General features: G+C 46.8%; 1 protein-coding gene across 1 annotated transcript; it reads right to left on the bottom strand.

Annotated features, from left to right (window-relative positions):
* Window positions 1-48,222: 48,222 nt before the first annotated feature.
* LOC309543516 (fatty-acid amide hydrolase 1-like) lies at window positions 48,223-120,463 on the bottom strand. The gene is made up of 14 exons (XM_082275991.1): window positions 120,354-120,463; window positions 118,676-118,819; window positions 99,995-100,128; window positions 99,691-99,897; window positions 99,570-99,610; window positions 82,546-82,670; window positions 82,262-82,387; window positions 81,989-82,083; window positions 78,389-78,488; window positions 74,781-74,824; window positions 70,294-70,333; window positions 70,089-70,197; window positions 56,688-56,833; window positions 48,223-48,466 (listed from the first exon to the last, which is right to left on the bottom strand). Exons 2-14 carry the CDS (start codon window positions 118,775-118,777, stop codon window positions 48,341-48,343), a joined length of 1,395 nt encoding a protein of 464 aa, XP_082132117.1. The 5' UTR covers window positions 118,778-118,819; window positions 120,354-120,463; the 3' UTR covers window positions 48,223-48,340.
* Window positions 120,464-137,590: the final 17,127 nt, after the last annotated feature.

Consider the following 137,590-nt stretch of genomic DNA (forward strand, 5'->3'; position numbering starts at 1 on the left):
ATGGCTAACAGAAGATAGACTTAGAACTAAACTAGAGAAACTTAACATAAATAAATCACCGGGACCGGATGGCTTGCACCCGAGGGTTCTTAAAGAGCTCAGCCAGGTGATTGCCAGACCATTATTCTTGATCTTTAAGGATAGTTTACAGACGGGTATGGTGCCAGCTGATTGGGAAAAAGCCAACGTGGTACCAATATTTAAAAAGGGGCTGAGATATATCCCGGGTAACTATAAGCCGGTCAGCCTAACATCAGTAGTCTGCAAGATTTTGGAGGGGATGATAAGGGACCACATACAAGACTTTAGTAATGAAAACTGTATTATTAGTAGTAATCAGCATGGATTCATGAAAAATCATTCTTGCCAAACCAATCTATTAACCTTCTACGATGAAGTGAGCTGCCACTTAGATAAAGGAAGGTCTGTGGATGTGGTGTATCTGGATAAAGGAAGGTCTGTGGATGTGGTGTATCTGGATAAAGGAAGGTCGGTGAATGTGGTGTATCTGGATAATGGAAGGTCTGTGGATGGGGTTTATCTGGATAAAGGAAGGTCTGTGGATGTGGTGTATCTGGATAAAGGAAGGCCTGTGGATGTGGTGTATCTGGACTTTGCAAAGGCCTTTGACACCGTTCCCCACAAACGCTTACTGTACAAACTAAGGAAGGTAGGTATGGACCATAAGGTGAGTACCTGGATAGAGAACTGGCTCCAGGGGAGAGTACAGAGGGTGGTGATTAATGGGGAGTACTTGGATTGGGCGGGTGTGGAAAGTGGGGTCCCCCAGGGTTCTGTCCTGGGACCAATCCTGTTTAATTTATTCATAAATGATCTAGAGGAGGGGATATCTAGTACAATCTCAGTATTTGCGGATGATACTAAACTAAGCATGCCAATATCTTCTATGCAGGATGCAGAAACCTTACAAGCAGACCTGAACAAAATAACGGGGTGGGGGAGGGGGGCAACTACATGGCAGATGAGATTTAATGTTGAAAAATGTAAAGTAATGCACTTGGGGGCCAGAAACCAGAAAGCAAGCTACTCACTAGGGAGGGGGGAACCTCTGGGTGAGTCTAGGATGGAAAGGGACCTGGGGGTACTGGTAGACAACAGGCTTGGCAGTGGCATGCAATGCCAAGCCACTGCAAGCAAAGCCAACAGAATACTGGGATGTATAAAAAAGGGGATTCACTCCAGAAATAAAGAGATTATTCTCCCTCTCTACAAGACTCTGGTCCGGCCACATCTGGAGTATGCTGTCCAGTTCTGGGCACCGGTCCTCAGGAAGGATGTGCTGGAACTGGAGAGAGTCCAGAGAAGGGCAACAAAAATAATTAGGGGAATGGAGGACATCGGCTATGAGGAAAGACTACAAGCACTGAACCTATTCTCTCTGGAGAAGAGACGATTGAGGGGGGATATGATATCAATGTACAAATACTGTACTGGCGACCCTAGCATAAGGAACAAACTATTCAGAGAAAGGGAATACAATAAGACACGTGGCCACTCACTAAAACTAGAGGAATATGTAAAGGGTTCTTCACTGTCAGAGCAGTAAGGATGTTGAATTCTCTTCCACAAGCAGTCGTATCAGCAGGGAGCATCGATAGTTTCAAAAAAACTATTAGATGGGCACCTTAAAGACCACAACATACAGGGGTATACAATGTACAACATACAGGGATATACAATGTACAACATACAGGGGTATACAATGTACAACATACAGGGGGTATACAATGTACAACATACAGGGGTATACAATGTACAACATACAGGGGGTATACAATGTACAACATACAGGGGTATACAATGTACAACATACAGGGGTATACAATGTACAACATACAGGGGTATACAATGTACAACATACAGGGGGTATACAATGTACAACATACAGGGGTATACAATGTACAACATAAAGGGGTATACAATGTACAACATACAGGGGGTATACAATGTACAACATACAGGGGTATACAATGTATAACATACAGGGGTATACAATGTACAACATACAGGGGTATACAATGTACAACATACAGGGGTATACAATGTACAACATACAGGGGTATACAATGTACAACATACAGGGGGTATACAATGTACAACATACAGGGGGTATACAATGTACGGTTAAAAGCAAACACTCACACACATCATAGGTTGAACTGGATGGACTGGTGTCTTTTTTCGACCTCGCAAACTATGTAACTATGTAACTATGACCATACGCTGCACTCACCTGGAATACACAGAGGGACCTTACGCTGCACTCACCTGGAATACACAGAGGAACCTTACACTCCACTCACCTTAGGTGACACCGTTGATGGAATTCTGCAGAAAGATAGAATATATGCTGATGGGAGATTAGCTGCTCGGTGATATTTATCTTAGTGGCATTGCTTTGATTGGTTAGTGCTGCCAATAAAATCAATGTTTTCAAGTGATTAAATGTTATTACAACCTATCCCAATGTGTCCTCAGGGGCACTACCTGTCAGAACTCATCTGGGTGGAGCTTGGCTGAGCTTCTCTATTCTAGAGCTGAAGGCAGGATTGTCAGCCTTGGGTGGGGTGATAATGTGACAAGAACTTATTACCGTATTTATGACCCCCATAGGGCCACATCTCACAAATGGCCTTTCTGTGGTTTGCCATGTAATTATTATTTTTACAGCAGATTTCTGGCAACGCCATGAATCTGACTTCCAACATTTTCAGGTTCATATATTTATTTCTGAAGCCGCGGCAGAACCGTAACCACCGTGCCAAGAATTGAAGAATCACTGAGTGATGTGATAGCGATATTCTGGTCCATATTTCCCATCTATTCTACTTACAATTCTCCTTACCTTGGTCATGGGTTTGGGGTATCTAAGGAGCCAATATAATTAACCTTTGTCACTCCACTCTCTTCAACTGACATCAGAACTTCCAGTTTGACAGTTCAGGCAGCTGCTATGGGGCCCTGGAGAGAGGGGCCCAGTCAGGAACAGGTCACCACCTGGCCAGTGAAATCTCTTCTTCATTTCTTAGGGCCCCTGTACAGGGAGCCTCCAGCTTTTCTTCCTGTACGATCCTCAACTGATGCAGAGCTTGGCTCCCTCTGAGGCAGAGCCAAGAGGAGGAGGAACATTCAGGAGGTCACACCCTTAAACCAACTCCTTAGTGGTTGGCTAGAGAGAATAAATATTTATTTCTCAGTCATTGGTTCCTCCCACTCTGACTACTGGATTCCTTTTGCTTGCCACTGTTGAAGAAATCATTGGTCGGGGTGTAGGGACCCCAGCAGAGCACAGGAAAGGTAAGCCAGGTGGGTTATGGCCACAGACACCGTAAACTACGGGTAAAGGGAGCTTCGTGGTTGGCTGAATTTGACGCCAAGAGAACAAGTCCTCACCCCCCTCTCCTGTCCTGCTAGATCACTGTCCCTCCTGCTGAGGCTGAAACCTCCATCATCTTGTGCCCCACTCCATGCCAGAAGCCTCCACATGGCATTCCTGGCCTTTGACCTTTACATCCCCAAAGGAAGGAATGCCCACACAAGAAGTCGTTTTCTGCAATTTACTGATGGAACCCAGGAAATGTCAGAACAGTCACATCACTGGGACATATATCCCGGAGTCACGGGACATTACACAGTCAATCAAATTCAGTGGATGTTCCCCCAGCAGTCACATGTGAAAGCCTATGCAGCGCCCCAGGAGGAATCTCCCTTACAGTCTTTCCTCTGTCTGGGTCATTAGTACTCACAGGACTCTGCTCTATGTAGTCACCTACCCCATAGGTGCACCTCTCCCAGGACCTGCCAGGGGAGCAGCCTCACTCAGGAGTCTTACGGCCTGGCCTAAAAGGCCTGTTGCCCTACCCCCACGTCTCTCCATAAGGATCAGAAAGAGTACAGCCATCTCCTCCTGAGTACAGACCTACTCCTCCCGGACTGCTGCCCTGTCCAGGGTCTGCCTGTGCTGGCTACATCCACATAGGTGTGGGGTGTTTGGCTCCCGTGTCCCAAGTGCTGCTAGCTCTCCTCCCAACCTGGCTAATAACAGGGCACTGATTCACCCATGACATGACTGCAGGAGAGCTCTACCGACTGCAGGGGGCCTAACACCTGATGACCCTACTATGTTTGTATTGCCAGATTCCTTTCTCGTTCCGAAGTTACATTTTCTATCATTAGAAGCACTTTGATGGTATATTGTGGAACGTCACTTTAATGCTCATTTATTATAAAACTGGGGGGGGGTTTAATCTTCTGTGTTGTTTTCTCGCCCTAATGTTGGACAATATTTGAATTTTAGCATATGTGGATCCCATCTGTTCTCTGTCACCCCGTGATATAAGGTTTGGTGGTCACTATGGCTGCCTGAGCACACAATCACACGCCGGGCCAGGTACATAAACCTTAGCAGGGAAGGGGGAGGGGTGGACCTCCTTCTTTCCATGCACCCCATGCTGTCTGTATCTGTAGGGACCCATTGCTGAGGCCGGGACTCCAGAATTTCCCCCTCTGTCCACCTTGAAGCCTCTTCCCTGTGCAGCTCTCCTCATCCTTCGTACTTCTGCTGCCTGGACTCCCACCCCTCTCAGGATCAAGTCTTCCTCCTCTGGAAGAGAACTGCGCCAATACCAATATCAGTATCGGTGCCGATACAAAACATTACAAGTATGTGTAAATGTTCCGGAACCTGAAGCCGATACTTTCAGGCTCGGCTCTTTCAGCTGTCAGTGAAATTCCCCACTGACAGCTAAAATGTAAAAAAACCCAGAAAACCAGCAATTATCGGTTGTTAAGGAGCAGGGCCGCAGTGTCCTTAACAACCGATTACTCATTCAGCAATCAGTGGGGTTCTCCTGCTGATAGCTGAAGTGTAAATAAAGTCCTGGCAATGGGAGCTGTAAAAAAAAAAGAACAAAAAAGCAGCCAGGCAATGTTTATCAACAACATCGCTCAGCCCCTGACACAGAAAGAAAAAAAGAAACATTGTTTCTTTTTTTTTTCACAATAAGTTTTAGTCCCCGTTCACACTGGGGCGACCTGTGAGGCGACCTGGTCGCCTCACAGGTCGCCGTAGGTCACCTTCCATAGGGAAGCTGCGGACCCGTTCTAATAGGAGTGACACAAGTCGCTCCGACTTATAAAAAGGGTCGGGAGCTTCTTTGGGGCGACCTGGAGGCGACCGTCATAGACTTCAATGTTATGAAGTCCGTGCCGGCCGCTCCGAGGTCGCGGGGCGAGCAGCGCGCCGCAACCTCGGAGGTCGCCCCGGGAAGTAGCGTCGCTGCTATGTGAACGGGGCCTTATTGAGAAGGATTATTGTTGCAAATAACATTGTTTCTTTTTGTATCTTTCGGTTTAATTTTCTACAAATCAAAGGGATGAACTTTGATTTGCAGAATAAGTCAGATTAAAAAAAATAATATATTTTTACTTATTTATTACTAAATGTTTCTCTGTTTAACCCTTTATTATCCCTTAATTTACACTAATCAACCTTAATTAACTCCATATTCTCCTTCTCCATTTACAGTGCCTTGCAAAAGTATTCGGCCCCCTTGAACTTTGCGACCTTTTGCCACATTTCAGGCTTCAAACATAAAGATATAAAACTGTAATTTTTTGTGAAGAATCAACAACAAGTGGGACACAATCATGAAATGAAACGAAATTTATTGGATATTTCAAACTTTGTTAACAAATAAAAAACTGAAAAATTGGGCGTGCAAAATTATTCAGCCCCTTTACTTTCAGTGCAGCAAACTCTCTCCAGAAGTTCAGTGAGGATCTCTGAATGATCCAATGTTGACCTAAATGACTAATGATGATAAATAGAATCCACCTGTGTGTAATCAAGTCTCCGTATAAATGCACCTGCACTATGATAGTCTCAGAGGTCCGTTTAAAGCGCAGAGAGCATCATGAAGAACAAGGAACACACCAGGCAGGTCCGAGATACTGTTGTGGAGAAGTTTAAAGCCGGATTTGGATACAAAAAGATTTCCCAAGCTTTAAACATCCCAAGGAGCACTGTGCAAGCGATAATATTGAAATGGAAGGAGTATCAGACCACTGCAAATCTACGAAGACCTGGCCGTCCCTCTAAACTTTCAGCTCATACAAGGAGAAGACTGATCAGAGATGCAGCCAAGAGGCCCATGATCACTCTGGATGAACTGCAGAGATCTACAGCTGAGGTGGGAGACTCTGTCCATAGGACAACAATCAGTCGTATACTGCACAAATCTGGCCATTATGGAAGAGTGGCAAGAAGAAAGCCATTTCTTAAAGATATCCATAAAAAGTGTCATTTAAAGTTTGCCACAAGCCACCTGGGAGACACCAAACATGTGGAAGAAGGGGCTCTGGTCAGATGAAACCAAAATCGAACTTTTTGGCAACAATGGAAAACTTTATGTTTGGTGTAAAAGCAACTCAGCTCATCACCCTGAACACACCATCCCCACTGTGAAACATGGTGGTGGCAGCATCATGGTTTGGGCCTGCTTTTCTTCAGCAAAGAATTGATGGGAAGATGGATGGAGCCAAATACAGGACCATTCTGGAAGAAAACCTGATGGAGTCTGCAAAAGACCTGAGACTGGGACGGAGATTTGTCTTCCAACAAGACAATGATCCAAAACATAAAGCAAAATCTACAATGGAATGGTTCACAAATAAACATATCCAGGTGTTATAATGGCCAAGTCAAAGTCCAGACCTGAATCCAATCGAGAATCTGTGGAAAGAACTGAAAACTGCTGTTCACAAACGCTCTCCATCCAACCTCACTGAGCTCGAGCTGTTTTGCAAGGAGGAATGGGCAAAAATTTCAGTCTCTCGATGTGCAAAACTGATAGAGACATACCCCAAGCGACTTACAGCTGTAATCAAAGCAAAAGGTGGCGCTACAAAGTATTAACTTAAGGGGGCTGAATAATTTTGCACGCCCAATTTTTCAGTTTTTTATTTGTTAAAAAAGTTTGAAATATCCAATAAATTTCGTTCCACTTCATGATTGTGTCCCACTTGTTGTTGATTCTTCACAAAAAATTACAGTTTTAATACTTTCGCAAGGCACTGTAATTATTTTTTTCCTGCTGTTTTTTTTTTTTTTTTTTGTTAACTTCTATTTTATAAACTATTATTAACTAAAACTTTTTTTTTTTTGTTTTGCTTGCTTTGTTCATTAATATTTTTACACCTATATTTACACGTTTCACATTAAAAAAAGTGCAAAAAATATTTTTTTTTCATTTGTAAATAACTTTTCAGTTCTTTGTACCATTGCTGACAGCTGAAATGTTAACAGTTGTGGTAGCGATCGGAAATTGGTATTGGTGAGTATTAAAAAAAAAAAGTATTGGTACTCTTTAAAAAAAATGGTATTGGTGCATTCCTAATAGACACCCCCCATGTCGGGTCTCATGCTCTCTCTGGGCTCCTAGTCAGTGCTATATTTTGGCCTAGGCCGACAAGGCCCAGGCCTAGGGTGGCACTTTGCAGGGGGGCAGCAAAAAAGCCTCTCTCTCTCTCTCATCCCCCTCTCTCTCAATCTCTCTCTCACCCCCTCTCTCTCTCTCTCTCACCCCCCCCCCTTCTCTCTCTCACACCCTCTCTCTCTCTCTCTCTCTCTCTCTCATCCCCCTCTCTCTTATCCCCCCCTCTCTCTCTCTCTCTCTCTCTCTGTCTTGCATCCCCCCTTCTCTCCCCCCTCTCTCTCACCCCCCCTTTCACCTCCCCTCTCTCTCATCCCCCCCTCTCTTTATCTCTCATCCCCCTCTCTCATCTCCCTCTCTTTCTCTCTCATCCCCCCTCTCTCTCATCTCCCTCTCTCTCTCTTATCCCCCCTCTTTCTCATCCCCCTCTCTCTCTCTCTCATCCCCCCTCTCTATCTCTCATCCCCCCTCTCTCATCTCCCTCTCTCTCTCACTATCTCTCATCCCCCCCTCTCTCTCTCTCTCTCTCATCCCCCCTCTCTCCCTCCCCCCTCTCTCTCTCTCACCCACCCCTCTCTCTCTCTCTCTACCTCACCCTCCCCACTCTCTCTCTCTCATCCCCCCTCTCTCTCTCATCCCCCTCTCTCTCTCTCTGTCTCGCATCCCCCTTCTCTCCCCCCTCTCTCTCTCACACCCCCTTTCACCTCCCCTCTCTCTCATCCTCCTCTCTGTCTCTCTCACCCCCCCCTCTCTCTCTCTCTCACATCGCCCCTCTCTCTATCTCTCATCCCCCTCTCTCATCTCCCTCTCTCTCTCTTACCCCCCTCTCTCTCATCCCCCCTCTCTCTCTCTCTCATCCCCCCTCTCTCATCTCCCTCTCTCTCTCACTATCTCTCATCCCCCCCTCTCTCTCTCTCTCTCATCCCCCCTCTCTCACCCCCTCTCTCACCCCCCCTCTCTCTCTCACCCACCCCTCTCTCTCTCTCTCTCTCATCCCTCTCTCTCTCTCTCTGTCTCGCATCCCCCCTTCTCTCCCCCTCTCTCTCTCTCACACCCCCTTTCACCTCCCCTCTCTCTCATCCTCCTCTCTCTCTCTCATCCCCCCTCTCTCTCTCTCTCTCTCTCTCTCTCTCTCACATCGCCCCTCTCTCTATCTCTTATCCCCCTCTCTCATCTCCCTCTCTCTCTCTTAGCCCCCCCTTTCTCTCATCCCCCTCTATCTCTCATCCCCCCTCTCTCTATCTCTCATCCCCCCTCTCTCATCTCCCTCTCTCTTTTACTATCTCTCATCCCTCTCTCTCTCTCTCTCATCCCCCTCTCTCTCTCATTCCCCTTCTCTCACCCCCCCCTTTCTCAACCCCCCCTCTCTCTCTCCCTCACCCACCCCGCTCTCTCTCTCATCCCCCCTATCTTTCTCCCTCCCTCCCTCACCCCCCCATGATATCTCAGGGGTTATGCTGGGACTTGTAGTCCTTAAATTTTTGAGGGAGTTACATCCGTTAAAAAGGAAGGAGTGGGGGAAATGTACATAGGACAGGGAGGAGGGCGCTCAATTTTAGCCTTGCCTAGGGCAGCACAAAATCAACATACACCACTGCTCCTAAATCCTCGGGGGGGGGGGGCAGAAGACAAATGGCCTAGAGGGGCAGGAAGAGTGGATTGGGCCCTTCAAACGTCTACATGGCGCTCTCCGATGAGGGTCAGATACCCACACATCAGATGTAGTGAGGAGGGATCGGCTCCAGGAATCGTGTCATAATAGAAGCAGAACATCGCAACCAGGATCAGCTCAGGAAAAGAAATGAACGCAACTTCTGCCGGGAAGAAGAAGGCCAAGTCCATCCATTTCAGGCTGAACGTACCAACCAGCAGATGTGAACCATATTACTGAGAGCCAGACATAAAGACGGCCGAGAGGACAGGCGGATCTTTACTTTACATCACGGGTGGAATGTAGAAGACTGGATTTCATTAAATATGAAGATAGACGGGAAGAAGAGCCTCCGGATTTATTTTGTTTTTTTGGACACTTTCCAACATTTGTTGGCAATGTTCTCTGTATACTACTCAGTTGTGTAATATATATCACATTGGTTTATTATTATTTTACATACGATAGGAAAATATATTGTTTTTTGAGAGAACTGGACATATACAGTATCTCACAAAAGTAAGTACACCCCTCCCATGTGACAACACTGAAGAAATGACACTTTGCTACAATGTAAAGTAGTGAGTGTACAGCTTGTATAACAGTGTAAATTTACTGTCCCCTCAAAATAACTCAACACACAGCCATTAATGTCTAAACCGCTGGCAACAAAAGTGAGTACACCCCTAAGTGACAACACACAGCCATTAATGTCTAAATCACTGGCAACAAAAGTGTGTACACCCCTAAGTGACAACACACAGCCATTAATGTCTAAACCGCTGGCAACAAAAGTGTGTACACCCCTAAGTGACAACACACAGCCATTAATGTCTAAACCGCTGGCAACAAAAGTCAGTACACCCCTAAGTGACAATGTCCAAATTGGGCCCGAAGTGTTAATATTTTGTGTGGCCGCCATTATTTTCCAGCACTGCCTTAACCCTCTTGGGCATGGAGTTCACCAGAGCTTCACAGGTTGTCACTGGAGTCCTCTTCCCCTCCTCCATGATGACATCACAGAGCTGGTGGATGTTAGAGACCTTCCCCTCCTCCACCTTCTGTTTGAGGATCCCCCACAGATACTCAATAGGGTTTAGGTCTGGAGACATGCTTGGCCAGTCCATCACCTTTACCCTCAGCTTCTTTATCAAGGCAGTGGTCGTCTTGGAGGTGTTTGGGGTCGTTATGTTGGAATATTGCCCTGCCCCCCAGTCTCTGAAGGGAGGGGATCATGCTCTGCTTCAGTATGTCACAGTACATGTTGGCATTCATGGTTCCCTCAATGATCTGTAGCTCCCCAGTGCCGGCAGCCCCAGACCATGACACTCCCACCACCATGCCTGACTGTAGGAAGACACACTTGTCTTTGTACTCCTCACCTGGTTGCCGCCACACATGCTTGACATCAAATTAGTTTATCTTTTCATACATCACTGGACACAGAGCCAAAAATCATAACATATGGGTTATATAGCCACTTACAGGTGAAGGACACTAGCAAACAATCAGAAAGGATGTCCCCCTATATAACTCCTCCCACACAGGAAGTACCTCAGTTTTTTCGCCAGTGTCTAAAGGTGATGATCACGGCGGGGAGTCTCTCCACAGATTTTTTATGTTTTAAAGAAAAAGAAAGAAGATTATGCTATATACCCCAATCAAAGATCACTGAATCTAAGGGGTCAGCTATCAGATCCATCCAAAAAGTCAGAAGGATAAAAGGATTGTACCTCAGCCTCGGGAAGCAGTTACGAGGTTTTGCCTGTAATGTTGTCCTTTTTAGGCACTGGACCCTGGGATCCGGACTCTTGGAATATCAAACCCCAAAGGCACTTGGTGCGGGGTACTCTAGAGGTCCAATACCGTGGCCCCTCTAAAACAATGGGACCCAGTCCTTGAAGGTCGGCAAGACAAAACTCACTGTGATGGGTGAAGATTGGATTTCTGTTTCAAACAAATTCCTGCTGCAGGACTGGTAAGTCCACTTTAAAATATTTACTCCGTAACAGCAATGTAAAAATTTTATGCACTGTTTCCCTTTAAGAGATATCAGAGACTGAGTGCCCTGTGGGTCTCTGCATATAGTTACATGGTTACATGGTTAGTCAGGATGAAAAAAGAAAAAAAGTCCATCTGGCTCAACCAATAAAAAACAAAAAAAAAAGCAGTAACGAAAACCCAACCATACCACGTCCACAGCCACCCCTCTGTCCAGGTATACCACGTCCACAGCCACCCCTGTCCAAGTATACCACGTCCACAGCCACCCCTCTATCCAAGTATACCACATCCACAGCCACCCCTCTGTCCAAGTATAGCACGTCCACAGCCACCCCTCTGTCCAAGTATACCACATCCACAGCCACCCCTCTGTCCAAGTATACCACAGCCACCCCTCTGTCCAAGTATACCACGTCCTCAGCCACCCCTCTGTCCAAGTATACCACGTCCACAGCCACCCCTGTCCAAGTATACCACGTCCACAGCCACCCCTCTGTCCAAGTATACCACGTCCACAGCCACCCCTCTGTCCAGGTATACCACGTCCACAGCCACCCCTGTCCAAGTATACCACGTCCACAGCCACCCCTCTATCCAAGTATACCACATCCACAACCACCCCTCTGTCCAAGTATAGCACGTCCACAGCCACCCCTCTGTCCAAGTATACCACGTCCTCAGCCACCCCTCTGTCCAAGTATACCACAGCCACCCCTCTGTCCAAGTATACCACGTCCACAGCCACCCCTCTGTCCAAGTATACCACGTCCACAGCCACCCCTGTCCAAGTATACCACGTCCACAGCCACCCGTCTGTCCAAGTATACCACGTCCACAGCCACCCCTCTGTCCAAGTATACCACAGCCACCCGTCTGTCCAAGTATACCATGTCCACAGCCACCCCTGGTTATTTTGTAAAGGGCCTATATGCTCAGACCTGACCTTTTTACTGTTAATATATTTGAAGAATTTTTTTTCATGTGTTAAACTATGCAAAATACATCTTGTTTGTTAAACAGCGTTTCTTTGCTTTTTTGTTTGGCACGCTGTTTCACCTCGGGCTGATCGCCTGAATGGTATCAGCTGTGACAAACCAATTCCTCCTAAGCTGCTCTCACCCCATGTTGTTGTTTTCACCTTGTCGCTCAAAAGCGCCCGCATGTTCATCTCCTCCCTTGGCAGCGTGTCTGTGGTGAAGGCCCATTTAGCTTTTAAAAATGGGCGTACGCTGCGGGGGATGTTTGAACATGACATAGCGCATGCGCAATACAGCATAAAATGGTGCAATTTATAAGGAACTGTTTCCAACGTGCAAGCCTCTGCCAGAGTCTGAAGGGAACACAGAGCATCAGCAGCCAGGTTGCCTGTGTAGCACCCTCCTAGGTAGGTGCTAGTGAGGACATGGCTCGGTTTGGCAGGGGGTGAGTGTAGAACCCTCCTAGGTAGGTGCTAGTGAGGACATGGCTCGGTTTGGCGGGGGGTGAGTGTAGAACCCTCCTAGGTAGGTGCTAGTGAGGACATGGCTCGGTTTGGCAGGGGGTGAGTGTAGAACCCTCCTAGGTTGGTGCAAGTGAGGACATGGCTCGCTTTGGCAGGGGGTGAGTGTAGAACCCTCCTAGGTTGGTGCAAGTGAGGACATGGCTCGGTTTGGCAGGGGGTGAGTGTAGCACCCTCCTAGGTAGGTGCTATTGAGAGAGTATAGTTTTGGCTCTGTCTGCTTACCAGAAGAGCTGCAGGTAAATTTATATTGTTCTCTGCCCAACAGAGAGCAGGATCTGTTAGTGAGGTCTGCTCATTGTGCTCAGTATGCGATTCATTAAGTCTGGAGAGTATTTCACGCTGGTCCAATAGAGAGGCATGTTGGACAGTGGGAGGAAACCTGACAAATGGGTGCATGGGCTTTTGATACAGTCCTGATGATTGGCAGAGGGCAGGTCGCCTCGGTGCATGTTGGGATACTGTATAAAGGACAGGAGCACATGTGCTTGAAGTCTTTCGTAGGGGAGCGGCGTCCCGGAGGCAGGGGGATGGCTGCTTCCTCCTCTGTAGAGGTGCCATGCGGTCTCAGGAGGTCATTCTAAGGGCCGATAGGAGCTAAACCCAGAGGTCCAAAGAAGCAGATTGAGAGGGGAGACACTGGAGGTCCTGTTTCTGCAGTATCATGAGTACAGGAACTCGTGTCAAGGGACCTGACCTGAGGGGGGCCACCCCTGCTCATAGGATAGTCAGTGGACGGGTGTCAGCAGGAAGAGGATGCTAGTGAGAGTATCCTGAAGATAAGTTATCATCCATCAAGTCTCCTTGTTAGAGAGAGTAAAGAAAACAAGAGACTGAACCCCATTCATCTCAGTGGCAGGGTGATTAACAGGCTGGCTGTTCCATATCTACCAGCAAAGACTTGAAGATAGAAGTCCTCAAATGTTGTGAATAGTTCAATTGGAGTACCCCACTATTCCCTTCTCCTATCCCAACTACAAACTAAACAAACAAAACCAATACCCCTAGACTGTTTATTACTGTGAAGACCCCACAGGGGCAAGGAGTTCGATTTAATCATGACTGTGTGCTGGTAACCAGGGGGGCCGTCAAGGCAATTTCCAGCAGTCCCTACAGGGGGCAGTGCTACCCATGAGTCACTGTGGGTGTATGATTACTGGCACAAACAAGTTCTGTATCTTTGCCAGAAAGAGGGCTGGGCTTGGGGGGCACAGATGGAAGGGGCACTGTCAGGGCCGTATTTAAGGCAGGGCAAAAGGGGCAGCTGCCCTGGGCCCCATCATTTATTGTTTTTTACATTTTAAAATTAAAACAAAAATGTTTAAATGTTTTACAATTATTTTATTTTATTTTACATTTTTTTTTATTTTTTTATTTTTTTACAATTTGTTATTTTTTTACGGGACGCCAAAAGCTTCTGCTGTTCTGGCCCCCCTGTGTGCCTGGGCCCCCTACAGGAGGACTGGTGGTCCCCCCTACCACCGGCCTTGCCCATGCTGTGTATCAGTGTGAAGTTCTGTTACTAAAGCTGCCCAGCTTTGCCCTATTGCCGTGTACAGATCACTAACCTGCAGACTTGGTGCTTACATGTAAATATCCTGCAATGATATGTAAACCGCGTGGCATTAATATATTAATAGCTGTGGACCAGCTGCATTGATATGTAAATAGAGGCAGCATTCATATGTATATCATGACCCCCCCCGAGGTCATATCTACCTTCACTTCTGCTGCCCACTGGGGAGTTAAAGGGGCATGCTTACAACTGTGGTCATTAAGCCAACCATCACCCTGTTCTGCAAAGGTAAGAAAATTGGAGGTGAAACCCTTTTTCAAAATGCCATGGTGGCTCAGCACTGTTGTAGCACCCTCCTAGGTAGGTGCTAGTCAGGACATGGCTCGGTTTGGTGGGGGGGTGAGTGTAGCACCCTCCTAGGTAGGTGCTAGTGAGGACATGGCTCGGTTTGGCGGGGGGTGAGTGTAGCACCCTCCTAGGTAGGTGCTAGTGAGGACATGGCTCGGTTTGGCGGGGGGTGATTGTAGCGCCCTCCTAGGTAGGTGCTAGTGAGGACATGGCTCGGTTTGGCGGGGGGTGATTGTAGCGCCCTCCTAGGTAGGTGCTAGTGAGGACATGGCTCGGTTTGGCGGGGGGGTGAGTGTAGCGCCCTCCTAGGTAGGTGCTAGTGAGGACATGGCTCGGTTTGGCGGGGGGGTGAGTGTAGCGCCCTCCTAGGTAGGTGCTAGTGAGGACATGGCTCGGTTTGGCGGGGGGTGATTGTAGCGCCCTCCTAGGTAGGTGCTAGTGAGGACATGGCTCGGTTTGGCGGGGGGTGATTGTAGCGCCCTCCTAGGTAGGTGCTAGTGAGGACATGGCTCGGTTTGGTGGGGGGTGAGTGGAGCGCCCTCCTAGGTAGGTGCTAGTGGGGACATGGCTCGGTTTGGCAGGGGGTGAGTATAGCGCCCTCCTAGGTAGGTGCTAGTGAGGACATGGCTCGGTTTGGTGGGGGGTGAGTGTAGCGCCCTCCTAGGTAGGTGCTAGTGAGGACATGGCTCGGTTTGGCGGGGGGTGAGTATAGCACCCTCCTAGGTAGGTGCTAGTGGGGACATGGCTCGGTTTGGCGGGGGGTGAGTGTAGCACCCTCCTAGGTAGGTGCTAGTGAGGACATGGCTCGGTTTGGTGGGGGGTGAGTGTAGCGCCCTCCTAGGTAGGTGCTAGTGAGAGAGAGTAGTTTTTGGCTCTGTCTGCCTATCAGAGGAGCAGCAGGGAAATCTATATTGCTTTCTGTCTACCAGAGAGCAGGATCTGTGAGTTAGGTCTGCTCATTGTGCTCAGTGTGTGATTCATCTGGTCTAGAGAGTGTTTTACACTGGTCCAATAGGGTAGCATTTTGGACAGTTGAGGATATCTGACCAATGGGTACACAGGCTTTGATACAGTCCCAGTGATTGGCCGAGATTGGCTGTCTCAGTGCATTCTTGGATAAGGTGTAAAAGCCAGGAGCACATGTGCTGCAGGGTCTTTGGCTGGAGAGCAGAGTCCCGGAGGGAGGGTGGCGGCTGCCTCCTCCTCTTTAGCAGTGGCACTTGGTCACAGACAGTCGGCCTGGGGACCAGAGCAATGGAGCTAAACCCAGAGGTCCAGGAAAGCTGACTGTGGGGGGAGACATTGGAGACCCTAGAAAAACAGTATCGTGAGTACAGGGGATCATGTCAAGGGGCCTGACCTGAGGGGGGCCACCCAAAAGTAGGATAGTCAGTGGACGGGTATCAGCAGTCCAGAAAGGGGATACTGAGGAGACTGTCCCAAAGATAAATGTAGTTCACCAAGTCTTCTGGCAAAATGCTTAAATCCAAATCTACCTAAGTGGCAAGGTGGATCAGCAGCCTGGCTGCAACTTCAGATAGGAGTCCTCATCCTTTGTGAATAGTTCGATTTGGAGTATCCCACTCTTCCCTTCCCCCATCCCTATTTAAAATAAAACACCGAAAACAACGACACACCCCTAGACTGATCATTGACTGAGCCAAGAAGTAAAGTGTTAATCTGTGAATGCCAGTGTTGCCCAGGGGGACCCGAGAGTGCATTATCCAGCAGTCCTCACGGGGGCAGTGCTACACTGTGAATTATTTGGATGTGAATACGGACATCTCAGCAGATGTGTGAGGGAGTCATTAACAATTAATGCCACTGCTGTGTATCTGCTAAAGGGCAGCGCGTTTCTGTGGTGTCAGGAAAGCCATTTTGCATGCGTTCCTGACACAAGAAATGTGAATGCAGGCTAAATGTCTCAATTATATTGGTGGTCAGTGAAAATCTTCTCATTACATTGAGGCTTGGTGGACAATCCTTTCATTCACACTAATGGCCAGTCTGAAGTTCCCCCTTACATTGGTTGTCAGTGTAAATTCTTCATTACATTTGTGATCGGTGTACATTTCCCTTTACATCGGTGGTAAGTGCAGAATTGCCCTTACATTGGTGGTCAGTGTAAATCCCCCCTAGCATTGGTGGTCGGTGTAGAAGTGTCACCTCACCTTACATTGGTGGTCAGTACAAATCTCCTCAACAATGGTTGTCAGTGTAAATTCCCCCTTACATTGAGGTCATTGTATATTCCCTCTTACACTGGTGGTTGGTGTAATTTCTCCTATTACATTGGTGTCAGTGTAGAAATCCCTCTTTATATTGGAGGGGGTGGCATAAAATCCCCCGTTACATTGTGGTCAGTGCAAATTGCCCCTGACATTGGTGGTCAGTGTAGAATCTCCCCCTCACATTGTTGGTCAGTATAGAGTTCGCCACTATATACTTGCCAACGATTTCAAGCTTTGCTCTACATGATTTAGAATTTGCCACAGTTTACTGCCTCCTAACTAATTCCATCCCCCCACTACTGCCACTGATCCCATCTACCCCTCAGCATTGCCACTGATCACCCCCCCCCTTCCCCAGCATTGTCACTGATCCCAGGAGTCCTGGTATCCCTAGGAGTTTTCTATCTATTGATGGGTCCCCTCACCTCCCCAGTCCATGGTGTGCAGTCAAGCCACCAATCAGTGGGCAGTAATGATGTGCACTAACCTCTTGCAACCAATCATTGAGCGGTAAGGATATGCAGTAACCTCTAGCAATCAATCAATCAATCAGTGAGCAGTAATGTGCAGTAACCTCTAGCAACCAATTAGTGAGTGGTAAGGATGTCCAGTAACCTCTAGCAACCAATCAGTGAGCAGTATTATTGCACAGTAATCTCTATGTAGCTGGGTCCGGACTACCATGTTTGAGTATACAGGTTTATCTTTTGTTTGTAGAAATCGTTCCTGTGCCCCTTTAATGCTGGGCTGAGATGGGATCGTCATCTTGCTGGACCTGGAAGATCGGCATTGTGTGAACTGTAGTCTTCTGCAGAGTGCTGATCATGTGCCTGGATTTCTCAAGAAACTATCTTCCCAGGAAGCAAAGGGGGAGTGGAGCATCATGGGATGAGTTATAAAACTATCTGTTACACAGACTTGAACTCTCTTGCTCCTGGGACCCATCGTGTGCACATCAGCCTGCTGAGTGGTGTGTGAGTCAGCGGATCGCGGCCTACTGCACGAGGCCTGAACCGCTTCCAGAACTCAGCCTCAGCGGAGCGGATGCCTGTCGCTGCACTGTGGATGTCTTTGCAGTATCGCTGAGAGAGAAAGCGGAGGTCGGCTGAATATCCTGTGGCAGCAGAGCGCAGCCGGGTTTCCAGACGCCGGAGCGTGGAAGACCACATCGCTTGTTCCATAGGGCCCTCACAGACGGACATCAGAAGTTGGTGAGAGGGTGACTTTTCGTGGTCCAGACTGCAAGTATACATTTCATCTTTACACTGAACACAAACATTGAAGCAGATATCAGATCCCTTTGAATTACAATTTATCATCTTGACCCCTTTTGTTATATTCAGCCACAGTGGAAATTGCCTTATATGAGCTCCAACTGCCGGTGAAGAATATAGCAAGGCCTTTCTAAGGGGAGGGACATTGTTGCACAGTTGCTTTTAAAGGGGATTAGTTCTAGTTTCAATTGACATATCTTTAATTAGGATACTGACGGTATAGATTAGCCTAGAGTTCCCCTTTAACTTGAGTAATGCTTTACCATAGTAGACACCCTCCATCTTCTGAGAATCCTGAATGACACTACCATACCGGAAGACTCATACCTGATCACTGTTGACGTCGAATCTTTATACAACAATATCCCACATACCAAAGGCCTAAAAACAGTTCAAAATATCTTACGCAGCCACAGCGAACATGACCTAAATTTCAACAATTTCATTGTTGAAATGTTAGAATTCATCTTGAACCACAATGTCTTCACATTTGGAGGGAACTACTACCTCCAAATCTGTGGAGTAGCAATGGGGACCAGTTGCGCCCCCTCTTATGCAAATATCTTTTTAGGATCATGGGAACAGGACTTTTTATCAAAAGAAGAGAATAACATCTACTCGGAGAAAATCATCATCTGGCAAAGGTATATCGACGACATATTGATTGTATGGAACGGACCAGAAAATATGATACCCGATTTACTCTCCAAAATGAACGCCAATGAACATAACATGTTCTTTACGATGACGTACAATAAATACCAGATCTCCTTCCTGGATACCCTTATATACAAAGAACCAACTGGTAAAATATCCACTACTTTATTCAGAAAGGATACAGCAGGAAACTCCATCTTACACGCTTCCAGCTTCCACCCACAACCACTCATCAAATCGATACCTTACAGCCAGTATCTACGATTAAAAAGAAACTGCTCAGACCAAACTAAATTTCAACTAGAAGCCAATGCCTTAACAACCAGACTGCTCCAGAGAGGCTATACCAAGACCTCACTCAGAAAGGCCTTCAACCGTGCCAACCTGACTAACAGAGAAACACTCCTTTTCAAAAATAAAGAACCTACGAGTCAAGAACCCACCACTCGAATCATCATCCGATTCACCAATGAACACAAACAAATAAAAAACATTCTCACAAAACATTGGTCCATTCTCACCGAGGAACCAAATATCTCCAAACTGATACCAAAACGCCCTCCTATTACTTTTAGGAAGGCAGGATCGCTACAACAAAAACTGGTTCACAGTGAACACAAAGAGGGGTCCAGAAAAGACCTGTGTAAAACAAAGGGGAACTTCCCATGTGGGAGTTGCGCCCAATGTTATGTAATCCGCCAAACGATAGACACTACCCTACCGAATGGAGATCCCTTTAGACCAAATCATTTTTGTAACTGTAAGACCAGAGGTGTGGTCTACATGATGACCTGCGAGTGCGGGGCTTTCTACATCGGGAAAACCCGACAAGAATTCGGGAAACGTGTGAACCAACATTTACAAACCATGCATGTTGGCAATTTTTACGTTCCACTTGGCAGACATGTCACACATCATCACAACTACAAAATGCCCAAGGTCAATTTTATGGCCCTCGATAGGATCCATATTCCGTTACGAGGAGGTGATTGGAATAAGATCCTCCTGCAGTTAGAAATGCGCTGGATCACTAGACTTAAAGCGACAGTCCCACCAGGACTCAACGAAGCCCAAAGCTTCCGCCCTTTCCTGGAGGGCTTTTCATCAGGGAAAACTGATTAATCCCCTTTTTTCATTCCAACATCACCCTACCTCCGATTCTCCATTTTCTCCACACACATAAGACTCTCATTGGATCAAGGGGATTGGGCTACCAATCAAACTGTTTTTTACTAATTTATTTTTTTGATCCTTTATTTGGAATGCCTGGAATGCTTGACACAATGATCCTCTCCCCTTCATATCTCCCTCTCAGGCCCTACCCCGGCACACCCTGTGCCTCTTGCTTCTATATCAATTTTCTGCTGCTAATTATTGTATGTAATATTGAGACTTAGGTGATCACTAATGTGTATCACCACCATTTCTTGTTTTTATATACTTTTCTTTTGTTATGCACAAATACTCCTTACATCATTATGTTAAATCCCCTTTCTTGGTGCCTTTCCCGAAACTTCAGGAGCTCCCGGCACGGAAAGCCCCGAATCCTTGAGATCGGGGCAAACAGAACCGAGGGTCGATGCTTCGGTATCCTCCCAGATCCCCACAGGATCATTCGGCTTCTTCCTCCATGTCGGCGGCCTATGTGGCACGACCGGAGGGTGTCAAGGGATGCGCCGCGTAGTGTACGCAGGCGCGCCACTGACCTTGTACGGATCTAGTCACAGGGCTTCACACAGCGCTTTATGCGCATGCGTGACAGCCTATTTAAGGCCAGGGAACGCTCCAGAAATCCCAGTCTCTCTCCTACCGAGGGAGAGGAAGCACACTGGAGTTCCTATGCTGCGGATGGACGTTTTAACCCCTACAACACTACTAACTGTAAGTTTTCTTTGGAGGAGAAGTTTTTCCTTGAACCTATCTCCTCCTCAGAACCCACGGCTTTTGCAGCCGTTTTTTCCCTTTTGGAAGTCACCTATCTTTATGTAAAAATCACCACTGATGCGGACTGGTATACAAAACCAACACCAAACAAGAATTAATATCTTTTCAGATGGGTCTTACTGCTATATAGCTGATACCTTGGACCCCATTGGACTTTGAATTGAATTCTCAGATCCCAAGTAATAACAACTACCTACTATAATTATTCTAATCTGGTTTTTCCCAGCCCCAATACTCAAATTATCCATCTATCCCACACAGCATATAGTTCCTGCAGCACCTGAAGAAAATCTCGGGAAGACACACTCACAAGAAATTGGATACAAAAGTGTATGTAAAATTTTAATTAAAAGAATAAATTCCTCTGTATATATATATAGTGTTACTGAGTTACTCACACATTATATCTTAACAATTATAGAATCAGTGATACAACCTTGATAAAGGCCTAACCTTGGCCGAAACGCGTCGGATTACCGATCGGACACCCGCTCTGAACCAATCCCTATCCTCATACAGGGATCAACAGTGCAGGATTGTCCCGTTTCTAAATAATGAAGTCACAAAATTTTCACGTGTAAACACATTCTATCTTCTCTTCACTGGCACTTAATGGGCCTCTACCCATTCACACCCAAGTGTTTGTATATAAATTGTTTTTCCTTTTCTTTAATAAATATCATTATATTATCATTATATTACTATTTTCTATATCCTTACTCCTGCCCATAAAATCCCCCCACCTGACCTGAGGCACCACAAACGACACAGCTTTACCATAGTAGAGAACATCTATATACTTTCAGAATATAAGAAGATTGTGTTTAATACTGTTCCTTGATATTATAACACTCTGTTTATCTGTTGTTTCAAGTGTCAGTCTTGCTGAACCCTGATAGTTTATGCGGGGTTTAGCTGACTGGCATAATATTTCATATCTATTCATTGAGTAAAAGTTTAAACTCAGTAATACTGTGTCAGTGTGTTACTTAAAGGTGTATACACAATGTCTGGACCTAGAATGTCAGGTGGGCTGGATGGTTTACAGGGTCACAGTAGTGCTGAAGAACACCCATTATTTAGCAACCCTCAAGGGGGCAGTGCTACATTTGGGGGCTCGTGAGGGATGTTCTCCACTGTTGCAGGCCCTAGTCAGCCCAGCCAAGAGCCAATGACCGGAGGGGCGATCGATTTGACTGCTGCAAATGTGTAGGGAAGGGCCCAAGGAGCTCGGTTGGAGCAAAGCACTGTTCTGGAGGTCTCTGGAAGTGAATGTACAGAAAACGAGATCCGGCAGTGGGTGAGGGCCTTAGTGCCAGACCAGAGGGCCTACATTCTGGATGCGAGAGTAGATTATGATCTGGACTTCGTGCAGGTATTGCTGGAGTGGCAAGAAAAGGTACCCATGTGCTTCCAGGAAGAGAAGGTGACCCTGACAGAGGGGGTCAGTGCCCGAGTGTTCTCGTTGCAAGGGAAAGAAGTAGCACCGGAAGAGGGGCCACTGTCTCTACAAGCTAATGCTGGACCGGTGAGTACTGACTCCAACTGGGCTGGTGCACCTCCTGCCTCATTTTGCACCGACATAAGCCGGTTAGTTAAGAGTCTGGTGAAGAATGGTTCCAGCAGTGCAGGACAAGGCTATAGGAGGCTTTGGTTCTTTTCAGGCCAGTTACCAACCCCGACTGGAGAAGAGGATTTCGAAAGTTGGATGAGTCAGGCAGTGGAAGAGTGGAGTGTGCCAGAAGCTGTGAAGAGGCAATGGCTTAGTGAGAGCCTAAGGGGCCCAGCAGCTGAAGTAATATGAGGATGGGAAAAAAAGATTGTGGAGAGTGGAGAAGACTCCAGACCTGCTATACAAGTTTAACCATACCCATCAGCAAAGAGGGGTGAGATTGTCTGACTAAATCCCTCTAGTGGACAAGATGTTACATCAGATCGTCCTAAAAAGAGGCATAGACCCCAAGGACGCTGATCAAGCAGGACTAGATTAAGTGTTACAAGGGGCCACCCCATTGTACTGAAGTTGCTGTTGAAAGGAGCCAGAGCCACCCCCACTTATCCAGAATTGATGAGGTGAGAGAAGAAGAAGCTTTGTTAGAGGAGAAGAGCCAAGGAACGAGAGAACTGCAAGTTGGGGAAGGGAGGAAAGATAAAGCTTCTGCCCAGCCTCATCCATGTGGAACCTAGTCTTTTCAGATGAAGAGAGTGAAGCAGACAAAGACCCAGGCTGGTGTGAGAATTCAGACAGCAAGAAGTCAGAGGATAACCTGAACTCAGCAGATCTGATGATTGAAGTAGCTCAGGTCCAAGCTCAAATATGCCAGGCGTTGATGCAAGTAATGGAGGTTCAAGGGAAGATACAAGAGCCAAGAAATAGTCCTAGAGGATCAGGACCCTTCCCCTTCAGAGATAGGGGATGTTTTGAATCTGGAGAAGTTTGACATTTCCGGGCTAAATGTCCAAAGAGAGGGATTAGCCCCGAACTATTGGAAGAGGTGTTAAAAGCATTACAGAAGATCTTCTTCCCAAAGAAGGCGGAAAACTTCCGGGGACCTCAGTGAAGGAGCCAATTGAGCATCCTGAGACTAAACAGGATTACCGGACTCTGAATCGGCGAACCATCCCTGACCAATATACGACTCCTCAGATAGAAGATGCATTGCAATGCTTGTTTGGGTATACTCAAATCAATCGTCACTTAGAACCATGAAATTAGCATAAGTAGCGCTGATAGTAAAAAGGTAATGAATCAAATAAAATAAAGATAAAGTCCTTAAAACGTCCATATAATAAATTGCTATCCTATATAGACATCCATCCCTGGATATAAAGGAGTTAAAGGATTCCAGCAACAGTCCAGTTCACCAAGTAGGGATCACCACTAAGTGTCGGGGTCACCAAAACACTAAACCTCCACCGTTGTGATGTAAAGAGGGGGGTGGCAACTCACCAGAACGAATGGCCCACCTATTCTCAGGACAGGCATACAGACTTGTGTATAATAAATCCCACTTAGAGACGGCTGCCCCTGCTGTTAATGGACATCAATCCCTGATGGTCTCGTGCATCCCTTTTCCTCACGGTAAATTGCGATTTTTGCATGTGATGGCTGCATTAGTCTCCTTTTTTAGGCTTTCCTTCCTTTATTTTCCCCTGGTGACCCAGACTGTGGGGTTCAGTTGAGTTTACTAAGCGCAAAATCTGATGCCGCTCTCCATAGAAAACAACCAGCAATGCTTGTCTGGAGCCTAGTGGTTAAGCGTGCTGGACTTGAAGAGTGGATATTATCAAAAACCCATGCATACAGATGACTGAGAAAAAACAGCTTTCATCAGCCCATTGGGGTTCTTTGAATTCAATTGTATGCCCCAGGGACTGACGGGTACTCTTGCTACATTTCAGAGGTTGATGGAGAATACCGTGGATGATATGAACTTGATTGAGGTCCTTGAAAATCTAGATGATATCATTGTGTTTGGCAAGACACTGGAAGAACACGAGGCTCGACTTGAGAACATTTTCCAGAGGCTCCATGCAGAAGGATTTAAGTTTTCTTTGGAGAAATGTCAGTTCTACCAGACGTCGGTCTTCTACTTGGGGCATGTGGTCTCAGCAGACGGGGTGGCTACTGATCCCCAGAAGTTGGAGGCCCAGGACAGTGACCGAGTTGCGGTCATTCCTCGGGTTTTGTTCTTATTATTGGAGATTTGTGAAGAATTTTGCACAGATAGCAGGACCTTTGAATTAATTATTGCAGAAAGAAGGAGGTAAAGAATCACAGAAGTCAAGTTTTTTTTTTTTGAAAATTTGTTTTTATTGAAATTTTGCACACATAAACAGATAATACACTGCCACGCAGGGCAACATTTACAACCAAGGACAACAGGTCAACCCCCCCCATCCCACCCCCCCCTCCAGGCTCCACCCAGCGCGTCCATCACAAAAACAAAGCTTCTAGTAGCAATAAAGATACCCCCCAAGTCTGCTCCATCTACCAAGGAGCAAGGTCATCAAACACAGACATTAGCACAGTACAGTACCCGCATTCAGTAACCCCATGCCGTATTCAAAAACCTGAGAGACTTCAACACATGCAGCTAGCACCCAGCGAGTTGGACAACATCATCAACTGGCACGACCACCCCCCCCCCCCCCAGATAACCCCGAACAGGATCCCATAAAACCTCAAAGCTGAGCCACGGAGGTCGAGGCTGGAGAGTCTATCCATATTTTCCACACTTTACCAAACTTGCGAGGACATCCCCTACTGAGATACGTAGCCTTGTAGAGCGGAGTCACTTTATTAACTAAGCCCTTCCAAAAGAGGATCGTGGGAGCCAAGGGACTTTTCCAGTGTAAGAGCAGAGCCTTGCGAGCATAGAAAAGAAGTAGACTGACCAGAGTACGAACTGCCCTCGCGGGGGCCACGTCATCCACCAACCCCAAAAGACAGACCTCCACGGAGCAGGGGACCGGAATCTTAACCACCTCCACGATGCAATCCAAGACGGATGCCCAATAGTCCTTGACCACCGGGCACCCCCAGAAGATGTGGCTGAAGTCCGCCGGAGAATGCGAACAACGCCAGCACTCCGCCGAGGCCGTCTGATAAATACGTGCCAACCTCGCCGGTGTGTAATAGATCCGATGTAGGAATTTAAAGTGAATAAGGCGGTCCCTTGCAGAGACCAGGTAAGCGAAGGGCGAACTCCACATATCATCCCAGTCATCACCATCCAGGTCAGGCACCTCCCCCACCCAGCGTTCCCGACACCTACGCACCGCTGGCGGAGTGGTGGCGAACAATTCCCTGTACAACTCCGAGAGGGGCTTCCGCATATCCGTCGCCTGTAACGCCACTTCAAGAGCTGAAGTTTTAAGCACAACCCGGGGGGACCCAAACTGTGCCACAAATGCATGGTGGAGTTGAAGATAACGAAAAAAATATTTATTGGGTAGATCGTAACGCACCTTCAAGGCATCGAAGGTGCACAACTCCCCACCAGAGACAATGTCCCCCAACAACTTAACCCCCTTGACGGCCCAGATGGCGGGATCAGGGATCGAAGCAAAATGAGGAAACTTGGGGTTCCACCACAATGGGGAGGCCGGGGATACACTAGTAACTCCCGGCTCCACCAGCATCAGCATATGGTCCCAGGCCTTGATGGTAGAGCGCATAGTCCCTGTCAGCTGAAATTTAGCCCTGGACCCCCGATGCAGCAAAAGCCGAAGACTCTCGTAGGAGCCCAAAACAGCCGCCTCCAGCACCGTGGCGGAATCCCCATCGTCCCCCATAAGCCAGCGCCGCGCCACCACTCCCTGCCCGGCCAGGAAATATTTATAAAGATCAGGCAAAGCCAATCCCCCCTGACCCCAGGGCTCCTGTAACACTTGCATGCCAATTCTAGGAGGGGAGTTACCCCAAATAAAGGAACCTATCAGGCCATGAACGCGACGGAAGAACGACCGTGGAACCCACACCGGCGAGTTCCTAAGGAAATACAGAAAGACAGGGAGGAGTTTCATCTTTACCAAATTAATGCGCCCCAGAACCGACAAAGGTAAGTCGCGCCACACCTCCGCCCTGCGTTTAAAGACCTCCAGCAATGGGAGAAGATTCAGACTGAGATAGTCAGCCACTCTCGCCGACACCCTGACTCCCAGGTATGTGAACTCAGTCACCCATTTCAAAGGCAACGCCCCATCCGCTGCAGCAATAGCACCAGGATCAATGGGGAGCATGGTGGATTTATCCCAATTAACCCGTAGGCCAGAAAACTTAGCAAAAGTGTCAAGGATATGGAAGACCGCCCGCAGGGAAACATTAGGATCTTTCAAAAACAAAAGCATATCATCCGCATAGAGCGCCAGGCACTCCTTAATGGAGCCCACTTCCAGTGCCCCCACCTCTGGAGATGCACGCAGCGCAATAGCCAGGGGTTCGATCATCAGGGAGAACAGAAAGGGCGAAAGAGGGCAGCCCTGTCTAGTCCCCCTACCCACCCCAAAAAAGGGAGATAGGGTGGAACCGATCTTCAACGCCATACGCGGGGAAGAATACAGGAGGGAAATCCACTTACAAAATTTAGGACCAAATCCCATACTCCGCAGCACCACCCCCATGTAGACCCAATCCACCGTGTCGAAGGCCTTGGCAATGTCCAGCGACACCACCACTCTAGTGCCAACAGAGGCATGCGACACCTGCAAATGTGTAAACAGGCGTCTAAGGTTGGTGTCCGTGGACTTGCCCGGCATGAATCCGGTCTGATCAATGTCCACCAGGGAGGGCAGGACCACAGCCAGCCTAGTAGCCAAGACCTTCGTGAGTATCTTGAGATCCACATTGAGCAGGGCAATGGGGCGATAGGAGGAACACAGGGTGTGGTCCTTACCCGGCTTGGGCAGAAGAACAACATATGCCTCGAGCATAGAGTCCGGCAGGGCCCCCTGATCGAAACACGCAGCATACAGAGCCTGGAGCCTGGGAGCCAAGGAGTCCGAATACTGCCGATACCACTCCGCCGGGAATCCATCAGGGCCCGGCGACTTATTGGGGGGGGAAGGACGAGATGGCTTTTTCAATTTCCTTCAACGTTATGTCATTATCCAACCATGCACTGTCCTCGCCCTCCAAGACCGGAATCGGCAACCCAGATAAAAGGCGCTCCAACTCCCCCAGGTCGTATGCAGGCAGAGGCAAATAGGTGTCAGAGTAGTAATCCATAAAGACCCGGGAGATCTCCCCCGGGTCCCTAACCAGTTCCCCCGAACCAGACCTGATACATGGAACACTTACCGAAGCCCTCTGGTCTGCCACCAAAAAAGCCAACAGCTTACCATTTTGGTCCCCCTTCTCAAAAAGTGACTCCGCTCTATGTTTAAGGTTGGCATGCGCAAAATCAGTATCCAATAAAGCCAAACGCCTTCTGGCCTCCTCCAGGGCCGCATAGGCCGCCGGTCCCGGAGAAGCCGAGTATTCCTCCTCCAACCTACGGACCTCCAGCAGAACAGCCTCTCTATCAGCGTTAGCCTCCCTACGGGACGTCTTAATCGCAGAGATGTAATGACCCCGCATGACCGCCTTGAAAGCATCCCACAGGACCACCCCAGCCGTGGACGAGGCATGATCCTCCCAATATGCAGGCATTTGGGGCTCCACCTGCTGCATCACCTTTTCAGTCTGCAGCCACCCCGGCGATAGGCGCCAAGCACCCCTGGTCCCACCTGCCCCCACCCGCAGAGTCAGTAGCAGTGGGTTGTGATCTGAGAGACCCCCCGCCAAATAGGTGGCATCCTGGACCAAGGGAAGACAAGACTCATTAGCAAAAGCCAGATCTATTCTGGACGCCGTTCTGTGCACCCCAGACCAGCAGGAGTAGCCACGCACCCCAGGATTTTTCCAGCGCCACAGCTCCGTAAGCTGAGCTGCGGAAGACCATGACACAAGTTCAGGGGACGACAGTCTACCCGGGTTAGAGGAGTCCAGTCCGCCGTCCAGAACAGCATTGAAATCCCCGGCCATGATAAGAGGAAGGTGCATATAAGGGGCCAGGGTCACCAGGAGATCCACCAGAACTTGGGAGTGGAACGGGGGAGGTAAGTATGCACTCACCAGAACCACCTGCCGGTGAAATAACTCGAGGAGAACAATAACATATCGTCCGCCAGGATCCGTAATCACCTTTTGAATCGAGCAGGGTGCATTTCTACCAAGCAAAATGGATACCCCACGGGCATACGTGGAGTACGTGGTTTTGAAGATCCTCTGAATCCAAGGCCTCTTCAAGGCAAGCACCCTGCTGCCATCCAAATGTGTCTCCTGGAGGAGGATAACATGGGGTTGTACAATTTTAATATACCGAAATATTTCACCTTGTCATTGAGACCCCGCACATTCCATGACATAATCTTAAGTAGCTCAGCCATAGAACAGCAGAGGGGCATATAGCAGGAGGAAGCCAGAGGACCAAGCACAGCCCGAGGACCAACCCGATCCTCCAGCTCCATCCAGACATGCAGCAATACATATACATAAGAAAAATAGACAATGACCACCGGATGGAGCCTGGAGCCTAAAACAACAACATCCCTGCTGTGATACCCAAACCTGAAACAAAAAAAAGTGCAACAGGGTATCCAGCCTATTCCCAAAACCCAGCAAAAAATTTAAAGGCATGGCTGCAACATAGAACCGCAGCCGGCGTTACTCGAGTCCGCCAGAGGTAGCCCCAAAAAAGGGAGCTGTCAGATCGTCAGTCCCAAAAAAGGGGAAAGAAAAAAGCAAAAACAAAAATTGTAAAAAGCAAGAAAATAAGCTGAAAAAAGAAAAGTCAAGTTCAACGACGTGTAGTACACAGAGCTCCAATAAACTGTAGCCCACTCCACAACCCCAGGGACAGAAACAAGGATCCAACCCAGGGCAATCCAGGAAGCTTCATGGCAGGATCATCAATGCAGGTACTGTAGATGCCCCCCCATTAGCCATGGAGGAGCCAGAGTGTGTGAAGACAGGATCCTCAAAAAGGGGGGCACAGAGAAGCAGGGCCCCAAAAGTCTCATGCCATCCTGGAGAGCGGGTGCACAATAGGAGATTAAATGGATTCCAACCAGTCTGCAGCCTCTCCAGCCGAATTGAAGAACAGGACAGTTCCCTTGTAATCCACACGCAGGCGGCTCGGGTACATCATGCCATACTTCAGGCCCTTGTTCCTCAGGATTTTGCGCACTTCAGTAAATGATCTGCGCTTTTTCTGCGTTTCCACAGAGAAATCAGGAAATAGCATTATCTTACTGTTCTCAAACAGCAACTCCTCCTGTCTCCTGGCTTCAGAGAGAATGCGGTCCCTGTCACGGAAGTTCAAAAAACGGACCAAAAAGGGGCGCGGGGGGGCCCCCGGGCGGCCTGGGTCCTGTGGGAACCCTATGGGCCCTTTCCACCACGTAGGTCGGGGGAGGGGGAGGCAACTTGAGTAGATCACAAAAGAATTTCTCAGCAAACAGTGTAGAATTAGATCCCTCAGCCTTCTCCGGCAAGCCAACCACCCTGATATTGTTGTGACGCTGCCGATTCTCAGCATCCTCCATTTTGTCTGCCATAGCATTCACCTGGGCCTGCAAAGCAATGAGTTGTGCCGAATGGGAAGCGGTAACATCCTCCACCTCAGATACACGGCCTTCAGCCTCTGTCAGGCGCCCCCTGAATTTATCCAAATCATGGCGGATCAGGGTGCATTCAGAGGCCAGGTGATCAATCCGGAGCATTAGAGCAGTTTTAGAAGCGTCTATAGCCGCCAGGATGGGAGCGGTGATATCCCCCCCTCCAGGTGACCCCCCAGCCTGTCCAGCGGTCCCCCGCGATGACCCCTCAGTACCTGCGTCCAGTGGATGTTCCAGAAGAGGGTTCCCAGCCCCCGCAGACATCGTCCCCGACTGTGAGGAGGCTCGGGTGCCTGTGGCTGCAGATGGAGAAGAAGAGGCCTGCACTTTCAAGATGGCGGCGGCCGCTTTCACGCCTCGCGGCGGGACCGATCGCTGAGGCCGCGGGGTCGGTGTAGAAACCCCGGATTTTCTCCCCGGCATTCGTGCCCCACCTGTGCCCGATGCGGAGTAGGGCAAAACCGCCGTGATCCGAGGCACAGGGGCCGTGGATGGAGCCGGATAAGGTCAGGATGGTGAGGAGCTCTGAGAAGACACATCCGGCGCTGTCTACATCCCGGCCACGCCCCACAGAAGTCAAGTTTAACGGAGCAAAGTTCTATGGGACCTAGAAGACCGCGTGAGCCTATTCAGGATCAGTTGACTTTGAAGTGCGAACAAGCTTTTAAACATTTGAAGGAGAGTCTCACCCAAGCACCAATTTTGGCCTATGCCGATCCCTCCAAGCCATATGAGTTACGCGTAGGTGCCAGCCGAGATGGTCTTGGTGGAGTGTTGTATCAAGAGGCTGCAGGAAAGCTCCGTCCAGTGGCTTATGTGAGACGCAGTCTTACGCCTTCTGAGAAAAATTACCCGATACACAAACTGGAGTTTCTGGCCCTTAAGTGGGCAGTAGTGAACAAGCTGCGAGATTACTTATACGGAGCTTCCTTTGTGGTGAAGACGGATAACAATCCTTTGACCTATTTGTTGTCCACTGCTAAGTTGGATGCTACTGGACATTGGTGGTTGGCTGCTCTATCTGAGTTTTAATTTAGTTTGAAATATTGACCAGGAAAAGGAAATTTAGATTCCGATGCTTTATCCAGAAGACTCTATGTTTCCTATGGGGGTGCTCGTGATTGGATACACTTAACCCCTGAAGGGGTTCAAGCAGTGTACCAAGGAGTATTTTCATAGAGGAGCCACGGGAGCTGAGGCTGTGGGGTCACTCTGGTTGGGGTGCCACGTTATTATTCTGACTTAACTCAAGTGTGAAGTCAGGAACTCCCCCATCTAACTAAAAAAGATTTGAGGAGGGACCCAGACACAGATCTGTTGGCATCCAGGTTCAACAACAAGTTGAAGAGATTTATGTCCAGGACCAAGGATCTACTCGCAGTCGGAGTGGATGCTTTGGTGGCTCCTTGGGAGGGGTATTTCCTGATTTATGCCTTTCCTCCGGTGCAGCTGATACCGAATCTGTTATGCAGAATACAGCTAGAGGGGAAACCAGCAATCGTGATAGCTCCGGCATGGCCGAGGAGGGTTTGCTATGCACAAATCCAAAGGTTGGCAGTGACAAGGCCTTAGGTCCTTCCACTGCGTCCGGAGCTACCCTCTCAAGGTTCGATATTCCAGCCTGCTTTACAGTCTCTCAATTTGATGGCTTGACTATTAAAAGCCTTAATCTTGAAGGAACGGGTGTATCTGGCCCTGCTAGGAAGCCAGTTTCCAGAGGCATTTATAACAGGGTCTGGAAATCCTATATTACATGGTGTGAAGCCAGGAAATGGCATAACCGCAAATATATCATCAGGAGAATTCTAGCCTTCTTGCAAGTAGGGGTAGATATGAAATTAGCCTTGAGCGCTATTAGGGGGCAAATTTCAGCCTAATCTGCATTTTTCCAAAACTCGATCACTTCCCATTCATTGGTTCAGACCTTTGTCCGGGGACTGTTACGTTTGCTTCCACCTGTGAAGTCACCATTATGTTCTTGAGATTTAAATTTGGTGCTGGCAGTTTTACAAAGACAGCCTTTTGAGCCTCTGGGGCAGGGGTTCCCCTGGTTCTTCTGAACAGGAAAATGGTATTTTTAAATTGCGATAACTTCGGCTAGAAGTGTATCGGAACTAGCAGCTCTTTCTTGTAAAGAGGCATTCTTGATTTTTCATAAAGATAGGGTGATTCTACATTCACACCCAGGTTTTTTTGCCCAAGGGGGTGTCTGCCTTTCATTTGATTTAGGACATTATACTACCTTCCTTTTTTCCAGATCCTCACACAGAGGAGGAAGCTTGTTTGTGCTGCCAGAAGGGCCCAGGAAGGGGTTGGCAGCATCTAAATCTACGATTTCTTGTTGGATTCGCCAGGTTATTATCCAGACGTATGGTTTAGTAGGAAAGGTTCCACCTTTTCCTGTAAAGGCACGTTCTACCAGAGGAGTTGGTGCCTCTTGGGCACATCACCATCAAGCCTCTATGGCTCGGATTTGCAAGGCCGCGACCTGGTCGTCGGTGAATACGTTCACTCGTTTCTATAGAGTGGATGTTGGGACCCAGGAGGAGTCTGCTTTTGGCCGCAGTGTTCTGCAGGCAGTGGTGTAGCTCTTTTTGTGGTCAGATGGCGTTTTTTTTGGTGTCCCCCTTCCCCCAGATGCATTGCTTTGGGACATCCCATATGATTATTGGCTCTGTGTTTTCGTGATGTACGAAAAGAAAAATGGATTTTTAATACAGACTTACCTGTAAAATCCATTTCTTGAAGTACATCATGGGACACGGTGGTCCCTCCCCTCTTGTATGGGGTCTTTATTGCTTGCTACCAAACTGAGGTACTTCCTGTGTGGGAGGGGTTATATAGGGGGACATCCTTTCTGATTGGTTACCAGTGTCTTTCACCTGTAGGCGGCTATATAACCCATATGTTATCATTATTGTCCCGTGATGTACTTCAAGAAATGTATTTTACAGGTAAGTATGTATTAAAAATCAACTTATCTTGGTCTCATCAGAGCACAGGAGATGGTTCCAGTAATCCATGTCCTTAGTCTGCTTGTCTTCAGCAAACTGTTTGTGGGCTTTCTTGTCCATCATCTTTAGAAGAGGCTTCCTTCTGGGATGACAGCCATGCAGACCAATTTGATGCAGTGTGCGGCGTATGGTCTTAGCACTGACAGGCTGACCCCTCCCCCACCCCTTCAACCTCTGCAGCAATGCTGGCAGCACTCATACGTCTATTTCCCAAAGACAACCTCTGGATATGACGCTGAGCACGTGCGCTGGACTTCTTTGGTGGACCATGGTGAGGCCTGTTCTGAGTGGAACCTGTCCTGTTAAACCGCTGTATGGTCTTGGCCACTGTGCTGCAGCTCAGTTTCAGGGTCTTGGCAATCTTCTTATAGCCTAGACCATCTTTATGTAGAGCAACAATTCTTTTTTTAGATCCTCAGAGAGTTCTTTGCCATGAGGTGTCATGTTGAACTTCCAGTGACCAGTATGAGAGAGTGAGAGCGATAACACCAAATTTACCACACCTGCTCCCCATTCATACCTGAGACCTTGTAACACTAACGAGTCACATGACACCGGGGAGGGAAAATGGCTAATTGGGCCCAATTTGGACATTGTCACTTAGGGGTGTACTGACTTTTGTTGCCAGCGGTTTAGACATTAATGGCTGTGTGTTGAGTTATTTTGAGGGGACAGCAAATTTACACTGTTATACAAGCTGTACACTCACTACTTTACATTGTAGCAAAGTCTCATTTCTTCAGTGTTGTCACATGAAAAGATAGAATAAAATATTTACAAAAATGTGAGGGGTGTACTTACTTTTGTAAAATACTGTACATTTCAATTTCTTTAGTTAAGTAGCTAATTTGTGGATGAATTGTTACTGAAGTGCGATTATATAAATAATCTTTTCACACAACAGCGCACTTTCTATTTTATATTTTTGCCTATTTTCCCAGTATTCAAGGAATTTTAAGGGCAGCAGTTGTTTTATAAGCACTTGTCTTGGTGTGAGGTTGATTCATTTTATATATTTGAACGTTTACTTTACACCCAATGCAAAGATTGAATTGTACAGGTTTCAGTGTGTGTTAACCCTTTGATTGTGTGCGTGTGCGTTTGATTAGCCACCGCCACGTGTTTTACCAGAAACACACACCACCTACTATTGCAATTCTGACCTTTAGGAAATGTCGGTATCACTTGCTGCCACATCCAGACAGGAATGTAACAGAGTGTCAGGGCCAGGATCTGAACCCATGACCTCCGCTGTCTCTGGCAGTAGCTTTTGTTGCTGATTCACCTGAGATGCTGGACAGCTCCCCGCCTGATTCCCTTAAACCAGTGGTCCTCAACACTGGCCTACAGGGCCCACTAACAGGCCAGATTTGCAAGATAACTGACATACATCCCAGGTGATATAATTTGCTGCTCAGTGATTGCAGTACTCTAGTCTGCATCTCCCCAAGGTAATACCTAAAATCTGGCCTGTTAATGGGCCCTGTAGGCCAGAGTTGAGGACCACTGCCTTAAACAACATTACTTTCTATCTTAAAAGATAAAAAGTTCCTGCGAGCTACCTTTCTATCTTATTTCTGCTGAACCTTTAACTCTTTGCTCCTCTCATGAACTTCCTGATTTAAGCCACACCTCTGCACTTCCTGCTTGACAGATTATTGTGCTCCTATCCAGCCAGTATTTTGCTCCTTGTGCTCCTGCTGCTGTCAGTATCTTCTCTACCACTTAATTAGTGACCTTTGCATACCTCCCAACATTTTGAGATAGGAACGAGGGACACCTATTGGCAAAAGTATGAAGGCATAGGACACACCCCCGCCACGTCCCCTAAAAGGAGAATCACACTAAAAAATGATTAGGTAAACCCACAAGTTTTTTGGGTTTTTTTTTAACACTACTGTTCCTTTATACTGGCTTTTAAAAATTTACAAATGCAGTAATTTAGAAATTGGAGGACAAATAAGGACAGTTGGAAGCAATGACCTTTGGCTTGTTCCTCAACTACATTCCAACTTGATCCCAACTGCAACCATTCATTACTGACCTTTGGCTTGTTTACTGGCTATGGCTACATCTTTGCTTGATTTCTACCTGCTATATCTGCTACTTGTCCAGGCTTGCTCACCTCTTGGTGGGGTGATCCTGATTACTGCGACCTGGTACTAACACACAGCAAAACCCATCCCCACCATCAGGAGCTCTGGTGAACATCGGTTAGTGCTTAGACCCTGCCCCACAGGTGGTCATTTGCCAGGGAAGCCTGCTTGGTTCCACTGCTATAGCTACTGGCCTCTGAGCCTGACCCCTGACCATGGCACAGAGTGGACACTATGGTAGCTCCTTACAGAGCCAACGATCTTCAGTTTCTAATTCGATGTTAAAAAAAAATGAAGGGACAGAGCTGGACCCATGAGGCTATCCTATTGGCATTGCTATCCAAGGGTATTGTAATGATGTTGGTGTAGGTGATATGATTACTGGGCAGGCAACTTCTAAACCTCAGGGGATCTCCGCCGTTTCCTTGGTTTGTAATGTACTACAGTATAATAAGAATGTCACCACTTCTCAATAGTCCAGTTACAGTTTTTTTTTTTCCAGTAAAGGTCAGAAGAACAATTAAAAGGATAACTAATGTGTTTTTGGTGATGTAACAATGCTTCCGCAGCTGTGGTTTCAGAAACCAGAGCACCTGCTGGTGACATTGTGGTCCTCAGACCTGAAAGATGTAATTCCCGCATCCACTAGCAGGTGTATCCCAGCAGCAGGTCCCAGGAATTAGTCAGTACCTGATGCTGGCTGTTGGGGGAATATTTAGCTCCTTCTCTATCTTCCAACAGAACCTCAGCGTTACGTTAGGATACTAAGTGCCGGTATCCTGAAAAAGCCAGGCTGATCAAATCCACGTAGCTGTTCAAAGGAGACCGGACCTGAACTAACTACAATTATATTATAATGTGTTTATAGCACAGCAAAAAAACATCCAACACCACAAAAAGTATACACACAAAGTGAAACATATGTTGTAAGTGAGACCTAGTGAAAAACGACTTACCTAACTTACAATTAACTATGATACACCCTATACAATGCAAGGGGAGAGTCCGTGTAAGGCAGCATCAGGAAGAGGGTGCAAGGAATGGTGGGTTAAATAGATTAAGAAGGGATTTAGAGTGAGGATCAGGTATAAGAGTAACAGGTGAGGACACGGGGATCAGGATAACAGGTACAATGCAGCAATGTTCAGAGAAACAGGTACAAAATCAGGATCAGGGCATCAAGATCCGGGTGCATGGCCCACAGAGCAAAACACTGAGGAGCTTTGGAAAGCTAAAGGAGGGGCTAAATACCCTCCCAACAGCCAGTAACAGGTGCAGACCAATACCTGGGACCTACTGGTTGCTGGGAGACACCCGTTGGTGGACATTGGAACTACACCTTTCAGGTCTGAGGACCACAATACCACCAGGAAGTTCTCTGGTTTATTACATCTACTACTAAATATCTGCTGCTGAGACTTGTGCAGATTCTCAGACACGAGAAAATACCACCTAAGCTTCAATTAATATTTAGTCATATACATTATAAAATTGTTGAATATTCGCGCTCTCAAAGATTAGCAGCCAGCATTAACCACAATGTGATAAAAAAACTATAGACAAAAAATGCAGCGCTCATAGAATAACATATGGTGTAAATGAATATATGAAAGTCCACTTCAAACTATCGAAATGAGTTGTATAGTCCACCGACAACACCCTTAACGTGTGACAATCCGTCTATGAAATGACAGGGACAGTGAAGACCTCCACCACACACAAAGTAGCCTGCTGGCCTCTTACCAGATGGGTATGACCACCGCTCTCACAATGGTCACACAACGCTTGTTGTTATAAAGCTTGATAATTGACCCTGAAAGCCTTCCAATAGGTGCTCCCAATTGAAATGTCGCATCCCAAAGTAGAAGTAGCAAGGCACAGTCACTCCCAAAAGTTAAAAAACAGGGGGAAGACCATGGTGAAGTACGTTTTCACAGGTGTATGTTTATTGAAAGTAAAATGCACTCACCAGATACATCATCATAAAACAGCCTTGGATCAATAAAACCACTGTAGCAGTAAAGCACTTCCAGCTTGTGACGTCGAACCGTGCTGGACTTTCATATATTCATTTACACAGGGCTTTTTTTCTCAGATAATAGGTGCAGGAACTCCCACTTTCGGAGTTACCCCTTGTATCCGTCCCCTACCTACCTCCGAGCACCGTTCCTAGGTTCAACCCCCTACCCAGAATCAAGTATAATTTGTGGTACTAAGTAATTTGTATGGGATTTGTTAATGATAACAAGAAAAGCAGTAAAATAACAACAAAGGACCCACCCAGAAACAGTAGATCCCAACAGCAACAATGGACCAGCCACAACAAAATACCCACCGGACAGCAATAGACCCTCAGCAGCAACAGCAGATCTCCCTACAGACAGCATCAATAGACCCTCCAGCAGCCCTTTACAATAGACGGTTCCCTTAACAGTAGATTCCGCTCAGTAACAACTGACCCCCCAAGAAACATAAAACCAACCCCAGCAACAATAGACCCCCTCTGTAAAAATAGATCCCTTCTGGAGACAATAGGTCCCCAGGAGCAACAGTAGACCTCCCCAGCAACAATAACCCCCCCCCGCAAAAATATATCACCTCCAGAAACAATAGATCCCCCACCAGCCAGCATCAGAAGACACCCAGCACCCCTTGCCTTTACATACATTCAGTGCTGGAGGTGCTGGAGGTGCTGGAACTGCGTTCCCCCGCGTTCCCGCTAAAAAAAAGCCCTGCATTTACACCATATGTTATTCTATGAGCGCTGCATTTTTTGTCTATAGTCATATACTGTACATTGTCTTCTATTCCAAGCCCTTATGAGGGGCTGTTTTTGGACCCCTGAAACGTGTTGGCTACCTTTTGTTTGTCTGACATTTTTTGGAATCAAACTGTCTCTGGACTTCAATTCTTATTTATACTGTGATTTCTATAGTAGAGCATTCAGAGATTCAGCTTATCGATTAAGAATGTTTTAATGAAAAGGACAATGTCACACCTTGTGTCCTGAGCCGGACTGTGTAATGTCACACCTTGTGTCCTGAGCCGGACTGTGCAATGTCACACCTTGTGTCCTGAGCCAGACTGTGTAATGTCACACCTTGTGTCCTGAGCCGGACCGTGCAATGTCACACCTTCTGTCCTGAGCCGGACCGTGCAATGTCACACCTTGTGTCCTGAGCCGGACCGTGCAATGTCACACCTTGTGTCCTGAGCCGGACCGTGCAATGTCACACCTTGTGTCCTGAGCTGGACTGTGCAATGTCACACCTTGTGTCCTGAGCCGGACTGTGCAATGTCACACCTTGTGTCCTGAGCCAGACTGTGCAATGTCACACCTTGTGTCCTGAGCCGGACCGTGCAATGTCACACCTTGTGTCCTGAGCTGGACTGTGCAATGTCACACCTTGTGTCCTGAGCCGGACTGTGCAATGTCACACCTTGTGTCCTGAGCCAGACTGTGCAATGTCACACCTTGTGTCCTGAGCCGGACTGTGCAATGTCACACCTTGTGTCCTGAGCCGGACTGTGCAATGTCACACCTTGTGTCCTGAGCCGGACCGTGCAATGTCACACCTTGTGTCCTGAGCCGGACTGTGCAATGTCACACCTTGTGTCCTGAGCCAGACTGTGCAATGTCACACCTTGTGTCCTGAGCCGGACTGTGCAATGTCACACCTTGTGTCCTGAGCCGGACTGTGCAATGTCACACCTTGTGTCCTGAGCCAGACTGTGCAATGTCACACCTTGTGTCCTGAGCCGGACTGTGCAATGTCACACCTTGTGTCCTGAGCCGGACCCTGCAATGTCACACCTTGTGTCCTGAGCCGGACTGTGCAATGTCACACCTTGTGTCCTGAGCCGGGCTGTGCAATGTCACACCTTGTGTCCTGAGCCGGACCGTGCAATGTCACACCTTGTGTCCTGAGCCGGACTGTGCTGTAACACTGAACTCTGCACTCTGTATGTAGCATAACCCTGAACTCTGCACTCTGTATGTAGCATAACCCTGAACTCTGCACTCTGTATGTAGCGTAACGCTGAACTCTGCACTCTGTATGTAGCGTAACCCTGAACTCTGCACTCTGTATGCAGCACACCACTGAACTCTGCACTCTGTATGTAGCATAACCCTGAACTCTGCACTCTGTATGCAGTGCACCACTGAACTCTGCACTCTGTATGTAGCATAACCCTGAACTCTGCACTCTGTATGTAGCGTAACCCTGAACTCTGCACTCTGTATGTAGCATAACCCTGAACTCTGCACTCTGTATGTAGCATAACCCTGAACTCTGCACTCTGTACGTAGCGTAACGCTGAACTCTGCACTCTGTATGTAGCGTAACCCTGAACTCTGCACTCTGTATGTAGCGTAACCCTGAACTCTGCACTCTGTATGTAGCGTAACCCTGAACTCTGCACTCTGTATGCAGCGTAACCCTGAACTCTGCACTCTGTATGTAGCATAACCCTGAACTCTGCACTATGTATGTAGCATAACCCTGAACTCTGCACTATGTATGTAGCGTAACCCTGAACTCTGCACTCTGTATGTAGCGTAACCCTGAACTCTGCACTCTGTATGTAGCTTAACGCTGAACTCTGCACTCTGTATGTAGCACACCACTGAACTCTGCACTCTGTATGCAGCACACCACTGAACTCTGCACTATGTATGTAGCACACCACTGAACTCTGCACTCTGTATGTAGCATAACCCTGAACTCTGCACTCTGTATGTAGCATAACCCTGAACTCTGCACTCTGTATGTAGCGTAACCCTGAACTCTGTATGTAGCATAACCCTGAACTCTGCACTCTGTATGTAGCATAACCCTGAACTCTGCACTCTGTATGTAGCATAACCCTGAACTCTGCACTCTGTATGTAGCGTAACCCTGAACTCTGTATGTAGCATAACCCTGAACTCTGCACTCTGTATGTAGCATAACCCTGAACTCTGCACTCTGTATGTAGCGTAACCCTAAACTCTGCACTCTGTATGTAGCGTAACCCTAAACTCTGCACTCTGTATGTAGCGTAACGCTGAACTCTGCACTCTGTATGTAGCATAACCCTGAACTCTGCACTCTGTATGCAGTGCACCACTGAACTTTGCACTCTGTACCTAGTGCAGCCCCAAACTCTGCGCTCTGTGTGTAACCCCCCCCCCCCTTCTTGAACTCTGCACTCCTGGTATTTTATGCCCCTTAAAGACCCTCCCACTGTGAAATTTAATCACACCCACTATTTTATGCTGTTCGGAGTTGATAAAGTTTGAGGGGTCGTGGTTGAGTTTCTGTACCTATTTGCTAAGAAAAAAAGCCCCGTAGTAGCACTAATGTGTAGGAAAATGCCAATCAGATAGACACCGAACTTGCCCATACTAAAAGGTCCAGAACGCAGATGGGGGACATAAGATCTACTAAGTGAGGCATTTATAATATTTATATCAGGCATTACTAAACAGTGGATCATGGTAAGCGTCCGGACCAAGCCATTGTCCCGCCCATGCTGCGGCAGTCCTGCTATTTAGGAGCCGATTCTCCACCCTCAGCAGGCGCCACTACTGACATCCTCACAAGCTGCCATCGGGAGGCAAGGCAGATCCGGACTGCGGGAGTTGCCAAGTTAACTTTTCAAGTTAAGCAGCAGGTGATTGGTTGCTAGGACACAGGGCGGTCCTAGCAACCAATCATTAAATGATTAACAGGAAAAGTTGTGCAGCTCCAGTGCTCCATTCAGAACTGTCCTGCCTCCTGATGTCAGCTATAGGTGTAAGGTAGGACATGTGATGGAGTACACAGGAGATACGAGGAGGACACAGAGGTCACATGTGATGGAGTACACAGGAGATACGAGGAGGACACAGACGTCACATGTGATGGAGTACACAGGAGATACGAGGAGGACACAGACATCACATGTGATGGAGTACACAGGAGATACAAGGAGGACACAGACATCACATGTGATGGAGTACACAGGAGATGCAAGGAGGACACAGACATCACATGTGATGGAGTACACAGGAGATACGAGGATGACACAGACGTCACATGTGATGGAGTACATAGGAGATACGAGGAGGACACAGACGTCACATGTGATGGAGCACACAGGAGATACGAGGAGGACACAGAGGTCACATGTGATGGAGTACACAGGAGATACGAGGAGGACACAGAGGTCACATGTGATGGAGTACACAGGACATACGAGGAGGACACAGACGTCACATGTGATGGAGTACACAGGAGATACGAGGAGGACACAGACGTCACATGTGATGGAGTACACAGGAGATACGAGGAGGACACAGACGTCACATGTGATGGAGTACACAGGAGATACGAGGAGGACACAGACGTCACATGTGATGGAGTACACAGGAGATACGAGGAGGACACAGACGTCACATGTGATGGAGTACATAGGAGATACGAGGAGGACACAGACGTCACATGTGATGGAGTATTCAGGAGATACGAGGAGGACACAGACGTCACATGTGATGGAGTACACAGGAGATACGAGGAGGACACAGAAGTCACATGTGATGGAGTACACAGGAGATACGAGGAGGACACAGACATCACATGTGATGGAGTACACAGGAGATACGAGGGGGACACAGACGTCACATGTGATGGAGTACACAGGAGATACGAGGAGGACACAGATGTCACATGTGATGGAGTACACAGGAGATACGAGGAGGACACAGACGTCACATGTGATGGAGTACACAGGAGATACGAGGAGGACACAGATGTCACATGTGATGGAGTACAGAGGAGATACGAGGAGGACACAGACGTCACATGTGATGGAGTACACAGGAGATACGAGGGGGACACAGATGTCACATGTGATGGAGTACACAGGAGATACGAGGAGGACACAGATGTCACATGCAATGGAGTACACAGGAGATACGAGGGGGACACAGATGTCACATGCAATGGAGTACACAGGAGATACGAGGAGGACACAGACGTCACATGTGATGGAGTACACAGGAGATATGAGGAGGACACAGACGTCACATGTGATGGAGTACACAGGAGATACGAGGAGGACACAGATGTCACATGCAATGGAGTACACAGGAGATACGAGGGGGACACAAATGTCACATGCAATGGAGTACACAGGAGATACGAGGAGGACACAGATGTCACATGCAATGGAGTACACAGGAGATACGAGGGGGACACAGATGTCACATGCAATGGAGTACACAGGAGATACGAGGAGGACACAGACCTTACATGTGATGGAGTATTCCTGACATACGAGGAGGACACAGATGTCACATGTGATGGAGTACACAGGAGATACGAGGAGGACACAGATGTCACATGTGATGGAGTACACAGGAGATATGAGGAGGACACAGACGTCACATGTGATGGAGTACACAGGAGATACGAGGGGGACACAGATGTCACATGTGATGGAGTACACAGGAGATACGAGGAGGACACAGATGTCACATGTGATGGAGTACACAGGAGATATGAGGAGGACACAGACGTCACATGTGATGGAGTACACAGGAGATACGAGGGGGACACAGATGTCACATGTGATGGAGTACACAGGAGATACGAGGGGGACACAGATGTCACATGTGATGGAGTACACAGGAGATACGAGGAGGACACAGATGTCACATGTGATGGAGTACACAGGAGATACGAGGAGGACACAGATGTCACATGTGATGGAGTACACAGGAGATACGAGGGGGACACAGACGTCACATGTGATGGAGTACACAGGAGATATGAGGAGGACACAGACGTCACATGTGATGGAGTACACAGGAGATATGAGGAGGACACAGACGTCACATGTGATGGAGTACACAGGAAATACGAGGGGGACACAGACGTCACATGTGATGGAGTACACAGGAGATATGAGGAGGACACAGACGTCACATGTGATGGAGTACACAGGAGATATGAGGAGGACACAGACGTCACATGTGATGGAGTACACAGGAGATATGAGGAGGACACAGACGTCACATGTGATGGAGTACACAGGAAATACGAGGGGGACACAGACGTCACATGTGATGGAGTACACAGGAGATATGAGGAGGACACAGACGTCACATGTGATGGAGTACACAGGAGATACGAGGGGGACACAGATGTCACATGTGATGGAGTACACAGGAGATACGAGGAGGACACAGATGTCACATGCAATGGAGTACACAGGAGATACGAGGGGGACACAGATGTCACATGCAATGGAGTACACAGGAGATACGAGGAGGACACAGACGTCACATGTGATGGAGTACACAGGAGATACGAGGAGGACACAGATGTCACATGTGATGGAGTACACAGGAGATACGAGGGGGACACAGATGTCACATGTGATGGAGTACACAGGAGATACGAGGGGGACACAGATGTCACATGCAATGGAGTACACAGGAGATACGAGGGGGACACAGATGTCACATGCAATGGAGTACACAGGAGATACGAGGAGGACACAGACGTCACATGTAATGGAGTACACAGGAGATACGAGGAGGACACAGACGTCACATGTGATGGAGTACACAGGAGATACGAGGGGGACACAGATGTCACATGCAATGGAGAACACAGGAGATACGAGGAGGACACAGACGTCACATGTAATGGAGTACACAGGAGATACGAGGAGGACACAGATGTCACATGTGATGGAGTACACAGGAGATACGAGGAGGACACAGACGTCACATGTGATGGAGTACACAGGAGATATGAGGAGGACACAGACGTCACATGTGATGGAGTACACAGGAGATACGAGGGGGACACAGATGTCACATGTGATGGAGTACACAGGAGATACGAGGGGGACACAGATGTCACATGCAATTGAGTACACAGGAGATATGAGGGGGACACAGATGTCACATGCAATGGAGTACACAGGAGATACGAGGAGGACACAGACGTCACATGTGATGGAGTACACAGGAGATATGAGGAGGACACAGACGTCACATGTGATGGAGTACATAGGAGATACGAGGAGGACACAGACGTCACATGTGATGGAGTACACAGGAGATATGAGGAGGACACAGACGTCACATGTGATGGAGTACACAGGAGATATGAGGAGGACACAGACGTCACATGTGATGGAGTACACAGGAAATACGAGGGGGACACAGACGTCACATGTGATGGAGTACACAGGAGATATGAGGAGGACACAGACGTCACATGTGATGGAGTACACAGGAGATATGAGGAGGACACAGACGTCACATGTGATGGAGTACACAGGAGATACGAGGGGGACACAGATGTCACATGTGATGGAGTACACAGGAGATACGAGGAGGACACAGATGTCACATGCAATGGAGTACACAGGAGATACGAGGGGGACACAGATGTCACATGCAATGGAGTACACAGGAGATACGAGGAGGACACAGACGTCACATGTGATGGAGTACACAGGAGATACGAGGAGGACACAGATGTCACATGTGATGGAGTACACAGGAGATACGAGGGGGACACAGATGTCACATGTGATGGAGTACACAGGAGATACGAGGGGGACACAGATGTCACATGCAATGGAGTACACAGGAGATACGAGGGGGACACAGATGTCACATGCAATGGAGTACACAGGAGATACGAGGAGGACACAGACGTCACATGTAATGGAGTACACAGGAGATACGAGGAGGACACAGACGTCACATGTGATGGAGTACACAGGAGATACGAGGGGGACACAGATGTCACATGCAATGGAGAACACAGGAGATACGAGGAGGACACAGACGTCACATGTAATGGAGTACACAGGAGATACGAGGAGGACACAGATGTCACATGTGATGGAGTACACAGGAGATACGAGGAGGACACAGACGTCACATGTGATGGAGTACACAGGAGATACGAGGAGGACACAGATGTCACATGTGATGGAGTACACAGGAGATATGAGGAGGACACAGACGTCACATGTGATGGAGTACACAGGAGATATGAGGAGGACACAGACGTCACATGTAATGGAGTACACGGGGGATACGAGGAGGACACAGATGTCACATGTAATGGAGTACACGGGGGATACGAGGAGGACTGTGCTGTTCTCCTCATAGTTATTTTGTACATTACATTAACAATCTTTCTTTCACCATGTTGTTTCTATGCATTGTTGTACTGCTGCCATCTGCTGGCCAGAATTTGCATGCCGCACACCTTTGTTCTTGTTAGTAAAGTTTTTGACATTATAGGCGTGGTTTTTCCGGCTGTGTGTCTTATCACATCCAGCAGCCATCTTCAGTTCTTTATGGCTGTGTGACTGAAAACTTCACATTTTTGGACTTGTGAAGGCATCAGTTTTTGACCAGCAGTTAGCCTCAGGATAGACACCAACAGGACAGTATTGATACCACTACTACAGAACAGTATTGTATCACCGTCTATTGCTGTATCTGGATTGAATAAACTAACGTTTGTTTTCATCTTCATGCCTAAGTCTGGATTCATCTAACCTGAGCATCTGCCGGTCCGGTCTGCCCCACTGCTTGGATACGAAGGTTGGAAGTCACACAGCTATTATCAGTTATGAAATATGAAGAATCCGCTCTTAGGATAATTTTAAGCCTCTAATATAATATTTGATACTGGCTGCAGCCCACCTATGCACTATATTCCTAGAAATATAGTAAGAATAAAGGGTAAAAAGAAAAGGTGTATGGCGCTGCCAAAATATACTAATTGTTCCGTGTGTCTTTCAGCGATGCTAAATGTATATTAAATATGTGTCTCCACTGTGAATTTTAAATGAATAAAGTGTCAGGTGCATCATATATGTGACTGGTGAAAATATATAATGAGTGCAACAATAATAGGCGATCCAACCCTGTGAGGGGTTTACAATAGTGCTAAAACAGTTGAGAATAAAATGGGTGAAAAATGCAATGTGAGTAAAATATGAAAAATGTGAGTGATGTCAACCCAATAAAATAGGGAAATTTAGTAAAAATCGGTTGGATCCACTTAAAAACAATCAATAACACATGAGTGAACTGTGAAATTCTTAGACAATGTAACTATACAATAAATAGCATCATATATGACATAAAACTGGGTAAAGGATGTAAAATCTTATAAACCACTCTAAAATATGACAATAGTCCAGGTGTTAGTAAGTCCGTAATGACTGAAAAAGCCTAAAAAGGAGGGTGGTCCCACAATGGAAAAACCCTTCCTAAAATAGGGGAGCAAAAAAGTGACTTGAGTGCAGGTGCTCTAACGGAGAATATTTTTGGAGGTGCTCAGATATCAGTGACAATTCAGTGTTCCCCGCACCCCTTGGGCCGCACTCACCAGAGTTGTTCACCCCTATAGGGGTATCAGGCCTTGGATATATAATCCTGGGGTCCCCTTCTCTGGTTATTAGAGTAACTGTGTGGTCCAATATTCTGCCCGAGTCCTGCGTGCCAAGGTCCTTGGGATTAGGGTCCACAGGTGCACAGGTATATATGGGGGAAGAAGGCTCACATAGAGTAGTACCGCTTTTAAAATTACTTTATTAGAATCAAAAAATGGGTACTCACAAACATAAAGAGGGTAATCGGCATGTAAACAGCAACAGTTGCGCACTTCCGGGACGCCGTGTGTTCCACGGGCCGGATGTGCATTCCACTTGGGCGGATGTGACGCGATGACGCTCTACGTACGTTTCGTCGGAGTGACGTCTTCTGGTGAGTGCGGTCATTACGGACTTACTAACACCTGGACTATTGTCATATTTTAGAGTGGTTTATACGATTTTACATCCTTTACCCAGTTTTATGTCATATATGATGCTATTTATTGTATAGTTACATTGTCTAAGAATTTCACAGTTCACTCATGTGTTATTGATTGTTTTTAAGTGGATCCAACCGATTTTTACTAAATTTCCCTATTTTATTGGGTTGACATCACTCACATTTTTCATATTTTACTCACATTGCATTTTCCACCCATTTTATTCTCAACTGTTTTAGCACTATTGTAAACCCCTCACAGGGTTGGATCGCCTATTATTGTTGCACTCATTATATATTTTCACCAGTCACATATATGATGCACCTGACACTTTATTCATTTAAAATTCACAGTGGAAACACATATTTAATATACATTTAGCATCGCTAAAAGACACATGGAACAATTAGTATATTTTGGCAGCGCCATACACCTTTTCTTTTTACCCTTTATTATCAGTTATACCTTCATTCGCCTTCATGTGGGGACAGAACAAGGACACAGACATCACATGTGATGGAGTACAGAGGAGATACGAGGAGGACACAGAAGTCACATGTGATGGAGTACACAGGAGATACGAGGATGACCCAGACGTCACATGTGATGGAGTACACAGGAGATACAAGGAGGACACAGACATCACATGTGATGGAGTACACAGGGGATACGAGGAGGACACAGACGTCACATGTGATGGAGTACACAGGAGATACGAGGAGGACACAGACGTCACATGTGATGGAGTACACAGGAGATACGAGGAGGACACAGACGTCACATGTGATGGAGTACACAGGAGATACGAGGAGGACACAGACGTCACATGTGATGGAGTACACAGGAGATACGAGGAGGACACAGACGTCACATGTGATGGAGTACACAGGAGATACGAGGAGGACACAGACGTCACATGTGATGGAGTACACAGGAGATGCAAGGAGGACACAGACGTCACATGTGATGGAGTACACAGGAGATACGAGGAGGACACAGACGTCACATGTGATGGAGTACACAGGAGATACGAGGAGGACACAGACATCACACATGTGATGGAGTACACAGGAGATACAAGGAGGACACAGACGTCACATGTGATGGAGTACACAGGAGATACGAGGAGGACACAGACGTCACATGTGATGGAGTACACAGGAGATACAAGGAGGACACAGACGTCACATGTAATGGAGTACACAGGAGATACGAGGGGGACACAGACCTTACATGTGATGGAGTACACAGGAGATGCGAGGAGGACCCAGACGTCACATGTGATGGAGTACAGAGGAGATACGAGGAGGACACAGACGTCACATGTGATGGAGTACTCAGGAGATACGAGGAGGACACAGACGTCACATGTGATGGAGTACTCAGGAGATACGAGGAGGACACAGACGTCACATGTGATGGAGTACTCAGGAGATACGAGGAGGACACAGACGTCACATGTGATGGGAGGAGGATATGGTGAATTCTCTGGAGAATCAGAGGATTTGCACATTAGCTCATTTAATAAGTACTTAATTGCACACAGAGAACAATTTCCGAACGTTTATTGAAAAATAATTAGAAATATTTTCTTTGCTCTGGAGCCAAACGTCCAACAATTAGAAAAGCAACGCTCTCCCTTCCACCGACCTATCGGGTCCTCCTTTCATCTCTTCATCTGCCGCCTGTGGAGGGTCTGGACTTCCTTCATGAGGCGCAGGCAGAGCTCATCCTGATAGGGCAGCGCCACACACTGTACAGACAGCGGCAACCCCACCCCGTCCGCCACCGCCTGCAGAGACACACAATGACAGGAGGAGAGTGAACATGGTCAGCAGAGGGAGGAAGAGAGTCACCAATGGAGGAGGAGAATGGAGGAAGAGAGCCACCAATGGAGGAGGAGAATGGAGGAAGAGAGCCACCAATGGAGGAGGAGAATGGAGGAAGAGAGCCACCAATGGAGGAGGAGAATGGAGGAAGAGAGCCACCAATGGAGGAGGAGAATGGAGGAAGAGAGTCACCAATGGAGGAGGAGAATGGAGGAAGAGAGCCACCAATGGAGGAGGAGAATGGAGGAAGAGAGCCACCAATGGAGGAGGAGAATGGAGGAAGAGAGCCACCAATGGAGGAGGAGAATGGAGGAAGAGAGTCACCAATGGAGGAGGAGAATGGAGGAAGAGAGCCACCAATGGAGGAGGAGAATGGAGGAAGAGGACATAAAGCAAAAATACAAATAAAACATATGTATAGAAAAAGAAATGAACTACCCAACAAGTGGCATCATCCAAATAATAACATTGAGAAAAAAATTTCTTTGTAATAAAATGATAATTTTTATCAATTGTGAGTCGCTTTGGTTTATTCTACGAGGTGCCCCTGAAAGTCTACGTTTTCTGTGAAATTTATGGATTAGGTCTCCTAACCATACGTTTCGCATTTTTCTCTTAATAAAACATATGCAGCACATCTCTGCAATACAGGCACTATTCCCCGGGATTTATCCCTTCAATCATCGCAGGTACAGAAAGATATTCGCTGATTCTGCAGCAAATCCAGTGAGCTCCAAACTTCCTCTTCACCTCTGCTGCCCTAAAATCTCACACTGTGGTGTCAGCCCTGCCCAGTTCTTCCCTGCTGGACTGCAGAGCACCTTTCCCTCCTCATCTCCATAATCATTATAACTCCTCCTATCCTATCTTCTCATCAACAAACCCCTCCCCCTCTCTTCATCTTCATAACTCCTCCTCTTTTCTCATTTTCCTAATCCCTCAATTCCCATCTCCTCCCTCTACAAATCTCCATAATCCCTCCCCTTCTATCTCCTCCCCTCTCCTAATTGTCTTCATCCCACCCCTCTATGTTCTCCCTTCTAATCTCTATAATCCCTCCCCCTCTATGCCCCCCCTCTCCTAATTTCCATAGTCCCAGCCCCTCTATGTTGTCCTTTCTCCTAATCGCCATAATCCCTCCCCCTCTATCTTCTCCCCCCCCCCAATCTCCCTTATCCCTCACTCTCTTTTCATTTCCCTAACCCCTCCCCTCATCTCCATAATCCCTCCTCCTCTATCCCCCCCTATCTCCATTATCCCTCCCCCTCTATCTTGCCCCCCCATCTCCATTATCTCTCACGCTTTTCTTTTCCCTAACCCCTCCCCTCTCCTAATCTCCATAATCCCTCAACCTCTATGCCCTCTCCTCTCCTAATTTCCATAGTCCCACCCCTCTATGTTGTCCTTTTCTACTAATCTCAAAAATCCCTCCCCCTCTATCTCCCCCCCCCCCCCAATTTCCATTATCCCTCACTCGCTTTAATTTTCCTAACCCCTCCCCTCTCCTCATCTCCATAATCCCTCCCCCTCTATCCCCCCCCAATCTCCATTATGCCTCCCCCTCTATCCCCCCCCCCCAATCTCCATTATCTCTCACTCTCTTTTCATTTCCCTAGCCCTTCCCCCTCCTCATCTCTATAATCTCTCCCCCTCTATCTCCCCACTCTAATCTCCATTATCCCTCCCCCTCTATCTCCCCCCCCCCCATCTCCATTATCTCTCACTCTCTTTCCACCTCTCTGGCCCCTCCCCTCTCCTCCTCTCCATAATCTGATGTTTTGCTTGTTTCTTTTGGCTACTTTGCTGTAAATCTGGGAATAGTGGAACCCTGTAGTGTAGTGATAATATGTATGCAGTCAGGGTGCACTACTGATTACTCATCATTCTGTTATAGCTGGTCCACAATTTCCTCTGTCAACAGGACTTCAGGCATTCAGTGTTGGAAGGAAAGGGGTTGAGCTGGCTCTCTTGTAGTGTAGATTTAGTGTCATCCCAGGGGAAGTCCCCCTTCCAATTTGTCCACTTTCTACTTTCATCATCTTCTTATACAGCTGGGAAAATAATGATTTGATCCCTGCAGATTGTGGTACAAAGCAATGGCGGGTGTATAATTTTTATCATAGGTGTATTTTATATAATAGAGACAGAATATCAACTAAAAATCCAGAAAAATCACATGATACAAATGTTAGAAATGGAGTTGCAGTTCAGGGAGTAAAATAAGTATTTGATACCCAACCAACTGACAATAATTCTGCCCCCCCACAGACTGGCTACAGTAGGTGCTCATTTGGTACATAGATTAGTCCTGTCACTTTAAGAAGGTGCTCCCAATGACAACTCGTTATGTGTATGTGACAAACTGACTCAGGACAGGGGCTTTTGGAGGGGACTGCAGGCTAGCCTCTTGCCTACGTACTATGGGCCGTGGCTTGCGAGGGAACATTTGTGGGGTGTATGCTGGGGGGACCCTTGGAGTAATGTTACTTTGGATTCAAGTCCACGTCTTCCCAAGACACACAGGCTCTCGGACTGGGACTCCAGGCCTAGGATCCATGTTAAAGGCCTAGCTGCCTATTGCCAATAAAATACTGCTCCACACAGTCAGACTCATGGGAGATGCTAATATCAGCCCAACCACCTGTCTTCCACACATTGTTGATTGTGCTGATTAACTCACCTATTGTCTAGTGTGGGGACGTGTTTACACTTATAATAATGTGTATTGTACTTCATGAGCTCGACAACGGCAAGTCTGCTAGTTAATTAGCTCAAGGTAATAAAAAGCATCTGTTAGTTGCTAGTGGGAAAGTAGAATATGTCAAATCGCAGCCTATTGCCGGTAACCGCATTATCCAAATCGGTGCGACGCTGACTTTGTAGCGCTGCATCAATTTCCAAAAGTAGTTCCGGCACTATTTTTTGAGACTTTGGGGTCCACTTAAATAAACATCTGTGCATGAACCTGCATGAACCGTCTTTCAAGTTGCAGCCCAAATCACAATGAAATGCGGGTTTGAACTCCAATGTGAACGAGGACTCAAACCTCACCATCATGGGAAGACCAAAGAGCTGTCAGAGGATTCAGGGAGAAGATTGTAGACCTGCACAAGTCTGGAATGGCTACAAGACCATCAGCAGGAAGCTTGGTGAGAAGGAGACAACTGTTGGAGGGAATATTCGCAAATGGAATACAAAATAACCATCAATCACCCTCAGTCTGGAGCTCCATGCAAGATTTCTTCTCATGGGGTGAGGATGGCCATGAGAAAAGTGAGGGATCAGTCCAGAACTACACGGGAGGTCATTGTGAATGATCTCCAGGCAGTTGGGACCACAGTCACCAAACACACCATTGGTAACACAATACGCCGCCATGGATTGGCCTGGTGGGTCCGATTCGGCCCGTGGGCCTTGTTTGACACATGTGATCTAAATGATTCAGAGGAGGATTGGGAGAAAGTGCTGTGGTCAGATAAGACCAAAACTGAGCTACTTGTCATTAACTCGACTTGCTGTGTTTGGAGGAAGAAAAATGCTGACTATGACCCAGAGAACACCATCCCTACAGTCACCATCCCTACAGTCACCGTCCCTACAGTCACCTTCACTACAGTCACCGTCCCTACAGTCACCTTCCCTACAGTCACCGTCCCTACAGTCACCTTCACTACAGTCACCTTCACTACAGTCACGGTCCCTACAGTTTTCCATTCCTTGTGCGGTTTATTTCCCAAAACCAGCACCCACAATCCATACTGCGACCAGAACCTTTCCTGGATGGAGGGGAGGATTTTTCCCTGGTGTCGCTGCTCACAGGCTAGCAATTCTTTCCAGAGTTCCAAGCAGATTGAATCATACCATCCTAGCAGGACCTTCTCTGACACCGGTCCCCTGTCTTGTATCCGCATCTCTCACACCCTCCTTCTGAATTCCTCTTCCATGGTGGCTGACATCTGTACCTCTCCTCTTCTGTTATCCGGACCTTGGATCCCAGTGGATGTTTGGATGTCCCAGACTGCAGGAAGCATCCCACCGCTGCCACCAATGTGACGGAACCTCAGACCCACACTGTACTTGTGTGCTTCCATCAGTACACGGCTTCCTCCTGTCTTGAACATAGATAGAGGTTTCTGCCACCCCCATACAAAACTAGCCTGAACTTAGCTTTTATGTGTCTGAAAACAACCAACTCCTTTATTGAACAAGAAACAGACTTTTATAGACTTGAGAAGTATGTCAGTCACTACATGAACCATGACCCGAATATTTACCCAAAACATCACACAATGGTTAGATAACGAGGTACAGCTGACTCATGGCTAATCCCATCTAGACAAGGTTATCATTCACATGCTAATTAACTCAGCGCACTTACACCAGACTGGAAGACTAGACTGCCGGCAACAAGGCTAAAACACAGTACAAAATTAAACATTATCCTAAGTATAAACACAGAACACCTTTTTATACAGACAATAGGAAGAGACCCCAGTATCAGTCTGTCCAACTCCTACACTGACGTACATGGAATACACATCTAAGCATTGCTGTCACTCGCTGGAAGTCATAATCATCAAAATTAAAAGAAAGAAATGCTGGAAATCTCTCACTCTGTGTGTAACATCTATAGAAAATATATTTATTAATTGAATTACTGAAATAAATTCAATTTTTGATGATATTCTCATTTTATGTATATCAAATTGAGTCCAACTTTCAGTGCAAGTTCATAAAGATATATATATGTATAAAATTGTAATATAAAACACTTTGATATATACAGTATCTGACAAAAGTGAGTACACCCCTAAGTGACAATGTCCAAATTGGGCCCAATTAGCCATTTTCCCTCCCCGGTGTCATGTGACTCGTTAGTGTTACAAGGTCTCAGGTGTGAATGGGGGGCAGGTGTATTAAATTTGGTGTTATCGCTCTCACTCTCTCATACTGGTCACTGGAAGTTCAACATGGAACCTCATGGCAAAGAACTCTCTGAGGATCTGAAAAAAAGAATTGTTGCTCTACATAAAGATGGCCTAGGCTATAAGAAGATTGCCAAGACCCTGAAACTGAGCTGCAGCACGGTGGCCAAGACCATACAGAGGTATAACAGGACAGGTTCAACTCAGAACAGGCCTCGCCATGGTCCACCAAAGAAGTTGAGTGCCGTGCTCAGCGTCATATCCAGAGGTTGTCTTTGGGAAATAGACGTATGAGTGCTGCCAGCATTGCTGCAGAGGTTGAAGGGGTGGGGGGTCAGCCTGTCAGTGCTCAGACCATACGCAGCACACTGCATCAAATTGGTCTGCATGGCTGTCATCCCAGAAGGAAGCCTCTTCTAAAGATGATGCACAAGAAAGCCCACAAACAGTTTGCTGAAGACAAGCAGACTAAGGACATGGATTACTGGAACCATCTCCTGTGGTCTGATGAGACCAAGATAAACTTATTTGGTGTCAGATGGTGTCAGGCGTGTGTGGTGGCAACCAGGTGAGGAGTACAAAGACAAGTGTGTCTTCCTACAGTCAGGCATGGTGGTGGGAGTGTCATGGTCTGGGGCTGCATGAGTGCTGCCGGCACTGGGGAGCTACAGTTCATTGAGGGAACCATGAATGCCAACATGTACTGTGACATACTAAAGCAGAGCATGATCCCCTTCCTTCAGAGACTGGGCCGCAGGGCAGTATTCCAACATAACGACCCCAAACACACCTCCAAGACCACCACTGCCTTGCTAAAGAAGCTGAGGGTAAAGGTGATGGACTGGCCAAGCATGTCTCCAGACCTAAACCCTATTGAGCATCTGTGGGGCTCCTCAAACAGAAGGTGGAGGAGGGGAAGGTCTCTAACATCCACCAGCTCTGTGATGTCATCATGGGGGAGGGGAAGAGGACTCCAGTGCCAACCTGTGAAGCTCTGGTGAACTCCATGTCCAAGAGGGTTAAGGCAGTGCTGGAAAATAATGGTGGCCACACAAAATATTCACACTTTGGGCCCAATTTGGACATTGTCACTTAGGGGTGTACTGACTTTTGTTGCCAGCGGTTTAGACATTAATGGCAGTGTGTTGAGTTATTTTGAGGGGACAGAAAATTTACACTGTTATACAAGCTGTACACTCACTACTTTACATTGTAGCAAAGTCTATTTTCTTCAGTGTTGTCACATGGGAGGGGTGTACTTACTTTTGTCAGATACTGTATATATTTGTAAACTTGTGTATATAATTATTATTGTATTTGATTTTTTAACACTATTTTGATCACTGATAAACTTTATATATCAAATAATCTTTACAGTTAACGTATTGAAGGAGAGCGCTGCACCTTTGAAGGTAGTACAGGTTGACTTTGCCGCATTGAGGGGCCAATGGGCGGGGCCATGTATTGTAAAATCTTGGATGAGAACCTTCTTCCCTCAGCCAGAACACTGAAGATGGGTCATGGATGGGTCTTCCAGCATGAGAATGACCCAAAACATATCGCCAAGGCAACAAATGAGTGGCTCAAGAAGAAGCACATTAAGGTCATGGAGTGGCCTAGTCAGTCTTCAGACCTTCATCCTATAGAAAATTTATGGAGGAGCTGAGACTTCGAGTTGCCAAGCGACAGCTAAGAAACCTTAAGGATTTAGAGAAGATCTGTAAAGAAGAGTGGACCAAAATCCCTCCTGAGATGTGTGCAAACCTGGGGGCCAACTACAAGAAACGTCTGACCTCTGTGCTTCCAACTACAAGAAACGTCTGACCTCTGTGCTTCCAACTACAAGAAACGTCTGACCTCTGTGCTTCCCAACTACAAGAAACGTCTGACCTCTGTGCTTCCAACAAGGGTTTCTCCACCAACTATTAAGGGGATCAAATACTTATTTTACTCACTGAACTGCAACTCCATTTATAACATTTCTATCATGTGATTTTTCTGGATTTTTGGTTGATATTCTGTCTCTATCATATAAAATACACAGATGATAAAAATTATACACCCGCCATTTCTCTGTAATCTGCAGGGATCAAATCTTTTTTTCAGTTTCTTTAATGGAAACATTTCCAAAGTCCAAACCCCGGATGGCGCTCTATTACCATGCATGCCATGGGTCATAAATGTCTAAAACTGAAGGTCTTTGCTGACATAGCTTGGGCCCACTATTTGATAGAAACTTCTCGGAAACAGCGGCAATAGCTAAAAATGTCCACGTTGTCCGGCCCGGTACACCACAATAGTATTTCATTCCTCATTGGATTAGAGGTGCAGACATTGTTCCATATTGTAGGAGGAATGTTCTCACAAGGAGACTGATGATGATTACCCTGGAAACGTATTTTCTGGAGGTCTGAAAAAATCCCCATCTGGTTGTATATTTATATACTGACATAACTCCTCCCCTCTTCTCATCTCAATAACCCCACCCCCTCCTCCATCTCAATAACCCCACCCCCTCCTCCTTCCCATAGCTCCTCCCCTCTTCTCATCTCAATAACCCCACCCCCTCCTCCATCTCAATAACCCCACCCCCCTCCTCCTTCCCATAACTCCTCCCCTCTTCTCATCTCAATAACCCCACCCCCCTCCTCCATCTCAATAACCCCACCCCCTCCTCCTTCCCATAACTCCTCCCCTCTTCTCATCTCAATAATCCCACCCCCTTCTCCATCTCAATAACCCCACCCCCTCCTCCTTCCTATAACTCCTCCCCTCTTCTCATCTCAATAACCCCACCCCCCTCCTCCATCTCAATAACCCCATCCCCCTCCTCCTTCCCATAACTCCTCCCCTCTTCTCATCTCCATAACCCCACCCCCCTCCTCCTTCCCATAACTCCTCCCCTCATCTAACAAAAGAAGAGGAAGTTGGGATCTCTCTGGATTTCTGGCAGATCTCCGGCTCTTTTTCTGTATTGGCGGGCAAAGTGCGATGATTTGTGTATTATGGAGAAGTACGGAATGGCTTCTATTTCTATTTTGTCCTGACTAAATCCCAGGGAGATGACAACAATTCCCATCATCCCCAGGATACACTGAGGAGGAGGAGAGACCACAGCCTGGAGATATGGGGGGGGGGGGCAGTCATACTGGGGTACAATGTTCCTATGCCCTCCCCTCCCCCCTCTATAATACACAATATATATGGACTATAGGAATGTCTAGGGGTCCCCCCGCCTCGTATTATCAGATCACTTCACCTTTCTGAAGAGTTTGTCCCAGAGATCGTTATCATATCCGGTGTAATGTCTCAGGGCCTCCTCGTCTTCTGCCGTGACCGAACCCACCGGAACCACCCCGGCCGGGAACTGGAGGAGGTTGTACAGCAAAGTGTATGAGCAACTCACTGCGAACATAAGAGGAGATTATTATCATACAAGACCAATGGGAGGGGCTGTATGGTGGGGGAGGGGAGTAATAATAGTCATCATCATTCAGGAGAATAATCCCACCAACCTCCAGAATAAAAGCAATCATAATTCATCATCACAACACAATACAATACAACTAGAGTTGAGCGGACACCTGGATGTCCATGTTCGGCGGGTTCGGCCGAACTTTAAAAAAAAGTCCGGGTCCGTGTCCCGGACTTTTGCCAAACTTTTCCCGGACACCGAACCCCATTGAAGTCAATGGGGACCCGAACTTTCAGGCACTAAAATGGCTCTAAAACACCAATGGAAAGGGCTAGAGTGCTGCAAATGGCAGTAAAACGTAGTTAAGAGCATGGCAAGTGCTCTGCAAACAAATGTGGATAGGGAAATAACTTCAAACAACAAAAAAAAAAAACAGAAAAATAAAACAATGTTCTTTATCTCTGAAGGACGAGGCCCATATGGAGTAGGAGGGAGGTTGAGGTGGATGTGGCAGTGTCATAGGCGTGTGCACAGGGTGTGCCGGGTGTACCTGGGCACACCCTAATCACCTGGGGCACATTAGCATTATCGCTCTGTTTGCCAGTGAGGAGATGGGAAAGATCTCCCTCGGACCTGCACTGCTCTATTTCTCTTTGCCAGCAGGGAGAGTAATGTATCGGGGCCATGTACATGTAGGCAAACACATGCATGTGTATTTAATATAATGCAATAGGCTGCGCACACCTATGGGCGGTGTAGGTGGAAGCGGCGGTGGAGGAGGAGGAGGATGAGGTAGCCAACACTGCTTCTTTTCACAAATTTTAAATGAGGGTACACCCCAAAAGAGTGAGAAAGAGCAAAAATGGAACAATGGCTGGGTAAGGTCGGTATCCATTGCTATTCTGCACAAGGTACGGAAAAGTCCCGTGGGATCCATGCCTGGTTCATTTTAATGAACGTGAGCTTGTCCACATTGTCTCTGGACAGGCGGCTGCGCTTGTCTGTTATAACGCCCCCAGCCGTGCTAAATACCCGTTCAGATAATACACTGGCTGCAGGGCACGCCAGCACCTCCAAGGCGTAAAGGGCAAGCTCAGGCCATGTGCCCAATTTGGAGACCCAGAAGTTGAAGGGGGCAGACCCGTCATTCACTACATGTAGGCGTGTGCACACATACTGCTCCACCATGTTGGTGAAATGCTGCCTCCTGCTAAGACGTTCCATATGAGCTGCTGGTGCTGCTGTTTGTTGTGGCGTGCTGACAAAGCTTTTCCACATTTCGGCCACACTAACCCTGCCTTCTGAGGTGCTGGCGGTGCCCTGGTTGCGTTGGCGACCTCCTCCTCCTCCTCTGCCTTGTGCTTCCACTGTGGCCCCGCTGTCAGGTGGGAATGCCAACAGCATCACGTCTACCAACGTGCGCTTGTACTCGCGCATCTTGCGATCGCGCTCCAGTGAGTGAATTAAGGACGGTACGTTGTCCTTGTAATGGGGATCCAGCAGCGTGGCCACCCAGTAATCAGCACAAGTTAGAATGTGGGCAACTCGGCGGTCGTTGTGGAGACACTGCAGCATGTAATCGCTCATGTGTGCCAGGCTGCCCAGAGGCAACGAAAGGCTGTCCTCTGTGGGAGGTGTATTGTCCGTGTCCTCTGTATCCCCCCAGCCACGCACCAGTGATGGCCATGAGCTGGCCTGGGTGCCACCCTGCTGTGAACATGGTTCCATCTCCTCCTCCAGCTCCTCCTCCTCATCCTCCAGAACTGTGCTCCTGCTGGACAATTGTGTCCTTGGCGTTTGTGTGTGCAGGAACCCACCCTCGGAGCCCCTTGTGAATGACTGCCCTGAAAGCCTTGGAAATTTTACCTCTTCATCCTCCTCCTCATCCTGTGCCACATCCTCTTTCATCATCGCCGAATAGTTTTTTCAAGGAGGAATAGAAGTGGGATAGTTAAGCTGAGAACGGCGTCATCGGCACTGGCCATGTTGGTGGAGTACTCAAAACAGCGCAACAAGGCACACAGGTCTCGCATGGAGGCTCAGTTATTGGTGGTGAAGTGGTGCTGTTCCGCAGAGCGACTCACGCGTGGGTGCTGCAGCTGAAACTCCACTATGGCCCCTATGGTCTTTGCAGCATGTGCAAGGTGGAGTTCCACCTTGTGGGCACGTCACATATGAGGCGGTGAGCGGGAAGGCCGAAGTTACGCTGCAGCGCTGACAGGCGAGCAGCAGCAGGGTGAGAACGCCGAAAGTGCGCACAGACGGCCCGCACTTTCTGCAGCAGCTCTGACATATCGGGGTAGTTTTTAAGGAACCTCTGCACCACCAAATTCAGCACATGCGCCAGGCAAGGGATGTGCGTCAAACCGGCTAGGCCCAGAGCTGCTATGAGATTTCGCCCGTTATCGCACACCACCAGGCCGGGCTTGAGGCTCGCTGGCAGCAACCACTCATTTGTCTGCTGTTCCATGCTCCTCCACAACTCCTGCACGGTGTGTGGTTTGTCCCCCAAACAGGCAAGTTTTAAAACTGCCTGCTGTCGTTTACCCCTGGCCGTGCTGAAGTTGGTGGTGAAGGTGTTACGCTGTCCGGATGAGGAGGCGGTAGAGGATGAGGAAGCGGAGTAGGAGGAGTTAGGAACAGGAGGCAAACTGAAGCGCCCTGTAATCCTCGTGGTGGAAGGACATGCGCCAAATTGCTATCCGCCTCAGGCCCATCCGCCACTGCATTTACCCAGTGTGCCGTTAGGGAGATATAACGCCCCTGACCGTGATTACTGGTCCACGTATCGGTAGTTAGGTGGACCTTGCCACAGATGGCGTTGCGCAGTGCACACCTGATTTTTTCCCCCACTTGGTTGTGCAGGGAAGGGATGGCTTGCCTGGAAAAGTAGTGGCGGCTGGGCACGACGTACTGTGGGACAGCCACCGACATAAGGTTTTTAAAACTGTGCGTCTCCACCAGACGGAATGACAGCATTTCAAAGGCCAAGAATTTTGAAATGCTGGCATTCAGGGCCAGGGATCGCGGGTGGGTAGGGGGGTACTTCCTCTTCCTCTCAAGTGTTTGGGAGATGGAAAGCTGAACGCTTCCATGGGACATTGTGGAGACGGTTGGTGACCCAGGTGGTGGTGTTGCTGACAGATCCTCTGTTTGCGGGGTGGCAGGTGCCGGTATCACTACAGATGTGGCTGGAGCGGCCGAGACTGCAGCAGAAGAGGAAGCAGGATGAGCCAGAGACGTTTCTTGGTTTTGAAGGTGTCTACTCCACTGCAGCTCATGCTTTGCACTTAGATGCCTGATCATGCAGGTTGTGCTCAGGTTGAGAAGGTTTATGCCTCGCTTCAGGCTCTGATTGCACAGGGTGCAAACCACTCGTGTCCTGTCATCAGCACATTTTCTAAAGAACTTCCACGCTAGAGAACTCCTTTGAGCTGACTTTGGTGCGCTCGTTCCCTTGCTGCGTTGGGCAGTAGCAGGCGTAGTGTCTAGGGCACGGCCGCTCCGCTTCTGCACCCTGCTCCCTCTTCTGCTGTGCTGGTGGCTCTGTGCGACCACCGCCTCTTCCTCCAAACTACTCAGGTCACCTGCATGACCTTCATTCCATGTGGGGTCGAGGACCCAGTCTTCCACCCAGTCTTCACCCCTGCCCTCCTTGTCGGTCTCCACAATTCTGAACGCCGCAGCAGTTGGCATCTGCGTTTCGTCATCATCGGAGACGTGCTGCGATGGTCCTTGCATGTACTCATCTTGAGAAATAAGTGGTTGGGCATCGCTGCACTCAATCTCTTCCACTTCTGGGGCAGGGCTAGGTGGATGGCCCTGGGAAACCCTGCTGACAGAGTCCTCAAAAAGAATAAGAGACTGCTGTATGGATTGGGGCTCAGACTGCTTGCCTGATTTCCAAGGGGGTGAGGTGAAAGACGGTTGGACATTGGCTGCAGGTGCCAACTCTGACCTTTCTGCAGTAGACTGGGTGGGAGACAATGTGAAGGAACTGGAGGCACTGTCAGCAACCCAATCTACTATCGCCTGTACTTCTTCAGGCCTCATCACGTCTAGAGGCGCATTATGCCCTACCAAATACTGCTGCAGGTTCTGTCGCCTACTCACACTTGTGGAAGGTGTTTCACTTGTGCGTGTAGCTGGCACAGATTGACCACGTCCTCTCCTTGCAACAGGAGCTCTACCAGCAGCACCACGACCCAGGCCACGGCCCCTATTTGGCGGTCTCCTCATATTTCTGTAATTTATGATCTTGCCCTAGAAAGGTGTTTATTGAATAGCGGAACAAAACAACAACAGTATCGCACGGGTGTATCTGACAGTCAAATATGCAAACTATGCCGCAATTTAATGTTTTTTACCCCAAAAGGGTGTATATTGAATAGCGGAATAGGAAAAAGGATAAAAAACGGTGTATCTCACACGTACAAACACAGACTAGGCCCCGACTAAAATTTCTTGTACCCTAAAGGGAGGATGAGGAAGAGGAGTAGGAGGAGTTGGGAACAGGAGGCAAACTGAAGCGCCCTGCAATCCTTGGCGGTGGAAGGAGATGCGCCAAACAAATTTAAAAGGTGTATCTCACACGTACCGATACAGACTATGCCGTAATTTAATTTTCTTACACTCCAAAAGGGTGTATATTGAATAGCGGAATAGGAGAAATTTTACAAAACGGTGTATCTCACACGTACAAACACAATCTAGGCCCCGATTACAATTTTTTGTACCCTAAAGGCAGGATGAGGAAGAGGAGTAGGAGGAGTTGGGAACAGGAGCAAAAACTGAAGCGCCCTGCAATCCTCGGCGGTAGAAGGAGATGCGCCAAACAAATTTAAAAGGGTGTATCTCACATGTACCGGTACAGACTATCCCGCAATTTAGGCCCCCATTACAATTTTTTGTACCCTAAAGGCAGGATGAGGAGTAGGAGGAGTTCGGAACAGGCAGGAGGCAGACTGAAGCACCCTCAAATCCTCGGCAGTATGAGATGCGCCCCAAAAATTGGAAAGGTGTATCTCACACGTACCAACACAGACTATCCCGCAATTTAATTGATCCCCAAAGGTTTTTATTGAATAGCGGAATAGGAAATATGATCAAAAAAAGTGTATGTATCTCACACGTACAGAAGCACACTAGGCCCCAATTACTATTGTTTTAACCCTAAAGGCAGGATGAGGAGTAGGAGGAGTTTGGAACAGGCAGCACCCTCAAATCTTCAGAAGTATGAGATGAACCCCAAAAACTTGGAAAGGTGGATCTCACACGTACCAACACAGACTATCCCGCAATTTAATTGATCCCCAAAGGTTTTTATTGAATAGCGGAATAGGAAATATGATCCAAAAAAGTGTATGTATCTCACACGTACAGAAGCACACTAGGCCCCAATTACTATTGTTTGTACCCCTAAAGGCTGGATGAAGAGTAGGAGGAGTTTGGAACAGGCAGCACCCTTAAATCTTCAGAAGTATGAGATGAACCCCAAAAACTTGGAAAGGTGGATCTCACACGTACCAACGCAGACTATCCCGCAATTTAAATAAAAAGAATAGTAGCGCAAAAAGTCACTGGATGTGACTTTTTAAAAATGTAAAACAATAAAATCATACATAAAAAGGGTGTTACTAAAAACACTCTCATAAGGGTATAAAAGTCCTTTAAAGTCCATAGACCGTCCAGGAATGAGTGATGTTACTACTGGATCACCTTTTTTGTCCACCACCAAGTGTCACACCAAGGGGTCAGCAGAAATGGCAACTCACCAGATAAAGTGGCTCAGGTGTTCTCACACAAGAGCAAAATGAGCAGATATCCAAGATACAGATGATGGGTGTAGACAAACGACCTGGATATGTCACCGCTGCACACACTTAATCAGACCTCCTTTCCACAAATGTCCCTCAGCATAGTGATCACATGCAAGGCAAAATAACCCCAATAGTGAAGTATTGTAAAACTCAGCTTTATTGAAAGATAGATTGCACTTACATTTGTAGGAAAAAATCAGGCTTCTAAGTAGTAACAAAGCGGCCAGGAAAGGATCCACACTCGTGCAATCGCCCGGGTTGACTCCACGCCAACCCCGATACTTCCGGGTGGGTTCTCTTCCGTGCCACGTGATGTCGGATGCGTCGTCTGGTCACGCCCCGACGCGTTTCGTCATTTCCGACTTCAACTGGGGGCGTGACCAGACGTCGCCATCCACCATCTAAATACCTCCGCTGGAACGCACCGCGACCAATCGGCACAGCGGTGGAACGGCCGGAAGATAACCAGCGCTCACAGCGGCGGAAGTAAACAAACACATCGCACTTCCGGGTATCCTCTGCATAGGGACAACCATCAAGGCACCGCTGGAAAATAAAACAGCGCCAGAAATGTTCAACCTATCATACAGAGGACACAGAGATGCTCATATATAAATCAAGCTAGATAGTGACAATAAGCACAATTGAAGCATTAATCTAAGGGTCTCCCCTGTGCCGATCTTAGGTCTGCAGTGCATTGCCAGCCGCATAACACACATAGCACAATATCAGCAATTGAGCACATAACAAATAGCATAAAAACATGCGTAAAACAAATCAGTATATGTTTATATGGAATAATCCATATCACATAAACCCCACATATACAAAAATATACAAAAATAACACCCAAATATAAAGCATATGTATAAAATATATTACTACAAAGTCACACCCATATAAAATTGTAGTAGAGCTAAATGAAAAATCACTAACACCAAACGTTGGTAATAATGAAGATAATCCACAACCCAATAGTAAACTGGGGCCCACACACATAGAGGGTGATCCCAAAAAATAGTAAAAAGAATGAAAGAAAAGGATCTAGACAAAAAGTCTCACGAATCACTAATATAGCAATTCAGATCCAATTCTATATTTAACCCCATCGGGGCGAGGGCCTGGGTGAGAAAAATCCATTTGGTCTCCCGCTTGGACAATTCCCTCACCCAATTCGCACCCCGCCACGACGGGGTAACACGCTCAATCCCCCAAAAGTGAAGACTCCTTGGGTCCCTCTGATGAAACTTTCGGAAATGTGCGGACACATTGTGTTCTCGCAAACCTTTCAAGATATTGGTGATGTGCTCACCTATTCTCACCTTTAAGGCCCGCTTGGTGCGGCCTATGTACACCAGCTTACAGGGGCACATCAATCCATAGACCACATGTGTGGTGTCACATGTGATCAAGCTTTTTATCTTGAACTTTTTGTCAATTGCGGGAACTGTGAAGGGTTCTCTTCTCCTGAAGTTGGTAGGTGTAAAAGAGCAGGCCCTACATCTGCCACAGGTGAAGAAACCCTTCATGTCTGGGAAAAAAGAGACATTCGGGGGGTCTAATACCTTCTTGACGATCTGATCACCAAAATTCGGGGATCGTCGATAAATAAATGAAGGTTTAGCAGGAAGAACTGGACCTAAAGTTCTATCCATTTGTAAGATGGGCCAATGCTGTCTAAAGATCTCCTCTAGCTTTTTATAGTCATTGGAGAAATCTGACAGAAAGCTCCATTGTTTGGGATCATCATTAGCATTTACAGGTTTCACTGAAGGCTTTAGAGGTCTGGGAGCATTCTTGATTTTAATAATCTCCCTATCCAGACAAGATTCATCATAACCCTTGGCAATGAACCTGTCCTTCAAGACCTCTGCTTGCTCCATATAGTCAGTGACAGAGGTACAGTTACGCCTGACACGGACAAATTGGCCTCTCGGAATATTCCTGAGCCAGTTCGGATGGTGTCCGCTCTGGATCGCCAAATAACTGTTCCTGTCCGTGGTCTTGAAAAAAACTTTAGTAGTGAGTCTCTCACCCTCTCTCTTGATTATAACATCTAAAAAGTTAATTTCGTTCAGACTATAATGGAAATCTAACTTGATATTATTCTGATTGGAATTAAGGTGTTCCGTGAAGCCAATCAGGCCTTCCTCTGATCCCTGCCAGATGAAGACAATATCATCTATGAAGCGCCTATACAGTAATAGCTCCTGCCGATGTTGATTGAAGACAAACTTGTCCTCCCACTCCGACATGAACAAGTTTGCCAGGCTCGGAGCGAACTTGGCGCCCATAGCAACACCTGTTTTTTGGCTGAAGAAGTTGCTCTGATGCCAAAAATAATTATGGCTCAGACAAAAATCTAGAGCCCTGCCAATGAATCAGAATAATATCAAGTTAGATTTCCATTATAGTCTGAACGAAATTAACTTTTTAGATGTTATAATCAAGAGAGAGGGTGAGAGACTCACTACTAAAGTTTTTTTCAAGACCACGGACAGGAACAGTTATTTGGCGATCCAGAGCGGACACCATCCGAACTGGCTCAGGAATATTCCGAGAGGCCAATTTGTCCGTGTCAGGCGTAACTGTACCTCTGTCACTGACTATATGGAGCAAGCAGAGGTCTTGAAGGACAGGTTCATTGCCAAGGGTTATGATGAATCTTGTCTGGATAGAGGAGATCTTTAGACAGCATTGGCCCATCTTACAAATGGATAGAACTTTAGGTCCAGTTCTTCCTGCTAAACCTTCATTTATTTATCGACGATCCCCGAATTTTGGTGATCAGATCGTCAAGAAGGTATTAGACCCCCCAAATGTCTCTTTTTTCCCAGACATGAAGGGTTTCTTCACCTGTGGCAGATGTAGGGCCTGCTCTTTTACACCTACCAACTTCAGGAGAAGAGAATCCTTCACAGTTCCCGCAATTGACAAAACGTTCAAGATAAAAAGCTTGATCACATGTGATACCACACATGTGGTCTATGGATTGATGTGCCCCTGTAAGCTGGTGTACATAGGCCGCACCAAGCGGGCCTTAAAGGTGAGAATAGGTGAGCACATCACCAATATCTTGAAAGGTTTGCGAGAACACAATGTGTCCGCACATTTCCGAAAGTTTCATCAGAGGGACCCAAGGAGTCTTCACTTTTGGGGGATTGAGCGTGTTACCCCGTCGTGGCGGGGTGCGAATTGGGTGAGGGAATTGTCCAAGCGGGAGACCAAATGGATTTTTCTCACCCAGGCCCTCGCCCTGATGGGGTTAAATATAGAATTGGATCTGAATTGCTATATTAGTGATTCGTGAGACTTTTTGTCTAGATCCTTTTCTTTCATTCTTTTTACTATTTTTTGGGATCACCCTCTATGTGTGTGGGCCCCAGTTTACTATTGGGTTGTGGATTATCTTCATTATTACCAACGTTTGGTGTTAGTGATTTTTCATTTAGCTCTACTACAATTTTATATGGGTGTGACTTTGTAGTAATATATTTTATACATATGCTTTATATTTGGGTGTTATTTTTGTATATGTGGGGTTTATGTGATATGGATTATTCCATATAAACATATACTGATTTGTTTTACGCATGTTTTTATGCTATTTGTTATGTGCTCAATTGCTGATATTGTGCTATGTGTGTTATGCGGCTGGCAATGCACTGCAGACTTAAGATCGGCACAGGGGAGACCCTTAGATTAATGCTTCAATTGTGCTTATTGTCACTATCTAGCTTGATTTATATATGAGCATCTCTGTGTCCTCTGTATGATAGGTTGAACATTTCTGGCGCTGTTTTATTTTCCAGCGGTGCCTTGATGGTTGTCCCTATGCAGAGGATACCCGGAAGTGCGATGTGTTTGTTTACTTCCGCCGCTGTGAGCGCTGGTTATCTTCCGGCCGTTCCACCGCTGTGCCGATTGGTCGCGGTGCGTTCCAGCGGAGGTATTTAGATGGTGGATGGCGACGTCTGGTCACGCCCCCAGTTGAAGTCGGAAATGACGAAACGCGTCGGGGCGTGACCAGACGATGCATCCGACATCACGTGGCACGGAAGAGAACCCACCCGGAAGTATCGGGGTTGGCGTGGAGTCAACCCGGGCGATTGCACGAGTGTGGATCCTTTCCTGGCCGCTTTGTTACTACTTAGAAGCCTGATTTTTTCCTACAAATGTAAGTGCAATCTATCTTTCAATAAAGCTGAGTTTTACAATACTTCACTATTGGGGTTATTTTGCCTTGCATGTGATCACTATGCTGAGGGACATTTGTGGAAAGGAGGTCTGATTAAGTGTGTGCAGCGGTGACATATCCAGGTCGTTTGTCTACACCCATCATCTGTATCTTGGATATCTGCTCATTTTGCTCTTGTGTGAGAACACCTGAGCCACTTTATCTGGTGAGTTGCCATTTCTGCTGACCCCTTGGTGTGACACTTGGTGGTGGACAAAAAAGGTGATCCAGTAGTAACATCACTCATTCCTGGACGGTCTATGGACTTTAAAGGACTTTTATACCCTTATGAGAGTGTTTTTAGTAACACCCTTTTTATGTATGATTTTATTGTTTTACATTTTTAAAAAGTCACATCCAGTGACTTTTTGCGCTACTATTCTTTTTATTTATGTTTTCCAATATATATCGTTATTTGGTGAAGTAGCAGCAGTTTTTTAGTTTTAGCAGTTAATGAACTGACTCCTCCAACAAGCGCAGAGATATCCTGTTTGACAAATTTGTGTCCAGATATATACTTTATCCCGCAATTTAACTGATCCCCAAAGGTTTTTATTGAATAGCGGAATAGAAAATATGATCAAAAAAAGTGTATGTATCTCACACGTACAGAAGCACACTAGGCCCCAATTACTATTGTTTGTACCCCTAAAAGGCTGGATGAGGAGTAGGAGGAGATTGGAACAGGCAGCACCCTCAAATCTTCAGAAGTATGAGATGAACCCCAAAAACCCCAAATATCATTCAGCTCTGCTGCAGGCCACAATTTTTTTTTTTTTAACCCAAGGCTGTATATTGAATAGTGGAATAGAAAAAAAGTGTATGATTTTTGAAACCACTCAATATTAGCACATGTGAACTGAACACAGCAGTGTATGATCAGTCAGCACAGCACAGCTGAAGGAAAAACGCTGCACACAGTGACTGATAGAAAAATACTTTTCTCCCTCCTCCTCAGTGGGCAAAAAAGATTGTGTTCACTGCACCCCAAAAAGATTGTGTTCACTGCACCCCAAAAAGATTGTGTTCACTGCACCCCAAAAAGATTGTGTTCACTGCACCCCACACACAGCAAAATGGATGTGGATCACTGACACCTGCCTATCTCCTATCCCACCCCACACAGCAATATCGATTGTAGTTTGTAGAACACACTGACCCTAAAAATCAGCAGACTCTCTCCCTAAAAGGATTGATAAGATCGTAGATCGGTCACTGCAAACCCCTCCCACACTGCAAAATCGATCGTAGAAAACTGACCCTAAAAATCAGCAGACTCTCTCCCTAAAATGCCTACAACTCGCCCTGCCTAACACACTCCGACCTGTCCCTCAATTCTAAGCGGACACAAATGAGTTTTGCCTGCCTGTCTGTCCCTAATCAGCAGCCAGCACGTTGATGTGTGCTCTCTCCCTGAACTAGTACATAGCAGAATGACGCCGCAGCGGCGCTGCCTCGAACTTATAAAGACTTGGTCACATGCTTCAGACGGCCAATCACAGCTACTGATACATTTGTAGGCATGGCTGGGATGGCTTAGGCACACCAGTTAAACGCTTGTTGATTGGCTGTTGAAAGCCCGCCATGAAAAGTGCGCCAATGCATGCAAAACCCGGAAATAAAACGACCGAACACGGATTTTTACCCGAATATACAGTAAAGTTTTCGGGTCCGTGTTCGGGTAACAAAAATCCAATTATTCGGTACGAACACGAACAATACAGTCCGTGTTCGCTCAACCCTAAATACAACAAAACACAACACAACACAATACAACACAATACAACACAACACAACACAACACAACACTGTGACAGAACCCACTGTCACTGTGTGTTTTGGAGGGGACTGTGAGCAAGCCTCCTACCGACAGACTATGGGCCAGAAGATACTGGAGTTTGGCGCTGCAGCCTTTTGACTTTACCATCCCACCACTGCCCTGGGAAGCAAAATGGCAACGCTGATGGGTTGTCCCAGCAAATGGAACTCAGCCCCTAACCTAAATCCGGACATCCCCAAGTTGACCTGAAAAGGGTCAAGCCGGGTCTGCGGGAGTGTTCCACAAGGGGGGAGCACTGTGACGGATCACCCTGTCCCTGGATTGTAAACCCCTTTGTTTCATTTTCCTACGAGTTTGGGACATTGGCCTTTTATTGCATTTTATTTTCTCTTCATTCCTCCTCAGAACAAAGGAAGATGGCAGGACTCATGGCATTGTGTTAATGTAATGTAATGTTACAGCCCATCCCCCCCCCCCTGTTCCTGTGTCTAAGGGTGTGTATTCATGACACAGACACTTGTCTGAGTTGGAGACATCTCTCCGCAGGGGGTGTGTACTAAGACTGCCTGGTTCAAATGTACAAATGTTCAGTTCTCATTAGTTGGTCCTTGTCTCATTCCCCCCCCCCTTACAGGGCTAAGGGGAGTGCCCCTTAGCTGTGTGTAACTGTTGTCTTGGAATGTAATAAACAGTTTAAGCTCTGCATGGTTAACCCTCAACACCTGTGTGGATTGTCTCGTGATTGAGGGGTTACGGGCTGGATATGGCTTCTCTGCAGGCTGTGGGTGCGTTTGGAGGACAGGAGACACAGATCCGGCGGATGTGCCCACCTGGGGTACAAAGATCTGTTACAAACACAATACAACACAACACAATACAACACAACACAACGCAATACAACACAACACAACACAATACAACACAATACAATACAACACAATACAACACAACACAACGCAATACAACACAACACAACACAATACAACACAATACAATACAACACAATACAACACAACACAACGCAATACAACACAACACAACACAATACAACACAATACAATACAACACAATACAACACAACACAACGCAATACAACACAACACAACACAATACAACACAATACAACACAACACAACGCAATACAACACAACACAACACAATACAACACAACACAATACAACACAATGCAACACAACATAACAACACAACAAAACACAATACGATACAGCACAACACAATACAACACAACAAAACATAACATAACATAACACGACACAACACAAAATACAACACAACACTGTAGAACACAACACAATACAACACAATATCACACAACATGGCTCTGGTACACTGGACCACGTCGCCATGTTACGTCACTGCGCTGTGACATCATACAATATAAATTCTACCTATCAGCTTCCCCGGATAACCAACATTGAAGGCGGGGCCTAACATCGGGGCGAGGAGAACATCCAGATCCAGCTTCCTCCATTCACGGATAAACTCGGCCTGATATTCCTGGAGAGGAGAAGACAACATCCCATCAATGACAGAAGAGCCAACACTCGGCACAAGAGCTGACACTCCGTATGAGAACAAAGGACTTTGTGTTACCTCCACTGCTGTCTGGTGCTCCCAATGTTCCTGTACAGACCTGAGAAAAGAGGAGAAATCCATACATCAACACAGGAGACCCGAATAGTGTGTGACTGTGGGGGAGGGGACATTAGACTGTAAGCTCCTCTGGTACAGAGACTGATGTGACTGTGGGGGAGGGGACATTAGAGTGTAAGCTCCTCTGGTACAGAGACTGATGTGACTGTGGGGGAGGGGACATTAGAGTGTAAGCTCCTCTTGTACAGAGACTGATGTGACTGTGGGGGGAGGAGACATTAGAGTGTAAGCTCCTCTGGTACAGAGACTGATGTGACTGTGGGGGAGGGGACATTAGAGTGTAAGCTCCTCTGGTACAGAGACTGATGTGACTGTGGGGGAGGGGACATTAGAGTGTAAGCTCCTCTGGTACAGAGACTGATGTGACTGTGGGGGAGGGGACATTAGAGTGTAAGCTCCTCTGGTACAGAGACTGATGTGACTGTGGGGGAGGGGACATTAGAGTGTAAGCTCCGCCGCCACAGAGGCTGATGTGACTGTGGGGGAGGGGACATTAGAGTGTAAGCTCCTCCGCCACAGAGACTGATGTGACTGTGGGGGGGGGACATTAGAGTGTAAGCTCCTCTGGTACAGAGACTGATGTGACTGTGGGGGAGGGGACATTAGAGTGTAAGCTCCTCTGGTACAGAGACTGATGTGACTGTGGGGGAGGGGACATTAGAGTGTAAGCTCCTCTGGTACAGAGACTGATGTGACTGTGGGGGAGGGGACATTAGAGTGTAAGCTCCTCTGGTACAAAGATTGATGTGACTGTGGGGGAGGGGACATTAGAGTGTAAGCTCCTCTGGTACAGAGACTGATGTGACTGTGGGGGAGAGGACATTAGAGTGTAAGCTCCTCTGGTACAGAGACTGATGTGACTGTGGGGGAGGGGACATTAGAGTGTAAGCTCCTCTGGTACAGAGACTGATGTAACTGTGGGGGAGGGGACATTAGAGTGTAAGCTCCTCTGGTACAAAGGTTGATGTGACTGTGGAGGAGGGGACATTAGAGTGTAAGCTCCTCTGGTACAGAGACTGATGTGACTGTGGGGGAGAGGACATTAGAGTGTAAGCTCCTCTGGTACAGAGACTGATGTGAGTGTGGGGGAGGGGACATTAGAGTGTAAGCTCCTCTGGTACAGAGACTGATGTGACTGTGGGGGAGGGGACATTAGAGTGTAAGCTCCTCTGGTACAGAGACTGATGTAACTGTGGGGGAGGGGACATTAGAGTGTAAGCTCCTCTGGTACAAAGGTTGATGTGACTGTGGGGGAGGGGACATTAGAGTGTAAGCTCCTCTGGTACAGAGACTGATGTGACTGTGGGGGAGGGGACATTAGAGTGTAAGCTCCTCTGGTACAGAGACTGATGTGACTGTGGGGGAGGGGACATTAGAGTGTAAGCTCCTCTTGTACAGAGACTGATGTGACTGTGGGGGGAGGAGACATTAGAGTGTAAGCTCCTCTGGTACAGAGACTGATGTGACTGTGGGGGAGGGGACATTAGAGTGTAAGCTCCTCTGGTACAGAGACTGATGTGACTGTGGGGGAGGGGACATTAGAGTGTAAGCTCCTCTGGTACAGAGACTGATGTGACTGTGGGGGAGGGGACATTAGAGTGTAAGCTCCTCTGGTACAGAGACTGATGTGACTGTGGGGGAGGGGACATTAGAGTGTAAGCTCCGCCGCCACAGAGGCTGATGTGACTGTGGGGGAGGGGACATTAGAGTGTAAGCTCCTCCGCCACAGAGACTGATGTGACTGTGGGGGGGGGACATTAGAGTGTAAGCTCCTCTGGTACAGAGACTGATGTGACTGTGGGGGAGGGGACATTAGAGTGTAAGCTCCTCTGGTACAGAGACTGATGTGACTGTGGGGGAGGGGACATTAGAGTGTAAGCTCCTCTGGTACAGAGACTGATGTGACTGTGGGGGAGGGGACATTAGAGTGTAAGCTCCTCTGGTACAAAGATTGATGTGACTGTGGGGGAGGGGACATTAGAGTGTAAGCTCCTCTGGTACAGAGACTGATGTGACTGTGGGGGAGAGGACATTAGAGTGTAAGCTCCTCTGGTACAGAGACTGATGTGAGTGTGGGGGAGGGGACATTAGAGTGTAAGCTCCTCTGGTACAGAGACTGATGTGACTGTGGGGGAGGGGACATTAGAGTGTAAGCTCCTCTGGTACAGAGACTGATGTAACTGTGGGGGAGGGGACATTAGAGTGTAAGCTCCTCTGGTACAAAGGTTGATGTGACTGTGGAGGAGGGGACATTAGAGTGTAAGCTCCTCTGGTACAGAGACTGATGTGACTGTGGGGGAGAGGACATTAGAGTGTAAGCTCCTCTGGTACAGAGACTGATGTGAGTGTGGGGGAGGGGACATTAGAGTGTAAGCTCCTCTGGTACAGAGACTGATGTGACTGTGGGGGAGGGGACATTAGAGTGTAAGCTCCTCTGGTACAGAGACTGATGTAACTGTGGGGGAGGGGACATTAGAGTGTAAGCTCCTCTGGTACAAAGGTTGATGTGACTGTGGGGGAGGGGACATTAGAGTGTAAGCTCCTCTGGTACAGAGACTGATGTGACTGTGGGGGAGGGGACATTAGAGTGTAAGCTCCTCTGGTACAGAGACTGATGTGACTGTGGGGGAGGGGACATTAGAGTGTAAGCTCCTCTGGTACAAAGATTGATGTGACTGTGGGGGAGGGGACATTAGAGTGTAAGCTCCTCTGGTACAGAGACTGATGTGACTGTGGGGGGGAGGGGACATTAGAGTGTAAGCTCCTCTGGTACAGAGACTGATGTGACTGTGGGGGAGGGGACATTAGAGTGTAAGCTCCTCTGATACAGAGACTGATGTGACTGTGAGGGAGGGGACATTAGAGTGTAAGCTCCTCTGGTACAGAGACTGATGTGACTGTGGGGGAGGGGACATAAGAGTGTAAGCTCCTCTGGTACAGAGACTGATGTGACTGTGGGGGAGGGGCCATTAGAGTGTAAGCTCCTCTGGTACAGAGACTGATGTGACTGTGGGGGAGGGGACATTAGAGTGTAAGCTCCTCTGGTACAGAGACTGATGTGACTGTGGGGGGAGGGGGACATTAGAGTGTAAGCTCCTCCACCACAGAGGCTGATGTGACTGTGGGGGAGGGGACATTAGAGTGTAAGCTCCTCTGGTACAGAGAATGATGTGACTGTGGGGGGGGGGGGGTGACATTAGAGTGTAAGCTCCTCTGGTACAGAGACTGATGTGACTGTGGGGGAGGGGACATTGGAGTGTAAGCTCCTCTGGTACAGAGACTGATGTGACTGTGGGGGAGGGGACATTAGAGTGTAAGCTCCTCTGGTACAGAGACTGATGTGACTGTGGGGGAGGGGACATTAGAGTGTAAGCTCCTCTGGTACAGAGACTGATGTGACTGTGGGGGGAGGGGACATTAGAGTGTAAGCTCCTCTGGTACAGAGACTGATGTGACTGTGGGGGAGGGGACATTAGAGTGTAAGCTCCTCTGGTACAGAGACTGATGTGACTGTGGGGGGGGGGGGAACATTAGAGTGTAAGCTCCTCTGGTACAGAGACTGATGTGACTGTGGGGGAGGGGACATTAGAGTGTAAGCTCCTCTGGTACAGAGACGGATGTGACTGTGGGGGAGGGGACATTAGAGTGTAAGCTCCTCTGGTACAGAGACTGATGTGACTGTGGGGGAGGGGACATTAGAGTGTAAGCTCCTCTGGTACAGAGACTGATGTGACTGTGGGGGAGGGGACATTAGAGTGTAAGCTCCTCTGGTACAGAGACTGATGTGACTGTGGGGGAGGGGAGATTAGAGTGGAAGCTCCTCTGGTACAGAGACTGATGTGACTGTGGGGGGGGGGGACATTAGAGTGTAAGCTCCTCTGGTACAGAGACTGATGTGACTGTGGGGGAGGGGACATTAGAGTGTAAGCTCCTCTGGTACAGAGACTGATGTGACTGTGGGGGAGGGGATATTAGAGTGTAAGCTCCTCTGGTACAGAGAATGATGTGACTGTGGGGGGGGTAACATTAGAGTGTAAGCTCCTCTGGTACAGAGACGGATGTGGGGGGGGGACATTAGAGTGTAAGCTCCTCTGGTACAGAGACGGATGTGGGGGGGGGACATTAGAGTGTAAGCTCCTTTGGTACAGAGACTGATGTGACTGTGGGGGAGGGGACATTAGAGTGTAAGCTCCTCTGGTACAGAGACTGATGTGACTGTGGGGGAGGGGACATTAGAGTGTAAGCTCCTCTGGTACAGAGACGGATGTGGGGGGAGGGGACATTAGAGTGTAAGCTCCTCTGGTACAGAGACGGATGTGGGGGAGGGGACATTAGAGTGTAAGCTCCTCTGGTACAGAGAATGCTGTGATTGGCTCAGTGATCTCTGTACAGCGCTGTGGTATATGTCAGAGACATTCTACACTCACCTGGCACCAACTGAAGCAAGCAACACCCTGGAGATCCGGGGAAACTAGAAAAGGAATGAGAGATGAATGAGTGGAATCTGTAATGTGGGTGAAGGAGGAATGAAATGTTCGGATATTTTTTCTTGGAGGTGATTGGCCGGATCAGTGACCATGTGACAGAAACAATGGAGGATTTCTGTCTGTGATAATGTTTTGCACTCACACAATTTTTCAGGAGAAGATTTTGGGGTATTTTTAGCTGAGCGCTGTCCTGACTATGCCGACCCTTCTCCTATAATCTCTACTTCTTCTGAGGGGAAAAAGTAAGTGACCCCCGACTGATTTTGTACATTTGCCCACTGACAAAGAAATTATCAGTCTATAATTTTATTGGTCGGTTTATTTTACCAGTGAGAGACGGAATAACAACAAAAATATCCAGAAAAACACTTTTCATAAAGTTATAAATTGATTTGCATTTTAATGAGTGAAATAAGTATTTGATCCCCGACCAATCAGCAGATTTCTGGCTCCCAGGTGTCTTCTATACAGGTAATGAGCTGAGATTAGGAGGATTCTCTTATAGGGAGTGCTCCTAATCTCAGCTTGTTACCTGTATAGAAGACACCTGTCCACAGAATCAACCAATCAGATTCCAATCTCTCCACCATGGCCAAGACCAAAGAGCTGTCCAAGGATGTCAGGGAGAAGATTGGAGACCTACACAAGGCTGGAATGGCTACAAAACCATCGCCAAGCAGCTTGGTGAGAGGTGACAACAGTTGGTTGGAAGAAACAGAAAATATATTCGTGTAAGTGGTTCCTGCGCTATCCTGGACTATTTCAATCCCTCCTTAATGCTGCACCACGGTACTGACACTACAAACCAGTTTAAAGTTCAATAAAAAAAAGAGGGGGGTGATGGTGCGCTTCAAGGATGAATAAAAATATTCAAATAAATACAAATAAATCGTATGTGGATGTGATATATGTGCTTCAATCAAAAGAGTGAAGAAACATTTAAATAATAAATCACTCTAATAAAGTGCTTGGTGCTGTGAAATTATTCAAATCCCAAAACCTATAAATTATTACAAATTCAAGTGGTGAAACGAAAAGTTCATTAAAGGTAATCAATTAATTGTCCAAAAAAATCAAGATGTGTCTTCATTCACAATATAAATGCTTCAAAAGAGTGCTTTTAGGTGCAAGTAAGGTGTTGTGACTACTTTCCTCCACCAGGTGTCACTTCTAGGAGCTCTAAACTCTCACCTCCAATATACAGACTTGTATAAAGTACTCAAAATTTCTACTTGAGTAAAAGTACAAGTGCTCGATCAAAAAATTACTTGAGTAGAAGTGGAAGTGCTCGCAGAAAAAGTTACTTAAGTAGAAGTACTAAAGTATTCAACATTTTTTTTACTTAAGTATCGCAAGTAGTTTTTTCAAAAAAATTGCTACTTAAGTACTAAAAGTAAAAAGTACCAGTAGTTTTGAAAAAAAAATTCTACTCAAGTACTAAAAGTAGAAGTACAAGTACTGTGTTATGTAGTTATTAAAGAAAGAAGTGAAAAGTTTGAACATCATATTGTTTTTATTATTTCAAATGATTTATTCAAATGATTAACTTGTGTTTGTTTGTAGTTTCTTGATGCACTTTAAGCGCTGTAGCACCATTTATTTGTTTGTTTCATATTTTCTTTTTATTGGAAAGATTTGGTATAGCAGCTTTTATTATACACAGCCTTTATTTTCGTATGCGCTGATTTACAAATGACATTATACACATTTTTTTGAGCTTTATGCAACTTCCATCTACTGTTCTGGCAGTGGTAATTTTTTTAAAAGTAACGAGTAACTATGCAGCACAAAAAAAAAATATTGGAGTAGAAGTATTGAAATCATCAAAAAAATGTAGTGAAGTAAAAGTAGAAGTAGGAGAAAAAAATTCTACTCTAGGAAAGTACAGATACCGCATTTCGGTACTTAAGTACAGTACTTAAGTAGTTCTACTTCGTTACTATACATCTCTGCCAATATATAAATATAACGCCTGTGTTTGTGTGCCTTTTTCCTTTGACAGGGTTCCTTCTGGCTCCCGGGACCTTTCTAGGGGGTCCTATGAGTATTGCCGATCTTAAATATCCCTCCGGAGTTCCTTGTATGGGGCTCCTTATATCGCGGATATTTTTCCTGCCACGACCTCGGGGGCTCATTAAATCAAAAGAGCCATCATGTTGAAGTATTATAGACACTTTATTTCGCATAAAAAGTATTGCACTTACATTAAGCTTGCTTGTTTACAGCATGGAAACCATCTAACAGCGCTACGGGGACATCAACCCGTCCGTCACGTCACTTCCGGTTGTTTGGGCACCTCCTACGCGTTACGTCACGTCACGTGACTTCCTCAGGGAGTGGAGGAAAGTAGTCACAACACCTTACTGGCACCTAAAAGCACTCTTTTGAAGCATTTATATTGTGAATGAAGACACATCTTGATTTTTTTGGACATTAATTGATTACCTTTAATGAACTTTTCGTTTCACCACTTGAATTTGTAATAATTTATAGGTTTTGGGATTTGAATAATTTCACAGCACCAAGCACTTTATTAGAGTGATTTATTATTTAAATGTTTTTTCACTCTTTTGATTGAAGCACATATATCACATCCACATACGATTTATTTGTATTTATTTGAATATTTTTATTCATCCTTGAAGCGCACCATCACCCCCCCCCCCCCCCTTTTTTTTAAGAAACACAAAATAACTGTCAGTCTCCCTCAGTCTGGGGCTCCATGGAAGATCTCACCTGGGAACAACCAACACAGACAGTATACTACTTTCCCACTAGCAACTCATAGATGGCAGTGATTTAATTAACTTGAGCTAATTAACTAGCAGACTTGTCGTCATCCAGCTCATGAAGTACAATACACATTATTATAAGTGTAAACACATAGTCGCATGACAAGTCACAGCCCATTGAATTCAATGGCACACGTTCCCTTCTATGCAACTTTGAAAAGGCACCTGCACTACTTTGATGCAATTTTTGATGCAACTTTGATCCACAGAGTGTAAAGTTGGATCAAAGTCGCACTCTAAATTGCACGACTTTGGGGGTCCGAATAGTGGAAATGTAGACTAAAGCTCCGTTTCCACTAGTGCGACTTGTCATGTGACTTTGGACACAAAGTCACATGACAAGTCACAGCCCATTGACTTCAGGGGCACCCGTTCCCAACTATGTGACTTTGATAATCAGCGATCTTGAAAAGGTACCTGCACTACTTTGATGCGACTTTGATCCAGAGTGTGTAAAGTTTGATCAAAGCGATTTTGTTTGCGCGATGTTGCCGCGATTCGGCGGGCGTAAATCGCGGCAACATCGCTCGGCGTTTGGGGGGCTATTGCAAATCAACGGGCAACGCTAGGCGTCCCGCGATTTGCAATAAATCTCCGAATCGCGGGCGGAACCGCGGCGGTTCTGCCCGCGATTATAAGCTGACATGTGAATGCAGCCTAAAAGTGCTGAAGGACCGACCAACAGCAACCATCCCAGGCCCAAAGAAAATCAAACCCAGCAGCAGATCTGATATCTGTCAGTGTATGGATGCTCACTATTGGATGAAGAATGAAGGATAGGAACTTCTTCACTGCTCCTGGAATCTTGCACAGAAGAAACATGTCCAGTAGATGTGAGTCCAACATATCGTCTTTACTGGTGGGAGGAAAAAATAGACAAAAGTGTGACCTGCCATAGAAACTCATTCATTAACATGACTTTACCTGACTCAATGAGAGACAGCCTGCCAACCCCCATCCCCAGAACAACACAACATCCAACCTACCCAACACAACATCCAACCTACCCACCACAATACCCAACACAACATCCAACCAACCCACCACAATACCCAACCTACCCACCACAACATCCAACCTACCCACCTCAATCTCCAACACAACATCCAACCTACCCACCACAATACCCAACCTACCCACCACAATACCCAACCTACCCACCACAACATCCAACCTACCCATCACAACATCCAACCTACCCACCACAACACCCAACCTACCCACCACAACATCCAACCTACCCAACACAACATCCAACCTACCCACCACAATACCCAACCTACCCACCACAACATCTAACCTACCCACCACAATACCCAACCTACCCACCACAACATCCAACCTACCCACCTCAATCTCCAACACAACATCCAACCTACCCACCACAATACCCAACCTACCCACCACAATACCCAACCTACCCACCACAACATCCAACCTACCCACCTCAATCTCCAACACAACATCCAACCTACCCACCACAATACCCAACCTACCCACCACAATACCCAACCTACCCACCACAACATCCAACCTACCCATCACAACATCCAACCTACCCACCACAACACCCAACCTACCCACCACAACATCCAACCTACCCAACACAACATCCAACCTACCCACCACAATACCCAACCTACCCACCACAACATCTAACCTACCCACCACAATACCCAACCTACCCACCACAACATCTAACCTACCCACCACAATACCCAACAAAACATCCAACCTACCCACCACAACATCCAACCTACCCACCACAACATCCAACCTACCCACCACAACATCCAACCTACCCAACACAACATCCAACCTACCCACCACAACATCCAACCTACCCACCACAATACCCAACCTACCCACCACAACATCCAACCTACCCACCACAACATCCAACCTACCCAACACAACATCCAACCTACCCACCACAATACCCAACCTACCCACCACAACATCTAACCTACCCACCACAATACCCAACCTACCCACCACAACATCTAACCTACCCACCACAATACCCAACAAAACATCCAACCTACCCACCACAACATCCAACCTACCCACCACAACATCCAACCTACCCACCACAACATCCAACCTACCCAACACAACATCCAACCTACCCACCACAACATCCAACCTACCCACCACAATACCCAACCTACCCACCACAACATCCAACCTACCCAACACAACATCCAACCTACCCACCACAACATCCAACCTACCCACCACAACATCCAACCTACCCAACACAACATCCAACCTACCCAACACAACATCCAACCTACCCACCACAATACCCAACCTACCCACCACAACACCCAACCTACCCACCACAACATCCAACCTACCCACCACAACATCCAACCTACCCAACACAACATCCAACCTACCCACCACAATACCCAACCTACCCACCACAATACCCAACCTACCCACCACAACATCCAACCTACCCACCTCAATCTCCAACACAACATCCAACCTACCCACCACAATACCCAACCTACCCACCACAACATCCAACCTACCCAACACAACATCCAACCTACCCACCACAACATCCAACCTACCCACCACAATACCCAACCTACCCACCACAAGACCCAACCTACCCACCACAACATCCAACCTACCCACCTCAATCTCCAACACAACATCCAACCTACCCACCACAATACCCAACCTACCCACCACAATACCCAACCTACCCAACACAACATCCAACCTACCCAACACAACATCCAACCTACCCACCACAATACCCAACCTACCCACCACAATACCCAACCTACCCACCACAACATCCAACCTACCCACCTCAATCTCCAACACAACATCCAACCTACCCACCACAATACCCAACCTACCCACCACAATACCCAACCTACCCAACACAACATCCAACCTACCCAACACAACATCCAACCTACCCACCACAATACCCAACCTACCCACCACAATACCCAACCTACCCACCACAACATCCAACCTACCCACCTCAATCTCCAACACAACATCCAACCTACCCACCACAATACCCAACCTACCCACCACAATACCCAACCTACCCACCACAACATCCAACCTACCCAACACAACATCCAACCTACCCACCACAACATCCAACCTACCCAACACAACATCCAACCTACCCAACACAACACTCAACCTACCCACCACAACATCTAACCTACCCACCACAATACCCAACACAACATCCAACCTACCCACCACAACATCCAACCTACCCACCACAAAACCCAACACAACATCCAACCTACCCACCACAAAACCCAACACAACATCCAACCTACCCACCACAATACCCAACACAACATCCAACCAACCCACCACAATACCCAACACAACATGCAACCTACCCACCACAATACCCAACACAACATCCAACCTACCCACCACAAAACCCAACACAACATGCAACCTACCCACCACAAACCCCAACACAACATCCAACCTACCCAACACAACATCCAAGACAACATTCAACCTACCCAACACAAAACCCAACACAACATCCAACCTACCCAACACAACATCCAACACAACATGCAACCTACCCACCACAAAACCCAACACAACATCCAACCTACCCAACACAACATCCAACACAACATCCAACCTACCCAACACAACATCCAACACAACATTCAACCTACCCAACACAAAACCCAACACAACATCCAACCTACCCACCACAAAACCCAACACAACATCCAACCTACCCACCACAAAACCCAACACAACATGCAACCTACCCACCACAATACCCAACACAACATCCAACCTACCCACCACAATACCCAACACAACATGCAACCTACCCACCACAATACCCAACACAACATCCAACCTACCCACCACAATACCCAACACAACATGCAACCTACCCACCACAAAACCCAACACAACATCCAACCTACCCACCACAATACCAGGCACAACACACTGGAGTCACAAGAAGCAATCTGGCCCGCACAGCACATCACACAAACAGCATATGATAACCCCCTGCTCCCCCATCCGATTCTCAGACAAATTGTCCAGTAAATGAAAGGAGACACCTGAATGGCTGCCAACCCTTTGCTCCAGTTTTGATAAATCTGCACCATCAGCTGTACTGCAATCCTAGCAATGAGTTCATACAGAGCAGACTTATAAAGACCCATAGAAATGCTGCACAACCAATGACAACACAAATTCTATCAAATGTCCCTTTACAACACGACTCCACACCCTCCCATTCCTTCCAGCACAGTCAGATTAGAAGCTGATGACTTCTGATTGGTTGCTATGGGTTATGGCACCATATAACTTAGAACCTACAATTTATCTCCCAGTGTTCTGCCTCCATCTCCGAGCAAAGCCTTCACGAACAAGTCCATGGCATCGTGCACCCGTATTACACTGAAGGGGATCAGCTGAGGAGACAATACAAGTATTATGTGTGTGTGGCTGTGTCTTAGCACTGTGTGGACTCGGTATAAGGTCAGCTCAGCTGCCCCCCCCCCCCCAGAATATAACATATGAGCCACTTCCCTGGATATGGTGGCGGCTTATACCATACATGAAGCACAAACCCAAAGTTTGACCACTCACCTTGTGTCCGGCCTCCTCTAGAAGCTTCTTGGTCTCCAGCAGAATGCGCCTCATACTGGGGTTTGGCTGAAAGAATCCGTCTTCCTCATAATATCCGATGCGGAGAGGCTGATTACTGGAGAACTTCTACAAAAGGCAAAGTGTGGTCACTGTGCTGGTCAATGAATACAGAAAAAAGCCTCAACCTCCCAATCCATGGACAGATAAAAAACCATTCTCACCTTCAGCTGATTAATTATAACAGAGAGGTACAGTAAATCCCACCTGTAGAGGGGGCTCCTTACCTCCTCATTGAAGTAGAAGGGGGGAACATTGGGGTCGAGTCGGAACATCTCATCACACAGCAGAGCTCTCATAGCCAGAACCAGGCCGTCCACATCTTGTGCCATCGGACCAATGCAAGTAGACACTGAAATGTGGGAAACCCAGTCAGGGCTGTCTTTAATATTGATTGGACCCTGGGCAAATATTTTCTTGGGCCCTCCCCAATCCACTTATCAAATATTCGAAGACAATGGGGGCTCAAGGGGCAGCTGCTTTGGGCCCTACAACAATGGCTGGGCCCAGGGCAGCTGCCCCTTTTGCCCTGTTTTAAAGACGGCCCTGAACCCAGTAAATGTGATTCCCCACAACACCCCAAATGTGCCCTAAACATACACCCCATGTACATCCCAAATGTGCCCTAAACACACCCCATATACACCCCAAATGTGCCCTAAACACACCCCATATACATCCCAAATGTGCCCTAAACACACCCCATATACATCCCAAATGTGCCCTAAACACACACCCATATACATCCCAAATGTGCCCTAAACACACCCCATATACATCCCAAATGTGCCCTAAACACACCCCATATACACCCCAAATGTGCCCTAATCACACACCCCATATACATCCCAAATGTGCCCTAAACACACACCCCATATACATCCCAAATGTGCCCTAAACATACACCCCATATACATCCCAAATGTGCCCTAAACACACACCCCATATACATCCCAAATGTGCCCTAAACATACACCCCATATACATCCCAAATGTGCCCTAAACACACACCCCATATACATCCCAAATGTGCCCTAAACACACCCCATATACATCCCAAATGTGCCCTAAACACACCCCATATACACCCCAAATGTGCCCTAATCACACACCCCATATACATCCCAAATGTGCCCTAAACATACACCCCATATACACCCCAAATGTGCCCTAATCACACACCCCATATACATCCCAAATGTGCCCTAAACATACACCCCATATACATCCCAAATGTGCCCTAATCAAAAAGCTGACCAAACAAACATTTCAGGCCTGAATTTACAGGTGACAACCAATCATTCTACCAGCACCCATCACTGAAACACCTTCATCCACTGCTGAGAAGTTCCAATTACTACTTCTGCTATCCAGGGTGGACCGGATGTTTCAGTGAATCCACTTTAACTGAATAATCCTTCATATCCCCATGGAATAGTCCATCACTCTAAAGGAGACATGGCTGGCTTCATGTTAATAAAAATGTTGTAAGGGATTATCAGGGTCACACTGAACCACAGGAGGATGAGGGTCCTCTGATGGACCTCTTTTGTGGACCTCTATCTATCACTTCCAGGACTCCCTGTTCTATTTTAAACTCATTCACATGCCTGTTAGGGTGCCAGGAAACCCGACCACACGGGAATGCAGGTGAAAGAAATCAGTTTATTGGAGCAAACAACAATAAAAGCATAGCAAGAGTGAGGAAGTGAGAGCAGGAACAAGCCGGGGTCGAGTACAGAAGCTGGTAATCATCCAATCCGGGGTCGAGTCCAGAAGCTGGTAATCATCCAATCCGGGGTCGAGTCCAGAAGCGGGTAATCATCCAATCCGGGGTCGAGTCCAGAAGCGGGTAATCATCCAATCCGGGGTCGAGTCCAGAAGCTGGTAATCATCCAATCCAGGGTCGAGTCCAGAAGCGGGTAATCATCCAAGCCGGGGTCGAGTCCAGAAGCGGGTAATCATCCAAACCGGGGTCGAGTCCAGAAGCGGGTAATCATCCAATCCGGGGTCGAGTCCAGAAGCTGGTAATCATCCAAGCCGGGGTCGAGTCCAGAAGCGGGTAATCATCCAAGCCGGGGTCGAGTCCAGAAGCGGGTAATCATCCAATCCAGGGTCGAGTCCAGAAGCGGGTAGTCTACCGATGCAGGGTCATCTACCTGATGTAGCCCAAGAAGGCAACGTGAAACAGGTGGAATTCACATTTCTCAAGCTTACAGAAAAGCCCATTCTTACGTAACCATTGCAGCACCAATCTGACATCCCGGTAGTGGGATTCAGTGGAGTCCAAGTAAATCAAGAAGTCTTCCAAATTGCTACAACATATCACGAAAGGCATCATTGATGAACTCCTGGAAGACAGCGCATGCATTGCACAAGCCAAAAGGCATTACCAGAGATTCGTAATCAACTGTTCTGGTATTAAACGCGGTCTTCCACTCGTCGCCATCCTTGATCCTTATGAGGTTATACGTGGCCCTTAGGTCAAGCTTGGTAAAGACCATTGTTCCCTTGAAGCAGTCGAACAATTCAGTAATAAACAGAATCGGGTATGCATTCTTAACCCGTGATGCGCTTGAGGACCCTATAATCAATGCAAGGTCTCAACTCATCCTCCTTTTTCTTTACGAAGAAAAAAATGGCACCCGTTGGAGAAGTGGACTTGCAAATGTGCCCCCAGGCAAGCACATCCACAGGGTACTCCTCCATGGCCTTATTCTCTGAAACTGAGAGGGGATAAACCCTGCCACGAGGGGGAATGGCACCATGTTGCAAGTCTATGACACAATCGTATGGACGATGAGAAGGAAGAGTACCAGCGTGCATCTTGTCAAATACATCTTAAAACTCATGATATTCAGAAGGCAACACTGAATCCGAGGAGGTACAAAGTACCTTAACAGGCCCATGGATACAAACAATGCCACACTGTGGAGACCAAGAGAGGATATTGACCGACTGCCAATCAAAGGTCGGATTTTGTTTCTGAAGCCAAGGGCACCCCAAAACAACATAGTGTGGGGACGAAATAACCTGGAAACAGGTTGACTCCCTTTGAACAGCCCCTATCGCCATGTCAACCGAAACAGTCTCGTGGGTAACCTGTGCTGGCTGCAGGGGTTTGCCATCAATCGCTTCAATAACTAGTGGAGAAACACGAGGCTGCAAGGGAATGGAATTCGCAGTAGCAAACATACTGCCAATAAAATAACCGCCAGCACCGGAGTCTACCAATGCCTGAGTAACCACCAAACCCGCTGCCCAGGAGAGTACAGCTGTGATTAGCAGTTTATTTTTACAGGAAACCGGGGACGAGGAAATTCCACTTAAGATCTGCCCCCAACAGGACCTTAGGTGCAAGCGTTTCCCGGATGGGTCTGACAAGATTTCAGGAAATGCCTACCAAGACCACAATACAGGCACCGGCTCTCCCTCCTCCTAAAGGTCCACTCAGCCTCGGAAAGGAGAGTGAACCCCAGCTGCATGGGTTCACAGTTAGACACACCATCCCCAGGAGGCATAGGAGGTGAGGGAGGAATGGGTGGGAAAGAAAACCTAGGAGCCAATCTGGTAGGAGGCCTCCACAGGCGCTCCTTAAATGATGGTCTCTCCCTAAGCCTGGTATCGATCAAAATCAGGAAGGAAATGAGAGCCTCGCGCTCGTCAGGGAGATCCCTGGCCGCAATCCATCAGAGAGACCATGAGAGAAGACCGCCCCCAGAGCCTCATAATTCCAGCCCACCTCCGCTGCCAGGGTGCGAAATTCGATGGCATACTCGGCAACAGTTCGTATACCCTGTTCAATGGACAGGAGCAGTTTTGCAGAAGAGGCAGAGTGAGCAGGCACATCGAATACCCTATGAGGCAACAAAACTCAGGAAATCAAGTATCACAGGATTATCATTCTCCCATAAGGGATTCGCCCAGGCCAAGGCCTTGTCTGAGAGCAACGAGATTAGGAAGTCCACCTTGGACCTGTCAGACGGAAACGCCAGAGGAACTATCTCATAATAAATGCCCACTTGGTTTAGGAAGCCATGAGACTGACTCAGTTCACCCCCATAGCGCTACGGAAGGGGGGGTTGAACCAGTAATCTCTCTGGTAACAGCGACTCCAGCTGCAACTGCAGGAGCCGCAACAGGAGCAGCAGCAGGTGCAACAACAGGAGGAACCACCAGCCTAGCAGCACCAGGAGCAAGGTGCGCTGTGCATGCAAGCAACGTCTGCAATGCCTGAGTGAACTGACCCAAAAGGTGATCTTCCTGATCAAGCCTGGTAACCAGCATGGGGAGCGTAGGAGCATCAGGATTCATGGCCCTTGCATACTGTCATGGTGCCAGAAAACCATACCACACAGGGATGCAGGTGAAATAAAGCAGTTTATTGGAGCAAACAACAATAAACGTACAGCAAGAGTGAGGAAGTTAGAGCAGGAACTAGCCATGGTCAAGTCCAGAAGCTGGTAGTCATCCAAGCCGGGGTCGAGTCCAGAAGAGGGTAGTCTACCGATGCCGGGTCATCTGCCAATGTGAGGTCGTCTGCCGATACGGGGTCAAGAGCCAGGAGAGTTGTCAGCACAGTCAGGTCATACACAGAGGAACATGGAGAATAGAAGTCTGCTAGCAGAGATGCACCTTGGAGCACAAACACAAGGGCAAGGACTGCAACCCATCAGGTAATAGATATAGTCAGGTGTGCAGCATCATCACTGTGCGACACCCAGGCAGCAGGCAATTGATGATGCAATCAGAGTTTATAGGAGGCAGCAATCTGCACATGTCCTAGATGGCCGCCAACAGCAGGGCAAGGTAAGACCTTGACAATGCCTCTCTGATGGTATAACATGATGGAGAATTATCTGCCTGAATTTCTCAGCATGGAGGACACCATTGATCAGACAAGATTAAGCAGTGAAGATGCAGTGGCCGGTTAACAATGAGGTGTGTAGACACAATGATTGGATACTGTTGAGGAGCATAGACACAGTGGTCAGGTAACATTGAGGAGCGTAGACACAGTGATCGGGTAACATTGAGGAGCGTAGACACAGTGATCGGGTAACATTGAGGAGCGTAGACACAGTGGTCAGGTAACATTGAGGAGCGTAGACACAGTGGTCAGGTAACATTGAGGAGCGTAGACACAGTGGTCAGGTAACATTGAGGAGTGGGAAATGTGATTGCAGCGCTGCTTAAAATTAATTGTAATGATCTTTAAATTCAAGTGATTAATAATGCATAAACATTCATAAAATTCATAAAAATCATAAACTTCATCAAATGCAAATGTAATCATAAATAGTGCTTCAAATTAAATGTCCATTAATCCATCCTTCCGGAATGGTGAATCCTTCCACAATAATCATAAAGTCCTTGATCTGTGCTGTATGCGGGGTTTCCCCCTTTGGTTATCTACTTACCACCAAGTAGTTAATAGCAGGCATGAAATAGACTGTTGCACACAGCTTCTCCGATTAGTATAAAAAGATCGTTGCTGGAAGGTAAAGATCCATCCCCGGTATCCTCATAAAAGAAAACTGATCATGGTGAAGATCGTTTTAACAAAGCATTTATTGGGGTATACTGCAGGGTTTATACTCACAAACATAGTTAAAAAGCATGCAAGAATACAAAGGACGGCTCGGCGGTGAGCTGCTCCCGCAGCATACAATCCTCCGGCCGGGAATCACGTGGTACTCGCTAGACCAATCGCTAGACGCGTTTCGCTGTAAGACACAGCGTCATCTGTAGCTGACATGTAGAGCGTACCACTCTGTTAAATATGCTACATTGCCACTCCTACTTTGTATCCAGTCTGTGGACTGATACATTTGCTCCTAGATGTTAACTGTTAATAATTCCTGTAATTAATATGCCGGAGTGAATGCTTTATTTGTAAACAGCATGTTAAAGTGGAGTTCCACCCTATTTTTATACTTACCTCCATCTTCTCGCTCCGGGTCACCTGAAAAAGAAATGGATAATCGCATATTTTTTTTTTTTTTACTTACCTCGTAGCGAAGAAAATATACTTACCTTACTTCCTTCTTCCTCCTTCCTCGGCCGCGGCCCGTCGTCACTTCCTGGCTCTGCAATGATTCCTGGGAGCTGGACGTCATAGCTCCCAGGAATCATTGCGCCTGCACCGGCCCCGACGTCAGTTCCGGGTCGCGCGCGTCATCCCCTTCTAAACAGCTTCTGGGCATGCCCAGAAGCTGTGGAGGGATGACGCGCGCGACCCGGAAGTGACGTCGGGGCCGGCGCAGAGCATCGTGGGACCAAAGAAGGCGGAAGAAGACGCCGAAGAGGACGCGCTGGCTTCAAGCTGCCCACATCTGAGATGGCAGCGCTGGACAAGACGTTTGCAAGGTAAGTATTTGTCCTAACAGGTAAGTGCAACCCGGGACAGATCAGAGGCTAGCCATTGTGGAATGCACTAGCCCTGACTGTCCCGGGGGTATTAAAAAAAAAAAAAACAAATCCAGGGTGGAACGCCGCTTTAATGGAACTTTAATTTAAAAACAATGACTCAATCTCGGTATTTTTGTTATATGCTGAGGGCGCTCCATATTGCCCTCTACTGGTGAATGCTACGAATTTCTACAATATTGATTTATTTCGGCTCATACATCTTTCGATTGCTCATGAGCGATTCCACAAATATAGTCATAAATATTAATAAATATGGATACTATTTTACAAGGTTAGAATAAAAATATATCATAAGCTAGACAAATCAATAATTACAGGCTAAAAAGATGTTAATAAAATAGATTAAAAACTTACTAATAAATAATTATATAAAACTACTAAAAATCATTAATAAAACAATTTATATCAATTTCGACGTTTAACCCTTTAGGTGTCATACTATCTAATTTGTGAATCCACCATGTTTCATTTTGTGAAATGGCTCTTCTCATATTGGTACCTCTCCAATGTTTTTCTATTGTATCTATTGCACAAAATTTCAGTTTGCTTGGATCTTTATTATGGCAAATTCTAAAATGATTAGATAAACTGTGCTTTTTACAACCTTTTTTGATGTTTGCAATGTGTTCTCTGAGTCTTATTCTTAATTCCCTGGTGGTACGTCCTATATATTGGAGTCCACATTCACACTCCAATAAATAAGTGACATGGGTGGTTCTGCAGGTTATGAATTTTTCTATTTTATATTGGCGCTTTGTGACATTTGATTTAAAATGTGTTTCTTTTTTCGATTTATTATTCTTTTTACATGTGCGACATATGACACAATAGCCGCAACGATAGCATCCTTTTTGGTCTAAAAACGTCACCGTTTTTTTCGGAGGGTCAGGTATGTTTTTGGCAATTTTGTCTTTAAGGATGGGTGGTCTTCTATAGATGAATTGTGTTTTTTTCAGGAAAAATATTCTTAAAAATCGGATCTCTCATTAAAATGGGCCAGTGAGTTTTAAAAATGCTCTCTAGTTGCTTGTACTGCTGATTAAAATCTGTGCAAAAAGCGGTTTGATGGATTTTCTTTACTTTTTTGCTAGGTTTTAATAATTCTTTTCTATCCATGTTGATGACTTTCTGTTGGATCTGATTAAGAGTTGTGGGTTTATATCCTTTGTCTTTGAATCTTTGTATTAACATATTAGATTGCTGTAAATAATCATTTTCAGACTGACAGTTTCTCCTAAGTCTTAAGAGTTGTCCTTTGGGAACTGCTGCCAACCACTTGGGATGGTGATTGCTGTTAATTGGTATATAGCTGTTTCTGTCTGTACTTTTGAAGTACGTTTTGGTGGACATATGCTCATTAGATTTAGAAATTGTAAGATCTAAATAATTAATTTCTTGTTCATTTATAGTCGCTGTAAAAGTGATATGATACCTATTTGTATTCAAAGACTCGATATATTTTGACAAAGATTCTTGCGATCCCTCCCATATAATTAAAATATCATCTATAAATCTTTTAAAACCTTTTAATTGGGGGTGGGACTTATTAAAAATGTAATCAGCTTCCCATTTGTTCATGAATATATTCGCTACTGTAGGTGCGTACTTTGCCCCCATGGCTACGCCTTTTGTTTGCTTATAAAAGTGCTTGCAGTGCCAAAAATAATTATTGCACATGGCCCATTCTAAAATATCTAATAAAAACTCTATTTGGGACGGAGGTCATTTCTTATCTGCCCTCAAAGCCCATTGACTGCTGCCATGGCATCTTTTTGGTTTATATTTGTATATAGTGAATTCACATCAACACTAGCTTGTCCGTTACTTGTAAATGTTCAATGTAATTTAAAACATCTTTACTATCTTTGAGGTAGGATGTTGTTTTTTGTGCTAATGGCTGGAGGTAAAAATCTAAATATTCACCCACCCTTGAAAAAATTGATTCTATTCCATTTATAATCGGACGTCCGGGCGGCTTCTCCAGATTCTTGTGAATCTTTGGTACCTGGTATATAATTGGCATCTTCGGAGCTTCAGGTACCAAATATTTCATTTCTTTTTTATTTAGGATGTCATCTTTGTACGCCTTTTTTATTTTCCTAGTTAATGTGGCTTTGAGTTTGTTTATTGGGTTGCCACTTAATTTTTCATAAGTCTCACTGTCATTTACTATCCTATCCAATTCATCCATATATTGTTTTTTGTCTAAAATTACTATTCCCCCTCCTTTGTCCGCAGGCCTTATTACTATACTTTTCTTTTTCTCTAGAGATTCTATGTTCTGTTGCAATTTCTTGCTACCTGGGACTGGGTGAATAAATATATTTTCAATGTCTTGCTGCACCATGAGTTTAAAAACATCTAAACATTGGTTATTGTTGACTTTTGGGTTAAACGTTGATCTGTTTTTGAGATCACTATGTAAAATATCATTTTGTTGTGGGTCTTCTATTTTATCATTTGTTTTATTTGCAAAAAATGTTTTGATATTCAATGTTCTCACGAATTTTTATAAATCGATGAACGCCTGAAATTTATTTATATTTTTAGGGGGGGGTGGGGCAAATTTGAGTCCCAAATCAAGAATACGTAATTCCTCATCTGTGAAAGTTACGCTACTCAAATGCCCACTCCTAATTGACTCGCTTTCTTTTTCCTCCCCCCCCCCCCCCCTCTGCATCCTCTTTTCTTTCGGTGTGTTGTGGCTGTATGGGTGGTCCTTGATATGGGGGAGGTCCCTGGTGGTAACCTCTGGGTCTCCAATAATAAGGGTTGCCCCTTGGTGGACCCCAATATGAGCCTCTCCCTCTGTTCCCTCTCCAAGGTGGTCTTCCCTGTCCCCTGTTCCAAAAATCCCCTCGGTAGGAAGGTTGATGTTGGTAACCTTGATGGTAATAGGGTGGAGGGCCTCTTGGTCTTTGGGATGGGGAGTGTTGGTAAATGGGTTCAAACCTATTGTGTGTGGGTACATTATATTGAGGTGAGTCAACATAATGTTGGGGGGTTTTGTTGGCTCAGGAAGTGCTTGGAGTTGGAGTATTTGAGGGAAAGGGTGATGAAACACTTTCCCTTTCTGGTGATGAATCCCTCGTGGGGATAATCTCCTCCTCCATTAGCTCCAGCCATTAGCACAAAAAACAACAGCAATCACCATCCCAAGTGGTTAGCAGCAGTTCCCAAAGGACAACTCTTAAGACTTAGGAGAAACTGTCAGTCTGAAAATGATTATTTACAGCAATCTAATATGTTAATACAAAGATTCAAAGACAAAGGATATAAACCCACAACTCTTAATCAGATCCAACAGAAAGTCATCAACATGGATAGAAAAGAATTATTAAAACCTAGCAAAAAAGTAAAGAAAATCCATCAAACCGCTTTTTGCACAGATTTTAATCAACAGTACAAGCAACTAGAGAGCATTTTTAAAACTCACTGGCCCATTTTAATGAGAGATCCGATTTTTAAGAATATTATACCGAAAAAACCACAATTCATCTATAGAAGACCACCCATCCTTAAAGACAAAATTGCCAAAAACATACCTGACCCTCCGAAAAAAACGGTGACGTTTTTAGACCAAAAAGGATGCTATCGTTGCGGCAATTGTGTCATATGTCGCACATGTAAAAAGAATAATAAATCGAAAAAAGAAACACATTTTAAATCAAATGTCACAAAGCGCCAATATAAAATAGAAAAATTCATAACCTGCAGAACCACCCATGTCACTTATTTATTGGAGTGTGAATGTGGACTCCAATATATAGGACGTACCACCAGGGAATTAAGAATAAGACTCAGAGAACACATTGCAAACATCAAAAAATGTTTTAAAAAGCACAGTTTATCTAATCATTTTAGAATTTGCCATAATAAAGATCCAAGCAAACTGAAATTTTGTGCAATAGATACAATAGAAAAACATTGGAGAGGTACCAATATGAGAAGAGCCATTTCACAAAATGAAACATGGTGGATTCACAAATTAGATATTATGACACCTAAAGGGTTAAACGTCGAAATTGATATAAATTGTTTTATTAATGATTTTTAGTAGTTTTATATAATTATTTATCAGTAAGTTTTTAATCTATTTTATTAACATCTTTTTAGCCTGTAATTATTGATTTGTCTAGCTTATGATATATTTTTATTCTAACCTTGTAAAATATTATCCATATTTATTAATATTTATGACTATATTTATGGAATCGCTCATGAGCAATCGAAAGATGTATGAGCCGAAATAAATCAATATTGTAGAAATTCGTAGCATTCACCAGGAGAGGGCAATATGGAGCGCCCTCAGCATATAACAAAAATACCGAGATTGAGTCATTGTTTTTAAATTAAAGTTCCATTAACATGCTGTTTACAAATAAAGCATTCACTCCGGCATATTATTTACAGGAATTATTAACAGTTAACATCTAGGAGCAAATGTATCAGTCCATGGACTGGATACAAAGTAGGAGTGGCAATGTAGCATATTTAACAGAGTGGTACGCTCTACATGTCAGCTACAGATGACGCTGTGTCTTACAGCGAAACGCGTCTAACGATTGGTCGAGCGAGTACCACGTGATTCCCGGCCGGAGGATCGTATGCTGCGGGAGCAGCTCACCGCCGAGCCGTCCTTTGTATTCTTGCATGCTTTTTAACTATGTTTGTGAGTATAAACCCTGCAGTATACCCCAATAAATGCTTTGTTAAAACGATCTTCACCATGATCAGTTTTCTTTTATGAGGATACCGGGGATGGATCTTTACCTTCCAGCAACGATCTTTTTATACTAATCGGAGAAGCTGTGTGCAACAGTCTATTTCATGCCTGCTATTAACTACTTGGTGGTAAGTAGATAACCAAAGGGGGAAACCCCGCATACAGCACAGATCAAGCACTTTATGATTATTGTGGAAGGATTCACCATTCCGGAAGGATGGATTAATGGACATTTAATTTGAAGCACTATTTATGATTACATTTGCATTTGATGAAGTTTATGATTTTTATGAATTTTATGAATGTTTATGCATTATTAATCACTTGAATTTAAAGATCATTACAATTAATTTTAAGCAGCGCTGCAATCACATTTCCCATTTCCAAAAGAGCACCAGCACTTTTTACTGCAGCTAGCAGCTTTTATTCAAACACTAATTATATTTATTAGCACTTATTTAGCACTTTAGCACTTAGTCCATAAGCGCGGGGTCCCATAGTCCTATTAACATTGAGGAGTGTAGACACAGTGATTGGGTAATGTTGAGGAGCGTAGACCCAGTGGTTGGCCATCTGTCCATCTGTGACGGAACTGACCCACAGTCCGCTTGTGTGCTTCTGTCAGTACACAGCTTCCTCCAGTCTTGAACATAGATATCAGATATTATAGCTGCACAACATACAAGACTAGCTAACAACTTAGCTTGTATGAGATCTGGGACTGTTTATTGAACAAACTCACACAGAATATTTACCACACAGGAGGACATCCCCCTCATGATCATACTACCCTAACCATACAAACTGCACACAGAAACATAATTAACCTGAGCTAATTAAATAGCCATCTGGACAGAAACCATAGGTGAATGAAAATCTACACCTAGACAATGCTTTGATTAATCAGGACCTCATTCCAGGTCTGACTTCTCGGCATCAAATTCATAAAGTGCAATACACATTATTACAAATGTAAACACATCCCCACAGTGGACAATAGGTGAGTTAATTAGCACAATTAACAATGGGTAAAAGACATATGGCTTGAGTTGATGAGATTACTATCTGCTATGAGTCTGACTGTGTGGAGAAGTCCTTAATGGTAATGTGCCATCTAGGCCTAGAGTCCCAGAGTCTGTGTGTCTTGGGGAGACATGGACTTGAATCCAAAGTAACATTACTCCAAGGTTCCCCCCAGCATAGACCCCACAAAGAGCAGTGTTCCCTTAAAAGCCAGGGCCCATAGTCAGTAGACAAGAAGCTAGCCTGCAGTCACACCATCTGCTACATAGTTACATAGTTACATAGTAGGCGAGGTTGAATAAAGACAATAGTCCATCCAGTTCAACCTGTGTAGGTGTGTGTGACTGTAATCATCTAACATAGCCCTCAATCTCCTGATCCTTGAGATGTAAGTCTAAGAGTCTTTTGAAAGTCACCATACTACCCGCAGAAACCACCTCTTGTGGTAGACAATTCCACAATCTTGTAGCCCTAACAGTAAAGAACCCCCCACGTTGCCTGAGGTTAAAACGCTTCTCCTCTAATCGCATTGTATGTCCTCGAGTCCTCATGCAATTCCTTCGAATGAACAGCTTTTCTTCTAAGCTGAGATCCCCATTAAGATATTTATAAATTGCTATCATGTCCCCTCTCAGACGTCTTTTCTCCAGGGAAAATAAATCGAGCGATTGCAGCCGCTCTTCATAGGTAAGGTCCTCCAACCCCCTAATCAGTTTAGTTGCCCTTCTCTGGACTTTCTCCAGCTCCAACACATCCCTCCTGAGGACTGGCGACCAGAACTGGACAGAATACTCCAGATGCGGTCGGACCAGAGTTTTATAAAGTGGAAGGATTATAGTCTTATCTCTGGAATACATCCCTTTCTTTATGCATGCTAATATTCTGTTGGCTTTGGAAGCTGCCGCTTGGCATTGCATGCTGTTGCCTAATCTATCATCAACTAAGACTCCCAAATCTTTCTCCATTTTTGATTCCCCCAAGGGTTCCCCTCCTAACGTGTATTGTGTTTTTATGTTTTTGGTCCCCAAGTGCAAAACCTTACACTTCTCCACATTAAACCTCATTTGCCATGTCGTTGCCCACTCCGTAATTTTGTCCAGGTCATTCTGTAGGATATCTGCTTCATGCTGTGCAGTTATTGCCCTGCCCAATTTTGTGTCATCTGCAAAAACTGATAACGCACTACTGATCCCGTCCTCAATGCTGTTTATGAATAAATTGAACAAGGTTGGTCCCAGGACTGAGCCCTGGGGCACCCCGCTTACTACCTCAGACCAGTCTGAGTATGCGCTGTTTATTACTACCCTTTGGACACGGCCTTTTAGCCAATTCCGTATCCAAGAGCAAACCCTGCTGTCGATACCTGCAGACCTTATTTTATAAATTAAGCGCTTGTGGGGAACTGTATCAAACGCCTTAGCGAAATCCAAGTACACCACATCCACTGGTCTCCCCCTATCTAGCTCACAGCTCACTTCCTCGTAGAATGCTAAGAGATTGGTTTGACAAGAACGCCCATTTGTAAACCCGTGTTGGTTACTACTGATGATGTTGTTGTCTTTAGCATACTCTACGATATAGTCCCTTATCATCCCCTCCAAAAGTTTACATATTATTGATGTCAGACTGACAGGCCTATAATTTCCCGGGATATGTCTCTGGCCCTTTTTGAATATCGGAATCACGTTAGCCTTCCTCCAATCCCCTGGTACATCTCCTGTCCTAATACTGTCAGCAAAGATCAGGAACAGTGGTCTAGATATAACCATACTGAGTTCCTTGAGCACTCTCGGATGTACGCCATCCGGGCCTGGTGATTTGTTTGTGTTAAGTTTATCCAGTCTTTCCCTGATTTCCCCCTCTGTTAGCCATAGTGGCAAGTCCTGTGTATTACTACTAACCATACAGTCATGGTCAGTGTACCCTTCCTTTTCCTGCGTAAAGACTGACGAGAAAAAAGCATTCAGCACGGTTGCTTTTTCAGTGTCCTCTGTAACCATCCTCCCATCATCGTTAATTATGTGTGCAATATGCTCTGCCCTAGTTTTTTTGCTGTTGATATATTTAAAGAATTTCTTTGGGTTTTTTTTACTATCCTCCGCTATTTGTCTCTCAAAGTTGATTTTAGCCATCTTGATTTCGTGTTTACACTTCTTATTTTCCTCCTTGTATTGCTGGAAGGCCGATACTGTGCCCTCTGATTTATATTTCTTGAAGGCCAATTTTTTTCCCCTAATAAGTTTTTTAACGCTACGGTTTAGCCAGCCAGGTTTGGCTTTGTCTCTTCTAAATTTATTCCCCATAGGAATGCACTGCAAGATGCCTTTGCTTAATATTGTTCTAAAGCATTCCCATTTTTCCTCTGTGGTCAGGGATCCCAGGGTTTGGTCCCAGTTTACCCTTTCCATCAATGAGTACAATTTTGGAAAGTTTGCCCTTCTGAAGTTTAGGGTTCTTATGTTCCCCACTTGCCTTTTTATATTGTTATTTATACTAAATGTGATCATCCTGTGATCGCTAGAGCCCAGGTTGTCCTGGACTCCTACCTCCGAGATTATGTCTGGGTCATTAGTGATCAATAGATCCAGGATAGCATTCTCTCTAGTAGGGGAATCCACCAACTGCGACATGTAGTTATCCTGTAAGGTTTCCGTGAATAGCCGGGCCTTCTGTGAGTGTGCAGTCCCCTCATCCCAGTCAATGTCGGGATAATTGAAGTCCCCCAATATGATGACTGATCCTAGTTTTGCCGCTTTACCTATTAGTGCTAAAAATTCCAGCTCTACCCCCTCCCCTTGGTTAGGTGGCCTATAGCAAACCCCCACAACTACTTTTCCCTTTTCTCCTTCCCTATCGAGTTCAACCCACACAGATTCTAAATCCATGCTCATCCCATCCGTAATGTCACTCCTTTCTAGCACCTTTATATTGTTCTTGACATAGAGACATACCCCTCCCCCTCTTTTACCAACCCTGTCCTTCCGGTACACCGAATACCCTTGGATATTGGCCAGCCAGTCATGTGAGGGGTCGAACCAAGTCTCCGCTATTCCCACAAGGTCTATGTCTTCCTCATGTACTAACATTTCCAACTCATCCATCTTATTAGCTAGGCTCCTGGCATTAGCATATACCCCTCTTAGTTTTACGGAAGTTAAACGTGATTGGCGGTTTTGTTTATTTCTGTTTGGTCTGCTATTCTCCCGCACAGACCTGCCAATTGATGTTGTTGACCTACTGTCGCTGTTGACCCTACAACTGCCTTCAGTCCTCTGCTCCCTCCTGACTGATTCTACTTCTGAGCCCTCCCCTCAGCTGTCCAGAGAAGTCTGGAGGAAACCAGTAGGACCAAGGTACCCCCATCTACTGTCTACAGATGTCTAGTGGAAACCAGTGGGACCCAGGTACCCCCATCTATTATCTGGAAATGCCTGGTGGAAACCAGTGGGACCCAGGTACATCCATCTAATGTCCGGAGAAGTCTAGTAAAAAACAGTGGGACCCAGGTACACCCATCTATTGCCTGGAGAAGTCTAGAGGAAACCAGTGGGACCCAGGTAGCCCCCATCTGCTGTCCCGAGAAGTCTATTGAAAACCAGTGTAACCCAGGTACACCCATCTATTGCCCTGATAGGTCTGGAGGAAACCAGTAGGACCCAGGTACCCCCATCTACTGTCCAGAGAAGTCTGGTGAAAACCAGTGGGATCCAGGTACCCCCATCTACTGTCTGTAGAAAGTCTGGTGGAAACCAGTGGGACCCAGGTACCCCCATCTACAGTCTGCAGAAGTCTGGTGGAAACCAGTGGGATCCAGATACCCCCATCTACTGTCTGGAGAAGTTTGGAGGAAACCAGTGGTACCCAGATACCCTCATCTACTGTCCGGAGAAGTCTGGTAGAAACCAGTAGGATACAGGTACCACCATCTACTGTCCAGAGAGGTTTGGCCAGAAGTAATCTTCATGGAAGAATTGTGGCCAAAATGCCTCCGATGTGGAAACAAGGCTAAGCCACTCAACTATGCAGGAAAATATAGGGACTGGGGTGCAGAAAAATGGCAGCAGGTGCTCTGGACTGAGGAGACAAAATGTGAAATATATGGCGGCAGCAGGAGGCAGTTTGTTGGGGGAAGGGCTGGAGAGCAGTACAATAATGATTGGAGTGCAAAATGGAGTTGGAGATTTGGTCAGGATCAAAAGTGTCTTCAATGCTGAGAAATACAGGCAGATACTTCTTGCCATACCATACCATCAGGAAGGCGTGTGCTGGACAACCCGACCCCCCCAAACATCCAGTTAATGTAATGTAAGAACTATCTGCATTGTAGCGAAGAAGAAGGAGGCCTTGAAAGTGATGTCTTGGCCCCCTCAGAGCCCTGATCCCACCATCATGGAGTCCTTCTGGGATGAAGGATTGGAGGCAGCCAACATCCACAGAAGATCTGCACTTAGATCTCCAAGATGTACATAGAAAACCCGACCTGCCATAGAACAATCTACCTTCCATAGAACAACCTACCTTCCATAGAAAACCCGACCTGCCATAGAACAATCTACCTTCTATAGAACAATCTACCTGCCATAGAACAATCTACCCGCCATAGAACAATCTACCCGCCATAGAACAATCTACCCGCCATAGAACAATCTACCCGCCATAGAACAATCTACCTGCCATAGAACAATCTACCTGCCATAGAACAATCTACCTGCCAAATTCCTTCACCCACTGGGTGCAAGTCTACCTAGAAGAAGGCAAAAGGGGGGGGGCACCCCAAAAACTGATTGGATTACTTTCCATTTTCTTCATTGATAAAAATAAACTATTAACACTTTGATTTCTGGAAGCATTCCTCATTTACAGCATCACACCTGCCTAAGACTTTTTCACAGCACTGTAGCTCCACTGACACACTGAGGTTTGGGAAGGAGCAGAGTCATATGACATGAGGCTGCAGACACGCCACACACATAGGGGAGCAGTACTGGAACATTCACATTGCAGTAAATAGTTTTGCTGTAATCTTTAGCAGTTCACAGACTGACCGCATTTCACTTGAGGCGGACTCACCTGTCGTCATTCCATCCACACATGGGCGGACGCCACGAATGCTGGAAAAGAAGGCGGAGTTTAGATAGCATTCTATATTCCAATAGGGCAATGATAAATGACATTACTATCATTAGCTCACCTGAGTCTGTTTGGTGAGGGCTTAAATCCGGCAATTCCACAGAAGCTGGACGGCAAACGAATGCTGCCACCAATATCTGTTCCAATTCCTAGGATGGAGCCCCCACCTCCAATCAGGGCCCCCTCCCCTCCTGTGGACCCCGCACAGGCTTTGGCTTTGTTGTGGGGGTTTCGGGTCGCCCCATAGGTGGGGTTACTGGTCTCAATGCTAGCAAACAATGAAAAATATGATTTGTAAACCAATGAATGATGAGATGTGATTGGGGTCTATGGGTTTCTGAGCTCTGCCATTGGCTGCTCCTCACCATATCAGGCTTTGCGGCACGTTGGTCTTAGCAAACACAATGGCTCCTTGTTTCTTCAAGACTTGGACGATGGCACTGTCCTCCTCCTCCACAACATCCAGATACTGAGCCAGGCCACATGTGGAGGGATGACCCTGAAAATCCAACAGAAGACTATTAGGACCCCTGATCCCAGGTGAAAATCCCAGAGGACTATTAGGACCCCTGATCCCAGGTGAAAATCCCAGAGGACTGTTAGCACCCCCGATCCCAGATAAAAATCCCACAGAGGACTATTAGGACCCCTGATCCCAGGTGAAAATCCCAGAGGACAGTTAGGACCCCTGATCCCAGGTGAAAATCCCAGAGGATGGTTAGGACCCCCGATCCCAAGTGAAAATCCCACAGAGGACTGTTAGGACCCCCTATCCCAATTGATAATCCCAGACATGGGCATCCGCAGGTAGGGGCAAGGGGGGGCAAATGCCCCCCCCCCCTTGGAATCTCAACTTCCCCTTTTAAGTGGTTGTTAAGCCACTTTATACCATCCTGTCTGTTCTGTTTAATAATCATGTGTGTCTGTGTTTTAAACAAATAAGTTGTTCTTTACCAGTTTTCAGAGGGCCGAGCGCCGCTCACGTGACCCGTCGGCTCTCTCCGGCTGACAGCTGCCTGCAGCGGGCGGGGCCAAGGATTCCTCACTGATGTCAGTTAGGAGGGGAGGAGGAGGGGGAGAGGAGGAGGAGGAGAGAGGTGGCGGGTCACGTGAGCGGCGAGTGACACTCTATACTTGTAAAGAACGGCTTATTTTTATAAAAAACAGACACAGGGGCACACAGGAATATTACACAGACTGTAGACAGAATATGGAACTTTAAATGAAACTACAGCAGCAGGAGAGGAGGGGGGGGTGGGTACTGACACAGGAGCAGACAGGCAGGGAGGGAGGGGGGGAGAAAGGACAGAGGAGGACAGGAGGGCTGCGGATGACGGAGGCACGTAAACTGACCACAGTGTCAGGGCTCAGCAGCCATGATATACCGTGGTCAGTTTACAGAGGGGAGAACATAGCCAGGCAGGATCAGCCAGGTATTTTAGCTGATAGAAGGGGCCAAATTACACAGCAAAGCACTGTGCTGTATAACATGCTTTAAGGGAATATACTCAAAATAAGTATAATGATTAAGCCCCTCCCCTTCATGACATTGTTGAAAAGGGGCGGGGCATGGGTGACCTTAAAATTATGCCCCCCCCCTGAAAAACATTCTGCGGGCGCCCATGATCCCAGAGATAACTGTTAGGACCCCTGAATCCAGGTGCAAATCCCACAGAGGACTGTTAATACCCCCCGATCCCAGGTGAAAATTCCACAGAGGACAATTAGGACCACCCCATCGCAAGTGATAATCCCAGAGATAACTGTTAGGACCCCCCATTCCAAGGTGAAAATCCCACAGAGGGCGATTAGGACCCCCCATCGCAAGTGATAATCCCAGAGATAACTGTTAGGACCACCAAACCCAGGTGAAAATCCCACAGAGGACTATTAGGACCCCCCCATCCCAAGTGATTATCCCCAAGATAACTGTTAGGACCCCCCCGAATCCAGATGAAAATCCCACAGATGACTATTAGGACCCCCCATCGCAGGTGAAAATCCCACAGAGTACTGTTAGGACCCCTGATCCCAGGTGAAAAACCCACACAGGACTGTTAGGACACCCAATCCCAGACGAAAATGCCAGGGAGGACTGTTAGGACCCCCAATCCCAAGTGAAAATTCCCACAGAGGACTGTTAGGACCCCCCCAAACCAGGTGAAAAATCCCACAGAGGACTGTTAGGACCCCTCATCCCAGGTTAAGATCCCACAGAGAACTGTTAGGACCCCTTATCCCATTCGAAAACCCCACAGAGGGCTGTTAGGACCCCCCCCCCATCCAAGGTGAAAATCCCACAGAGGACTTTAAAGGACCCCCCATCCCAGGTGATAATCCCACAGAAGACTATTAGGACCTCCAATCCCAGTTGAAAATCCCAGGTAGGACTGTTAGGGCCCCCAATCACAGGTGAATATCCCACTCAGGACTGTTAGGCCCCCGATCCAGGTGAAAATCCCACAGAGGACTATTATAAGGGGACCAGACATTTTTTTTATATTGGCAAATGGTAAACTATTTTATAAGCAGATTTCTTTATCGTACATCACAGGACACAGAGCCATATTCATTACCATATGGGTTATACGCCACCTACAGGTGAAGGACACTGCCAACCAATCAGACAGGAAGTCCCCCTCTATAACCCCTCCCACACAGGAAGTCCCTCTCTATAACCCCTCCTACACAGGAAGTACCTCTGTTTCTACGCCAGTGTCTTAAAGGTGATGGTCACGGTGGAGAGTCTCTCCACATTTTTATGTTTTTTTAAAGAAGAAGAAAGATTATGCTACAATCCCCGATCAAAGATCTCTGAATCTAAGGGGATTAGCAATCAGATCCATCCAAAAAGAGTCAAAGACTAAAAAGATGGTACCCGAGCCTCAAGAAAGCAGATACTGGGTTTTGCCTGTAATTTTGTCCTTTTTTGGCGCTGGACCCTGGGATCCGGATCCTTGGTAAAACCAATCCCAAAGGTGCTCTGGCAGGGTGCTCTACAGGTCCAAGGGAGTGACCCCTCAAAAACAAGGGGATCCAGTCCTTGAAGGTAGCGTCTAAAATTAGGGGGGCTGTTCGGACAAACCACAGACCATACAGAAATTAAATTTAAGCACTATGCAATATCGACTTCAACTAAACTAAGAGGGATATATGCAAATGCCAGGAGCCTAGCTAATAAAATGGAAGAGCTGGAAATGTTACTACATGAGGAGGACATAGACCTTGTGGGAATAACAGAAACTTGGTTTGACTCCTCACACGACTGGTTAGCCAATATCCAAGGGTATTCTGTGTATCGGAAGGACAGGGAAGGACAGGGAAGGAAGGGGGGGGGGTATGTCTCTATATCAAAAATAATGTAAGGATGGCTGAGAGGAGTGATATTATGGAAGGGTTAAATATGGAGTTAGAATCCGTGTGGGTAGAACTCCATAGGGAAGGTGATAAGGGAAAAGTAATTGTGGGGGTTTGTTATAGGCCACCCAACCAAAGGGAGGAGGTAGAGTTGGAATTTATGGCACCGTTGGGTAAAGTGGCAAAGCTGGGAACAGTCATCATATTAAGGGACTTCAACTATCCTGACATTGACTGGGAAGAGGGGATTGCACACTCACTAAAGGCCCGTCTCTTCATGGAAACCTTACAGGACAACTACATGTCTCAGATGGTGGATTCTCCTACTAGAATGAATGCAGTGTTGATCTATTAATTACTAATGACCCAGATCTAATCTCAGATGTAGGAGTCCGGGACAACTTGGGTTCTAGCGATCACAGGTCGATCACATTCAACATAAGAACCCTAAACTTCAGAAGGGCAAACTTTCCCAAATTGTGCTCAATGATGGAGGAAATAAACTGGGACCAAACCCTGGGATCACTGACCACAGAGGAAAAATGGGAATGCTTTAGGAATGTATTAAACAAATGCATTTCTCAATACATTCCTATGGGAAATAATTTTAAAAGAGCCAAAGCCAAACCTGGCTGGCTTAGCCATAATGTAAAGAAACTTATTAGAGAAAAAATGATGGCCTTCAAGAAATATAAATCGGAGGGGACATTATCGGCTTTCAAACAATACAAGGAATTAAATAAGAAATGTAAATACAAAATCAAAATGGCAAAAATTAACTTTGAGAGACAAATAGTGGAAGATAGTAAAAAGAACCCTAAGAAATTCTTTAAATATATCAACAGCAAAAAAAACGAGGTCAGAGCATGTTGCACAAATAATTAACGATGATGGGAGGATGGTCACAGAGGACAAGGAAAAGGTAACCGTGCTGAATGCTTTCTTCTCCTCAGACTTTACACAGGAAAAGGAGGGGTTCACTGACCATGACTGTATGGGGTACACTGACCATGACTGTATGGGGTACACTGACCATGACTGTATGGTTAGCAGTACTTCACAGGACTTGCCGCTATGGCTAACAGAGGGTGAAATCAGGGAAAGGATGGATAAAATTAACACAAATAAATCACCAGGCCCGGATGGCGTACATCCAAGAGTACTCAATGAACTCAGTATGGTTATATCTAGACCACTGTTCCTGATCTTTGCTGACAGTATTAGGACAGGAGATGTACCAGGTGACTGGAGGAAAGCTAACGTGATACCAATATTAAAAAAATGGCAGAGGCATTTACCGGGAAATTATAGGCCAGTCAGCCTGACATCAATAGTATGTAAACTTCTGGAGGGGATGATAAGGGACTATATCCAGGAGTTTGCTAAAATCAATAATATCATCAGCAGTAATCAGCACGGGTTTACTAAAGGGTGTTCTTGTCAAACCAATCTGTTAACATTCTACAAGGAGGTGAGCTGTGAGTTGGATAGGGGGAGACCAGCGGATGTGTTCGTGGTGTACCTGGATTTTGCTAAGGTGTTTGATACAGTTCCCCACAAACGGTTGATTTGTAAATTAAGGTCCACAGGCATCGACCACAAGGTTTGCTCTTGGATACAGAACTGGTTAAAGGGGCGTTTCCAAAGGGTGGTAGTAAATAATGAATACTCAGACTGGTCTGAGGTGGTAAGTGGGGTCCCCCAAGGCTCAGTTCTGGGTTCAATTTTGTTCAATTTATTCATAAATAGCATTGAGGACGGGGTCAGTAGCTCAATCTCAGTGTTTGCAGATGACACAAAATTGAGCAGGCAATAACTTCACATCGGGAGGCAAAAATCTTGCAGAATGACCTGATCAAAATTACAGAGTGGGCAACTACATGGTTAAATGTGGATACGTGCAAGGTATTGCACTTAGGGACTAAAAACGCATTGCCAATATACACGCTAGGGGGGGACCCTCTGGGGGTATCAAAAATGGAGAAAGATCTGGGAGTCTTAGTCAGTGGTGTATTTAGGTTTTGTGCTGCCCTAGGCCTGACTAATCTCGTGCACCCCCTAATTTAAATATGATCCACCCCTTCCTGTCAAGGCCACACCCCTTCCTGTTTAAGACCCGCCCTGTCATCTGCAAACCACGCCCCTTCCTGTTTAGGCCCAACCTCTTCCTCTCTGTACATTAAAAGTGGGTACCAAGTGCCTACTTGTATATTTTATTGTTTTGTATTTGTACCCTATTTTCCATCCATCCAGCGGATCGGATGGGATCGGATGAGAACGGACAGGCGGTCCATTCCCATCCGATTTCCCCCATAGAGATGCATGGGGAACTGACAGCTGTGTCTCCGCACACAGCGCGGAGACACAGTTGTCCTCCTGCTGCTCAGCAGGGGATCAGCGGCTCGATCCCCCGCTGAGAAAAACGGAATCCGTCCGACGGATGGATAGTGTGAAAGGGGCCTAATAATTTCACAGCATGTAAAATAAAATTTACCAAAAAAGAACTGGCTCTTTAACTGGAATTTCAGTAGCGCAGGGATGGTGACCGTGATGACGTCCCACTATAACACACTGCCAAGTGCCAATACAATGTGATTACTCAAAATAACTGGATCTGATAAGATGCATAAATATGAGATAAATAAATAAAATCACATCAATAAAGTCCATTAATAAAGTGCATAGAGCATTTCAAGGTGCATTCATGAGAAGTCCAAAGTGCAATCATGCAGGATCAATGGTGTGAATTATAGGACCACCCTTGCATGCCACCTTCAGTGCCGCGACAGCCAGGTGGTGGCATGCAAGGGTGGTCCTATAATTCACACCATTGATCCTGCATGATTGCACTTTGGACTCCTCATGAATGCACCTTGAAATGCTCTATGCACTTTATTAATGGACTTTATGGATGTGATTTTATGTGATTTTAATGATCTCATATTTATGCATCTTATCAGATCCAGTTATTCTGAGTAATGTGGAGCCTGTGGCGGTGGGAGGCAGCATGGGACAGGTCAGGGAGGGACAGGGTGGGGGCTTTTTTGTGTGGGGGGGCTGCAAAAAATCCCTAGAACATCCATAGGCCTGGCCTGGGCCTTGTCGGCCTAGGCCAAGATACAGGCAGCGTAGTAATTAGAGCATATTTTGCAGTACATTTTTTTTTTTCAGATTTAATATTTTTTTTTTATTTTTTTAACAGTACATGAACCTTAACAGAATGTAAACTGTTTAATGATTTTTCATTGATTTCAGCATGCATGAAACACTTGATGAAATCACAATGCAACATCATTAAACAGTTTACATTCTATTAAAATGTACTGCAGTCAGTGAACAGCTGCAGGCTGCAGCACAGTACCTGCTCGCTGCTCCTGCTGTCCTGGCCTGGGGGTTCCCGGGTTCTCCTCTGCTCCGTGCTCTGAGACTGCTCTCGCTCAGTCTCAGACTCTATCCCCTGCAAAGTAGTGCTGTCTCTCTCGGTCTCTCCTCGTCCTCTCGGGAATGGATGTGCAGGGATGTCGGCCGCGCGGAGGAGGGTGGGCGGAGAATTAGGCTCCGCCCCACCACCTAAATTAGGAGAAGCATCTATGGGGACCGTGACACTGTCCCTCCCCTCCCTCCCCTCTGGCAAAGTACATCGCCGCGACGCCGCCCCTTCAGCAGCTTCAGACTGCAGCGAAACAAGCCGCAAGTGTGTTTACTTATTCAAGCCGCCGGCCGCCTGGGACTGTCTGTCACTGCTTGTGTGCGGCAGAGGGCGGCCGCAGGAAGGATGCAGAACATTGCCGGTACCCGGCGGGTCCCGGGAGGACGGGTTGGGGGGGAGTTCGTGCAGGGGGGGGCGGCTTTTTTGCCGCCCCCCCGCAAAGTGCCGCCCTAGGCCTGGGCCTTGTCGGCCTAGGCCTAGATACAGCGCTGGTCTTAGTAGCAGATAGACTTAGCCATAGCATGCTATGTCAAGCTGTGGCTGCCAAATCCGGCAGAATCTTAGCATGCATAAAGAACGGATGTATTCCAGAGACAAAACCATAATCCTTCCACTTTATAAATCATTTGTCCGACCACATCTGGAGTATTCTGTCCAGTTCTGGGCACCGGTCCTCAGGAGGGATGTGTTGGAGCTGGAGAGAGTCCAGAGAAGGGCAACAAAACTTATTAGGGGATTAGAGGACCTTAATTACGAAGAGCTTTTAGAAGTGCTTGATTTATTCTCCCATGAGAAGAGACGCCTGAGAGGGGACATGATAGCAATTTACAAATACCTCAACGGTGATCAGAGCATAGAAAGAAAACTATTCAGTCGCAAAGAATGCATGAGGACACAAGGCCATACAATGCGATTAGAGGAGAAGCATTTTAACCTCAGGCTACGCGACTGTGGAATTCTCTACCACAAATGGTGGTAACTGCAGGGAGTATGGCTACTTTTAAAAGACTTCTGGACATACATCTCCAAGATCAAAGCATTCAGGGGTATGGGAAATGATCACACCTACACAGGTTGAACTGGATGGACTATTGTATTTATTCAACCTCAACTACTATGTGACTTTGTAACTATGTAAGGTCGGCAAGTGACAGAAACTCACCGTGATGGGTAAGGATTGGATTCTTGTTACAGAATCCTGCAGCGGGACTGGTAAGTCCACTTTAACCACTTGCTGACCGCCAGCAGTACATATACTGCAGCAAGTCGGCTCTGTACCGCTAAATCACATACAGTAACTGTACAAGCAATAAAGACCCCATAGAAGAAGGGAGGGACCTCTGTGTCCCATGATGTATAGTACTTCAAGAAATGGATTTTACAGGTAAGTCTGTATTAAAAAATCCATTATTCTCTTCGTACATCACGGGACACAGAGCCAATAATCATAACATATGGGATGTCCCAAAGCAATGCATCTGAGGGGAGGGGGACACGAAAAAAAAAATACTGCCATCTGACCACCAAAAGGACCACCCCTGCCCACAGTACACTGCGGCCAAATGCAGATTCCTCCTGAGTCCCAACATCCACTCTATAGAAACGAGTGAACATATGCACCGATGACCAGGTAGCGGCCTTGCAAATCTGAGCCATAGAGGCTTGATGGCGATGTTCCCAAGAGACCCCTACTCCTCTGGTAGAATGTGCCTTTACACGAAAAGTCGGAACCTTCCCTTCTAAATCATACACCTGGGTAATAACCTGGTGAATCAAACAAGAAATCCTAGACTTAGATGCTGCCAACCCCTTCTGGGGCCTTCTGGCAGCACAAACAAGCTTTCGGTCTTTCGAATCCGAGCTGATTTCTCTAAGTAAAACTTAAGTGCACGCATTTCATCAAGGAAATGCAATACCTTTTCCTCCCCTGAGTGAGGATCTGGAAAAAAGGAAGGTAGTATAATGTACTGATTCAAATGAAAGGTGGACACTACCTTGGGGAAAAAACCTGGGGGAGGACGTAGAATCACCCTATCTAGATGAAAAATCAAGAATGGCTCTTTACAAGAAAGAGCTGCTAGTTCCGATACCCTTCTAGCTGAAGTTATTGCAATCAAAAAGACCAGTTTTCTAGTAAAAAGAACCAGGGGAACCTGCCCAAGAGGCTCAAAAGACGTTTTTTTGCAAAACTGCAAACACCAATTTTAAGTCCCAAGGACACAATGGTGGCTTCACAGGCGGAAGCAAACCTAACATTCCCCGGACAAAGGTCTAAACCAATGAATGGGAAGCGATCGGTTCCTGGAAGAAAACCAATAAGGCTGAAATTTGCCCTTTAATAGTGCTCAAGGCTAATTTCATATCTATCCCTGCTTGAAGGAAAGCTAGAATTCTCCCGATGAAATATTTGCGGGAATGCACAAACTTCTCTGCCCAGGACAGGACTCCTTGTGCCTCCTTGATGGTTGACATAAGCCACAGCCGTGGCATTGTCGGATTGCACCCTGACAGGGTGACCCCGAAGTCTGGGTGTCCAGTATTTCAAAGCCCGACTGACTGCTCGGATTTCCAGAATGTTGATGGGGAGACCTCTCTCTACCCAAGACCATTTCCCCTGGACAGTGCCCTTCTCCAGAACCTCGGTGCATTCTGGGATACTGTATAAAAGCCAGGAGCACATGTGCTGCGGAGTCTTTGGCTGGAGAGCAGAGTCTGCCTCCTCCTCTGTAGAGGTGCCATTCAGTCACAGGAGGTCATCGTGAGGACCAGAGGAGCGGTTGAGAAGAGCTGAATCCTGAGTTCCAGGAGAGCTGACTGAGAGGGGAGACACTGGAGACCCTGGGACTGCAGTATCATGAGTATGTAACGCTCCTGCGTTTTTATATGGTGTGGATTTTCAGCTGCAGAAATAGTTCCACGTCAGTAGTCATGTAAGAGATATGCTGAGATACCATTCCCAACCTCAATGACTCATCATGTGTGGAAGGTCTTATTTCAGCCAGTAAATACACACAATTAGCAAGCTGGTTCTTAGAGTGACTTTATGTATGTGGTAACACAATGATGAAGGTTGAGGGATAGGTTGAGTGGAGGTGGTAGGTGATAGACACTTGAAGGTGAGACAGTAGCAGATGGATGCAGGAAGGTTTAGCAATGTTGTATGATAGCAGATGATGGAATAGCAGGTGGACATACAAAAGAGATCAACCCAGTGCAGAAAAGTAGCAGTAGTCTCAAGAGCTAGCAATCTAGTTTATGCAGATGTGATAAACAGTCTCTACTATGCAGAGCTAGATAGTGTAAGCTTAGTATAAGTTTATAGAGAATTCCCCTGTGGGGTACTTAGCACTATTAGCGATACAGCCGAAGGGTGGTTCAGGAGAGGCGGATGATCCAGTAGCAGGATACAGGGATCAGCGCAGCGAGGTTCCGTCAGCGAAGTAAGCTTGCAAGCATGGAAGCTTCAAGCAAGGTTAGCATCCAGATAAGGGTGTTTGAACGAACACATGTGAGTGAGAACCGACGCCTTAAATAGCCATCTAGTCCGGCGCTGAGTGATGACAGCTCCAGTCTTAAAGGTGTATGCGCACCTTTCCAAAAGTAAATGGTAGGGCGCATACACTTGTGGAAAGTGTAATTTAGGGTACCAAAGGTACCGGAACATTACAATACCCCCCCCTTAAGGCCTGCTCCTGAAGGCCTCTGGAGCTGGTTTGTCTGGGTATCTCGCATGAAAATTGCGGATTAATCTAGGGGCATGTATGTCAGAGGTGTTTAGCCAGGTGTCGTCTTGGGGCCCATAGTTCTTCCATCTAACCAAGTACTGAAGTCTTCTTCTGTAGATACGAGAATCCAGAATCTCTTTTATCTCGTATTCTTCTCCACCTTCAACTTGTACAGGAGGGGGAGGTGGAATATTAGGCCTTATTCCTTGGTCCGGAACATGGGGCTTCAGTAGTGACACATGGAAAATGGGATGGATTTTTAGGTCCATTGGCAATGTAAGCTGCACTGCAGCTTTTCCAATAAGTTTCTTGATTGGGAAAGGTCCCAAGAACAGAGGTCCAAGCTTTTTGCTAGGGATCTTTAGTCTCAAGTTTTTTGTTGAGAGCCAAACGAGGTCCCCGATAGTATACTGTGGAGAAGGTTTTCTACGAAGATCATAGTACTTCTTTTGTTGACTGTGAGCGTGTGCAATGGTAGTATTTAGTAAACCCAGAGAATCCTTTATTTGGGAAAGATAGTCTGAGGCTACTGGGTTATTTGAAGGAAGGATGCGTGGTGGAAGAATAGAGGGATGAAACCCATAGTTCAAGTAGAACGGACTCTGCTTGGTCGTACTGTGAGTTGCGTTGTTGTAGGCAAATTCTGCCAGGGGGAGAAGATCCAACCAATCATCCTGTTGGTAAGTAATGTAACAACGTAAATACTGCTCGATGCATTGGTTGACTCTTTCAGTCTGTCCGTTGGTCTGTGGATGGTAAGGAGAAGTGAGCTTCCGCTCAATCCGTAGTATGTGACATAGTTCTTGCCAGAATTTAGAAATAAATTGGGATCCACGGTCAGACAGAAGAGTTTTTGGGATACCATGTAATCTGAAGACATGTTTCATCAGGAGTTCTGCCGTTTGTTTGGACGAAGGTAGTCTGCGAATAGCAATGAAATGTGCCATCTTTGTCAGATGGTCCACTGACACCAAGATGGTATTAAATCCTTTGGAAGGAGGCAATTCTACGATGAAGTCCAATGACAGAACCTCCCATGGAGTTTGGGGTATTGGTAGACTGCATAGTAGACCGGATGGTCTCGTAGTGTCAATTTTGGACCTGGCACAGACATTGCATGAAGAGACGAATTTTTGTATAGATGTTTTCATGTCAGGCCACCAGAATTGCCTGGTAATCAGATTAAGAGTCTTTGTCATACCCATATGTCCTGCCATAGGCACATCATGCGATAATTCCAAGATCTTGGTGCGTAGGGTAGGTGGTATGTAAAGTTTGTCGTTGTAGTAGAGGAAGCCTTCTGCATCGGTATTTAGTTGTGGTGGGGGTGAATCCAAACTTATACCATGCAGAACCTCTTCCTTCAAGGAACGGACAACTCCAATAATGCGTTTGTGAGGTATTATAGGAAGGAATTTCAAAGTAGTTTTCTTCAGTTAGTCGTGATAGTGCATCCGCCTTTTTGTTTTTATCTGCAGGTGTGTAGGTCACTAGGAAGTTAAACCTTAGAAAGAATAGTGACCATCGTACCTGTCGATGCGAGAGAGTTTTGCTAGTCTGAAGATATTGGAGGTTTTTATGGTCGGTGTATATAATTATTGGTAATTGGGTGCCTTTGAGTAAATGTCGCCAATTCTCCAGAGCCAATTTTATAGCAAGCAGTTCCTTTTCACCCACGGGGTAATTTATCTCTGGACTGCTTAGGGATTTAGAAAAAAAGGCGACTGGATGAAGTGGTGAAGTGGGGGTAGGTCGTTGGGAGAGTATTGCTCCTACTGCCATGTTTGACGCATCTACCTCCAGAATGTATTGGAGGGATGGGTCTGGATGGCGTAATATGGGAGCGGAAGTAAACCTTGTCTTTAACAAGTGGAAAGCTTTATTTGCTTCTTCTGACCATTTAAATGGTATTTTTATGCTAGTGAGCTGTGTGAGGGGTCTCACAATAGCAGAAAAGTTTTTTATGAACTTCCTGTAGAAATTTGCAAATCCCAGGAATCGCTGTAGCGCCTTGCGTGTGGTTGGTGTAGGCCAATCCTGAATGCAGGATATTTTACTCATGTCCATCTCGATTCCTGTTTTGGATATGATGTAGCCTAGAAAGAGTACCTCATCTTTATGGAACAAGCATTTCTTCAGCTTCACATAAAGGTTGTGTGCAAGCAATCTCGATAATACTAGTCTTACATGTCTTATGTGTTCAGACAGGGTCCGTGAATATATAAGTATATCGTCCAGATATACCACAACACAGACATCTAGTAAGTCTCTGAAAATATCGTTTATAAATCGTTGGAAAACTGCAGGGGCATTGCATAGGCCGAATGGCATCACAAGATATTCGAACAATCCGTATCTGGTTCTGAATGCAGTCTTCTACTCGTGTCCATCATGGATTCGAATGAGATTGTATGCTCCTTTCAGGTCTAATTTTGAAAAATAGGTAGCTCCACGCACCTGCTCAATGAGCTCAGGGATAAGCGGTAGAGGATAGCGATCTTTTATTGTGATAGCATTCAATTTCCTGTAGTCGATGATAGGCCTGAGACTTGAATCTTTATTGCGAACAAAAAAGAGTCCTGCTGCTGTGGAAGAAGTGGAAGGTCGAATAAAACCTTTCTTCAAATTCTCATCCAAATAGTCTTTGAGATGGGAAAGTTCATCCTGTGAAAGAGGATAAACATGACCGAACGGCAATTTGCTATTTGGGAGTAGATCAATGCTACAATCATAGTCTCGATGAGGAGGTAATGCTTGAGCATTTTTCTCAAGAAAAACCTCAGAAAGATCCTGATAACATAGTGGTGCAATCTCATCTGTCACCACAGACAGAATCTTCCCGGAAAACGGGAGGTTACACGTTTCCTCGCAATAACAAGAAGGGAAGGTCAAGGACCGTTTCTTCCAATCTATGGTTGGTTGGTGTGTGTGCAACCAGGGAAGTCCCAACACAATGGGAAAGTGGGGTGATGGTATTACATCGAAGGTAGAAGTCTCCCTATGAGACTCGTTAATAGTGACTAGAAGTGCTTGTGTCTGATCGGTGATCGGACCAGAGGATAACGGAACACCGGTAATAAGACTTACTGAGACGGGTTTGAGTTTAGAAATAATAGGAATTTTATTTAAAGCAGCAAAACATATATCCATATAATTTCCACAAGATCCTGTGTCAATCATGGCCTTAGTAGTAATCCTGTTCCGGTCCCACTGTAATGTCAAAAAAACAGAAATGTAGGGGTTAGTGAATGAAGTTGTCAATCCCCCTAGGAGGACATGTGAACACTCACCCTTCTTTTTGTTGACTAGGGGACAGACGTTTATCTTGTGATCCGGGGATGCACAGTACAAGTAGAGATTTTCATTTCGTCTTTTGGCTTTTTCCATAGTTGATAGCGGTGGGCGTATGGTTCCTACCTCCATAGGAACTGGGTTAACGGCCAGACTCCGAGAGGAAACGGATAATGGCATTCCCATCTTTTCAGCCTTTCTTTCTCGTAGTCTTCTATCTATGGTAATACTGAGTTGTATTAATGCATCCAGGGTTTTTGGCAGATCCGCTCGGGCGAGCTCGTCCTTAACGGCTTCTGATAGGCCAAGCCTAAATTGGGTTTTCAGAGATGCATCATACAATTCTGAATCAAGGGTCCATCTCTTGAATTCTGTGACAAAGTCTTCTACAGGCCTCCTTCCTTGTTTCAAGGATCTTAACTGAAGATCAGCAGTACTCTGCCTATTGGGGTCATCATATAGGCTAGTGAGCTCTGCCGGGAACAAGGCATAGGAGTTGAGAAGCTGGTCGTTTTTCTCAAAAAGAGAATCTGCCCAGGCTCGAGGATCGTTTGATAGGTAAGAAATAATAGTACAAACCTTAATGTGATCAGTAAGGTAGGTACGAGGTTTTAGCAAAAAAAGTAACTCAAATTCGCGAAATTTTTTGCGATCGCCTGTAAATACCAAAGGGGGATTTATCTTGGGTTCAGGGGACTGAGCAGAGGTAAGTTGTGTCAGTCTAATTACCTGCTGCAACAGAGCCTGATTGTCTTCTTTTAATTCAGCAAGTGCGTGTATTAACGCAGATACTTGCTGTTTTAATTGTGTCACCTGAGTGGTTATTTCTGGAACTATTTCTGCTGAATCCATTTTTAGGTTCGTTCAATCTGTAACGCTCCTGCGTTTTTATATGGTGTGGATTTTCAGCTGCAGAAATAGTTCCACGTCAGTAGTCATGTAAGAGATATGCTGAGATACCATTCCCAACCTCAATGACTCATCATGTGTGGAAGGTCTTATTTCAGCCAGTAAAAACACAATTAGCAAGCTGGTTCTTAGAGTGACTTTATGCATGTGGTAACACAATGATGAAGGTTGAGGGATAGGTTGAGTGGAGGTGGTAGGTGATAGACACTTGAAGGTGAGACAGTAGCAGATGGATGCAGGAAGGTTTAGCAATGTTGTATGATAGCAGATGATAGAATAGCAGGTGGACATACAAAAGAGATCAACCCAGTGCAGAAAAGTAGCAGTAGTCTCAAGAGCTAGCAATCTAGTTTATGCAGATGTGATAAACAGTCTCTACTATGCAGAGCTAGATAGTGTAAGCTTAGTATAAGTTTATAGAGAATTCCCCTGCGGGGTACTTAGCACTATTAGCGATACAGCCGAAGGGTGGTTCAGGAGAGGCGGATGATCCAGTAGCGGGATACAGGGATCAGCGCAGCGAGGTTCCGTCAGCGAAGTAAGCTTGCAAGCATGGAAGCTTCAAGCAAGGTTAGTATCCAGGTAAGGATGTTTGAACGAACACATGTGAGTGAGAACCGACACCTTAAATAGCCATCTAGTCCGGCGCTGAGTGATGACAGCTCCAGTCTTAAAGGTGTATGCGCACCTTTCCAAAAGTAAATGGTAGGGCGCATACACTTGTGGAAAGTGTAATTTAGGGTACCAAAGGTACCGGAACATTACAGAGTACAGGGACTCGTGTCAAGGGGCCTGACCTGAGGGAATTTCTGTACGTCCCCAAGCTGTATCATAATCAGAAGAGGCCTGAATTGTGGGACATCTTCCTCTCTGTAAAGGCTAACTGGAAGCTAGGGCGATCCATCCACATAGTGGAAGTTCACCGCCCAAACAGAACAGGCCAGGCTTGGGCTGTCCGGATTCAGGACTCTGCAGGAAAGACTGTTTGGGTGCCACACCCTGATTACTACTGCTGATGATGCAGAGTTTCCCACCCATGTAGAGAAGTTGTTGTGTATAAGGCTGGCTAGCCTGGAAGTCCATTAAAAGGGGGCTGGAGAGCCCGAAGAGAGTTTAAGAAAATAAAAAAATTGTTGCTAGGGCCAGAAGCCTAATTTCCAAATTCCCCTTTCCCTTCTATCTTTGCAAGAGGGATTGGGAATCAGCAGAACAACTATCACTGTGTAATATTCTCAAAAGAGGGCAGACCCTCTAACCCACAACGTGTGTTCAGAGAACTTCAGTAGGCATTCCGTTCTGTGCCTCAGTTTGCTTTAAGAAGTAATATTCACTGTATGTTCCATAAAGATCTGTTGGGTCAACGGGCCAGGATCACTAGCCGGGAATTAAAAGGACACTTTGTGAAGAAATTTGGGCCAGGAAAGTTGAAGTACAGAAGAAGAGGACCCTTCACAAAGATACTTTGCTCAAAGGACACTTTGTGAAGATCCTGTTGGGCCAGTGGACCAGGTAAAAGAACTTTGTGTGAGTTGCTACCTTGGGAAAAGGAGGTAGTGGCTCATTGTCTCTTCAGAGAGGGGGATGCCAGAGTGAAGGGCCCCTTGAAGAGATTTACAAAACTCACAAGTTGGACAAGTTTGTTCAGGCTCCAACAAGATAGCTTGTCGCAGAAGAAGATGTGTTGCTTCGGTGTTACAGAAGGAGAGGACACTGTGAACACCAGTCGGGTGGACTCCGCATTTCTTCATTCTGAACTTGTGGGTCTGACTATAATAGGAAGAGAGTCAGTGCCCTGGAGACAGAGGGACTGTGCCTATTATTTTATTTAACAAAAAAGTTCTTAGTAGGAACTAATGGTGAATTGCTAGATAGTCAGCTTGGTAGGGTCTGTTTGTTGTGTATTGCAGGTATAACAAAAGAACGCCGGGTCAAGTGTGCCCTTAGGGGGCCTGGAAGGATGAAGATCTCTATGAGAATGTTGCAGTTAGAGATAATGTGGTGAGAAGGTCGTCTCAGAGGAGAGGGCAGTCTCATCGTGAGTAGGTAGCAATGTATAAATTTGTGCTTAACTCTATTTCCTTTGCAGGCTTGCTTAGGACTTCCAGGTCTGGAAAGGCCCTCCACTGTTCAATGATAATTTCTATGCAATGTAAATATTGTTAGTTAGCTAGATAGGGTAATGTCTCTTACATGTAAATTTTTTGTTTGGCAGGGGGGTGCATTGGTCTAAATCCACCTGGTATGTGTACATAAATGTGTGAATATTTGTACAGCAGAGTCATATATTTTTCCACGTAATTTATTGTATTTACTGGCCACATATGGGGTATGCTCCATGGCGCTGTACATATGTTACTTCCCTTTTCCCCTTTTCAACGTTTCAGGGATACTCAGTGACATTTGTGGTGCAGAGGATTTTTGTAGGGGCGGCTGTCCAGAGCCAGTGAGGACATGGCTCGTTTGGCAGGGGGTGAGTGTAGCACCCTCCTAGGTAGGTGCTAGTGAGGACATGGCTCGGTTTGGTGGGGGATGAGTGTAGCACCCTCCTAGGTAGGTGCTAGTGAGGACATGGCTCAGTTTGGCATGGGGGGGGGTGTAGCACCCTCCTAGGTAGGTGCTAGTGAGGACATGGCTCGGTTTGGTGGGGGGTGAGTGTAGCACCCTCCTAGGTAGGTGCTAGTGAGAGAGTACAGTTTTGAGCTCTGTCTGCTTACCAGAGGGGCTGCAGGTAAATCTATATTGCTTTCTGCCTACCAGAGAGCAGGATCTGTTAGTGGGGTCTGCTCATTGTGCTCAGCATGTGATTCATTCAGTCTGAGGAGTATTTCATGCTGGTCCAATAGGGAGCCATGTTGGACAGTGGGAGGAAACCTGACGAATGGGTGCATAGGCTTTTGATACAGTCCTGATGATTGGCAGAGCGCAGGTCGCCTCGGTGCATTCTGGGATACTGTATAAAGCACAGGAGCACATGTGCTGGGGGGTCTTTGGATGGAGAGCAGAGCCCCAGAGGGAGGGGGCGGCTGCCTTCTCCTCTGTAGAGGTGCCATGGGGTCACAGGAGGTTGTCCTGAGGACCAGAGGAGTGGTTGAGAGGAGCTGAACCCAGAGGTCCAGGAGAACTCACTGAGAGGGGAGACACTGGAGACCCTGGGACTGCAGTATCACGAGTACAGGGACTTGTGTCAAGGGGTCTGACCTGGGGGGGGGCACCCCTGCTTGTAGGATAGTCAGTGGATGGGTGTCAGCAAAAGAAGAGAGAGGCTACTAGGGAGAGTGTCCTGAAGATAATTGTTTGTTCATCGAGTCGTCTGAGGAAATGAGACTCAATTCAAATTCATCCATAGTGGCAGGATCAATAAACAGCCTGGCTGTATCAGAGGATAGGAGTCCTCAACATTGTCTATAGTTAAATTGGAGTATCCCACTGTTTCCTTCCCCTGTCCACAATTTACAATAAACCACAAAACAACCAAATACCCCTGGACTGATTATTGGAGTGAGCCGAGGGAAGGAATTGAGAAATTGTAATCTGCCATGATTGTGTGCTAGTAACTCGGGGGGACCCAAGGAGAGGATAACTGGCGGTCCTTGGGGGGGGGGGGGGGGTAGTGCTACACTTCAGCCAGAAGACTATCTGAACTAGCAGCTCTTTCTTGTAAAGAGCCATTCTTGATTTTACATGAAGATAGGGAGATTCATTGCATACTAGCCCATTATGTGTAACTTACCTTAGAACGAAGCCCCGACACGGACCCCCGGACATCGCTGTGGGCGCTGCCATGATCCCTCGCCGTCTCTTCCGGGTTCGGCGGCTCCGGCGCGGTGATTGGCCAGAAGAGACGGCTCCGGCGCGATGATTGGCCGGAGCCGCGATGACGTCACTCCCGCGCATGTGCGCGGGAGTGATTTTTCCGGCAAGCTCCCGGCAAGATAATTGAAGGTCCCCCCGGACCTTCAGAGCGCATGCGCCGCTCGCGCGAGCGGCTGCATGCACTGTAAATATCTCCTAAACCATGCAGGTTTAGGAGATATTATTTGTACCTACAGGTAATCCTTATTATAGGCTGCATTATAGGCTTACCTGTAGGTAAAAGTGTCAAAAAGCGGGATACTACCGCTTTAATAAAAGAAATGGGCAATGTAAATATCTTATAGACCCCTCACCATACAAACTTGGCCCCGTGGCCCCCGACTGTTCCTAGAACTCTTCCTACCAACACAAAGTCCTTTCCTGAAGAACTAACACTCTAATCACGGCAGATTTTGTATCACACTATAGGAAAAGAATATTCCATGTACAATAGGGAGATATGATTGTATGGATATAATTACCTGGTAGCTGAGCTGCTCCTTTATGGACACCGGGACCCCATACAGAGGACCCTTCTCTTCTCTCTCTCGGAGTTTCTTGATCTGAGTTTCGCAGTCCGACATGAAGACCGTCACACAGTTCACATCATTGTGTACTTCAAGAGCCTGTTGGGGAATATGATACACATTATGCACCATGTCCTAGTATTCCTCCCACTGACACCAATGATGGGACACTATTCCTCCCACTGACACCAATGATGGGACACTATTCCTCCCACTGACACCAATGATGGGACACTATTCCTCCCACTGACACCAATGATGGGGCACTATTCCTCCCACTGACACCAATGATGGGACACTATTCCTCCCACTGACACCAATGATGGGACACTATTCCCCCCACTGACACCAATGATGGGACACTATTCCTCCCACTGACACCAATGATGGGACACTATTCCCCCCACTGACACCAATGATGGGACACTATTCCCCCCACTGACACCAATGATGGGACACTATTCCTCCCACTGACACCAATGATGGGGCACTATTCCTCCCACTGACATCAATGATGGGACACTATTCCTTCCACTGACACCAATGATGGGACACTATTCCTATCACTGACACCAATGATGGGGCACTATTCCTCCCACTGACACCAATGATGGGACACTATTCCTATCACTGACACCAATGATGGGGCACTATTCCTCCCACTGACACCAATGATGGGACACTATTCCTCCCACTGACACCAATTATGGGACACTATTCCTCCCCACTGACACCAATGATGGGGCACTATTCTTCCCACTGACACCAACCAATGATGGGGGCACTATTACTCCCACTGACACCAATGATGGGGCACTATTCCTCCCACTGATACCAATGATGGGACACTATTCCTCCCACTGACACCAATGATGGGGCACTATTCCTCCCACTGATACCAATGATGGGACACTATTCCTCCCACTGACACCAATGATGGGACACTATTCCTTCCACTGACACCAATGATGGGGCTCCATTCCTCCCACTGACACCAGTGATGGGGCACTATTCCTCCCACTGATACCAATGATGGGACACTATTCCTCCCACTGACACCAATGATGGGACACTATTCCTTCCACTGACACCAATGATGGGGCTCCATTCCTCCCACTGACACCAGTGATGGGGCACTATTCCTCCCACTGATACCAATGATGGGGCACTATTCCTCCCACTGACACCAATGATGGGACACTATTCCTCCCACTGACACCAATGATGGGGCACTATTCCTCCCACTGAGGAAAATGTGCACAACTCCTTGTTGGGTAGATTTGCTGATATGTTTGTATGCTGGATGTACGATATATACATACACCCCTCCCCAGAAAAGTGCTCCACCCCTTTACCATTTATTATTGGCGCAGTCAATCTTGCATTCATACAGAAGGCTTCAAGTTGCACGTTACTGGTTGGCTAAATCCTCTACATGACACTATCACCTACAACAGGCAACCCAATAGTACTATACATCTAGGGGGGGGGGGGGGGGGGGGCATCATTAATGAATCTGTGATAGCTCCTCCCACAACAGATACAACTATTGGGTAATTATAGAATGTATTTTCTGGCTATTTTTCTCCTATAAACCTGGATTTTGGCTCCTTGTGTTTTATAAATTGTTCACCTTCTCCACATAGACATAGAGAGCCGTCTCAGGAGATAGCGAGCCGTCCTTCAGCTCCTTGGCCAGTTCCCCCAACGTCAGATCCAGAATCCTCTTATGGTCCACACTTGGGTTCTAGAAGAACACAAACATTCCATTTATTGGTTTGCAGTCATTGGAAAAAAGAAGGGTTAGTGTTGGGGCAGAGCTATTGGGACAAATTGGGGGCCAGAGCCTGGTGCCGGAGCCGAGTCCAGAGCCTGGTGCCGGAGCCGAGTCCATGGTTTGGTGCTAGAGTTGGTCAGGCCCATGGATTGGTGGTTGAACATTTAGGGAGCCTGGGGAAGTTGGTAGGCTTATGGCTCGGTGCTGGGGCTAGTATGGGTTTATAACCTGTTTCTAGGACTGGTTTTGAACCCGTGGTGTGGAGGAGGTGTTGGGACCATAACATGATTATAAGGCTGATACTTTGCTCATTGCCTGGTGCTGCTGCCATGGACTTCTTCTACAGTTAGTGTTGGCCCATGAATGGTCCTATGGGTTATTTCATACTCATAGTCAGGTGCTGGTATCCGGCCCACTGTTTGGTGTTAGGACTGTTTTTAAGATTATAGCTTGGGGCTGGTATGAGGACCCTAACTTAGTTCTATGCTCATGGCTGGGAGATGAGTTTGCGGCTTTTGATGGAGTTCGGTAACATTTATTATCACTGTTTGAGGCTGTTGAAACATGGACCGCCCCATACACTGTCCCCCCTGGAACATGGGCCCCTCCACAGACTGTGACCCCCTGGAACATGGGCCCATCCCCAGACTACCCCCCCCTGAAACATAGACCCCTCCACAGATTGTCAACCCCCGGAACATGGGAGCATCCACACACTGTCCCCCCTGGAACATGGGCCCCTCCAAAGACTGTCCCCCCTGGAACATGGGCCCCTCACCAGACTGTCTCTCCTGGAACATGGACTCCTCCGCAGACTGTCACCCCTCGAACATGGGCCACCCCGAAGACTGTCCCCCTGAAATGTGGACCCCTCCACATACTGTCCCCCCTGGAACATGGGCCCCTCACCAGACTGTCTCTCCTGGAACATGGACTCCTCCGCAGACTGTCACCCCTCAAACATGGGCCACCCCCGAAGACTGTCCCCCTGAAACGTGGACCCCTCCACATACTGTCCCCCCTGGAACAATGTGTCACTCCACAGACTGTTCCCCCTGGAACATGGGCGCATCCACAGACTGTCCCCTCTGAAATATGGGTCCCTTCACAGACTGTCCCCTCTGGAACATGGGCCCCTCCACAGACTAACACCATTGGAACATGGGCGCATCCACGGACTGATACTCATGAAACATGGGCACATCCACAGACTGTCCCTCCTGGAACATGGGCTCCCCCGCAGACTGTCACCACTCGAACATGGGCCTGTCCAAAGACTGTCCCCCTTGAAACATGGGCCCCTCCACAGACTGTCCCCCCTGAAACATGGGCCCCTCCACAGACTGTCCCCCCTGGAACATGGGCCCCTCCACAGACTGTCCCTCCTGGAACATGGGCTCCCCCGCAGACTGTCACCACTCGAACATGGGCCTGTCCAAAGACTGTCCCCCTTGAAACATGGGCCCCTCCACAGACTGTCCCCCCTGAAACATGGGCCCCTCCACAGACTGTCCCCCCTGGAACATGGGCCCCTCCACAGACTGTCCCCCCTGGAACATGGGCCCCTCTACAGACTGCCCTCCCTGGAACAATGTGCCACTCCACAGACTGCCCCCCCCCCTGTAACATGGGCCCCTCCACAGACTTTCCCCCCTGGAACATGGGCCCCTCTACAGACTGCCCCCCCTGGAACATGGGCCCCTCCACAGACTGTCTCCCCTGGAACATGAGCTCCTCCGCAGACTGTCTCCCCTGGAACATGGGCTCCTCCGCAGACTGTCACCCCTCTTACATGGGCCTCTCTGAAGACTGTCCCCCCTGGAAAATGGACGCATCCACAGACTGTCCCCCCTGGAACATGGGCCCCTCCACACACTGTCCCCCCTGGAACATGGGCCCATCAGCAGACTATCCCTCCTGGAACATGGGCTCCCCCGCAGACTGTCACCACTCGAACATGGGCCTGTCCAAAGACTGTCCCCCTTGAAACATGGGCCCCTCCACAGACTGTCCCCCCTGAAACATGGGCCCCTCCACAGACTGTCCCCCCTGAAACATGGGCCCCTCCACAGACTGTCCCCCCTGGAACATGGGCCCCTCCACAGACTGTCCCCCCTGGAACATGGGCCCCTCTACAGACTGTCCCCCCTGGAACATGGGCCCCTCCACAGACTGTCCCCCCTGGAACATGGGCCCCTCCACAGACTGTCCCCCCTGGAACATGGGCCCCTCTACAGACTGTCCCCCCTGAAACATGGGCCCCTCCACAGACTGTCCCCCCTGGAACATGGGCCCCTCCACAGACTGTCCCCCCTGGAACATGGGCCCCTCTACAGACTGTCCCCCCTGGAACAATGTGCCACTCCACAGACTACCCCCCCCCGTAACATGGGCCCCTCCACAGACTGTCCCCCCTGGAACATGGGCCCCTCTACAGACTGCCCCCCCTGGAACATGGGCCCCTCCACAGACTGTCTCCCCTGGAACATGAGCTCCTCCGCAGACTGTCTCCCCTGGAACATGGGCTCCTCCGCAGACTGTCACCCCTCTTACATGGGCCTCTCTGAAGACTGTCCCCCCTGGAAAATGGACGCATCCACAGACTGTCCCCCCTGGAACATGGGCCCCTCCACACACTGTCCCCCCTGGAACATGGGCCCATCAGCAGACTATCCCTCCTGGAACATGGGCTCCCCCGCAGACTGTCACCACTCGAACATGGGCCTGTCCAAAGACTGTCCCCCTTGAAACATGGGCCCCTCCACAGACTGTCCCCCCTGAAACATGGGCCCCTCCACAGACTGTCCCCCCTGGAACATGGGCCCCTCCACAGACTGTCCCCCCTGTAACATGGGCCCCTCCACAGACTGTCCCCCCTGGAACATGGGCCCCTCTACAGACTGCCCCCCCTGGAACATGGGCCCCTCCACAGACTGTCTCCCCTGGAACATGAGCTCCTCCGCAGACTGTCTCCCCTGGAACATGGGCTCCTCCGCAGACTGTCACCCCTCTTACATGGGCCTCTCTGAAGACTGTCCCCCCTGGAACATGGAATGCTTCACAGACTGCTGATACCCATGGAACATGAGCTCCTCCACAGACTGTCCCCTCTGGAACATGGGCTCCTCCACAGACTGTCCCCTCTGGAACATGGGCTCCTCCACAGACTGTCCCCTCTGGAACGTGGGCTTCTCCACAGACTGTCCCCTCTGGAACATGGGCCCCTCCACAGACTGTCCCCCCTGGAACATGGGCCCCTCCAAAGACTGTCCCCTCTGGAACATGGGCCCCTCCACAGACTGTCCCCTCTGGAACATGGGCCCCTCCACAGACTGTCCCCCCTGGAACAATGTGCCACTCCACAGACTGTCCCCCCCCAGAACATGGGCGCATCCAGAGACTGTCCCCCCCTGAAACATTGAATGCTCCACAGACTAATACCCGTTTAACATGGGCCCCTCCACAGACTGATACCCCTGGAACATGGGCCCCTCCACAGGCTGTCCCCTCTGGAACATGGGCCCCTTTACAGACTGTCCCCCCTGGAACATGGGCTCCTCCACAGACTGTCCCCCCTGGAACATGGGCCCACCCACAGACTGTCACCCCAGGAACATGGGCCTCTCTGCAGACTGTCAACCGAGGAACATGGGTCCTTCCGCACACTGTCCCCTCTGCAACATGGGCCCCTCTGCAAACTGTCCCTCCTGGAACATGGGCCCCATGTCGCAGACTGTCCCCCATGAAACATGGACCCCATGTCGCAGACTGTCCCCCATAGAACATGGGCTTCTCCACACACTGTCCCCCTGGAACATGGGCTTCGCCACAGACTGTCCCGTGTCCCCCCCTGGAACATGGGCCCATTCACAGACATGCCCCCTGGAACATGGGCTCCTCCACACACTGTCCCCCTTGGTACATGGGCCGTTCCGCACACTGTCCCCCTTGGTACATGGGCCCTTCCGCAAACTGTCCCTCCTGGAATATGGGCCCCTCTTCAGACTGTCACCCCTGGCACGTGGTCCCCATGTCGCAAACTGTCCCCCCTGGAACATGGGCCCCTCTGCAGACTGTCACCCCTGGAACGTGGGCCCCATGTGGCAGACTGTCCCCCCTGGAACATAGGCTCCTCTGCAGACTGCCCCCCGCTGGAACGTGGGCTCCTCTGCAGACTGTCCTCCTAGAACATGGGCCCCTCCACAGACTTTCCCCCCTGAAACATGGGCCCCTCTGCAGACTGTCACCCCAGGAACATGGAGCCTTCCGCACACTGTCCCCTCTGGAATATGGGCCCCTCTGCAAACTGTCCCTCCTGGAACATGGGCCCCTCCGCAGACTGCCCCCCTGGAACATGGGCACATCTGCAGACTGTCAACCCTGGAACATGGGCCTATCCACAGACTGTCCCCCCTGGAACATGGGCCCCTGAGAAGACTGTCACCCCAGGAACATGGGCCCTTCCACACACTGTCCCCTCTGGAACATGGGCCCCTCTGCAGACGGTCACCCCTGGAACATGGGCCCCATGTTACAGACTATCCCCCCTGGAGCATGGTCTTCTCTGAAGACTGCCCCCCCCCCCCTGAAACATGGGCCCCTCTCCAGACTGTCCACCCTGGCAAAGTAACCAGCTGGGGCCCAGTTTGTGTTTCAGAGTGTTACCTGTGGCTTCAATGATTGCAGGCTCCATTCATAGAGATACATTGTTATAAGATATCGCAGGCTCCATTCATTGATACATTGTTATAAGATATCGCAGGCTCCATTCATAGAGATACATTGTTATAAGATATTGCAGGCTTCGTTCATAGAGATACATTGTTATAAGATATTGCAGGCTCCATTCATTGATACATTGTTATAAGATATCGCAGGCTCCATTCATGGATACATTGTTATAAGATATCGCAGGCTCCATTCATAGAGATACATTGTTATAAGATATCGCAGGCTCCATTCATTGATACATTGTTATAAGATATCGCAGGCTCCATTCATGGATACATTGTTATAAGATATCGCAGGCTCCATTCATAGAGATACATTGTTATAAGATATCGCAGGCTTCATTCATGGATACATTGTTATAAGATATCGCAGGCTCCATTCATAGAGATACATTGTTATAGGATATCACAGGCTTCATTCATGGATACATTGTTATAAGATATCGCAGGCTTCATTCATTGATACATTGTTATAAGATATCGCAGGCTCCATTCATAGGGATACATTGTTATAAGATATTGCAGGCTTCATTCATTGATACATTGTTATAAGATATCGCAGGCTCCATTCATAGAGATACATTGTTATAAGATATCGCAGGCTCCATTCATGGATACATTGTTATAAGATATCGCAGGCTCCATTCATAGAGATACATTGTTATAAGATATTGCAGGCTCCATTCATGGATACATTGTTATAAGATATCGCAGGCTCCATTCATAGAGATACATTGTTATAAGATATTGCAGGCTTCATTCATAGAGATACATTGTTATAAGATATCGCAGGCTCCATTCATTGATACATTGTTATAAGATATCGCAGGCTTCGTTCATAGAGATACATTGTTATAAGATATCGCAGGCTCCATTCATGGATACATTGTTATAAGATATCGCAGGCTCCATTCATGGATACATTGTTATAAGATATCGCAGGCTCCATTCATAGAGATACATTGTTATAAGATATTGCAGGCTTCATTCATAGAGATACATTGTTATAAGATATCGCAGGCTTCATTCATTGATACATTGTTATAAGATATCGCAGGCTCCATTCATGGATACATTGTTATAAGATATCGCAGGCTCCATTCATAGAGATACATTGTTATAAGATATCGCAGGCTTCATTCATGGATACATTGTTATAAGATATTGCAGGCTCCATTCATAGAGATACATTGTTATAAGATATCGCAGGCTCCATTCATGGATACATTGTTATAAGATATCGCAGGCTCCATTCATTGATACATTGTTATAAGATATTGCAGGCTCCATTCATGGATACATTGTTATAAGATATCGCAGGCTCCATTCATAGAGATACATTGTTATAAGATATCGCAGGCTCCATTCATAGGGATACATTGTTATAAGATATCGCAGGCTTCATTCATTGATACATTGTTATAAGATATCGCAGGCTTCATTCATTGATACATTGTTATAAGATATCGCAGGCTCCATTCATGGATACATTGTTATAAGATATCGCAGGCTTCATTCATAGAGATACATTGTTATAAGATATTGCAGGCTTCATTCATTGATACATTGTTATAAGATATCGCAGGCTTCGTTCATGGATACATTGTTATAAGATATCGCAGGCTTCATTCATGGATACATTGTTATAAGATATCGCAGGCTCCATTCATTGATACATTGTTATAAGATATCGCAGGCTCCATTCATGGATACATTGTTATAAGATATCGCAGGCTCCATTCATGGATACATTGTTATAAGATATCGCAGGCTTCGTTCATGGATACATTGTTATAAGATATCGCAGGCTCCATTCATGGATACATTGTTATAAGATATCGCAGGCTTCGTTCATGGATACATTGTTATAAGATATCGCAGGCTCCATTCATGGATACATTGTTATAAGATATCGCAGGCTCCATTCATAGAGATACATTGTTATAGGATATCACAGGCTTCGTTCATTGATACATTGTTATAAGATATCGCAGGCTTCGTTCATGGATACATTGTTATAAGATATCGCAGGCTCCATTCATGGATACATTGTTATAAGATATCGCAGGCTTCGTTCATGGATACATTGTTATAAGATATCGCAGGCTCCATTCATGGATACATTGTTATAAGATATCGCAGGCTCCATTCATGGATACATTGTTATAAGATATTGCAGGCTTCATTCATAGAGATACATTGTTATAAGATATCGCAGGCTCCATTCATGGATACATTGTTATAAGATATTGCAGGCTTCATTCATAGAGATACATTGTTATAAGATATCGCAGGCTTCATTCATGGATACATTGTTATAAGATATCGCAGGCTCCATTCATGGATACATTGTTATAAGATATCGCAGGCTCCATTCATTGATACATTGTTATAAGATATCGCAGGCTCCATTCATGGATACATTGTTATAAGATATTGCAGGCTTCATTCATAGAGATACATTGTTATAAGATATCGCAGGCTTCATTCATGGATACATTGTTATAAGATATCGCAGGCTCCATTCATGGATACATTGTTATAAGATATCGCAGGCTCCATTCATAGAGATACATTGTTATAAGATATTGCAGGCTCCATTCATAGAGATACATTGTTATAAGATATCGCAGGCTTCATTCATGGATACATTGTTATAAGATATCGCAGGCTCCATTCATTGATACATTGTTATAAGATATCGCAGGCTCCATTCATGGATACATTGTTATAAGATATCGCAGGCTTCATTCATGGATACATTGTTATAAGATATCGCAGGCTCCATTCATTGATACATTGTTATAAGATATCGCAGGCTCCATTCATGGATACATTGTTATAAGATATCGCAGGCTCCATTCATGGATACATTGTTATAAGATATCGCAGGCTCCATTCATGGATACATTGTTATAAGATATCGCAGGCTCCATTCATAGAGATACATTGTTATAAGATATCGCAGGCTTCATTCATTGATACATTGTTATAAGATATCGCAGGCTTCATTCATTGATACATTGTTATAAGATATCGCAGGCTTCATTCATGGATACATTGTTATAAGATATTGCAGGCTCCATTCATAGGGATACATTGTTATAAGATATCGCAGGCTTCATTCATGGATACATTGTTATAAGATATCGCAGGCTTCATTCATGGATACATTGTTATAAGATATCGCAGGCTTCATTCATGGATACATTGTTATAAGATATCGCAGGCTTCATTCATGGATACATTGTTATAAGATATCGCAGGCTCCATTCATGGATACATTGTTATAAGATATTTGGGGGCTCCATTCATGGATACATTGTTATAAGATATCGCAGGCTTCATTCATAGAGATACATTGTTATAAGATATCGCAGGCTCCATTCATGGATACATTGTTATAAGATATTGCAGGCTTCATTCATAGAGATACATTGTTATAAGATATTGCAGGCTTCATTCATTGATACATTGTTATAAGATATCGCAGGCTTCGTTCATGGATACATTGTTATAAGATATCGCAGGCTTCATTCATGGATACATTGTTATAAGATATCGCAGGCTCCATTCATTGATACATTGTTATAAGATATCGCAGGCTCCATTCATGGATACATTGTTATAAGATATCGCAGGCTTCGTTCATGGATACATTGTTATAAGATATCGCAGGCTCCATTCATGGATACATTGTTATAAGATATCGCAGGCTTCGTTCATGGATACATTGTTATAAGATATCGCAGGCTCCATTCATGGATACATTGTTATAAGATATCGCAGGCTTCGTTCATGGATACATTGTTATAAGATATCGCAGGCTCCATTCATGGATACATTGTTATAAGATATCGCAGGCTCCATTCATAGAGATACATTGTTATAGGATATCACAGGCTTCGTTCATTGATACATTGTTATAAGATATCGCAGGCTCCATTCATTGATACATTGTTATAAGATATCGCAGGCTCCATTCATGGATACATTGTTATAAGATATTGCAGGCTTCATTCATAGAGATACATTGTTATAAGATATCGCAGGCTTCATTCATGGATACATTGTTATAAGATATCGCAGGCTCCATTCATGGATACATTGTTATAAGATATCGCAGGCTCCATTCATAGAGATACATTGTTATAAGATATTGCAGGCTCCATTCATAGAGATACATTGTTATAAGATATCGCAGGCTTCATTCATGGATACATTGTTATAAGATATCGCAGGCTCCATTCATTGATACATTGTTATAAGATATCGCAGGCTCCATTCATGGATACATTGTTATAAGATATCGCAGGCTTCATTCATGGATACATTGTTATAAGATATCGCAGGCTCCATTCATGGATACATTGTTATAAGATATCGCAGGCTTCATTCATGGATACATTGTTATAAGATATCGCAGGCTCCATTCATTGATACATTGTTATAAGATATCGCAGGCTTCATTCATGGATACATTGTTATAAGATATCGCAGGCTCCATTCATGGATACATTGTTATAAGATATCGCAGGCTCCATTCATAGAGATACATTGTTATAAGATATCGCAGGCTTCATTCATAGAGATACATTGTTATAAGATATCGCAGGCTTCATTCATTGATACATTGTTATAAGATATTGCAGGCTTCATTCATAGAGATACATTGTTATAAGATATCGCAGGCTTCATTCATTGATACATTGTTATAAGATATCGCAGGCTTCATTCATAGAGATACATTGTTATAAGATATCGCAGGCTTCATTCATTGATACATTGTTATAAGATATTGCAGGCTCCATTCATTGATACATTGTTATAAGATATCGCAGGCTTCATTCATGGATACATTGTTATAAGATATCGCAGGCTTCATTCATTGATACATTGTTATAAGATATCGCAGGCTTCATTCATTGATACATTGTTATAAGATATTTGGGGGCTCCATTCATGGATACATTGTTATAATACATAGAGCACATTTAGAAGTTGTTCTCCAAGGACAGTTTCTTGTTATGGATGGAATGTGGACTGACTGGTTAGATTCCCGTCCTGGAGACACAACAGGGAGTGAGAACCCCTCCCCCTCCCATGATGGGAAGAAGTCCAATCTTGTATAGTTGTCTCCAGAACTAGTGTCCCCATTGGAAGATTCCCCTCTATTCCTCTTCTGGTGACACCAGGAGAAATGGAGGTGGTGAATGGCCCCAGTGGGGACACAGACAGCCATAAACACCTGACAGGGGTTCTAATCCTTCTCCACTCCATCCAACATTAAAAAACGTTTTGACTTTAGAGACAATTCATTGTTAATGAGTTCCACTGTCAGGACAGGAAGTGATGGGAAATCTCTCTGATGGGGACACCATTTGAGTCTTGTCCCCCATTTCTTGTACAGAAAACATTCACCCAATGGGGGCCCCAGAGAGGAAGGAAGGACAGAAGGGTCAAATATTCAATAACCTCTCTCTAGAGTCTTTAGGAAGCTGCACTGAGCACAGGGTGACTCATCAGTCCTATATTCCAGGATTCCTGTCCTGGTGGGATCATAGTACAGTCTGCACCGGGGCCCGGGGCCCCCATGTCACCTTTGTTGCAGTTCCAGGAATTGTCCTGGTGGGATCATAGTACAGTCTGCACCGGGGCCCGGGGCCCCCCATGTCACCTCTGTTGCAGTTCCAGGAACTGTCCTGGAGGGATCATAGTACAGTCTGCACCGGGGCCCGGGGCCCCCCATGTCACCTCTGTTGCAGTTCCAGGAATTGTCCTGGTGGGATCATAGTACAGTCTGCACCAGGGCCCGGGGCCCCCCATGTCACCTCTGTTGCAGTTCCAGGAATTGTCCTGGAGGGATCATAGTACAGTCTGCACCGGGGCCCGGGGCCCCCCATGTCACCTCTGTTGCAGTTCCAGGAATTGTCCTGGAGGGATCATAGTACAGTCTGCACCAGGGCCCGGGGCCCCCCATGTCACCTCTGTTGCAGTGCCAGGGACTGTCCTGGTGGGATCATAGTACAGTCTGCACCGGGGCCCGGGGCCCCCCATGACACCTCTGTTGCAGTTCCAGGAATTGTCCTGGTGGGATCATAGTACAGTCTGCACCGGGGCCCGGGCCCCCCATGTCACCTCTGTTGCAGTTCCAGGGACTATCCTGGTGGGATCATAGTACAGTCTGCAGCGGGGCCCGGGGCCCCCCATGTCACCTCTGTTGCAGTTCCAGGAACTGTCCTGGAGGGATCATAGTACAGTCTGCACCGGGGCCCGGGGCCCCCCATGACACCTCTGTTGCAGTTCCAGGAATTGTCCTGGTGGGATCATAGTACAGTCTGCAGCGGGGCCCGGGGCCCCCCATGTCACCTCTGTTGCAGTGCCAGGAATTGTCCTGGTGGGATCATAGTACAGTCTGCACCGGGGCCCGGGGCCCCCCATGTCACCTCTGTTGCAGTTCCAGGAATTGTCCTGGTGGGATCATAGTACAGTCTGCACCAGGGCCCGGGGCCCCCCATGTCACCTCTGTTGCAGTGCCAGGGACTGTCCTGGTGGGATCATAGTACAGTCTGCACCGGGGCCCGGGGCCCCCCATGTCACCTCTGTTGCAGTGCCAGGAATTGTCCTGGTGGGATCATAGTACAGTCTGCACCAGGGCCCGGGGCCCCCCATGTCACCTCTGTTGCAGTTCCAGGGACTGTCCTGGTGGGATCATAGTACAGTCTGCACCGGGGCCCGGGGCCCCCCATGTCACCTCTGTTGCAGTTCCAGGAATTGTCCTGGTGGGATCATAGTACAGTCTGGAGCGGGGCCCGGGGCCCCCCATGTCACCTCTGTTGCAGTTCCAGGAATTGTCCTGGTGGGATCATAGTACAGTCTGCACCGGGGCCCGGGGCCCCCCATGTCACCTCTGTTGCAGTTCCAGGAATTGTCCTGGTGGGATCATAGTACAGTCTGCACCGGGGCCCGGGGCCCCCCATGACACCTCTGTTGCAGTTCCAGGGACTATCCTGGTGGGATCATAGTACAGTCTGCAGCGGGGCCCGGGGCCCCCCATGTCACCTCTGTTGCAGTATTGGACTCTGCATAGAAGGGGGCCGGCCGGTTTACAGGCTGCAGAACATTACCTAATATCTGTCCTGTCATGAGATTGTCACCGGGCCGCCGGCCAGAAGGGGCCCAACCAGGGAGAACCGGGACAGCCAATCCCTGGAGCTCAGGATAATATCACATACAGAAGAAGGGCGGAGTACATTAGTGGGGGGGGGGGGTGTAGTAACATACACATATAGGAATCTAGGATGAATGGAGAAGATATCAGGACTGATGAGCGTCTTGTCCATCTGAGGGTCACCATACACCTTACAATCTGACTATACAATCTATGAGGACCGGCCTAATCTATCCCAACAACTGCTACCCGGATCAGGAAGGCCCTGGAACTACCCCATTGTTGGGAGGTGTAACGGAGATTGTACAGATTGTATCGTGTATGGTGAGATTGGGGTCTCCACACATTTCTAGACCCGGCACTGAGGATAGTTTTCGTCTATTTTCAGATTATAGACGTGGGGGGTCATCAGATTAGGAGGGGGGGGGGGGTGATATGGATTGATCATTTCGGTATTAGATGGGCGGAATGTCATTATTATGACGGGACATCGATTTATTTCTATTATATATGATTATTATTATTGTGTATATCAGGAAATGTATGATTGGTGATTGGGGGTGCTCCTCATTCTATGATTGGTCATTGGGGGTTCTCCTCATTCTATGATTGGTGATTGGGGGTTCTCCTCATTCTATGATTGGTCATTGGGGGTTCTCCTCATTCTATGATTGGTGATTGGGGGTTCTCCTCATTCTATGATTGGTGATTGGGGGTTCTCCTCATTCTATGATTGGTGATTGGGGGTTCTCCTCATTCTATGAATGGTGATTGGGGGTTCTCCTCATTCTATGATTGGGGGTTCTCCTCATTCTATGATTGGTCGTTGGGGGTTCTCCTCATTCTATGATTGGGGGTTCTCCTCATTCTATGATTGGTCGTTGGGTGTTCTCCTCATTCTATGAATGGTGATTGGGGGTTCTCCTCATTCTTTGAATGGTGATTGGGGGTTCTCCTCATTCTATGAATGGTGATTGGGGGTTCTCCTCATTCTTTGAATGGTGATTGGGGGTTCTCCTCATTCTATGATTGGTCATTGGGGGTTCTCCTCATTCTATGAATGGTGATTGGGGGTTCTCCTCATTCTATAATTGGTCATTGGGGATGCTCCTCATTCCATAATTGGGGGTTCTTCTCATTCTCTGATTGGTCATTGGGGGTGCTCCTCGTTCTGTAATTGGTGATTGGGGGTGCTCCTCAATCTATGATTGGTGATTGGTCATGGGGTTAGGGTCCTCCTCATTCTATAATTGATGATTGGGGGTTCTCCTCATTCTATGATTGGTGATTGGGGGTTCTCCTCATTCTATGATTGGTGATTGGGGGTTCTCCTCATTCTATGAATGGTGATTGGGGGTGCTCCTCATTCCATCATTGGGGGTTCTCCTCATTCTCTGATTGGTCATTGGGGGTTCTCCTCATTCTATGATTGGTCATTGGGGGTTCGCCTCATTCTATGAATGGTGATTGGGGGTTCTCCTCATTCTATGATTGGTCATTGGGGGTTCTCCTCATTCTATGATTGGTCATTGGGGGTTCGCCTCATTCTATGAATGGTGATTGGGGGTTCTCCTCATTCTATGAATGGTGATTGGGGGTTCTCCTCATTCTATGAATGGTGATTGGGGGTTCTCCTCATTCTATAATTGGGGGTTCTTCTCATTCTCTGATTGGTCATTGGGGGTTCTCCTCATTCTATAATTGGTGATTGGGGGTGCTCCTCATTCCATCATTGGGGGTGCTCCTCATTCTCTGATTGGTCATTGGGGGTGCTCCTCAATCTATGATTGGTGATTGGTCATGGGGTTAGGGTCCTCCTCATTCTATAATTGGTGGTTGGGGGTCCTCCTCATTCTATAAACCCAAATCCAAAAAAGTTGGGACACTACAAATTGTGAGTAAAAACAGAATGGACTCATTTACAAATCTCATAAACTTCTATTTTATTCACAATATAATATAGATAAGATATCAAATGTGGAAAGTGAGACATTTTGAAATGTCAGCCAAATATTGGCTCATTTTGGATTTCATGAGAGCTCCACATTCCAAAAAAGTTGGGACAGGCAGCAATAAGAGACCGGAAAAGTTAAATGTACATATAAGGAACAGCTGGAGGACAAATTTGCAACTTATTAGGTCAATTGGCAACATGATTGGGTATAAAAAGAGCCTCTCAGAGTGGGCGTATCTCTCAGAGTGGGCGTGTCTCTCAGTGTGGGCGTGTCTCTCAGAGTGGGCATGTCTCTCAGAGTGGGCGTGTCTCTCAGAGTGGGCGTGTTTCTCAGAAGTCAGGATGGGCAGAGGATCACCAATTCCCCCAATGCTGGAGCCAAAAATAGTGGAGCAATATAAGAAAGGAGTTTCTCAGAGAAAAATTGGAAAGAGTTTGGAGTTCTCATCATCTACAGTGCATAATATCATCCAACGATTCAGAGAATCCGGAACAATCTCTGTGTGTAAGGGTGAAGGCCAGAAAACCATACTGGATGGCGGTGATCTTCGGGCCCTTAGACGGCACTGCATCACATACAGGAATGTTACTGTAATGGAAATCACAACATGGGCTCAGGAATTCTTCCAGAAAACATTGTCGGTGAACACAATCCACCGTGCCATTCGCCGTTGCCGGCTAAAACTCGATAGGACAAAAAAGAAGCCAAATCTAAACATGATCCAGAAGCGCAGGCGTTTTCTCTGGGCCAAGGCTCATTTATAATGGTCTGTGGCAAAGTGGAAAACTGTTCTGTGGTCAGACGAATCAAAATTTGAAGTTCTTTTTAGAAAACTGGGACGCCATGTCATCCGGACTAAAGAGGACAAGGACAACCCAAGTTGTTCTCAGCGCTCAGTTCAGAAGCCGGCATCTCTGATGGTATGGGGTTGCATGAGTGCGTGTGGCATGGGCAGCTTACACATCTGGAAAGGCACCATCAATGCTGAAAGGTATATCCAAGTTCTAGAACAACATATGCTCCCATCCAGACGTCGTCTCTTTCAGGGAAGACCTTGAATTTTCCAACATGACAATGCCAGACCACATACTGCATCAATTACAGCATCATGGCTGCGTAGAAGAAGGATCCGGGTGCTGAAATGGCCAGCCTGCAGTCCAGACCTTTCACCCATAGAAAACATTTGGTGCATCATAAAGAGGAAGATGCCACAAAGAAGACCTAAGACAGTTGAGGAACTAGAAGCCTGTATTAGACAAGAATGGGACAACATTCCTATTCCTAAACTTCAGCAACTTCTCCTCAGTCCCCAGACGTTTGTAGACTGTTATAAAAAGAAGAGGGGAGGGGGGGGGGGCACACAGTGCTAAACATGGCCGCCTTGTCCCAACTTTTTTAAGATGTGTTGATGCCATGAAATTTAAAATCAACTTATTTTTCCCTTAAAATGATAAATTTTCTCAGTTTATACATTTGATGTCATCTATGTTGTATTCTGAATAAAATATTGAAATGTGAAACTTCCACATCATTGCATTCGGTTTTTATTCACAATTTGTACAGCGTCCCAACTTTTTTAGAATCGGGTTTGTAGAATTGGAGGTTCTCCTGATTCTACGTTGTGGACGGTGAAGGGTGAATGGGTTGCTGCCAGGGCTCGGTGTACGGAGGGTGGAGTTGGGTGGAGACGCCTCATTTTCGGGGATTTGTTGTCTTCTACATTCCTGCCAAGATAGTTTTATAATGAGAATTAAAAGTGAAGTCTGAAGAGATCAGAAGATCCCTCTGCTTCGGGGGTTTGTGGTGAACGTATACAGGCAGTATAATCCATTGGAGATCTGATGGATCCCAGGGAGAGCCAATGAAATCCAGGGAGAATGGAGAACTGATTGGATCCCAGGGAGAGGGGTGAGTGGATGGATCCCAGGGAGAGGGGTGAGCGGATGGATCCCAGGAGAGAGGGGTAAGCCAATTGATCCTGGGAGATCTGATGGCTCTAGGGTTGCCCCCCCATCCCTTTACACCAGGACACATATTATTACACAGGTTCTGGGGCGGATTAGGGGGGTAATTACACTCAGTGCCTTGTGTGCATTATATCAGTGTCAGGACCCGTGTAATAATATGTGTCCTGGTATAAAGGGATGAGGTGACAACCCTAAATGGATCCCAGGGAGAGGGGAGAGCCAATGGATCCCAGGGAGAGGGGAGATCTGATAGATCCCAGGGAGAGGGGAGAGCCGATGGATCCCAGGGAGAGGGGAGATCTGATGGATCCTGGGGAGAGCTGATGGATCCCAGGGAGAGGGGAGAGCTGATGGATTCCAGGGAAAGGGGAGAGCCGATGGATCCCAGGGAGAGGGGAGAGCTGATGGATTCCAGGGAAAGGGGAGAGCCGATGGATCCCAGGGAGAGGGGAGAGCTGATGGATTCCAGGGAAAGGGGAGAGCCGATGGATCCCAGGGAGAGGGGAGATCTGATGGATCCTGGGGAGAGCTGATGGATCCCAGGGAGAGGGGAGAGCTGATGGATTCCAGGGAAAGGGGAGAGCCGATGGATCCCAGGGAGAGGGGAGATCTGATGGATCCTGGGGAGAGCTGATGGATCCCAGGGAAAGGGGAGAGCCGATGGATCCCAGGGAGAGGGGAGATCTGATGGATCCTGGGGAGAGCTGATGGATCCCAGGGAAAGGGGAGAGCCAATGGATCCCAGGGTGAGTTTGAGAGTCTGGTTGGGCAGTGTGCAGTATTTATATCACACACAGAAGTTGGGCGTAGTACATATCTAGAGGGGTTCCTGGGGGAGATGGGGCAGCATTGTGCTCTGCATGTCCCCTGGAGGGTCCCTAATAACCATGTTGAAGGGGGGAGTTTGCTGGGTGACGGGGTCCCACCCCGCCATGCCTGTTCTTCCTTCTCTGCCAAATCTGATCACAGGATCCCCCAGTGACCAGGAGATCATTCCCAGCCGCCCGGTGAAAATGCTGATCACCTGGCTTTACCCAACTTCAGTGCACAAAGTGTGTCACAGACCTGGAATAAGCATGCAGCAAGTGAAAGTCAGTATTCCTGATCTGGATACTGTTCTGGATCAGAACCTAAAGCACTGACGCCATTGGATAAGCATGATGGAAACAGACCCTGATTGGTCCATGTATAGATGAGATCATCTGCAGGAAGTGAAGTCACAGGAGAAATCTTAATGTTTGTGTACCTGGAGGTGAAATGTGCGCAGAGC

The sequence above is a fragment of the Pelophylax lessonae genome (genome assembly GCF_965119305.1).
Source record: "Pelophylax lessonae genome assembly, contig: HAP1_SCAFFOLD_152, whole genome shotgun sequence".
In the NCBI taxonomy this organism is placed as follows: domain Eukaryota; kingdom Metazoa; phylum Chordata; class Amphibia; order Anura; family Ranidae; genus Pelophylax; species Pelophylax lessonae.

Excerpts from the sequence above, each read along its gene's own strand:
- LOC309543516 (XM_082275991.1), bottom strand. The coding sequence starts at position 118,777 with ATGTCGGACTGCGAAACTCAGATCAAGAAACTCCGAGAGAGAGAAGAG. Across the intron at positions 99,898-99,994 it reads GTGCCGCAAAGCCTGATATG|CATTGAGACCAGTAACCCCA; the intron begins GTGAGGAGCAGC and ends ATTGTTTGCTAG. Across the intron at positions 70,198-70,293 it reads AGCACCAGACAGCAGTGGAG|GAATATCAGGCCGAGTTTAT; the intron begins GTAACACAAAGT and ends TCTCCTCTCCAG.